Below are 140881 nucleotides of genomic sequence, written 5' to 3' on the forward strand. Positions count from 1 at the left end.
AATTTAAATGGGATTGACTCCTTAATTTCTCTTTCTTCGCAGTCTCATTGTTAGTGTAGAGAAATGCCACTGATTTCTGGGCATTGATTTTGTATCCTGCCACACTGCCAAATTGCTGTATGAGTTCTAGCAATCTTGGGGTGGAGTCTTGTGTTTTCTAGGCACAGTATCATGTCATCTACGAATAGGGAGAGTTTGACTTCATCTTTGCAAATTTGAATGCCTTTGATTTCTTTTTGTTGCCTGATTGCTGAGGGTAGGACTTCTAGGACTATGTCGAATAGCAGTGGTGAGACTGGACGTTCCCTGACCTGTCCCTGATCTGAGGGGAAAGGCTCCCAGTGTTTCCCCATTGAGAATGATATTTGCTGTGGGCTTTTCATAGATGACTTTTAAGATGCTGAGGAATGTTCCCTCTATCCCTACACTCTGAAGAGTTTTGATCAGGAATGGATGCTGTCTTTTGTCAAATGCTTTCTCTGCATCTATTGAGAGGATCATATGATTCTTGTTTTTTCTGTTGCTGATATGATCAATCACATTGATTGCTTTACGAGTGTTGAACCAGTCTTGCATCCCAGGGGTAAATCCCACTTGGTCATGGTGAATAATCTTCTTAATGAATTGTTGGATCCTATTCTCCTTTATGGTGGGGTCTTTGTCTTGTTTTGGAATTAAGGTGATGCTGGCCTCATAAAACAAGTTTGGAAGTATACTATCTATCTATTCTTTCTATCTTTCTGAACAGCTTTAGTAGAATAGGTATGATTTCTTCTTTAAACGTTTGATAGAATTCCCCTGGGAAGCCATCAGGCCCTGGACTTTTGTGTCTCGGAGGTTGTTGATGACTGCTTTAATTTCCTCCCTGGTTATTGGCCTGTTCAGGTTGTCTATTTCTTCCTATTCCAGCTTTGGTAGTTTCTGGTTTTTCAGAAATGCGTCCATTTCTTCTAGATTGCCTAATTTATTTGCATGTACCTGCTCAAATGTTTTTAAAATCGTTTGTCTTTCCTTGGTGTTGGTGGTAATCTCTCCTTTCTCATTCATGATTTTATTAATTTGAGTCTTTTCTCTGTTAAGAAGGCTGGCTGGGGGGTTTATCTATCTTATTCTTTCAAAGAACCAACTCCTGGTTTTGTTGATCTGTTCCACAGTTCTTCTGGTCTCTATTTCATTGAGTTCTGCTCAAATCTTTATTAACTCCGTTCTTCTGCTGGGTGTAGGATCTATTTGCTGTTTTTTCTCCAGCTCCTTTAGGTGCAAGGTTAGCTTTTGTATTTGAGCTCTTTCCAGTTTTTGGAGGGATGCTTGTATTGCAATGTATTTCCCCCTCAGGACTGCTTTTGCTGCATCCCAAAGACTTTGAATCGTTGTATCTTCATTCTCATTAGTTTCCATGAATCTTTTTAATTCTTCTCTAATTTCCTGGTTGACCCTTTCCTCTTTAAGCAGGATGGTCCTTAACCTCCACGTGTTTGAAATTCTTCCAAACTTCTTCTTGTGATTTAGTTCGAATTTCAAAGCATTATGGTCTGAAAATATAGAGGGGACAATCCCAATCTTTTGGTATTGGTTCAGACCTGATTTGTGACCCAGTATGTGGTGTATTCTGGAGAAAGTTCCATGTGTCCTTGAGAAGAATGTGTATTCAGTTGAGTTTGGATGTAAAGTTCTGTATATATCTGTGAAATCCATCTGGTCCAGTGTATCATTTAAAGCTCTTGTTTCTTTGGAGATGTTGTGCTTAGAAAACCTGTCGATTGTAGAAAGTGCTACATTCAAGTCACCAAGTATAAGTGTATTATTATCTATGTCTTAACTTTGGTTATTGATTGATATACTTCGCAGCTCCCACATTCAGGGCATAAATATTGATGACTGCTAGGTCCTCTTGTTGGATAGATCCTTTAAGTATGATATAGTGCCCCTCTTCATCTCTTACTACAGTCTTCAGAATAAACTTTAGTTTACCTGATATAAGGATGGTTACCCCTGCTTTCTTTTGAGGATGATTTGAATGGTAAATGGTTCTCCAACCTTTTATTTTGAGGCTGTAGGTGTCCTTAGGTCTAAAATGCGTCTCTTGTACAAAGCAAAAAGATGGCTCTTGCTTTTTTTATCCAGTCTGAAATCCTACGCCTTTTGATGGGGTCCTTAAGCCCATTCACATTCAGAGTTACTATTGAAAGATATGAATTTAGTGTCATTATGATACCTATTCAGTCCCTGATTTTGTGGATTATTCCCTTGAAGTTCCACTATTACAGAATCCCCCTTAGTATTTCTTGCAGAGCCAGTTTCGTGGTCACATATTCTTTCAGTTTCTGCCTGTCTTGGAAGCTCTTTATCTCTCCTTCTATTCTGAATGAGAGCCTTGCTGGATAGAGTATTCTTGGCTGCATGTTCTTGTCATTTAGGACCCTGAATATATCCTGCCAGCCCTTTCTGGCCTGCCAGGTCTCTGTGGAGAGGTCTGCTGTTATCCTAATGCTTCTCCCCATAAAAGATAGGGATTTCTTGTCTCTTGCTGCTTAAGGATCTTCTCTTTATCTTTGGAATTTGCAAGTTTCACTATTAAATGTTGAGGTGTTGAGTGGTTTTTTTGTTTTGTTTTGTTTTGTTTTGTTTTGAGTGGTTTTTATTGATTTTAGGGGGGATCTATCTCCTGGATCTGAATGCCTGTTTCCCTTCCCAAGTTAGGAAAGTTCTCAGCTATGATTTGTTCAAATCCATATTCTGGAACTCTGTCCCTTTCGGCGCCCTCGGGTACCCCAGTAAAACGTAGATTTTTCCTTCTGAGGCTGTCATTTATTTCCCTTAACCTATCCTCACGCTCTTTTGTTTTTCTCTTTTTCCCTCAGTTTCCCTCCTTGCCATCAACTTGTCTTCTACGTCACTCACTCATTCTTCTACCTCGTTAACCCTCGTCGTTAGGACCTCCAGTTTGGATTGCATCTCATTTAATTGATGTTTAATTTCTGCCTGATTAGATCTAAATTCTGCAGTCACAAAGTCTCTTGAATCCTTTATGCTTTTTTCCAGAGCCACCAGTAGCTTTATAACTGTGCTTCTGAATTGGCTTTCTGACGTTGAATTGTAATCCAAATTTTGTAACTCTGTGGGAAAGGACTGTTTCTGATTCTTTCTTTTGAGGTGAGTTTTTCCTTCTAGTCATTTTGCTCAGTGCAGAGTGGCCAAAAACAAGTTGTACTGGGAAAAGGAGAAAAAGAGTAGAGTAAACATAAAAAAAAAAGAGAAAAGAATAAAAGGGGGGGGGAAGCAAACAGAAAACAAAAAACAAGGGGAAGTATCGTCTGATTCTACATACTGTAAATCCCTTGTCTTCCCCTGGAACTTTCTAGTGCTCTTTGGTCAATAACATGCTTTTCCCCTGTCCTTCTAGCTGGTCTTCTGGGGGGAGGGGAGGGGGGTCTCCCCAGAAGGGGAAGGGGAGCTGCTCAGCCCCCTGCCTGGTGCAGGGCTCAGTGGGATTTGTTTATCCTGTGAGGCCACTATGAGGCTCAGTGGGGGTTGTTTATCCTGTGAGCGCCCCAGGAGGAACAACAACACTGGCGGCCAGCTCTCCAGCCCTGGAGTCAGCTCCTTGAGTAATTACCGCAGCTCCCAGTCCGCAGGGGCCTTGATGCTCCAGGGGTGGGGGTCGCTGATCTGCACAGCTCAGGGCCGCCCAGCGGCAGGAGTGTCCTTGCTGTCCTGTGCCCTCTCAGCTTCTGCCTGTCCCGGGGGGAGCACCAGATCCTGGGCTGTGTCCCCCAGCGCCCTGAGCTCCCAGGCTTGCTCTGCTGGAATCGTGCTCCCAGGCTGCGCAGCTCCCTCCGCACAGAGCAGCCTCAGAGCTGCTCCCGGGCCCAGCGCAGCGCATGCTGCAGCCCTGTATGGAGCTGGGCAGAGGTGTGTGGCACGGTCTCTCAAAGGGCACACTTCCTCTGTTAGTGTCCCTGGGAGCCTGAGGGCATCCCCGCCCCTCCTGGGATCCTGCTCGGACTCCCTCCGAACGCCTTTCCGACTGGGAAGATTGGTGAAGCTCCTGCTTCTCTGGGTCAGGGCTTTCTTGTCCTGGGGGCACTCACTGCACAGCCTTAGCCTGGCTCCCTGCGGGGCCCCTCCACCTTGCATGCTTTTATTATCCGCCCCCCCCACCCGTCTTCCTACCTTAATAGAAGCGCAAACTCTTCTCACTGTAGCATTCCAGCTGTTCTCTCTCTAAATCTCAGGCCGAATTTGTAGGTTTTCAGGATGATTTGAAAGCTATCTAGGTAATTTGGTGGGGACAGGTGAGTTGGGGACCCTACTCTTCCACCATCTTGCCCCCTCCCCCCAAATGAATGCTTTAACAAGGATGGATGAATCAGTGATGCAGAAGATAAAATTATGGAAAATAATGAATCTGAAAAGAAGTGGGAAACAAAGGTAATAGATCACAAAGGTAGCCTAAGGGAGCTAGCAACTTACTAAAACATAGTAATATTCATATCACAGGAGTCACAGAAGATGAAGAGAGAGGAGAAGGGGCAGAAGGTTTATTCAAACAATTATAGCTAAAAACTTAACTAATCTGGAGAAGGACACAGACGCCAAACTCCGAACAGAGATAACTCCCATTAAAATAAACAAAAGCCAGCCATCACCAAGTATATCATAGTCAAATTCACAAAATAAATACACAAGAATTCTGAAAGCAGCAAGGGAAAAAGTCCTTAACCTGCAAGGGAAGACAGACCAGGTTCACATAAGATCTGTCCACAGAAACCTGACAGGCCAGAAAGAAGTAGCAGATAATATTAAACGTGCTGAATGGGAAAAATTTGCAGCCAAGAGTACTTTACTCAGCAAGGCTGTCACTCAGAATAGGAGAGAAAAAGTTTCCCAGACAAAAAATAAAGGCGTTCGTGACCACTAAAATATTAGGAAATATTAAATATTTCAGGAAATATTAAAGGAGACTCTTTGAGTTGGGAAAAGAACACCAAAAGCAACAAAGACTAGGAAGGACCAAGAGAACAACAACAGAAACAGCAACTTTACAGGTAACAATAGCACTAAATTTACATCTTTCAATAATCATTCTAAATGTAAATAAAGACTCCAATAAAAAGACATAGGGTATCAGAATGGATTAAAAAACAAGATCCATTGCCTTCATGGATGTATCTTGCAAAAAGTTGCTGTGGCCGGGATCCCTGGGTGGCGCAGGGGTTTAGCGCCTGCCTTTGGCCCAGGGCGTCATCCTGGAGACCTGGGATCGAATCCCACATCGGGCTCCCAGTGCATGGAGCCTGCTTCTCCCTCTGGCTATGTCTCTGCCTCACTCTCTCTCTCTCTCTCTCTGTGACTATCCTAAATAAATAAATAAAGAAAGAAGTTGCTGTGGCAAAGTTCAAAAAAGGGTGTTGCCTGTGTTCTCCTCTAGGATTTTGATGGAATCCTGTCTCACATTAAGATCTTTCATCCATTTTGAGTTGATGTTTGTGTATGGTGCAAGAGAGTGGTCTAGTTTCATTCTTCTGCATGTGGATGTCCAATTATCCCAGCACCATTTATTGAAGAGACTGTCTTTTTCCCAGTGGATAGACTTTCTTGCTTTGTTGAATATTAATTGACCATAAAGTTGAGGGTCCACTTCTGGATTCTCTATTCTGTTCCATTGATCTATGTGTCTGTTTTTGTGCCAGTACCACACTGTCTTGATGACAACAGCTTTGTAGTACCACCTGAAATCTGGCATTGTGATACCGCCAGCTCTGGTTTTCTTTTTTAATTTTCCCCTGGCTATTCGGGGTCTTTTCTGATTCCAATGAACCACTGGGACTTCATCAAGATAAAAAGCTTCCGCACAGCAAAAGAAACAGTCAACAAAACTAAATGACAACCTACAGAATGGGAGAAGATATTTGCAAATGACCTATCAGATAAAGGGCTAGTATCCAAGATCTATAAAGAACTTATTAAACTCAACAGCCAAGAAACAAACAATCCAATCATGAAATGGGCAAAAGACATGAACAGAAATCTCACACAGGAAGACATAGACATGGCCAACACGCACATGAGAAAATGCTCTGCATCACTTGCCATCAGGGAAATACAAATCAAAACCACAATGAGATACCACCTCACACCAGTGAGAATGGTGAAAATTAACAAGACAGGAAATAACAAATGTTGGAGAGGATGTGGAGAAAGGGGAACCCTCTTGCACTGTTGGTGGGAATGTAAACTGGTACAGCCACTCTGGAATACTGTCTGGAGGTTCCTCAAAGAATTAAAAATAGATCTGCCCTACCACACAGCAATTGCACTGTTGGGGATTTACCACAATGATACAGATGCGGTGAAACACTGGGACACCTGCACCCTGATGTTTATAGCAGCAATGTCCACAATAGGCAAACTGTGCAAGGAGCCTCGGTGTCCATCAAAAGATGAATGGATAAAGAAAATGTGGTCTATGTATACAATGGAATATTACTCAGCCATTAAAAATGACAAATACCCACCATTTGCTTTGACGTGGATGGACCTGGAGGGTATTATGCTGAGTGAAATAAGTCAATCAGAAAAGAACAAACATTATATGGTCTCATTCATTTGGGGAATATAAAAAGTAGTGAAAGGGAATAAAGGGAAAGGAGAGAAAATGAGTGAAAATATCAGTGATGGTGACAAAACCTGAGAGACACCTAACACTGAGAAATGAACAAGGGGTAGTAGAAGGGGAGGTGGATGGGGGGTTGGGGTGACTGGGTGATGGGCACTGAGGGGGGCACTTGGCGGGATGAGCACGGGTGTTATGCTATATGTTGGCAAATTGAACTCCAATAAGAAAAATAAACAAAAAACCCAAGTCTAGCAGAAGGAAGGAAATAATAAAAATTAGAGCAGAAAAAAAATGATACAGAAACTAAAGACACACACACACAACAACAACAACAGAACAGATCAATGAAATCAGAAGCTGTTTTTTTAAAAAAATCAATACAACTGATAAACCTCTAACCAGACTCATCAAAAAAAAAAAAAAATAGGCAGGGGCAGGTCTAAATAAACAAAATCACAAATGAAAGAAGAAAAAATAACAACACAGAAATACAAACTATTCTAAGAGAATATTATGAAAAATTATATGGCAACAAATTTGGACAACCTAAAAGGAATAAATTCCCAGAAACATTTAACATACCAAAAGTGAAACAGGAAGAAATAAAAAATTTGTGCAGACAGATAACCAGCAGTGAAATTGATCAGCAGTTCAAAAACTCCCAATAAACAAAAGTCCAGGACCTTCAAAGATAAATTTTACCAAACATTTAAAGAAGAGTTAATATCTATTCTTCTAAAACTATGTGAAAAAATAGAAAAGGAAGGAAAACTTCAAATTCATTCTAGGAGGTCATCATTACCCTGATACCAAAACCAGATAAAAACACCACAAAAAAAGATTACTACAGGCTAATATTTTTGTTGAACACAGATGTAAAAATCCTCAACAAATACTAGCAAACCAAATCCAGGAATACATTAAAAAAATCATTCACCAATCAAGTGGGATTTATTCCTGAGTTGCAAGGGAGGATCAATATTTGCAAATCAATCAATGTGATACACTACAGTAATGTAAGAAAGGATAAGAACCACACAACCATTTCAACAGATGCATAAAAGAATTGGACAAAGTACAGCATCCATTCATGATAAAAACCCTCAACAAAGTAGATTTAGAGGGGACATACAACGTAATAAAGGTCATATATGAAAAACCCACAGTTAATATCATCCTCAATGGGAAAAACTGAAAGTTTTTCCTGTAGGGTCAGGAACAAGACAGGGCTATCTACTCTCACCACCTTTATTCAACATAGTACTGGAAGTCCTTGCCAGGAATTCCTAGCAATCAGACAACAAAAAAGAAATAAAGGGCATCCAAATGGTAAGGAAGAAGTAAAACTTTAATGATTTGCAGATGACATGATATTATATGTACAACACCTAAAGACTCCACCTAAAAAACTACTAGAACCGATAAAAGATTTCAGTAAAGTTGTAGGATACAAAATCAATGTATTGAAATCTTTAGATTCCTACACACTAATAATGAAGCAGCAGAAAGAGAAACTAAGAAAACAATCAATCGTATTTACAAATGCACCAAAACCAATTAAGATACCTAGAAATAAACTTAACCAAAGAGATGACAGACCTATACTGTGAAAACTAGAAAACTATGAAGAAAGAAATGGAAACATATTCCATGCTCATGGACTGGAAGAACAAATATTGTTAAAATGTCTATACTATCTAAAGCAAGCTACAGATTTAATTTAACCCTTACAAAAATACCAAGGGCATTTTTCATAGAACTAGAACAAACAATCCTAAAATTTGTATGCAACCACAAAAGACCCCAAATAGCAAAAACAATCTTGAAAAAGAAAAATAAAACTCGAGGTATCACAATTCCAGACATTAAGTTACAATGCTGTAGCAATCAAGCATTATGGTCCCAGCACAAAAATAGACACATAAATCAACAGAACATAATAGAAAACACAGAAATGAACCCACAACTATATGATGAATTAATCTTCAACAATGGAGGCAAGAATATGCAATGGGAAAAAGACAGTCTCTTCAACAAATGGTGTTGGGAAAACTGGACAGCTACATGCAAAAGAATGAAACGGGACCACTTCCTTGTACTATACATAAGAATAGGCTCAAAATGGATTAAAGACCTAAAATGTTAAACCTGAAACCAAAAAACTATAGAATAGATCACAGGCAGTAAGTTCTCTGACACTGGCTGTGTGTAGCAACCTTTTCCTAGGTATGTCTTCTAAGGCAAGGGAAACAAAAGCAAAAATAAACTATTGGAGCCACATCAAATAAAAAGCTTCTGCATAGCGAAGAACACATGGAATGACTAAAAGACAACCTACTGAATGGGAGAAAATATTTACAAATGACATATTCAATAAAAGGTTAGTATCTAAAATATTAAAGAACTTCTAAAACTTAACACCCAAAAAAACAATCCAGTTTAAAAAGGGGCACAAGACATGAAGAGACATTTCTCCAAAGATATACAGGTGGCCAACAGACACATGAAAGGATGTTATTCATCATCACTTACCATCAGGGAAATGCTAATCAAAACTACAATATCACCTCACACCTATCAGGATGGCTAAAATCAACAACACAAGAAACAACAGGTGTTGGCAAGGATGTGGAGAAAAAGGAACCCTCATGCACTGTTGGTGGGAATGCAAACTGGTGCAGCCACTGTGCAAAACAGTATTATTAAAAGTTTAAAAATAAAAATGTTTATTTTTATTAAAAATAGAACCACCCTTTGATCCAGCAACTGCACTACTATGTATTTACCCAAAGAAAATTTAAAAAAAAACAACACTAAATCAAAGGGATACATGCACCCCTATATTTACAGCAGCATTATTTACAATAGCCAGATTATGGAAGCACCCCAAGTGTCCATCAATAGACAAGTGGATAAAGAGGTGGTGTGTATATATGTATGTACATGTGGTGTGTATATATGTGTGTACATATATATATATATGCATACATATATATACACACACATACACACAGTGGAATATCATTCAGCCATTAAAGAGTGAAATCTTGCCATCTGCAATTACATGGATGGAGCCAGAAAGGATGTTAAGTGATATAAAAATTGGAGAAAGACAAAAACCATATGGTTTCATTCATATGTGGAATTTAAGAAACAAAAACAAGGAAAGAAGAGAGACAAACCAAGAAACCAACTCAATTATAGAGAACTCATGGTTGCCAGAAGGGAAGTGGGGCAGGGATGGGTGAAATAGGCGATGAGGATTTAAAGTACGCTTATCATGATGAGCACTGAGTAATGTTTAGAATTGCTGAATCACTATATTCTACACATGAAACTAATATACCACTATGTTAACTACACTGGAATTAAAATTTAAAAATTAATTAAAAATCCTGTAACAAGAGACAAGAAAGAGTATTACATAATGATCAAGGGATCAATTCAATAAGAGGATATAACACTGGTACATATCCATACATCTAACATAGGAGTACCTAAATATAGAAAGCAAATATTAGCAGACATAAAGCTAAACACTGCCAGTAATGCAATCAAAATAGTACACTTCAACAGCCCATTTAAATCAATTCATAGGTCATCTGGACACCAAATCAATAAGGAAAGAGTGGTTTTCAATGACATATTAGATCAGGTTGACTTAACAGATATATACAGAACATTCTATCCTAAAACAGCAAAATACACATCCTTTTCTAATGCACATGTAACATTCTCCAGCAAAAATCACACGTTAGGACACAAAACTCAGTAAATTTAAGAAGACTGAAATCATATCAAGCATGTTTTCTGACCACAACAATATAAAACTAGAAACTGATTATAACAAAAAACTGGAAAAAAACACAAACACAGGGAGGCTAACATGCTAATGCTACTAAATAACCAATGGGTCACTGAAGAAATCAGAGCAAGTCAAAAAATACATGGAGGAAATTAAAATAAAACACAACGGTCCAAAACTACTTGAGACACAATAAAAGCAATTCTAATACGGAAGTTAATAGCAATAAAGGTCAACAAAAAAAAGGAAGACCTCAAATAAAAAACCTAACCTTATACCTTAAGGTGTAGAAAAATACCTTTAGAAAAAGAACTGCAAAGGCCAAATTTAGAAGTAACGAAATAATAAAGTTCACAGGAAAAAGAAATGAAATAAGAGACCAAACAACAATAGAAAAGATCAGTGGAACCAAGAGCTGGTTCTTTGAACAAAACTGATAAACCTTTAGCCAGGCTCATCAAGACAGAGCTTTCAAGTCAGTAAAATAAGAAATAACAGAGAAGTACCAACTGACACCACAGAAAAACAAACAATTATAAGAGACTACTACAAAAAATTATATGCCAACGAATTAGACAACCTAAAAGAAATGGATAAATTCCTGGAAACACAATCTTCAAAGACTTAACCAGGAAGAAACAGAAAATATGAACAGGTCAATTACTAATTTGAAAACTGAATCAGTAATCAAATCTTCCCAACGAACAAAAGTCAGGACCAGGTGGTTTCATAGGTGAATTCTACCAAACATTTAAGAAGAGTTAAAACTCTTTCTCCCCAAATTATTCCAAAAAATAGGAGAGGAAGGAAAGTTTCCAAATTTATCCTATAAGACCAGCATCACTCTGATACCAAAGCCAGAGAGATAGTACAAAAAAATAAAATTACAAGCCAATATGCCTAATGAATATAGATGCAAAAATCCTCAACAAAATATGAGCAAACTGAATTCAACAATACATTAAAAGGATTAGTCAACACAATCGAGTGGAATTTATTCCAGGAATGCAAGTATAGTACAATTTTCTCAAATCAATTAACATGTTACATCACAGTAACCAAATAAAGGGTAAAAACCATATGATCATCTCAGCATTTGACAAAATTCTACATCTATTATGATAAACACTGAACAAAATGAGTAAAGAGGACATCTACCTCAACATAATAAACACCATATATGACACACAACTAACATCATACTCAACATTGAAAACTGAAAACTTTCCATCTAATATCAGAAGCAAGGGGTACCTGGGTGGCTCAGTCGATTAAGTGTCTGCCTTCAGCTCAGGTCATGATCCCAGAGTCCTAGGACTTGAGTTCCCGCATCGGGCTCCCTTCTCAGTGGGAAGCCTGCTTCTTCCTCTCCTCCCTGCTCATGCTCTCTCTTGCTACCTCTGTCACTATCTCTCTCTCAAATAAATAAATAAAATATTTAAAAAATAAAATCAGAAACAAGACAATAATGTCCATTCTCACCAGTTTTACTAACATAGTAGTGGAAATCCTAGCAGTAGCAATCAAAAAAAATAAAAAGCATCCAAATTGGTAAGGAAGAAGTTAAACAGTCACTATTTGCAGATAACATGATACTACATACAGAAAACCCTAAAGACTCCACTAAAAGGCTATTAGAACAAATGAATTCAGTAAAGTTGATCAACACAAAATATACAGAAATCTGCTCCATTTCTACATACTAATAATGAAATAGCAGAAAGAGAATTAAGAAAACAAGCCCATTTACAATAGTACCAAGAAGAATTAAATACCTAGGAATAAATTTAACCAAGGAGGTGAAAGACCAGTACTCTGAGAACTATAAAACACTGATTTTAAAAAATTGAAAATAAAACAAATGGAAAGATATACATGTTCATGGATGAGAAGAATATTGTTAAAATGTCCATACTACTCAACGTAATCCTCAGATTCAATACACTTCCTATCAAAACATCATTAGTATTTTTCACAGAACTAGAAAAATTAATGGTGAAATTTGTATGGAACCACAAAAGATGCCTAGCCAAAGCAATCTTGAGAAAGAACAACAAAGTTGGAGGTATACAATGCCAGATTTCAAGAAAGACTACAAATCTAAAATTATTACAACAGTATGGTACTGTTACAAACTAGACATATAGATCAATGGAACAGGACAGAGAGCCCAGAAATAAACCCACACTTATAGGGCCAATTAATCTACAACAAACGATAATATATAATGGTGGAAAAGACAGTATATCCAATAAATGGCGCTGGGAAAACTGGACAGCTACATGTAAAAGAGTAAAATTAGACTTCTTACAGCATACACAAAAATAAAGCCAAAATGGATTAAAGATCTGAATGTGAAACCTGAAACCATAAAACTCCCAAAAGAAAACAAAGGCAATAATCACCTGAACATCACCTCTAGCAACATTTTTCTAGACAGTTCTCAAGCAAGGGAAACAAAAGCAAAACTAAACTATTAGGATTACACCAAAAAGAAAGATTTTGCACAACAACAAAAAAAATCAACAAAACAAAAAACAAAAAAAAAAAGATATTTGTAAATGATACATCTGAAAAGGGATTAATATCCAAAATACATAATTTTATTCAAGTCATCACCAAAAATCCCCAAACAATCCAATTTAAAAATGGGCAGAGGACCTGAATAGACATTTTCCCAAAGAAGACATATAGACAGGCTAACAGACATACAAAGATGCTCTGTATCAGGGAAATGCAATCAAAACCACAATGAAATATCATTTACACCTGTTAGAATGGCTAGTCTAAAGACAAGGAATAACAAATGTTTGTAAAGATATAGAAAAAAGGGAACACTCTTACACCACTGGTGGGAAATAAATTGGTGCAACTACTGTGGAAAACGGTATGAAGGTTCCTCAAAACAATAAAAATAGAAATGTCAGGGTGCCTGAGTGGCTCAGTCGATTAAGTGTCTGCCTTCAGCTTGGGTCATGATCCCAGAGTCCTGGGATCCCAGCAGTCCTGGAGAGCCTGCTTCTCCCTCTGCCCCTCCCTCTGCTCATGCTTTCTCTCTCAAATAAAATCTTTTTTAAAAAATAAAATAACAAAAAAAATAAAATAAAATAAAATAAAATAAAATAAAAATAGAAATATCATATGATCCAATAATTCCATTACTGAGTATTTATCCATAGAAAATGAGAACACTAATTCCAAAAGACATATGCCCCTATATTTACACAGCACTATTACAATATTCAAGGTATGAAAGCAACCTATGTGTCCATCAATAAATGAATGGATAAAAAAGATGTAAAATATATATACATATATACAATAGAATATTACTAAGCCGTAAGAATGAGATCTTGCCATCTGCAACAACATTGATGGACCTAAAGGATATTATGTGAGAGACATCAAACAGAGAAGACAAAAACCATGTGATTTCACCTGTATGTGGAATGTAAAAAACAAATGAACAAAGAAAACCGAGACAGAATCCTAAGTACAAAGAACAAACTCATGTTTGCCAGAGGGGAGGGGTTTGGGGAGATGTGTGAAATAGGTGAAGAGAATTAAGAATTACAAACTTCCAGTCATAAAATTGGTAAGTCACAGGAATGAAAAGTATAATATGGGGAATATAATCAATAATACTGTAATAACATTGTATGGTGACAGATGGAGATGGTAACTACAGTTTATCATGGTGAATATCGTGTAATGCACAGAACTGTCGAATCACTGTTGTACACCTGAAACTAACACAACATTGTACATCAAATATAATTCTAAAACACAGAAAGAAAATATGGTATACATGTACAATGGAATGTAATTCAGCCATAAAAAAAAAGATGAAATCTTGCCATTTGGAATTCCATGGATGGACCGTGAGGGCATTATGCTAAGTGAAGTATGTCAGAAGAAGACAAAAACCATATAATCTCATTAATATGTAGAATCCGGGGAGGGGCAGGGAAACAAACTCAGAGAATAGATTGGTAGTTGTCAGAGGTAGAGGTAGGCAGTGGGCAAAATTAGTGAAGGGGGTCAAAAGGTACAAACTTTCAGTTTTAAAATAAATAAGCTATTGGATATAATGTACAACATGGTGACCACAGTTAATAAAATTATATTGCATATTTGAGAGTTGCTAAGATAGATCTTAAAAAATTCTCACAAGAAAAAATTGTAACTGTGTGGTGATGTTAACTAGATCATTTTGCAATTTATACAATTCAAGTGATTATACTGTACACTTGAAACTATTAACATTATGACAATTATACCTCAATAAAGAAAAAAAAAGAAATGGGTAGAAGTAGCCAAAGACCACTAAAAATATTTGCAAAAGACACATTCAATAAGGATTTTAATCCTCACCAAAAAATAGGTGAAATATCTGATACCTCACCAAAGATACACATTCAGCACATGAACATAAGAAGCTCCACATCACATGTCACTAGGAAATGGCAAATTAAGACAACAAAGGTGTACCACTACATAACTATTAGAATGGCCAAACTCTAGAACAGTGACACCACCAAATGCTGGTGAGAATGTGAAACAGCGAAAACTCTTTCATTCCTAGTGGGAATGTATATAGCCTCTTTGAAAGACAGTTTAATGGTTTCTTACTGTTGGTGGGAATGCAAGCTGGTGCAGCTGGAAAATGGTATGCAGGCTCCTCAAGAAACTAAATATAGAGCTACCCTATGACCCAGCAATTGCACTACTGGGTATTTTCCCCAAAGATACAAATGAAGTGATCCAAAGGGGTACCTCCACCACAATGTTCATAGCAGCAATGTCCACAATAGCAAAACTGTGGAAAGAACCAAGATGTCCTCTGACAGATAAATGGATAAAGATGTGGTGTGATGTGTGTGTGTGTGTGTATCCACATATATACAGTGGAATATTACTCAGCCATCAAAATGAATGAATATTTACCATTTACATCAACATGGATGGAACTGGAGGGTATTACACTGAGTGAAATAAGTCAATCAGAGAAGATGATTATCATATGGTTTCACTCATATGTGGAATATAAGAAACAGCACAGAGGATCATAGGAGAAGGGAGGGAAAACTGAATGGGAGTCATTAGAGAGGGAAAAAAACCATAAGAGACTTTTTTTTTTTGAGAGACTCTTTTTTTAAGATTATATTTATTTGGGGATCCCTGGGTGGCTCACGGTTTAGCACCTGCCTTCGGTCCAGGGCGTAATCCTGGAGACCTAGGATCGAGTCCCACATCGGCTCCCTGCATGGAGCCCCCTTCTCCCTCTGCCTGTGTCTCTGCCTCTCCCTCTCTCTGTCTCTCATTAATAAATAAAATCTTAAAAAAAGATTATATTTATTTATTTGAGAGACAGAGAGAGTGAGAGAGCTCACACAAGCAGGAAAAGGCAGAGGGAGGAGAAGCAGACTCCCCACTGAGCAGGTAGCCTAATGTGGGGCTTGATCTCAGGACCCCGGGATCATGACCTGAGGCAAAGGCAGATGCTTAACCAACTGAGCCACCAAGGCACCAAAGAGACTCTTAACTCTACAAAACAAACTGAGGGTTGCTGGAGGGGAGATGGGTGAGGGGACGGGATAATTTAGTGATGGGCATGAAGGAGGGCACATGATTTGATGAGCACTGAGTATTATATACAACTGATAAATTATTGAAAACTATATCTGAAACTATGTACTATATGTTGGCTAATTGAATTTAAATTTTAAAAAGATCATATCATTAACAAAAAAAAAACCCATATATGTTTCTACCATACAATCTAGCAATCACATTCCTTGGTATGTACCTAAAGATGAAAACTTATGTTCATGCAAAAACCTGCACACAGATATTCATAGGAACTTTATTCATAATTGCCAAAACTTTGGAAGCAACCAAGATGTCCTTCAGTAAGTGAATGGACTAATAAACTGTGGTACATCTAGATAACACAATATTATTCACTGCTAAAAGGAAATGGACTATCAAGCCATGAAAAGACATGGAGGAATCTTAAATGCTTATTACTAAGCAAAAGAGTCAATCTGAAAAGACTACATGCTGTGTGATTCCAAATATATGACATTCTCGAAAAGGCAAAACTATGGAAACAATAAAAAAGATCACTTAGGGGTTGCAGGCAGGGGGTACTGAGCATAAAGGATATTTAGGGTAGCAGAAATACTTTATAGGATACTATAATGATGGACCTATATATAGTTATAAATTTTTCAAACCCATGGAATTTATATCAATAATGAACTCTAAGGTAAACTATGAGGTTTGGGTGACTATGATCTATCAATGTAGATTCATCAATTGCAACCAAAGTACCACTGTGGTGGGAGATGTTGAAAATGTGAGAGGCTATTTAAGTGTGGAAGCAGTGAGTATATAAGAAATCTCTGTATCTTTCAAATTTGCTGTGAACCTACAACTGCTCTAAAAAAAATTAAGTCTTCAAAAAAAACACATGATAGAAGAAAATATTAGCAAATCATGTAATTGGATAAGGGTCTAATATGTAGACTATATAAAGAGCTCTTAAAATTCAACAACAAAATGACAACCCAGGGGCACCTGGGTGGTTCAATCAGTTAAGCACCTGACTCTTGATTTTGGCTCAGGTGATCTCAGGGTTGTGAAATCAAGCCCCACATCAAGCTCCACATACAGAGTCTGCTTAAGATTTTCTCTCTCCCTCTTCCTCTGCCCCTCCCACTCTGCTCACATTCTCTCTCAAAAAGAAAAGACAATCCAATTAACAAATGGACAAAGGACTTAAATAAACATTTTCCAATGAAGATTTAAATACCTCCAACAAGCACATGAAAAGGTGTTCAACAGAATTATTAGAGAAATGCAAAACAAAACCACAAAGAGGTACCACTTTACACCCACTAGGCTGGCCACAATTAAAAAAAAAACAGAAACAAGTATTGGCAAAGATGTAGGGAAATGGAACCATGTATATTGTTTGTGGGACTGTAAAATGGTACGCCACTGTGGAAAGTTTGACCCTTTGTTAAAAAGTTAGACACAGAATTACCATATCACCCAGCAATTCCACTCCTAGGTAAATGACTTAAGGAACTAAAAACAGGAGTTCTAAAATGATCTAAAATAAAAAAATAAAAATAAAAATAAAATAAAATAAAATTATCTAAAATAACTAATAATGCACTCATCTATAATTACAGTAAATACTATTGAATTATTAATTTTTTAAGATGTATTTATTTATTTTAGAGACAGAGAGCCACCCAGGCTCCCCTGAATTGTTTAATTGTATGATTTATATAATATCTGAATATATTATAATATATATTATTATATAATATCTGAAAATAGCTGCTATACACACACACATTCACACACAGAAATGGAATGAAGTACTGACACATGCTACAACATGAATGAACCTCGAAATCATTTTGTTCATTCAGTTAAAGAAAACCAGTCACAAAAGACCACGTTATATGATTCAATTTATAAAACTGTCCTTAACAGTCCAATATACAGAGACAAAATATACACTATTGGTTATCTAGGGCATGATGGAATGGGGAATTGGGGTGGTTAGAGCTAAAAAGTACAGGTTTCTTTTGTGATGTGATGAAAATATTTTAAAATTGATGATGGTGATAGTTCCATAATTCTGTGAATATACTAAAAACAACGAATTATATACTTTAAATATGAATTATAGGACATCTGGGTGGTCCAGTGGCTTAAGCATCTGCCTTCAGCTCAGGTCATGGTCCCAGTGTCCTGAGATGGAGTCCTGCATTGTGCTCTCTGTTCAGCAGGAAGTCTGCTTCCCCCTCTGCCCTTCCCACCTGGCTCATATTCTCTCTCTCTCTCAAAAATAAAAAAATAAAATATTTTTTAAAAATGTGAATTATATCACAATTGTTTTTTGTAAAAGAAAAAAAAAGAACTGAAAGAGTACTAGGAGACAAGGGGATTAGAAATTGGGTTGAGATAACAAGGTAAAGGTACCAACTATGGAAGCTCTTTCACACATGGAACCCTTGTGTAACAGGATTTACTTCATCTAGTCAACTAAACGACAGGGGTAGATACCCAGCTCACACAGTTCAGATCCAGGACTATGTGATATACATAGACAGCATAGGATTTTACCAGTTGAATATGCAGGATCTGTGTTTTCCATAGTTTAGTGTGTACTTAGATGAAGAATAGCAACAATCTATAGTTCAAACCCACCTTTGCCACACTAGCTTGGCTACTGCCAGATTTCCTCATAGAAACTCTGGTAGCCTTTTATTTCCACTGGTCATTGACAATTTGCTAAGGATAATGACAGTGCTTCTTTGCTTCTATTTCTCTGCTTCTGTGAAGATGGAGATTCTTCCCCAGGAAAGAATTGGTATTTTGGTGGACATGCAAAACACCCTCAGTCTTGATATAACATTTAACAGGCAATGAACTAGCCTTCTTCAGAGCTAAATACTAGCCCCAGAATTACCGTATCAGTGATGAGCAATAGTTTTAGCTACAAGAGGCATAAAGAAATGAGGAACAACAGCAGTACTATCAAATGGGACACAGCTATAGCAAAGCAAAAGAGAAAATGACTACCTAGATTTTCCCAATTCTTTTCCAGTTGTGTATTCTGAAAAGAAAATAAATTATTTTGTACTTTATTCTGTAGGAAATGAGGTTGACTCATCTTTCACAAGTTTTCACTTCAACTTAACATTTCTCACATCATTTTCCTCTCTAATTTATTTTAAGGCAGGCAATACACATCTTTGAACAGTACCATACTTTTATTCCCAAGTACTATACTTTTATTTCTACCACTTCATTAATCATTCTGCATTGGTTCCAGACCTTGGCTTCCTATCTAATCCCCTCCCTTCACCCAAGTACATGCAAATAAGTTCCTATATTGTATCACTCAAATTTTGAGTAAAATCATTCAATATCAGAGCACTGCTTTCTATAGAGAGATGATGAAGGCAAGCAATAGAGTTAGTCTTGTTTTACTTTTGAATAGAGGATATTTTCTGACTTTACTGTAGAAAGTCATTCTGAGTTGTCAAGATATATTTACCCTGTACTCACCTGTTATTCTCAAAGTATATTTGGCACCAATCTGCTATTCCCTCTATCTCTAGATTTTTTTTTTTCTTGGAGCAGCTATGAGGATTCCAATCATAGCCATGGAAGGTAGCACAGAATGAACTGGGAATGGCAATGTGAAATAGTCAATCTCTACTGAAAGATTAGATACTGCTTTGAATTATGGGCCCCAAGTGGCCAATCATAAACAAAGGTTCTAAACTTTAAGACTCAGATACAGCAATCTCCTTGAGGGAATACCCAGTTTTGGACTGAATTGGAAGTTAATTTCTTATAATAACAGCCAAGAGACTAAGAAGGAACAGTGAAACCAACTACCTCAAATTTAAGAAGTCCCCTTATTCAAATTCATAGATGACTAGAGAGCTATTAGTTTTTATCTCTCTCCTGAATACCAGTAAGCTGATACTTAGTACTATCTTGACTGGGATGCTTACACACATGTTCTTTAAGAAGATGACATTAATACAAATATTTAGGCGATATGTAGGAACATAACCAAATGTTGAATATTTTGAGTATTTACACCATACATATCAAGGGTGACGGCATTCTAGGGAATAAATAGCAGTGTTCAAAAGACAGCAGATTAGGGAGGTATTATAGCACTCCTTGTATTACTCTAGGTGGAGTTTGAAGTTATTTGAATGACAGTCTAGTGAAGAAAATTATAAGAAAAGTATGTAAAAAATAAAAAAAAGAAAAGGGGTAAAAATCATGGGAGGAGGTTCATAGGTATAAAAAATGTGGCAATCTTATAGGGGGTGCTGACACTCACGGGCAAGATTTTAGATATCCACAGTGAAACAGGAGGACTGTTTAGGAGAAGAATCACATGATCAAAAGGAAGACAATTTCTTCTGAAAGGAATCACTTTAAAGAGCTCCCTGAACAAGGGGACAAAATTTGCTAGGCAGATAATAAAAAATTTTAATTCTATTAACAAAAAGAGATTTGGGAGGCACAGGGGTGGCTCAGTCATTTAAGAATCTGCCTTCAGCTCAGGTCATGATCCCAGGGTCCTGGGATCAAGCCCCACATCAGTCTCCCTCCTCCGTGGGGAGTCTGCTTCTCCCTCTCTCACTGCCCCTCCCCCTGCTCATGCTCTCTCTCAAATAAACAAAATCTCTAAAAAAGAGATTTGGTGTTCAGTTCACTTTAATATTTCATATTTGAACACATTTTTTGTGGTCTTGAGGAAAATATTGATAAAGACTCAAGAGTGGACTGAACCTAAATATGAATCTGGGGAAGAGACAGCTACTTAAAGCCAAAGGTCCCTAGAACTGTCACCTGCTTATAAACCCCCACGTGCTTCTCCAGTATGAGGCAGTAATACCACTTACAGCTTCTCTCTTGATGATCTGAAAGGAGAACGTGTACTGGATCACATCAAAAGTATACCTAGGGAAAGAAATACAAGAGGGAAGCTGAACAACATAGGCATAAAACAAAAAAGGTGAGGGTTCACAGTTGTTCATGACATTTAGTAGCTAGTTCAGATGGGTAAAGAAATGAGACTAGTAATAAGAGCTAACATATGAAGGCTTACTGTGTCCCAGGCATGGGAAAGCATGTCCTCTGTATTATTTAATCATCATCCCAACAACCACATGAGGTTATTATATCTGTACTACATATGAGGAAACTGAGGTTCACAGACACACAACTATAAAGTGTCAGAGTTGGCATTTAAACCGAACGTTTCCGACTCTTCGTTTATGCTCTTGAATTGCCTCCGAATGTATAGTAAACTATCATTCAGGAGAAAATTGGATTATGATCCTTCCAGTTTTTTCATTATCTTTGGTATTGTTAACTACCTCCTATACACACATACCTTCCAAATGAGTTTCTACTGGCTACTACAACCTATTAGACCTTTCATATTCTGGAAGACATTTTGATTTACTAAAACCACAGTTCTTTGGAGAAATGACTGATTCTCCAATGGCTGAGGCAGGGAATATACAAAATAGGCATCCCATAGTGTAAGAAAGTAAGAAAGTGCTCAAAAAAACACAACAATGAGGGCATGCCAAAGGGACATGGGGACCAACGTGGAAAAGCTGAAATAAGATGAGAAACAAAATAATTCTTTCTACAGAAGAATGTGAAGTAATTTTTTAAAATTTTATTTATTTATTCATGACAGATACACAGAGAGAGAGGCAGAGACACAGGCAGAGGGAGAAGCAGACTCCATGGAGGAAGCCCGACAGGGACTCGATCCAGGGTCTACAGGATCACACCCCAGGCTGAAGGTGGCACTAAACCGCTGGGCCACTGGGGCTGCTCGAATGTGAAGTAATTTATGTAGTTTCTCATCCTCCAGGAAGTAAAGCTTAATCTTCCCCCAAGCCTTCTTAACTGTGGTATAGAAGTGGAAAAAGTAAGTTTACAGAACAGAAACCTGGCAAACACTACTTTGGCCAGCTGATCAAAGCCTTGACATGACATAAGAATGATCTTTCTCCCAAATACCCATAACCCAGCCTAATCAAGAGAAAAGCCATCAGACAAATTCTGAGGCACAGTCTACAAAATACCTGAGTGGGGGAGTTGAGGCAAGATAGAAGAATAGGGGTCCTCAATTCATCTGGTCCCACAAACTTACCTAGATAACTTTCAAAACATCCTGAAAACTTATGAATTTGAACTGAGATATAAAGAGAGAACAGCTGGAATGCTACAGAGAGAAAAGTTTTTGCTTATAACAAGGTAGGAAGGCAAAGAAAGAAAGAAAGAAAGAAAGAAAGAAAGAAAGAAAGAAAGTAAGTAAGTAAGTAAGTAAGTAAGTAAGTAAGTAAGTAAGTTGGGGAGGGGAACCAAGACAAGTCAGGAGAAGCAGAGCCACAAAAGCCTCCAAGGCACAAAAGCCCAGCCCTAGGCAAATGGGAACTTTAAAAATCTTCCCCTGTTTTTTCCCTGACAGAAAAGTGCTTAGCAGAGAAATGGGGCAGAAACGCAGGAGGGGCAGTGAAGCATCAAGATTTCTGGAGTCACTAAAAGAGGAGGGGCGCCGGGGAGAAAGCTCACCACAAACCACGGTCCAATCTTGGTAAAGGGCTAGAGCGCCGCAACCCTGCACAGCATTTGGAAGAAGCCAGGTGGTTACACAGGCTAGCTTCAGAGCTCCCTTTACCGTAGAGCCTGGCAATGGATGGAGGAAGCTGTCCTCCATTCCCTTCAGGAGAGGTGTTCCCGGGGAGTGCAGGTCAGCAGCACAGGGCCCTGGATCCGAGTACACCAAAGCAGAGAAAGCTGGCTATCCGTTCTCCCTGGGACAGGCGGAAGCGGGGAGGGCAGAGGAAAGCAAGAACTCTCTGCCACTGGGCACCCCTCAAGCTATTCAAATCGCTGCACCCATGACTCCCCCAGGAGCATCTAGGCCAATGTGGACTGGGACACTGTGGTTAGTGACACAGGGAGCTCGACGCCAGAGCAGGAAACCTGGCCACTGCCATTTTTTTTCTCTTCTTTTTACCTTGTGCCTGGGAGAAGTGAGGCCTCTAGGGAACAAAGGATTCACAGGATAAACAGCTCATATTAAGCCCAGCACCTGGCAAGGGACAAAGCATTTCCACCCAGGCACAGACAGAATCAGAGCAGCAAACCCTACTCTCACGAGAACTACTGGAAGAACAAGAGAAAAGCAAGTTTACTGAACAAGCAGCATTGGAAAGCTCCAGGACAGAGGGAAAATAGAATATAGAACTAGAGGGTCTGTTTTTTTCATTTCTTCATTTTTAAAATTACAACTCAATTTTATATCAGGTTAAAAATTTCTAATATGTTTCCTCTTTTCCCACCTTAACTATAATATTTTACCAAATTGTTTTTAAGATTTTTCGTTTTTGACTTTCATATTTCTACAATTACAAGTCTTATATGTTTTTTCACTTCTGGATTCCCTTCAACGTATTCAATTTAATTTTGGTAGATATATGAAATATGGGCTTTTGTTTTTTGTTTTCTGTCTCATTTTGCTTTACAGTGGTGGAAGTACCTTCTAACACAAGACAAAAATATACCCAGAATGAAGTGGAATGTTGTGTTGGTTCATTCTGTGAGATTATATTCTCTATTCCTTCCCATTCTGCACCCATCTTTTACTTTAAGTTTTTCTGGTTGATGTTGGGTCTATATATAAGTATTACTGGTTTATATAAATTTCGGATTGAGCATCTTCTGGCATACAAAACAAAATACACTCAGAACCAAGAGAATCACCCTCTAGGTCCCCTCAGAGAGACTATATTCTCTCTCCACCACCTCTTACTCACCAACACCATCACCCCTTTGTCTTTCTTTTTCTTCTTCTTGGTTTATAGCTTTTTATTTTTACTATTTTGTTTTTCACTTTAGCGGTCCTTTTGTTTTATTTTTTTCTGTTCTGCTTTACCTTTTGTTTTCTGGTCTCTGACTTCTTTGGAATCATCTAGGGTGTATTTTACTTAGATCATGGTTGATATTTTTAACACAGCTCACTGATACAGCCACTCTGCACTGGAAAAAATGACTAGAAGAAAGAATTCACCACAAAAGAAAGAACCGGAAGCAATACTCTGCCACAGAATTCTGAAAGTGGATTTAAATACAGTATCAGAAAAAAATAAAAAATAAGAAAAAAATAAATAAATACAATATCAGAAATTCAACTCAAAAGTACAATGAGGGGCAGCCCCAGTGGCTCAGCAGTTTAATGCCGCCTTCAGCCCAGGGCATGATCCTGGTAGACCCAGGATTGAGTCCCACATCAGGCTCCCTGCATGGAGCCTGCTTCTCTCTCTGCCTGTGTCCCTGCCTCTCTTGCTCTGTCTCATGAATAAAAAAGTACTTAAAAAAAAAGTACAATGATAAATTTACTAGTGGCTCTCGAAAAAAAAGGTAAAGGACTCTAGAGACTTCATTACTGCAAAAATGAAATCTAATCAGGCTAAAATTAAAAATACTTTAACTGAGATGCAGTCCAAACTGGATGCTCTAACTGCTAGGATTAATGACATAGAAGAGTGAGTGACAAGGAAGACAAGTTAATGGAAAGGAAGGAAGCTGAGGAACAAAGAGAAAAACAATTAAGAGACCATGAAAAAGGATTAGAGAAATAAATGATAGCTTGAGAAGGAAGAGTATACATCTAATTGGGATTCCAGAAGAGGCTGAGAGACAGAGAGAGCCACAGAGTATATTTCAACAAATCATAGCTGAGAACTTCCTTAATTTTGGGAAGGAAATGGGCATTCAGATCCAAGAGATAGAGAGGACACGTCCAAAAATCAATATAAACCGTTCAACACCTCGACATTTAATAGTGAAACTTGCAAATTTCAAAGATAAAGGGAAAACTCTTAAAACAGCGCAATACAAGAGATTCTTAACTTATGGGGGGAGAAATATCAGATTAACAGTAGACCTCTCCACAGAGACCTGGCAGGACAGAAAGGGCTGGCATGATATATACAGGGTACTAAATGAGAAGAACATGCAGCCAATAATACTTTATCTAGCTAAGCTGTCATTCAGAAAGAAGGAGAGATAAGGAACTTCCAGGATAGTCAAAAACTGAAAGAATATGTGACCACCAAACAAGCCCTGCAAGAAATATTAAGGGGGACCCTGTAAAAGAGAGAGGGAACCCAAAGAAACAATCTACAAAAACAGGGATTGAATAGGTAATATGATGACACTAAATTCATATCTTCCAATAGTTACTCTGAACATGAATGGCCTAAATGATTCCATCAAAAGGCACAGGGCATTGGACTGCATAAAAAAGCAAGACCCATCTATACGCTGTCTACAAGAGCCTCATTTAGACCTAAGGACACCTCCCAGTCTGAAAATGAAGGGGTAGAGAACCACTGACCATTCAAATGACCCTGAAAAGAAAGATGGGGTAGCAATCCTCGTATAAGATAAATTACAGTTTATACCAAAGTCTGTAGTAAGAGATGAAGAGGGACACTACATCATACTTAAAGGGTCTATCCAACAAGAGGACCTGACAATTATAAATATTTATGTCCCTTATATGGGAGCCTCCAAGTATATCAACCAATTAATTACCAAACAGATACTTAGATAATAATACACTAATAGAAGGAGACTTCAAGGCAGCACTCTCAGTAAGTGACAGGTATTCTAAACAGAATATCACCAAAGAAACAAGGGCCTTAAATGATACACAGGACCAAATAGATTTCACAGAAATAAACAGAACTTTCTACCTGAATGCAACTGAATACACATTCTTCTGATGTGCACGTAGATCTTTCTCCAGTCACAAATCAGGTAACAACCAATACCAAAAGATTGAGATGGCGCCCTCCATATTTTCATACCACAATGCTTTGAAACTAGAACTCAATCACAAGAACAAATTTGGAAGAAACTCAAAAACGTGGAGGTTAAAGAGCATCCCACTAAAGATGAATGGGTCAACCAGAAAACTGGAGAAGATTTTTAAAAGATTCATGGAACCTAATGAAAATGAAAAATTCCATTCAAAAAATGAATGAAAAAAACCATTCAAAATCTTTGGAATGTCATCATATCAGCAAGAGAAAAAACAAAAACCATAGGATTCTCTCAATAGATGCAGAAAAAGCATTTGACAAAATACAGCATCCATTCCTGATCAAAACTCTTCAGAGTGTAGGGATAGAGGGAATATTCCTCAACATCCTAAAAGCCATCTATGAAAAGCCCACAGCAAATATCATTCTCAATGGGGAAACACTGGGAGCCTTTCCCTAAGATCAGGAACAAGACAGGATTGTCCACTCTCACCACTGGTATTCAACATAGAACTATAAGTCCTAGCTTCAGAAATCAGGCAACAAAAAGAAATAAAAGGCATTCAAATTGGCAAAGAAGAAGTCAAACTCTCCCTCTTCGCCGATGACATGATACTCTACATAGAAAACCCAAAAGACTCCACCCCAAGATTGCTAGAACTCATACAGCAATTCGGCACTGTGGCAGGATACAAAGTCAATGCCCAGAAATCAGTGGCATTTCTATACACTAACAATGAGACTGAAGAAAGAGAAATTCAGGAGTCAATCCCATTGACAATTGCACCCAAAAGCAGAAGATACCTAGGAATAAACCTAACCAAAGAGGTAAAGGATCTATACCCTAAAAAACTACTGAACACTTCTGAAAGAAATTGAGGAAGACACAAAGAGATGGAAAAATATTCCATGCTCATGGATTGGAAGAATTAATATTGTGAAAATGTCAGTGTTACCCAGGGCAATTTACACGTTTAATGCAATCCCTATCAAAATACCATGGACTTTCTTCAGAGAGTTGGAACAAATTATTTTAAAATTTGTGTGGAATCAGACAAGACCCCAAATAGTCAGGGGAATATTGAAAAAGAAAACCATAGCCGGGGGCATCACAATGCCAGATTTCAGGCTGTACTACAAAGCTGTGATCATCAAGACAGTATGGTACAGGCACAAAAACAGACACATAGATCAATGGAACAGAAGAGAGAATCCAGGAGTGGACCCTCAACTTTATGGTCAACTAATATTCGACAAAGCAGGAATGACTATCCACTGGAAAAAAAGACAGTCTCTTCAATAAATGGTGCTGGGAAAATTGGACATCCACATGCAGAAGAATGAAACTAGACCACTCTCTTGCACCATACAGAAAGATAAACTCAAAATGGATGAAAGATCTAAATGTGAGACAGGATTCCATCAAAATCCTAGAGAACACAGGCAACATGCTTTTTGAACTTGGCCACAGTAACTTCTTGCAATATACATCCATGAAGGCAAAAGAAACAAAATCAAAAATGAACTATTGGGACTTCATCAAGATAAGAAGCTTTTGCACAGCAAAGGATACAGTCAACAAAACTAAAAGACAACCTACAGAATGGGAGAAGATATTTACAAATGACCTATCAGATAAAGGGCTAGTATCCAAGATCTATAAAGAACTTATTGAACTCAACAGCAAAGAAACAAACAATCCAATCATGAAATGGGCAAAAGACATAAACAGAAATCTCAGAGGAAGACATAGACATGGCCAACAAGCACATGAGAAAATGCTCCGCACCACTTGCCGTCAGGGAAATACAAATCAAAACCACAATGAGATACCACCTCACACCAGCGAGAATGGGGGAAATTAATAAGGCAGGAAACCACAAATGTTGGAGAGGATGTGGAGAAAGGGGAACCCTCCTGCACTATTGGTGGGAATGCGAACTGGTGCAGCCACTCTGGAAAACTGTGTGGAGGTTCCTCAAAGAGTTAAAAATAGATCTGCCCTATGACCCAGCAATTGCACTGCTGGGGATTTTCCCCAAAGATACAGATCCAATGAAACACCGGGACACCTACACCCCGATGTTTATAGCAGCCATGTCCACAATAGCTAAACTGTGGAAGGAGCCTCAGTGTCCATCAAAAGATGAATAGATATAGAAGATGTGGTTTATGTATACAATGGAATATTACTCAGCCATTAGAAACTACAAATACAAAAAGAAAAGAAAAAAAGAAAAGAAAAGAAAAGAAAAGAAAAGAAAAGAAAAGAAAAGAAAAGAAAAGAAAAGAAAGAAACTACAAATACCCACCATTTGCTTTGATGTGGATGAACCTGGAGGGTATTATGCTGAGTGAAATAAGTCAATCAGAGAAGGACAAACATTATATGGTCTCATTCATTTGGGGAATATAAACAATAGTGACAGGGAATAAAGGGGAAAGGATAAAAAATGAGTGGGAAATATCAGAAAGGGAGACAGAACATGAGAGACTTCCTAACTCTGGGAAACAAACTAGGGGTGGGGGAAGGGGAGGTGGGCGGGGGGTGGGGTTGAATGGGTGATGGGCACTGAGGGGGGCACTTGATGGGATGAGCACTGGGTGTTACTCTATATGTTGGCAAATTGAGCACAAATAAAAAATAAATCTACAAAAAATAACAATAATAATAATAATAATAAAACATAAAAAAATCTTTGGGATGTAGCAAAAGTGGTCCTAAGAGGGAAATACATCACCTCCCTCAAAAAAACAGGAAAAACCTCAAACTCGCAAGCTAACCTCGCACAAAAGGAATTGGAGAAAGAACAATAAATAAAGCCTAAACCAAGAAGAAGAGAGATAATAAAGATTACAGTAGAATTCAATGAAATAGAGTCCAGAAGAACTATAGAACAGATCAACAAAACCAGGAGCTGGTTCTGTGAAAGAATTAATAAGATAAATAAACCCCCAGCCAGCCTCATTAAAAAGAAAAAAGATTCAAATTAATAAAATCACGAATAAAAGAGGAGAGATCACAACCAGTACCAAGGAAATACAAACGATTTCAAAAGTGAATTATAAACAACTATATGCTAACTATTTAGACAATCTAGAAGAAATGGATGCCTTTCTGGAAAACCACAAATTACCAAAACTGGAACAGGAAGAAATAGAAAAGCCGAAGAGGCCAATAACCAGAAGGAAATTGAAGCAGTCATCAAAAACCTCCCAAGACACAAAAGTTCAGGGCCAGATGGCTTAGCAGGGGAATTCTATCAAACGTTTAAAGAAGAAATAATACCTATTCTACTAAAAGCTATTTTGAAGGATAGAAAGGGATGGAATACTTCCAAACTTGTTCTATGAGGCCAGCATCACCTTAATTCCAAAATCAGACAAAGACCCCATCAAAAAGAAGAACTATAAACCAATATCCCTGATGAACACAGATGCAAACATTTTCAACAAGATACTAGCCAACAGGATCCAACAGTACATTAAGATTATTCACCAGGACCAAGTGGGATTTATCCCCGGGATGCAAGGCTGGTTCAACACTCATAAAACAATCAACCTGATAGATCACATCAACAAGAGAAAAAACAAGAAACATATGATCCTCTCAATAGATGCAGAGAAAGTATTTGACAAAATACAGCATCCATTCCTGATCAAAACTCTTCAAAGTGTAGGGATTGAGGGAATATTCCTCAACATCTTAAAAGCCATATCTGAGGAGCCCACAGCGAATATCATTCTCAATAGGAAAACACTGGGAGCCTTTCCCCTAAGATCAGGAACACAACAGTGATGTTCACTCTCACCACTGCTATTCAACATAGTACTAGAAGTCCTAGCCTCAGCAATCAGACAACAAAAAGAACTAAAAGGCATTCAAATTGGCAAAGAAGAAGTCAAACTCTCCCTCTTCACAGACTACATGATACTGTATAGAGAAAACCCAAAAGACTCCCCCCCAAGATTGCTAGAACTCATACAGCAATTCTGCAATGTGGTAAGATACAAAATCAATGCCCAGAAATCAGTGGTATTTCTATACACTAACAATGAGACTGAAGAAAGAGAAATTAAGGAGCCAGTCCCTTTTACAATTGCACCCAAAAGCAGAAGATACATAGGAATAAACCTAACCAAAGTAGTAAAGGATATATACTCTAAAAACTACAGAACACTTCTGAAAGAAATTGAGGAAGACACAAAGAGATGGAAAAAAACATTCTGTGCTCATGGATTGGAAGAATAAACATTGTGAAAATGTCTATGCTAACCAAGGCTATTTACATGGTTCAATGCAATCCCTATCAAAATACCATGGACTTTCTTCAGAGTTGGAGCAAGTAATCTTAAGATTTGTATGGAATCAGAAAAGACCCCTAATACCCAGGAGAATATTAAAAAAGAAAACCAATGCCAGGGGCATCACAATGCCGGATTTCAAGCTATATTACAAAGCTGTGATCATCAAGGCAGTATGGTACTGGCACAAAAACAGACACATAGATCAATGGAACAGAACAGAGAACCCAGAAATGGGCCCTCAACTCTATGTTCAACTAATATTAGGCAAAGCAGTAAGGAGTATCCACTGGAAAAAGGGCACTCTCTTCAATAAATGGCATTGGAAAAACTGGACAGCCACGTGTAGAAGAATGCACCTAGACCATTCTCTTACACCATACACAAAGATAAACTCAGTGGTTGAAAGATCTAAATGTGAGATAAGCATCCATCAAAATCCTAAACGTGAACACAGGCAACATGCTTTTTGAACTTGGCCACAGTAACTTCTTGGAAGATACATCTATGAAGGCAAAGGAAATAAAAGCAGAAATAAGCTATTGGGACTTAATCAGGATAAAAAGCTGATTTAAAAAAAAAAAGCTTCAAATGACATATCAGATAAAGGGCTTGTATCCAATATCTATAAAGTACTTATTAAACTCAACACCCAAGAAACAAAAAAATCCAGTCAATAAATGAGCAGAAGACATGAACAGAAATTTCACCAAAGAAGACATACACATGGCCAACAAGCTCATGAGAAAATGCTCCGCATAACCTGCCATCAGGGAAATACAAATCAAAACCACAATGAGATACCACCTCACACCAGTGAGAATGGGGAAAATTAACAAGGCAGGAAACAACAAATGTTGGAGTGGATGTGCAGAAGGGGGAAAACTCTTGCACTGTTGGTGGGAATACAAACTGGTGCAGCCACTCTGGAAAACACTTTGGAGGTTCCTCAAAGAGTTAAAAATAAAGCTACCGTACAACCCAGCAATTGCACTGCTGGGATTTACCCCAAAGATACAGATGTAGTGAAACACCAGGACAACTGCACTCCAATGTTCATAGCAGCAATGTCCACAATAGCCAAACTGTGGAAGGAGACACGATGCCCTTCGACGGATGAATAGAGAAAGAAGATGTGATATATATATACATATATATATATATATATATATATATATACACACACACACACACACAATGGTATATTACTCAGCCATCAGAAATGACGAATACCCATCATTTGCTTCAATGTGGATGGAACTGGAGGGTATTATGCTTAGTGAAATATGCGAATCGGAGAAAGACAATCATCATATGGTTTCATCCATATGTGGAATATAAGAAACAGTGAAAGGGATTATAAGGGAAAACGATGGGAACTGAGTGGGAAAAATTAGAGGAGACAAACCATGAGTCTCCTAACTCTGGGAAACAAAGGGTTGTAGAAGGGGAAGTGAGTCGGTTTGGGGTAACTGGGTGACGGGCACTGAGGAGGGCACTTGATTGGATGAGTACAGAGTGTTATGCTATATGTTGGCAAATTGAATTTAAATTAAAAAAATAAAGATCTACCAAAAAAAATACCTGAGGGGTATTCCTCAACACTGTCATGGTCATCAAAACAAAGAAATTCTGTGAAACTGCCACATTCAACAGAAGCTAAAGAAGTCATGCCAACAATGTAATGTGGTATCCTAGATTGGGTCCTAGAATAGAAAAAAAAATAGGTTAAAAGTAAGGAAATCTGAATAAAGTATGGACTTCAGTTAACAATAATGTATCCATACTGGTTCATTAATTGTAACAAATATACCATGCTAATCTAACACGTTGATAAAAGGGACAACTGTGTAGGGCAGTGGGTAGGTAGATGTGGAAACTCTCTGTACTTTGCAACTTTCTCATAAACCTAAAATTATCCCAAAATATAAGTTTATTTTTTATAAAAATCACAAAACCTGGAGAAAGAAAATCACAAATCCCAGCCTTTATCCTTATTAACTGCACAACCTTGTACAAGTCACTATCCGAGCTTTGGTATCTCTGTTTATAAAAAAAAGATACTCTTTTTTTAGGGACTTCTGCAAATTAGCAGCCTAGGAAGCTCTGTCCAGGCCCTCCATCCCCCACCCACACTGACATTTTTTTTTTTAAAGACTAGAGAAGACAGGGAAGATGACAGAGTAGGATGACAGAGTGGGCTCACCTCCTCCCACAGACACACAAGGGCAATGACTTCATGTAGTGTTCAACAGACTCTGAAAACTACCTGACCACTGGCAGAACAGATCCTCCCATAGCCAATGACAAAGAAAAAAGGCCATACTGAGAAGAGTAGAAGGGGCAGAAGCACAGCCAGGAACCAACTGCCTGGCATGGTGACCCATAAGCAGAAGGTATATCACAGGCATGGAGGTCCTCTTCTTTGAGGAGGGGATCAAGACCCACACTGGGCACCCCCAGCTCTGGGGAACTACACCAAAGGAAGTGCCTCCATTACGTCTTGTCTTTGAAAATCAGCAGGACTCAAAACTGGAATATTTGAAAATCAGCAGGGTTTGACTCCAGGAGAGCCACAGGGCTACAGGAAATTGAGACTTCGCTCTGAAAGGGCCAGTACACTATATCACTCAGTCTAAGACTCAGCACAGAAGCAGCAGTTTGAAAAAACACCTATGTATACATGGAGATTCACTTATTTTAGGTATGTGCTAGAGACACGGGGGTCTACTGGATCTTTCTCCAGGATTAGAAGTGATGGTAGGCACTGTTTTTCTTGCCCTCTTTTAGTCAACCTGGCTCAACACTGGTGGATACCAGCTCTGATACTCTCCATCTACCCTGCTAGCACTACTTGCCCTGTCTCAGAGTGCCCCTGCCAACCCACCCGAGCAGGAGCCCCTCCAAAGCAGCTACTGTTTCACCATGCTTGGCAGGCAGCCCCTCCTGGGATAGGTACCCCTACAAAGTGACTCCTGCCCTGGGAAAGGAGGTAGCCAGCCCCATCGACCACCATTCCCACAGCCATTGTGGCCAGCCCATTCAGCCAGATATACCAAGATATGGCTACATCAATAGCATGCCACCAGCATCTAGAGCCCAGCCTCTCAGCCAGCTACAGTGGGAACTAATTCTACTTATCAGCGGACCAGCAGCAGGTGTACATGGAACTCTCAACCAGCTGTGTTAGAAGCTACCCCAAGGGATCCCTGGGTGGCGCAGCGGTTTGGCGCCTGCCTTTGGCCCAGGGCACGATCCTGGAGACCCGGGATCGAATCCCACATCGGGCTCCCGGTGCATGGAGCCTGCTTCTCCCTCTGCCTGTGTCTCTGCTTCTCTCTCTCTCTGTGTGTGACTATCATAAATAAATAAAAAAAAAAATTTAAAAAAAAAAAAAAAGAAGCTACCCCACCCACCAGAAAGCCAGCAACAGCTATAGTTGAACCACTCAGCAAGTTGCAGCAGGGTCCACCCCTGCCCACCAGTATGTTCACAGCAATAACACTGGTTATTGCTGACAAAAGGGCTGATGGCCAGCCATACCCACAAGTGTACCAGCAGCAGTCATGGCCAAATCACAACAGGAGGACATAGGAACTCACAAAGGGAACACTCCCATAGTGGCTGGTTCTGTTGACCAGGGGAACTACACTACTGGGCACCACAAGATGCCTTCTTCATAAGGCCACTACTTTCAAGAGAAGAAAACATAGGTGACCTACCTAATTCAAAGAAACAAACATGGAGACTCAGACAAAATGAGGAGACAGAAGAATAAGTTCTAAACAAAATAACAAAAAACTTGAGAAAAAGAACTAAATAAAATGGAGGTCAGCAATCTATTTGATAAGGACTTCAAAGTAATGGTCATAAAGAAATTCACCAGACTTGAGAAAACGAACTAAGTGAAAGCATCAATAAAGATATGGAAAAGTATGAAAAAGAACTAATTAGAGCTGAAGAATAAAATAAATGAAGCAAAAATATGCTAGAGAGAATCAAGAGCAGATTAAGAATGCAGAAAACAAGCAATCTGGAAGACAGGGTAGTGGAAAGCACTCAAGCTGAAGAGCAAAATGGAAAAAAGATTTTTTAAAACTGAGGATAGGTTAAGTCACCTCTGACAAAATATCAAGCATAATAACATTCACATTAGAGAGGTCCCAGAAGGAGATTACAGAGAAAAGGGGACAGAAAACTTATTTGAAAAAAAGTACCTGAAACTTCCCTAACCTGAGGAAGGAAAAGGACATCCAGGTCCAGCAAGCTCAGAGATCCCCAAACAAGATGAACCCAAGGAGGTCCACACAAAGATATATCATAATTGAAATGTCAAAAAATTAAAAATAAAAGGAGAATCTTTAGGGGCACCTGGGTGGCTCAGTTGGTTGGGCATCCGACTCTTGATTTCAGCTCAGATCTTGATCTCAGGATTGTGAAACTGAGCCCTGTGTCAGGCTCTACACTCAGTGTGGAGTCTGCTCAGGATTCTCCCTCTCCTCTCTCTCTCAAAAAAATAAAGAGAATTTTTTAAAAACATGAAAAAAAAATACTTACGTACAAATGAAACCCCATAACACTATCAGCTGATTTATTAGCAGAAAATCTGTAGGCCAGAAAGGAGTGGCATGTTATATTCACAGCAATGAAAGGAAAATACCTGCCACCAAGAAGACTCTACCCAGCAAGTTATCATTCAGAAGTGAAGGAGAGACAGTTTCCCAGAAACAAAAGATAGAAGTACATTACTACTAAAACTGCCTTACAAGAAATGTCAAAGGGAATTTTTGAAGGGGAAAAGAGAAAGCCATAACTAGAAGAAAATCATCAAAGGAAAAAAATTTCACTGGTAAAAGGAAAAAAATTTCACTGATAAAAGCAAACCAAGTAAAGGTAGTAAATCAACCACTTAAAATCTAATATGAAGGTTAAAAGACAAAAGTAGTAAAAACAATTTCATGTACAAAAGTTAGCTAAGGGATGCACAAAATAAAAAGACGTAAAATATGACAATGAACACATACAATGTGGAGTGGAGGGCGTAAAACTGTAGTGTCTTAAGAGTGTGTTTGAACTTAAGGGACCATCAACTCAAGACAAATTATTGCCATATACATAGGATGTCACCTATGAACCTCATGATAACGACAAACAAAAACCTAAATAGATACAAAAAAAATAAAGAGAATGGAATCAAAGGATAACACTAAAGAAAGTCACCAAATTACAAGTGAACAGAACACAAGAAGATGAAAGGAAAAGTATAAACACAACCAGAAAACAATTAACAAAAATAGCAATATGTACACCTGTCAATAATTACTTTGAATGTTAATCACCTAAATGCTCCAATCAAAAGACACAAGGTGAACAAATAGATAAAAAAATAAAACCCATCTATATGCTGCTCACTTCAAACCTAAAGATACATACATATAGACTGAAAGTGAAGGAATAGAAAAAGATATTCCACATAAATGAAGGCCAAAAAAAAAGCTAGGGTAGCAATACTGGTATCAGACAAAAGAGACTTCAAAGACCATAACAAGAGACAAAAAAAAAGAGTATCACATGATAAAGGAACCAATACAACAAGAAGATATAACAATTATAAATAGAGATGTACCCAACAGAGGAACACCTAAGCATATAAAGCAAATATTAACATATCTAAAGGGAAGCATTAATAGTAATTCAATAAGAGTAGGGAACAGCCCACACACATCAATGGATCACCCAGAGAGAAAATCAATAAGAAAATCATGGCTTTGAACAACACACTAGAGCTAATGGATTTAACAGATATATATATTGATATAGATATATATACCTATATATATCTATAGATAGGTATATATATATATCGATATCGATATATATCTATAGATATATATCGATATCGATATATATCTATAGATAGATATCTATATAGATATATATATAATGCTTCATCCAAAAATAGCAAAATACACATTCAAGTGCACATGAACATTCCCAAGCATAAATCACGTCATAGGCAACAAAACAAGTCTCAATAAATTTATGACAACTGAAATCATATCAAGTATCTTTTCACACTACAATGGTATGAAATCAGAAAAAAATTACCAAGAAAAAAATGGGAAAAACACAAACACATGGAGGCTAAACAACATGCTACTAAACAACCAGTGATCAACTACAAAATCAAATAAGAAATTAAACATTCATGGAGACAAATGAAAACGGAAACACAACTGTTCAAAATCTTTGGTACACAGCCCAGTTTCAAGAGGGAAGTTTACAGAAATATAGGACTACCTCAATATGAAAAATCTCCAACAATCTAACCTTGCACCTAATAGAACTAGAAAAGGAACAAAAAAAGCCCAAGTTAGCAGAAAGAAAGAAAAAATAAAGATCAGAGCAAAAATAGAGTTGATCTTTCAACAACATGGGTTTAGAACTGTGCAGGGCTACTGACATATTTTATTTTATAAAGTAAAGGGCTGTAAACATATTTTCTCTTCCTTATAACTTTTTTTTTCTTATAACTTTAATAACATTTTCCCTTCTTTAGCTTACCTTTAAGACTAGAACACATACATACAAAACATGTGTTATTCAGTTTGGGAAGGGGCGGGGCAAGAGGGTGGAGAAGTACGGTCCCCAAGTCACCTGTCCCCAACAACTTACCTAGATAACTTTCAAATCATCTTGAAAACCTACGAATTCGGTCTGAGATTTAAAGAGAGAACAGCTGGAATGCTACAGTGAGAAGAGTTCACGCTTCTATTAAGGTAGGAAGACGGGAAAAAAAATAATACAGAAATAAAAAAGCATCCAAGGGGGAGCCCCACCCCCAGGAGCCGGGCTAAGGCCAGGAGGCCAGTGCACCCAGGACAAGAAAGCCCACCCCGGAGAAGCAGGAGCTTTACCTATCTTCCCCAAGGGAAAAACGCTCGGAGGGAGTCCGAGCAGGATCCCAGGAGGGACGGAGATGCCCTCAGGCTCCCAGGGGCACTAACAGAGGACCTGCGCCCTGGGAGAGAGCACGCCACATACCACGCGGCCGAGCTCCCTAAAGGGCTATAGCGCACGCTCTGCGGCCCCGGGAGCAGCTCCACCAGCGGCTCGGCCAGCTCCGTGCGGAGGGGGCTGCGGGGCCAGAGAGCGTGATTCCCATGGTGCAGGCCCCAGAGCTCAGGGTGCCAGGGGACACAGCCCAAGATCCTGCACTCTCCCCAGGACAGGCAGAGGCCAGAAGGGCCCAGAAGAGCAAGGACGCTCCTGCTGCCGGTGCCCCACCCCTGGAGCATCCAGGCCCCTGCAAACTGAGAGCTGCAGTAGTTACTGTGGAAGCTAACTCCAGAGCTGGACAGCTGGCCGCCGCCACTATTGTCGTTCCTCCTGGTGTCACCTTGTACCTGGGACTGAGCAGGGGACTCACAGGATAAACAGCTCCCACTGAACCGTGCACCTGGCAGGGGGCTGGGCAGCTCCCCCAGGTGCACACACCTGAGAATCAGCACAGTAGGCCCCTCCCCAAGGGAAGGAGGAGGCCCTCTTCCAGACCAGCTGGAAGGACAGGGGAAAAGCAAGTTATTGACCAAGCAGCACTGGAAAGTTCCAGGGAAAGTCGAGGGATTTACAGTATATAGAATCAGAGGATACTCCCCCTTGTTTTTTGATTTCTGTTTGTTTCCCCCTCCCCCTTTTCTCTTTTTTTTCTCTCTTTTTCTCGTTTCTCCAGTACAACTTATTTTTGGCCACTCTGCACTGAACAAAATGACTAGAAGGAAAAACTCACCTCAAAAGAAAGAATCAGAAACAGTCCTCTCTCCCACAGAGTTATAAAATTTGGATTACAATTCAATGTCAGAAAGCCAATTCAGAAGCACAGTTATAAAGCTACTGGTGGCTCTGGAAAAAAGCATAAAGGACTCAAGAGACTTCATGACTGCAGAATTTAGATCTAATCAGGCAGAAATTAAACATCAATTAAATGAGATGCAATCCGAACTGGAGGTCCTAATGACGAGGGCTAACGAGGTTGAAGAATGAGTGAGTGACATATAAGACAAGTTATATGTCATATAACTTTCCATCCTTGGAATGGAAAGGATGGAAACTGAGGAAAAGGATGGAAACTGAGGAAAAAAGAGAAAAACAATTAAAAGAGCATGAGGATAGGTTAAGGGAAATAAATGACAGCCTCAGAAGGAAAAATCTACGTTTAATTGGGGTACCTGAGGGCGCCTAAAGGGACAGAGGTCCAGAATATGGATTTGAACAAATCATAGCTGAGAACTTTCCTAACTTGGGAAGGGAAACAGGCATTCAGATCCAGGAGACAGAGAGATCCCCCCCACTAAAATCAATAAAAACCACTCAACACCTTAACATTTAATAGTGAAACTTGCAAATTCCAATGATAAAGAGAAGATCCTTAAAGCAGCAAGAGACAAGAAATCCCTAACTTTTATGGGGAGAAGCATTAGGATAACAGCAGACCTCTCCACAGAGACCTGGCAGGCCAGAAAGGGCTGGCAGGATATATTCAGGGTCCTAAATGACAAGAACATGCAGCCAAGAATTTAACAAAAATACATTTGACAAAATACAGCACCCATTCCTGATCAAAACTCTTCAGAGTGTAGGGATAGAGGGAACATTCCTCAGCATCTTAAAAGCCATCTATGAAAAGCCCACAGCAAATATCATTCTCAATGGGGAAACACTGGGAGCCTTTCCCCTAAGATCAGGAACACAACAGTGATGTTCACTCTCACCACTGCTAGTCAACATAGTACTAGAAGTCCTAGCCTTAGCAATCAGACAACAAAAAGAACAAAAAGGCATTCAAATTGGCAAAGAAGTCAAACTCTCCCTCTTCACAGATAACATGATACTGTACGTAGAAAACCCAAAAGACGCCACCCCAAGATTCCTAGAACTCATACAGCAATTCGGCAGTGTGGCAGGATACAAAGTCAATGCCCAGAAATCAGTGGCATTTCTATACACTAACAATGAGACTGAAGAAAGACAAATTCAGGAGTCAGTCCCATTTACAATTGCACCCAAAAGCATAAGATACCTAGGAATAAACCTAACCAAAGAGGTAAAGGATCTATACCCTAAAAAACTACTGAACACTTCTGAAAGAAATTGAGGAAGACACAAAGAGATGGAAAAATATTCCATGCTCATGGATTAGAAGAATATTGTGAAAATGTCAATGTTACCCAGGGCAATTTACACGTTTAATGCAATCCCTATCAAAATACCATGGACTTTCTTCAGAGAGTTGGAACAAATAATCTTAACATTTGTGTGGAATCAGAAAAGACCTTGAATAGCCAGGGGAATATTGAAAAAGAAAACCATAGCCGGGGGCATCACAATGCCAGATTTCAGGTTTTACTACAAAGCTGTGGTCATCAAGACAGTGTGGTACTGGCACAAAAACAGACACATAGATCAATGGAACAGAAGAGAGAATCCAGAAGTGGACCCTCAACTTTATGGTCAACTAATATTTGACAAAGCAGGAATGACTATCCACTGGAAAAAAAGACAGTCTCTTCAATAAATGGTGCTGGGAAAATTGGACATCCACATGCAGAAGAATGAAACTAGACCACTCTCTTGCACCATACAGAAAGATAAACTCAAAATGGATGAAAGATCTAAATGTGAGACAGGATTCCATCTAAATCCTAGAGGAGAACACAGGCAACACCCTTTTTGAACTTGGCGACAGCAACTTCGTACAAGATACATCTATAAAGGCAAGGGAAACCAAAGGAAAAAATGAATTATTGGGACTTAAGATAAAAAGCTTCTGCCCAGCAAAAGAAACAGTCAACAAAACTAAAAGACAACCTACAGAATGGGAGAAGATATTTGCAAATGACCTATCAGATAAAGGGCTAGTTTCCAAGATCTCTAAAGAACTTATTAAACTCAAGCCAAGAAACAATCCAATCATGAAATGGGCAAATTTCAAGTTTCACCAAAGCAGACATAGACATGGCCAACAAGCATATGAAAAAATTCTCTGCATCACTGGCCATCAGGGAAATACAAATCAAAACCACAATGAGATACCACCTCACACCAGTAAGAATGGTGAAAATTAACAAGACAGGAAACCACAAATGTTGGAGAGGATGTGGAGAAAGGGGAACCCTCCTGCACTGTTGCTGGGAATGTGAACTGGTGCAGCCACTCTGGAATACTGTGTGGAGGTTCCTCAAAGAGTTAAAAATAGACCTGCCCTATGACCCAGCAATTGCACTGCTGGGGATTTACCCCAAAGATACAGATGCAGTGAAACGCCGGAACACCTGCACCCCAATGTTTATAGCAGCAATGTCCACAATAGCCAAACTGTGGAAGGAGCCTCGGTGTTCATCAAAACATGAATGGGTAAAGAAGATGTAGTATATGTATACAATGGAATATTACTCAGCCATTAGAAACAACAAATACCCACCATTTGCCCAACCTAGATGGAACTGGAGGGTATTATGCTTAGTGAAATAAGTCAATCAGAAAAGGACCAACATTATATGGTCTCATTCATTTGGGGAATATAAATATAGTGAAAGGGAATAAAGAGGAAAGGAGAGAAAAGGAGTGGGAAATATCAGTGAGGGTGACAGATCATGAGAGACTCATAACTCTGGGAAATGAACAGGGGTAGTAGAAGGGGAGGTGGGCGGATGTTGGGGTCACTGGGTGATGGGCAGTGAGGGGGGCACTTGATAGGATGAGCACTGGGTGTTATGCTATATGTTGGCAAATCAAACTCCAATAAAAAATATTTTTTGTTTATATATATAAAAATATTTTTTTTGTTTAAAAAAAAAGAAAACAATGTGAAAAAGAAATCAGTTGTTTGTACCTCAGTAAAGGCTTCCAGTTAACAGTAGGCTATTAGTAGTTAAGTCATGCAGAAGTCAAGGTTGTATGCAGATTTTTGACACAGAGGTTGGGGCCCCTAGCCCCTACACTGTTGAAGGTTCAACTGTAAACGAAATATAGGTCAAAAGTCAACTGACATTATAAGGAAACTTACTCCTGGTTCCTTGAAAAGATAAATACAGTTGATAAACCTTTAACCAGACTCGTCAAGAAAAAGACAAAGAAAACTCAAATGATATCAGAAATGAAAGAGAAGTTACAACCCACACCAGAGAAATACAAATGATTATGAGACTACTACAAAAAATTATGTCAACAAACTGGACAACCCACAAAAAATAGATAAATTCCTAGAAATATATACTCTTCCAAAACTGAATCAGAAAGAAATAGAAAATCTGAACAAACCAATTACTAATAACAATATTGAATTAGTAATAAAAAAAATCCCAGCGAACAAGTCTATGACCAGAGGCTTCACAGATGAATTCTACCAAACATTTACAGAAGAGTTAATAACTATCCTTTTCAGGAGCACCTGGGTGATTCAGTCAGTTTAAGTGCCTGCCTTTGGCTTGGGTCATGATCCCAGGGTCCTGGGATTGAGTTCCCCCATCAGGCTCCCGGGAGAGTGCCTGTTTCTCCCTCTGCCTATGTCTCTGCCTCTTTCTGCATCTCTCATGAATAAATAAATAAAATCTTTTAAAAAATAACTATCCTTTCCAAATTATTGGAAGGAGTATATTCAAATTCATTGTACAAGGCCAGCATTGCCCTAATACCAAAACCAGACAAAGACACTACAAAAAAAATTTATAGATCAGTATCTCTGATGGACAAAGATGCAAGAATCCTGAAAAAAGTATTAGCAAATAAAATTCAACAATATATTAAATGGTTCATGCACCATGTACAAAAGGGATTTATCCTAGGGATGCAAGAATGGTTCAATACCTGCAAACCAATCAATGTGACACTCCGTATTAACAAAATAAAGGATAAAAATCATGTAATCATCTCAATAGATGCAGAAAAAGCATCTGATAAAATTCAATATCCATTCAGAATAAAAACTCTTGGGCAGCCTGCATGGCTCAGCAGTTTAGTGCCGCCTTCAGCTCAGGGTGTGACCCTAGAGAACCAGGATCGAGTCCCACATCAGGCTCCCTGCGTGCAGCCTACTTCTCCCTCTGCCTGTGTCTCTGCCTCTCTTTCTCTGTGTACTCACTCTCATGAATAAATAAATAAAATCTTAAAAAAAGAATAAAAACTCTTATAAAAGAGGGTTAGGGGAATACACCTCAACATAATAAAGACATTATGTGACAATCCCACAGATAGCAACGTAATCAATCATAAAAAGCTTTTCCACTAATATCAGGAACAGGAAAAGGATTTCCACTTTCATCCTTTTTACTCAACATAGTACTGAAGTCCTAGACACAGCAATCATACAAAAGAAAAGGATAAAAGACATCCAAATCGGTAAGGAAGAAGTAAAACCATCACTATTTGCAGATTGCCTGATACTATATATAGAAAAACCCTAAAGATTCCAGCAAAAAAACTATTATGTAATAAAGGAATTCAATAAAGTTGCAGGATACAAAAATATAAATAAATGTTATTTCTATATACTACTAATTGAGTAGCAGAAAGAAAAATTGAGAAAACAATCCAATTTAAAATTGTATCAATAGGGCAGCCCGGGTGGCTCAGCGGCTTAGCGCCGCCTTCAGCCCAGGGCGTGATCCTGGGGTCCCGGGATCGAGTCCCACATCGGGCTCCCTGCATGGAGCCTGCTTCTCCCTCTGCCTGTGTCTCTGCCTCTCTGCCTCTCTCTCTCTCTCTCTCTCTCTGTGCTTCTCATTAATAAATAAATAAAATCTTTTAAAAAAATAAAATGAAATGAAATGAAATTGTATCAATAATAAAATATCTATGAATAAACTTAACCAAGGAAGACCTATACTCAGAAAACTATAAAATGCTGATGAAAGAAACTGAAGACTACACAAAGAAACAGAAAGACATCTGATGCTCATGGATTGGGAGAAATAATATTGTTAAAATGCTCAAATTACCCAAAGCAATCTACAGATTCAACACAATTCTTGCCGGAACGCCTGGGTGGCTCAGTAGTTGAAGAGTTGAGTGTCTGCCTTCATTTCAGGATGTGATCCTCATTCCAGGGATCCAGTCCCACATCATGCTCCCTGAGGGGAGCCTACTTCTCCCTCTGCCTATGTCTTTGCCTCTCTCTCTCTGTATGTCTCTCATGAATGAAAAAAATAAAATCTTTATAAAATAAATAATTATTTAATTAAAATAATGCAATTCTTGTCAAAATACCAACATTTTTCACATAACTAGAACAAATTATACTAAAATTTGTATGGGAACATAAAAGACCCCAAAAAGCAAAAACGATCTTCAAAAAGAAGAAAAAAGCTGGAGATAAGACAATCGCAGATTTTAAGATATACTACAAAGCTGTAATAATCAAAACAGCATGATACTGGCACAAAATATATATAGATCAATGGAACAGAATAAAAAACCCAGAAATAAACCCATGCTTATGTGGTCAAATTAACCACAGGAGACAAGGATATACCATTTGTCTCTTCAACAAATGGTGTTGGGAAAACTAGACAGCTATGTGCAAAGGAATGAAACTGGGCCACTTTTTAATGCCATTCACACACACACACACACACAAACTCAAAATGGATTAAACACCTAAATGTGAGACCTGAAACCATAAAACTCCTAGAGGAAAATATAGGTAGTAATTTCTTTGACATCAGTTGTAGCAACATTTTTCAAGATATGCTTCCTCCAGCAAGGGAATCAAAAGCAAAATTAAACTACTGGGACTACAAAAAAATAAAAAACTTTTGTACAATGAAGGAAACCATCAAAAAGCTTCTACACAACAAAAGAAACAAACAACAAAACGAAAAGGCCACCTACTGAATGGGAGAAAATACTTGCAAATGACATATCTAATAAGTAGTTAATATTCAAAATATATAAAGAACTTATATAATTCAACACCACAAAAAAGAATCCAATTAAAAAATGGGCAGAAGACATGAACAGTTTTCTAAATAAGACATATAAATGGACAAAAGACACATGAAAAGATGTTCAATATCCATTATCATCAGAGAAATGCAAATCAAAACCACAATGAGATACCACCTCATACCTATCAGAATGGCTAAAATAAAAATAAAAAAATAAGTTTTAGCAAGAATGTGGGGAAAAAAGGAACTCTTATGCATTACTGGTGGTAATGGAAACTGGTGAAACCACTGTGGAAAGCAGTATGAAGGTTCCTCAAAAATTAAAAACAGAATTACCATGTATCCAGTAATTCTACTACTGGGTATTTACCCAAACAAAAGAAATACTCTAAATTGAAAAGATATATGCACCCCTATGTTTACTGTAGCATTATTTACAATAGCTAAGATATGGATGCAATCCAAGTGTTCATTCATAGTTGAGTGAAGAACATATGGTATATATACAAACACATATACATACACATACACACACATACACACACTCTCTCTGAAATATTACTCATCCATAAAAAAGAATGAGATTTTTGCCATTTGCAACATGGATAAACCTACAGAGTATAAAGCTAAATTTAAAAAGTCCATCAGAAAGACAAATACCATACGATTTCACTCATATGTGGAATTTAAGACATAAAACAAAGGAACAAAAAAGACAATAAAAAAGATTCTTAAATACAGAAAAACTGGTCGTTGCTTGAAATAAAAGAGATCAAGAGTACACTTATCTTGATGACCAGAGTAACATACAGAATTACTCATTATATTATATTCCTGAAACTCATATATATAACACTGAATGTTAATTTTACTTAAACACAGACATTTTTAAAGAAGAGTAAATTTAATAAAGGAGTTGCCTTTAGTGCTAAAAACTAAAAAAGATTGCTGAAAGAAATTAAGGAATACACAAATAAATGGAAAGATGGCATCCCATGTTCATGAGTTGGAAGATTCAATATTGGTACAATGTTAATGCCATTGAAAGCAATCTACAAATTCAAAGCAATCCCTATTAAAATCCCAATGACAGTTTTCAGAAATACAAAAATCCAACCTAAAATCCATATGAAATCTCAAGGGATTCTGAATAGTCAGAATAATCTTGAAAAAAAAAGTTGGAGGTCTCACACTTCCATATTTCAAAACTTACTAAAAGCTACAATAATCAAAATGGCATGGTACTGGCATAAAGACAGACATGCAGATCAATGAAATAGCCCAGAAATAAACCCTCACATTTATGTTCAAATGATTTTTCAACAAGGGTGCCAAGACCATTCCCGGGGCGGGGGGAACATTCTCTCCAACAAATGGTGCTGGGACAACTGGATATCCACATGCAAAAGGATGAAGTTGGACCCTTACCTGAACCATATATAAAATTGTCACAAATTATCAAAGACCTATATGTAAGAGCTAAACCTATGAAACTCTTAGAAGAAAACATAGGAGAGAAGTTTCATTACACTAGATTTGACCAAGATTTCTTGGATATAACACCAAATACACAGGCAACAAATAAAATATACATAAGTTCGATTCTATCAAAGTTAAAACCTTTTGTGCATGAAAGGACACTGTCAACAGTGAAAAGGCTACACATAGAATGGGAAAAAGTATTTGCAAATTATGTATCTGATGAGGGATTAGTATCCAGCATTAAAAAAAAAAAAAAAAGACTTCTACAACAACAAAAATCAATCCCATTAAAAAATAGAAAAGGGGGCAGCCCAGGTGGCTCAGCGGTTTAGCACCACCTTCAGCCCAGGGTGTGATCCTGGAGACCTGGGATCGAGTCCCATGTCGGGCTTCCTGCATGGAGCCTGCTTCTCCCTCTGCTTGTGTCTCTGCCTCTCTCTCTCTCTGTTTCTCTCATGAATAAATAAATAAAATCTTTAAAAAAAAATAGAAAAGGCCTTAAATAGACATTACTCCAGAAAAGATATACAAGTGGCCAACGGCAGATGAAAACATGTTCAACCTCACTCATCATAGAAAATACATATATGGGTCTCTGCACCTGACTCTCCATTTAGAACTCCTAAAACCCTTATAATTTCTAAGTGATAAGAGCATTAGTTGTGTCTCTTATTCTAATATTTGGTACTTGACCCTGTCCCTGATACAGGGCTCCTAAATCCCTTGTAAATTCCTAAGTGATAACAGCATTAGGCATATTGTTTGCCCTAACGAGGCAACTCTGGGTGGATTCCTAGATGGGGGCTGGTCACCAAATAACTAAACCATAATAAGATGTTGGAATTTTCAGCTCCACCCTTCATCTGCCAGAGAGGGAAGTAAGGTTGGAAATGGAGTTAACGACTGATCTTGCCTAAGTGATGAAGCCTCCATAAAAATCCCAAAAGTAGGTAGGGAGACTCACAGAGCCTCCAGGTAGGTGAACACATCCGTGTACCGGGGTGACACATCCCAACGCCGTAAGGACAGAAGCTCTTGCACTCAGGACCGTCAGAGCTCACCTTATGTATCTCTTCATTTGGCTATTCACCTGTATCCTTTATCATATCCTTTAAGAAACTAGTAAATATTAGTACCTCTTTTCCTGAGGTCTGTGAGCTACAGTAGCAAATTAACTGAACCGAAGGTTATAACCAATCAGTGAGAAGCACAGGTGACAACCTAAACTTGCAATTGGCATCTGACGTGGGGTGGGGGCAGTCTTGTAGGATCTGTGGGATCTGACACTCTCTCCAGGTGTCAGAATTGAGTTAAATTATAGGACACCCGTTTGGTATTGCAGAAAATTGCTTGTTGTGGGGGAAAAAAAACCCACATATTTGGTCACCAGAAATGTCAAAAGTAAAGTGTTCCATGTGAAAGCAAAGGAAACACACAGGAGAGAACAGTAGGTTTCCCAATATAGTAGTGAAACGCAAATCAAAACCACAATGGAATACCACTTCACACCTATTAGGGTGGCTATCATTCCAAAAACAAAAAAGTAAATAACAAATGTTGGTAAAGATGAAATGGGAACCCCTGTGCACTGCTGATGGAAATGTAAAATGATGTAGCCACTGTGGAAAATGGTACAGTGGTTCCTCAAAAAATTATACCAAAAAATTACCATATGATCTAACAATTACACTTCTGGATATATATGCAAAAGAATTCAAAGCAGGAAAAAAAATATTTCAAAGCAGGAATCAAACAGGTATTTGTACTCCCATATTCATAGCAATATTATTCACAATAGCCAAAAGGTGGAAGCAGCATAAGTGTCCATAACAGATGAGTGCATAAACAAATTTTGGTGTGTACATACAATGGAATATTATTCAGTCTTAAAAAGGAAGGAAATTCTAACACATACTACAACATAGATGAACCTTAGAAGACACTATGCTCAGTGAAATAAACCAGTCACAAAAGTAAACATAGAGTGAAGATTCCACTTACGTGAGGTACCTAAAGTAGTCAAATTCATAGACACAGAAAGTAACACGGTGGTTGCCAGGGGCTGGTGGGAGGGGATGATGGAAGATTAAAGTTTAATGGGTATGGAGTTTCCATTTGGAAAAATAAAGAAGTTCTAGAAATAGGATAGTGATGATGGCTGCACAATATGAATATACTTAATGGCACTGAATTGTACATTAAAAATTGTTAAAATGGCAAATCTTATTATGCATACTTTGCTCTAATAAAAAAATATGCAGCACACTAAAATAATCTGCCAGGTTTTGTGAGACTGAAGATCTATGTAGAAAAGCTTGGTAATTTGTACAGCCCTTCACAAATACTAGCTCTTTTTAATCATTATCACCTGTTTACCCCAACCTGATACCATTATCCACATGTTCTGTCCAGTCATGTTCACTCAGCAGTACACTGTTGGTGTTTAAATGTGGTGTACAGTGATATCCACCTTCGTTTTGCTAAACCCTGGATTCCATGTGTCACTCCAACAGGCTCCCAGAGTTCTGGTTCTGAAACAGAACAAGCCCCCCAAAAGACAAGTTTTAGACAAGCCTCATTAGACTCTAAGAGAAAAAACTTAGAGACTTCCTCCTCTTGCCCAGTTTTCCCCAATGCTTGGTTTGGAAGCAGTCCTCATTCAGCAGCAAGAGGTCACCATGCCATTGCCAAGAACAGGGAAAATCTCCCTCCAATTCAGCTGACCACCTAACTCCCTGGCCTGCTACCAAGCAATATATCTTGTAATGCAGCCCTGGAGCAGGCGAACAATTGGGAATCTTCTGGATTCTAGAAAACAAATATAGGAAATGTATTCATTGAGCATGAATTGAGAATAAAAGTAATTAGATAAGAAAAAAATGAAAATACTAAAATCAAAAGACCAGAATGAAGAGCTTGGATGAACTGACAATTCTCTATATTGTAGCCTCAAAGCTGAACCCTCAAGTACTCACAGAAAGAATACTGCTGCAGCACAAATGTGATAATACAGTAGTGCAAAATTTAGGAATGATGTTTCTTTCTGAAAAGCATGCTAATTGGGACCTACAACCAGATATTTACCAGGACTGCGTAAGCATTCAGGTGCTACTCATTGAGAATTTCTCCTAACATGAGTAATGCCACAAAGCCACCTGCAATCTTTTTCATGCAATGATATATATCCAGGAGTTGCTGCCTTTGCAGATATTCCCAGGAGGACCTATGAAAGATTTTATTACATGGTTCTTTGGGGAACTTTAAATGTAGATCAAACATGAAGTGGTACTTACCCCCAGCCTTGGAAGTTTGACTTTCTATGACCAAGTCTCTGTGCCCTCACAATGCTAAATGTCTTCGTTTCACTTACGACTTAACCAAGATTCTTATTATCATCAAGACTAAATAAGAATTCGGGACTTTCCCACAAAACTTTCTGCCAACAGCCCACAAATCTTTGTGGCTTCCCAAATTCTTTGATTCTCCTCCAGGCATCCTTTCTCTTCTGCACAAGCTCCCAAATAACACTTATTCTAAATATAGTCCCATTTGTGTAGAAATGCACCTTTCCTAGTTTTTCCCCTTACCTCTTCATACTACACCTATACTCTTGTGTAACTGAAGTTCAGTCATAACACCTACAACAACATCAGACACCCTATCTTCTGTCTTCATTTTGTTATAATCTATAGGCTAAAGGTATGTGTCACTCCAAGAGTGTTGCAGTGAAGGAAAACGACTCTGAGGGACAACAGGCACTAAGGCAGGAGTCACTAGCACACACAGCCTGTAAATGAAACCCAAATATGCAAAAGCAAAAGCTTAGGAAACATCCCTTGCACACTCCTCCTTTTTTAACCAGTAAAGTAGGGTTGGTTGATGAAGTGAGAGAACAGTCCATTCTCTACAAATGATTGATGGCAGCACAACAAGCCCCTGGTTATAGATGCCTCAACCTGTACTAGCGAAGTTCATTGTTATGAACCACTGTCCCACAATCACCATGTCATACGGTCTAAATCGTTTTCCAAAAATGGTAATAAAATACGTCGAGTCATTCATATTCCCTCAGTTATACTGGGAGGCAATAGCTACAGCAGCTAAGCATTCAGTCTCTGAGCCAAAGCAACTTGAGTTCAAATCATGCTTTAGCTGCTTGTTGAGTACCAGCAGTCAAAGACCTTTTCTAGATACCCCTTTGCCTCTGCCTTCCGCCACCTTGCTCCCTCACCACCACGGAGCACATGGAACCCAGGGGCTACACATGAGCAGACAGGGATCTGTTCTCCCTTTACCTCCCCATCTCCTCAGCTACGGTGACGCCTTGAATCTGAGCGATCCTCATTCTCTCATTCCCTAGACCGCCACTACTGTTTCCTCACGTTGCTTGGTACACTCCAGCCTTTACAAAATAACAGGCAAGCTGCGGGGGTGGGACCAAGCACCCTGAAAGGGCGGAACTAAAACCAAAGCGCTAAGGTTATTAGCAAATGACTTCCCTGTTACCATGGTAAAGCGGCAGCCGCCATCTTTATTGTGGTCGATGATTCCTCGTGTTGGTCTCAGAAAAAAAGGAATAATAAGGAATTTTACAGATTAAAATACTGGAAGCTAGCCTGGGGCCGCTCAAACCTAGTTCGGGAAAGAGTTATCCTCTGGCCGCAACTCAGCTCGGAGGGGTTAATGCTCTTGGGGACGGAAAGCGCGCCGGCTGCAGACCGAATGACGCCAGAGGAGGGGCCATGCTGTTCGGCCCGCCCAGGTGCTTCCGGCTTACGCGCCGTACAGAAGCGTGTTTAGCGCAGAGCTCATGCGCCGTACCGAAGTGTGCTTCGGCGCACCGGAAGCTTCCGGAAGAGAGCGATGGCGGGTTTGACTGTGAGAGACCCTGCGGTGGATCGTTCTCTGCGTTCGGTGTTCGGTGAGAGGAATTCGTGAAGCCAAGCATCGGGGAGGGACAGAAAGAGACAGGGTGCGGCGAGGAATGCCCCCTGCACCTCATGAATCGCCGGAGAAGCTGGTGATGGGTCGAGCTTGCGGCTCTACCTGCCTATCCTGTGGGGCGGCCAACCTAGTGGACTCGCGGGCAAAGTGATGCCCCCCCCTGAGGTCTCACTGCCTTTCCATGATGTGGCAGAGGAAGTTAAACTAGCATTCAGCTTCTATGCATTTCTTCTTTCATGAGCTTCACTTATTGTCTGGAATCGAGGGCGCATGGCAACTGTCCCTTACTACTTTTCACCCCCTACCCTAAAATACAGATTATATGCTGAGTGTCTATATGCTCCTTGTGTCCACTTCCCGCCCTTTTATAAGGACTTTTATCCTCTGTTGTTTACTGTGACATTTTAGTTCGATATTGATTGTGGCCACCTTACGTCTTAAGGTGGATTGTAAATGAATGAATGAACGAATGATTAAGACCTTGTCGAATAAATTTTAAAGGGGATCATAATATTTTGTTTAAGTAACTGTAGTGATTTTTAAAGCTTCTTTTGGAAAGGACATGACAAAATAGTTTAGAATAATTTTTAAACATCCTTCACTACATTCATGGTTATTCTTTGTGTGTGTGCGTGTAGAAATATGGACATAATGAGCCAGTTTTTAAAATTCCAGTTGCATTGGTATTTTTAGTAATTACTGATAAGACTTGCAGATCTTCAGGTAAGTACCAATGCCAAACTATTTTCACTGAAGTTAAGGAAAATCATCACACTTGTCAGATGAGCCTGAGAACTGATATTTAGAAGTGCCTATACCTTTAGTCTTAGCAGTTTATATGTTTTGTAATTAAAGTCAGCAGACAAGATTGAAATCATGCCGAAATACTGCAATTGTAGGAACACTATTTTGAGATATTTGTTACATTTTCAGTAGGTGGACACTGTTTACTTACAAGGGAAATAGATCACAAACTCAGAATTTTAATGTCTACTTTCTTCCATAGTGGGGAACATTCCATATGAGGCTACTGAAGAACAATTAAAGGACATCTTTTCTGAGGTTGGACCTGTTGTTAGTTTCAGGTGAGATTCTCCTCTGACTACTTGGGGTTTTCTTTAAAATCACAAATTTAGGAACACCTGGGTGGCTCAGCAGTTAAGCGTCTGCCTTTGGCCCAGGGCATGATCCTGGAGTCCCGGGATCGAGTCCCACATCAGGCTCCCTGCATGGAGCCTGCTTCTCTCTCTGCCCGTGTCTCTGCCTCTGTCTCTGTGTCTCTCATGAATAAATAAATAAAATCTTTAAAATAAAATAAAATCACATATTTGGCCCTTAGCAATCATGGCAAGGTTTTTACTGGTGACTTTTCACATGCATCCTTCTGTTTGTAACAGCCTTATTCAGATATAATTCACATACCATATAATTCACAATTACTTTTACTAAATGATACTTTTTTTCATTTAAAAATGTTTTAAAAATATTTCAGCAAAGCAATCAGAGTAATAAAGTTATTTGTCTTACAGTGAACCAAATTAGAACATGGCCGTGTTAGCAGGAACCCTGTATGTGTGTAGCATTTGTGCCTGATACTTGGTTCTACCCTTCCAGGTTGGTATATGATAGGGAGACAGGAAAGCCAAAGGGTTATGGCTTCTGTGAATACCAAGACCAGGAGACAGCACTTAGTGCCATGCGAAACTTGAATGGACGTGAATTCAGTGGGAGAGCCCTTCGAGTGGACAATGCTGCCAGTGAAAAGAACAAAGAAGAGTTGAAGAGTGAGTATAAACCTGATTTATATGCAACGTGAGTTAGTAAAGATGTAACAAGATTTTTCCATTTATGATGTTTTTAGCACCTGCTGAAATGGTTAGCCACATAGCTTCTTGACCCACTTGAGGCACCTGCATTAGGGAATTGTATATCTTTGAGAAATAAAGTAAAGTTGACTTTAGGAGTTGTTCAGGTGTGAAGGAGTTAATTTACAGTTGAAGATGAATTCAGGTTAATCAAACCATTAGTTGCACTAACTATGTCATTAGTTTACCACTGCTGTAACTATTTGCCAGATATGTAATTGGTGGGATTACTAAGGCATTCTGGGTCTTTTCATGTGGTAACAGACCAGGAATTCCATTTTGAAATTAGCATCTTTTTCTATTATTTTGCTTCTAAAAATTAGCATCTTTATTGTTTTGCTTCTGGAGTGACTTGTTAGAGGAAATTAATATGCCTCATCTCTAATTTAGGTTAACATTTTCCATCTGTGTGAGCCTAGTCCTAGCTTTCTTCTAAGAGTGGAAAATATACTCTGTCACTTTCCTCTACAGAAATAAGAGACTTGCAACTCACTTATTTCTCAGTTCCAGAAAATGTAAAGTTACAATGGGTCCTAGAAAGGAAGTGGCCCTAGAAGGTAGATACTTAAAATGATTTAGCTCATAATTTTGCCTCCTTAACTTTTTGTACTTTCTTCCCGATCAGGCCTTGGCACTGGTGCCCCTGTCATTGAGTCACCTTATGGAGAGACCATCAGTCCTGAGGATGCCCCTGAGTCCATTAGCAAAGCAGTTGCCAGTCTTCCACCAGAGCAGATGTTTGAGTTGATGAAACAAATGAAGGTGGGAGGAGGCATTAGGTTAAGAACAAATCAAATCACATCAAATTTTCAAGGAGTTAATTGATAAAAGTTAATGGAAATAATTCCCTGAGCTCAAATAAAGGTGTGCCTGTTGACCACCATTTCTTGCACCTTTGATATGCCATATGTGCATAGCATATTTTACATTTCATGAAAAAAGCTTTCCATTTTTGTACACTAATATAGCTATACAATCTGGCTTTATGTGGCCCATGGATATCAGATATAGATATTCAAATGTTAACTTTTCTCCTAAATGGTGGTTTTATGGTATTTGAAATGCCTCTTCCTTCTCTTGCCTGTCATGACCAAAATTTTGTGTGCTGCACAAAAACTGATGATAGCTTAAAAAGCCTCTTGAGTATTATATTTCTCAGATGAAAATAGTTCTAAATCACTGTTACTTTCTAAGTAATTATTGAACCTGATGATGAATCCATTTATCTTCTCAGCTCTGTGTCCAGAATAGTCCCCAGGAAGCACGGAACATGTTACTTCAGAACCCTCAGTTGGCTTATGCTTTGCTACAAGCACAGGTAGTGATGAGAATTGTGGATCCAGAGATTGCCCTGGTGAGTGCTTCTTATTCTTCTATGGAAACACCATGGTAAACCTTGAGTGGGGTAGGAACTGCCTGTTTGCGTTGTTAAACAGACAGATCATAGATTTGTCTTTTCATTTTTTAGAAAATTCTGCATCGCCAGACAAATATCCCAACGCTGATTGCAGGCAACCCTCAGCCAGTCCACAGTGCTGGGCCTGGCTCAGGATCCACTGTGTCAATGAACCAGCAGAATCCTCAGGCCCCTCAGGCCCAGTCTTTGGTAGGGCTTTATCTCTTAACATTTCATTTTACCTGTTTGAGAATGCCATTTTCATTTTAGTTCTTTAGACTAAAAGAACAGTAAGGAACTGACGATAATTTCAGTTCCTGAACATAAAAGCAATTTTCAGTTTGCAGAGTATGTGACATCTGAATGAATATAGATTTGATGCCAAGTTTGTGAAACAAAGAGATCCTTCCTGTGTGTCCTTTTATATAGGCTAATTTGGTGTTTATGTGCACGTGTAATACTACGGTTGGCACTTTGTTATTCTGCATACATTATTTCTTTTAGTATTTACAGCAATTGTATGAGGTTGGCACTCTTATCTCCTTACCAATGAAAAGAAGTAGAGCTTGCTTTCCAAGCATGACACAAAACTAAAGCCATAAGAAATAAATTTGGGACGCCTGGATGGCTCAGTAGTTAGGCGTGGTACCTTTGGCTCAGGGCATGATCCTGGGGTCCCAGGATCGAGTTCCACATGGGGCTCCCTGCGTGGAGCCTGCTTCTCCCTCTGCCTGTGTCTCTGCCCCTCTCTCTCTGTCTCTCATGAATAAATAAATTAAATCTTTAAAAAAAATACATTTGAAAACTGAAAAATTTCTGTATGGAGAAAAAGAAATAAACACAAAGAAAAATGACAAATTGGGAAAAAGTATTTGCCACACACATGATGGACAACAGGCTGATTAACAGTCCTTAATCATGGGAAGCCCGGCTGGCTCAGCGGTTTAGCACCTGCCTTCAGCCCAGGGCGTGATCCTGGAGGCCCCGGGACCAAGTCCCACGTCAGGCTCCCTGCGTGGAGCCTGCTTCTCCCTCTGCCTGTGTCTCTGTCTCTGTCTCTCTCTCTGTGTGTCTCTCATGAATAAATAAATAAAATCTTTTTTTAAAAAAAGAGTCCTTAGTCATGTTCAAGAATGTTTATTGCCAAATTATAATAGTAAAAAGTTGAAATATCCTTAATATACATCAGTGGAAGAATGGGAAAAATATTGCATATTTATTCGGTAGAATACTTATAATGGTTAAATAAAGGACACGTATCACCATGAATGACTTTCAACAAACATAATTCCATATAGCAGTAAAGATAAACTAGGATATATGGTATCAACACAGATAACTCAAAAGTGAAAAAAGTGAATGTGAGAGCTTTCCCAAAATATGGGATATATGTGTTTTCATATATCCCAAAAACCTGTTGAATGAGTTGCAACTTATGTTTAGTATGTAATGATTTACATACAATTTCAAAACATCTGTAAAAATTCTTAAGTGGAAAAAAAATTTTTTTTTAAGATTTTATTTATTTATTCATAGAGACAGAGAGAGAGAGGGGCAGAGACACAGGCAGAGGAAGAAGCAGGCATCATACAGAGAGCCTGACGTGGGACTCGATCCAAGGTCTCCAGGATCACGCCCTGGGCTGCAGGTGGCGCTAAACCGCTGCGACACCGGGGCTGCCCCGGAAAAAAAAATTCTTAAGTGGTTGTCTTAAGAAAGGATGCACTTGGGGAAGACCATATGGGAGATTTCAAATATATATATTTATTTCCTAAACTGTATGTTTATTTTCTCTACAATTTATATATTTGGAATGTTTCATGATTAAAGTGTTCAACTTCAAAATATGGTAAGCATAAACAGAAAGAACAGTAATTACCATTTTTACCATTCAGAGTGGGGGAGGTAAACAACTTGAAGTCAACCATAGGTGCTCCATATGGCCTCACAACTGATCAGATTTGTCAGTCTCTTTTTAGATTATGGTCCATCTTAATTGTGTTCTATTAACCAGGCTCATCATGTATATTGTCCAGAGGTGTATACATACTCTATTTTTTCTTTTGGTCAGGGTGGAATGCATGTCAATGGTGCACCCCCTCTGATGCAAGCTTCTATGCAATCTGGAGTTCCAACACCAGGGCAAATACCAGCAGCTGTAACAGGACCTGGTCCTGGTTCCTTAGCTCCTGCAGGTATGTTTCATTTGCAGTCTTCACCGTTTTGGTATTTTGCTAAAGTTTTGTTGTAGCAAATGTTATAATGTAGCCAAATTATTACATGGCAATGAGATCTTGATACAAGATTAATATACAGGGGTGCCTGAGTGGCTCAGGCAGTTCAGCATCTGTCTTCAGCTCAGGTCATCATTCAGTCCAGGGTCCTAGGATTGAGCCCCATGTTGGGTACCCTGCTCAGCAGGAATCCTGCCTCTCCCTCTCCTTCTGCCATTCCCCCACTTGTGCTGAGTTTCTCTGTCAAATAAATAAATAAAATATTTTTTAAAATAAAAAAAAATTATATAAAATTAACATACAGCTAGGAAATGTATATCGTAGGTGGAGGAAATAGTTGATCTCTTATACACAGAAAGCAGGGAAAAGGACCACAAAATGAAAAAGTATGGTAAAACTTCCAAATTAACAAGGGGGAAATAGAATGAATGGAAACTAGATTAAGCCAGCAAATAGAAGGAAAAGAAAACAACATTGTGAAGTAAGTAATAATAAATGTAGAGTAAGGAGGAAGGAATAAATTTTCATATAGTTGTTATTCTGCTGAATGTGAATGGACGGAATTTTCCCACTAAAAGCCAGAGACTTAATGTAGGTTAAAAGGGACATTTAAAAAACAGACACAAAATACATAGTCACATTTGTTATTATTATATTTAACAGATGTGAAATTGCATTTTATTAAATATAATCAGACCAAACAACAGAATTTTTAGAACTGTATTTTCATTGAAAGTAAAACTCTATATTTTCTTTGAAAGAAATTAATGGAGTATTGCTATTATGCTTGTAGCTTTTTGTCATTCAGCAATCATAACTACAGGCACTGAGTGGGGCACACGATGGGATGAGCACTGGGTGTTATGCTATATGTTGGCAAATTGAACTCCAATAAAAAAATTTAAAAATTAATTAATTAAATAAAAAAATAAAAAGCATTGAATGAAATAGCGATTCCCTATATGAAACTCTTGTATGAACACATGACATATATCAATATTTAAAGTTTTTTTATGCAACAGATTTGCCTCTTGTTAATTATCTAATCTGGGTTAGATTGACTACAACATACTCATAGAGGATAATTGAATCTAAATTGTTCTGTTCTGGGGCATCTGGATGGCTCAGTAGTTGAGCTTCTGCCTTTGGCTCAGGTCATGATGCCAGGGTCCTGAGATCGAGTCCCACATCAGGCTCCCTGCAGGGAGCCTGCTTCTCCTCTGCCTATGTCTCTGCTTTCTCTCTGTGTCTCATGAATAAATAAAATCTTAAAAAAAAAACTTGAAATATCTTTAAATGAGGGGCACCTGGATGGCTCAGTTGGTTAAGTGTCTGCCTTCAGCTCAGGTCATGATCCCAGGTCCTGGAATTGAGCCTCGCATTGGGCTCCCTGCTTGGTGGGGAGTCTGCTTCTCCCTCTCACTCCTCTTCACCCCCTCAAATAAATAAAATCTTTAAAATATTTTTTTTTCAATAAAAGAAGTGGATTCTGTATTTTATATATTTTTAAGTTATGGGTGCCTAACTTTATAATATCTTAAGTGGTCCTACTACACATGGCAAGTATGCAACCCATGACATGTGTAGCTCATAATGTGAGTTGAAAAACACTCAAAGTGGTCTATACCTTTTTCAATGAGACAAGTGCATTGATCATGCACTTGGATGTCACAGGAGTGTCAAACGATTGTAAAAGTTTCTAAGTGTCTGCTCTCCATTTCTGCACTTATATTGTCATAAATTGTTAACACGCAGTGTGTGGATCAACATTGTCTGTGGACCACACTTTGAATACTTTTGTACCAATAGACAAAAAATAAGACACTGAGGGAAAAAGTACTGGAACCAATAAGCATGATTTATATTGGGAGATTTATATCTTCAAAGAATACACTTTCGCCCCCAAATGACCTTGGAATAGTAAAAAAAAAAAAAAAAAAAAAGAATGACCATGTACTTGGCCATAAAATAAAAACAAATTTAAAAAGTAGAGATTTTACATCTCTACTTTTTAAATTTTACATTTTTTTACATTCCATGTTCTCTCGTTATAAGCCAATAAGATTAGAAATAATTAAAACATGACTGAAAATAACCTTTACTTGGAAAATTCAGGAACATATACTAGGTAATCCTTGAATTAAAGAGAAAATAAAAGGAAATTTTTATTTATTTTTTTTAAAGGAAATTTTTAAATCATCCAAAAGATGACAAAAAGTAGTGTACTTTATACAAAAAAGTATGACAAATAGTGATGACAGTACTTGAGATGAATATCTTCAAATGCCTGTGTTGTTAAATAAAGGAACTCTACTAGTTTTAAAGAATTAGGAAAATAAATTTTTTAAAGAAACAAGATACCAAGAAAGAATTAGGAAATATAGAAGCTGATGGGGTGCCTGGGTGGCCTTGTCGGTTAAGCGTCTGCCTTCAGCTTAGGTTGTGATCCCAAGGTCTTGGGATCAAACCCCGCGTTAGGCTTCCTGCTCAATTGAGAGTCTGCTTCCGTCTCTGTTTCTCCCTCTGCCTCTCCCCTGCTCATGCTCGCTCACTTCCTCTCAAATAAATAAATAAAATCTTAAAAAAAAAATACAAAAGTTGAAAATAAGTGTGAAAGGAACTTAAATTACTGAATTTTCAGGTGGTATTTTTTGTGAGCTTGTAGCATTTCTGTTTCTTAAGTTACTAAAACATCACTAAGATTCTTGAAATACCCTGTACAAAACTCTATGACAGTTGATGAGGAGGAACAGCCCAGTAGAAAAAGTAGGCAAAGAAAATGAGTAGGCACTTCATGGAAGAGCAAATCCAAATGGCAACAAAACCAAGCTCATTTGTAGTCATGGGATTGCAAATTAGATAACAAGATTTCACTTAAACCCATCAAACTAGCAAAAGTTTCAAAGAGATGATACTATTGGTGGAAAAGTGGTATCATAAATTGCTAGTGGAACTGTGAAAGTGTTCAGCCTTTTAAGAAAATAGTCTATTTAAGATAGTCATGTACTCTTTGACCCACCAATTCCACTTCTGGGAAGCTAGCCCATACAAATAAAAGTGCCATCTTGTGATGGAGTATAATATGAGAAATTATGCCCATAAGTCCTGCCACTGCTTTCCTCAGACCCTAAATCTTTGTATTGTTTTAGCGAATGGTCTGAATAAATCATAGAATGGTTTGTGGTTAGAAGAGACCTTTGAAATTATTTAGACCTGTGGTTCTCAAACTTTAATGTACATTAGAATCACTTGATTAGCTTATTAAAGTACAGATACTGGTCCCCATCACCAGACTTCTAAATCAGCAGGTCTGAGGTCAGGCCCTGGAATTTGCAGTTCGTGGTTTTTTTGTTTTTGTTTTGTTTTGTTTTGTTTTTAAGATTTTATTTTTTTTTTAATGTTTTTTTTTTCTTTTTTTTTTAATTTTTATTTATTTATGATAGTCACAGAGAGAGAGAGAGAGAGAGAGGCAGAGACATAGGCAGAGGGAGAAGCAGGCTCCATGCACCAGGAGCCCGACGTGGGATTCGATCCTGGGTCTCCAGGATCGCGCCCTGGGCCAAAGGCAGGCGCTAAACCGCTGCGCCACCCAGGGATCCCATGTTTTTAAGATTTTATTTATTTGAGAGAGGGAGACAGCAGAGCAGGGGGGAGGGGTAGAGGGAGAAACAGACTCCCCCCAGGGAGCAGGGAGCAGAATATGGAGCTCGATCCCAAGACCCTAAGATCATGACCTGAGCTGAAGGCAGATGCTTTACTGACTGAGCAACCCAGGCACCTCTGGAATTTGCAGTTCTAACAATTCTTTAGTGATATTGATGCTTCTGGTCTGAGCACCACATCCTGAGGACAACCAGTTTAGACCAACTCATTTACTTTACAGATGAGTAAGCGTGGGCATATGTTAACTTTATTAAATCACTTGTTCAGAACCACAGTTACTTAGTAGGAGTAGGGCTAGGACAGGTTCAGGTTCTTAATCCATGCTTTTGGTGCCTGGCATGTTAAATGGAACAAGAGAATGTGATGTGTACTTGATATTTTAGTTAAGCATTAATGAAGTGCATAGTTCAGCTTGTCTTTTCTCCCTACTCACAGCATATATATTTCCTTTGAGGAAAAGAAAATTGCTATGTAGAAAGGACAAGACAAGGGCTTGTGGCACATAATTATTCTTTGTATAGCAGTCCTTATATCCCACCTGGTTAGTGTAGGGTAGAGCAGTGGTTCTCAACTCTACTAGACCCTGTGGCGTCTTTTCACAACAGATATTTTGCAGTGACTTTTTACTATCCTGAAATGAAATGCACCAGATGTAATCTACTTAATGTGATTTCCAAAAAAATATAATACCTAAACTATAATAGAAAGAAGTAAAAAGAAATTAACGTATAATAGAAAATATTTTTAATATTCAAGTGTTCAGGCACAACTACATAAGAAACCAAAAGTAGCAGTCAGGTACTTGCACTTACACCATCAATGTAAAAGCTACAGATGTAGACAAATACATTGGTATGTAGGTATCTTGTTTGGCAACGCAAATGCCAAAAGGACTGTTGACATTAGTGTTGTGATTGTCTCAAATGATGAAAACTCTTGGTAAAGTTCTTAACAAAACAAAATGCAATGCCTGTAATTGACTCAGTAATTGTATTTCTGAAAAATTCAGTATGTATGTGTACATATGTAAATAGAAAAAAATTTTTTTTTTACAACTACAACAGGCTTAGGTTCTAAGTTCAGATGACTGTAAACAGGTTTTCATTTGTGTTAATGTTCACCAAGACATTTGAAAATTTTGCAAGACAAGATAATTCTGGATTTGGGAGGACTGTCTCAGACATTGCAGGGCACCTACTATCCCCATTGGTTTCTCATTAAATGCCAGCCATGCCCCATAAATCTTTTCACAACTAAAACCCACACATTTACAAAATACCCTAGGAATAGTATTGTCTCATGTGAGAGGAATTATGTGGGTGAGTGCCATTGTTCCTCTATATAACAGAACTTCTCCCAAGGTTTTGGAAGCCAGTGAGATTAAGTATTCTCCTTTAACTCACTTTGCTGTCACTGAAGCATAGAGTTTACTAACAAACTTTACCTTCTGTACAACTGCATTGTTTAGTGGTAGCTGTGATCTTTGTAGTTTTCTTCCTATGAGGCAGAAAAAGGAAATTTGCTAACTCAGCCACTGTCCTTTTTCTCCACTGTCCTAATTTGTGTTTTTCTTTCCTTCCCTTCATCTCCTAGGAGGAATGCAAGCCCAGGTTGGAATGCCAGGAAGTGGACCAGTGTCCATTGAGCGGGGACAAGGTAAATAAATATCAATAACTGAGTAATGTGGACTGGACTCAGAAATGTTGCATATCTGCACTATCTTAATATGGCAGCCACTAGCCACACATGGCTATTTGAATATTTAATTAAATTTAAATCAAAATTAGGTGGAACTTAAAATTCATTTCCTCATTCACTCTAGCCACATTCTTTTTTTTTTTTTTTTCCTAGCCACATTTTAAGTGCTCAGTGGCCAACTGAGGCTAGTGGATACCGTTACTGGATATTGCAGATATGGAATATTTCCCTCATTACAGGATATTATTGGACACCTCTAGTCTAGACTTTCCATCTAGTGACTCAGAGCCAGCTCTACAAGAATTGATAAAGCAAATGGATCCTTTGTTTCTATTTAATTTATGTCACCTTTTCCTAATAGTCTAGTAATTCTGCTGACATGTTCTGTCCCACTCTGTGGATATCTATTGACCAAGTAAGCCATTTTAATAATGAGCATATAACGTGTGGCTGGGCATGTAGAAGCTTAAATTTAAACCTCAGAGAAAACTGGGAAGGGAATCAAAGGCCTGTAAAGCCCACTCGATAAGGGTATGTTGTACTGTGGCAGTAACACTGGGTACCAGAGCAACAGCCACTCCAAAATCTCCATATTATTTTCCTCAGTTGGTGGAGTTTGAAGAAGCAGAAAATGCAGTGGTTTGATTGACAACATTAAGAGGAGAGAGAATAAGAAAACAGAAAGAACTACCAATAAAACTGAGTGCATACTAGGCCAGGCACTTTAATGTTCATAAACAACTGTGAGTTAGGTGGCAGCACCTCAGTATTCAGGTAAAGAGATGGAAGCTCAGTTTTTTTTTTTTAATAATAAATTTATTTTTTATTGGTGTTCAATTTACCAACATACAGAATAACACCCAGTGCTCATCCCATCAAGTGCCCCCCTCAGTGCCCATCACCCATTCACCCCCACCCCCCCACCCCCGCCCTCCTCCCCTTCCATCACCCCTAGTTCATTTCCCAGTTAGGAGTCTTTATGTTCTGTTCTGGAAGCTCTGGAAGCTCAGTTTTAAGTTACTTATTCAAGGGGACGTGGTAAGTAAATACTGCCATCTGAGTAGGGTGGACGGGACTTGGGGCACTCACCTCCTCCAGCTAGTAAGTGGCAGAGCAAGATTCTGAGGTCTCTGACTAAAATCTTCCTCTTTCTGAAAATCCACACCACCTCGATTAACTTCCAGAAATACTCTTCAGTGTCTTCTGTTCTTCGTCATCTTGTCATTGTGATGAGAAAGAACTGCTTTGGACAGCATAGAGAAGTTTAAGTTCCTTCTTAGTATATGGCCTATAAGTGAAACCCATTTTTTAAAAGCAAAATATTTAGAGGCCTGTGTACTATATTCCTTGTCTACCGTTAGTTCATTAGGGTTGATTGCTGAAGTGACAGAACTAAGAATCTCGTCAGTTGTTTGACAGTGGGACAAGCTCTTAACCAAATGCCTCATGTAAGCAGCCTCTGCTTTTGTGCTGTCATGGCCCATGCCCTTGGCCTCTCTGAGTGTATGTAACCAGAGTATTTCTGCATGAGGGAGAAGGAATTGGGGTTTCAGGTATATTTTTCTTCTTCCCAATCCATCAATCATTCAAACTCTAGGTGTTTAATACATACTTCCACAAAGACATCTTCTTTCCTGCTATAGTTTTCTTCACCTCTCTGGTCAAAAGCTAGCAGAGGGAAATGACTTGATTTTTGAAGGTATATCAGGTGTGTCTTCTTGAAGAGAGAAAATGAGATGAGCTTCCCTTTATAGTTTTTCTTCAGTACCCAGCAGAGGAAGCAAGAATCTTTCCACTTGTACCCAGTTTTCTTTTCCTGGAATCTATGCTTCTTATCTGCTCCTTTGTAATAGTGAAAGGAGATAGTGAGATGCTTAAGAAGATACTTCTTGCCTTCTGCCACCTTTGTATAGTGTTGATACCCTTGTCATCTCATTAGTCTTTGGTTGCATGGTGTTTGGTTATTACCAGAGACCTATAGTGGCAGAGTGTTTTTTGAGGAGTGGTAGTCTCTTTGTCTAAAGTTCATTTGCTGCATTTCTTGCAGAAATTTTTGTGCTTTAAATTATGGCAGAAATAGTACGGTCCATCTCTTTTATGGGCCTCTTCAGAATAAATCTTGCCTTCTAGATTCAGTACAATTTCTTTCACGTTTTGTTTATGAAAATATGTTCTTTGCCTAGCTAGAGATTCAGAACCATACTTTTTATATTTTGCTTCTTTTCTTACAATGGCATAAGGAGATTTAGGTGGACTCATAGTGGCAGAGGTCAAACTTGAAAGGGGCCTAATAAAATCAGTGGCCCACATATTTCACCTTAGGAGACAATCTCATTACAGCAGAACAGTTTCAGATCCCAAAGAAGCTACTATAGTTTAGGAAGATGTTGTAGTCTGAGGCGGTTCCTGAACTCTTGGCTTTTTGATTTACCTGTGTAGATCTCCAGTGCCTGTATGTGTATGATTCTCTCTGTATGTGCGTGTGTGTGCGTGCAAGCTATTTTAAGTGTCTGCTCTTTCTCCTTTTGAACTTACTGCTCACCTAGGAACCCTACAGCACTCGCCCGTGGGACCCGCCGGGCCTGCATCAATTGAGCGAGTTCAAGGTACCCATTGTATCTACAGGTTTCCTTTTGCTTATGGTGTTCAGGGTGGGACGTTGAGAGGACAAGGGCTGCTTGGCAGTCATCCTCACGTTCAAAACCCAAAAGGGTAGTGTTTTGGGCTTTTGTTTTTAAATTTTTCCTGTTGGGGCCACAAGCCTAAGATTGACCTCTTCACACAGGGCAGAGAACATGGATGATATGGGCATCTGTCCGAGGCTGTACTCCCTCCCTACTGGTGTCAGGAGGCTTGGATGGAATAGCAGTCTGTAAGGAGACAGCAGGTTCTTGCAGAGCCATGGCAGTGTTCACAAATGCCAAGACCCTACCTCTCTTTTGTGACTCTGGTCCTTGAACTAAGGTTGATTATATAAGGAAAACCAGGAGCATAAGTTTCTACAGGTTGAAGTGCTAGTCCTTGGCAGGTTGCCCCCCACTTTGCTCTTTATATAATTCCATCCATACCTCTGACATGGCACAGATTCTGCCTACACCCTGCTTCTGTTCTTGAGCTGCAAGAGGAGTCTGCTGTGGTGAGGTTTCACCCACTCTCAGGTGTCTGAATTATGTTGTCAGTGGTATATAGAGTCATTTCTTGTTTCCTCATGTGTCCTTCACAACAGTAACTCCCTGTTTGTTTCCCTGTCAGTGCCGATGCAGGACCCCAGAGCAGCTATGCAGCGTGGGCCCTTGCCTGCCAACGTCCCAACCCCTCGAGGTTTACTAGGAGATGCTCCAAATGACCCACGTGGAGGCACTTTACTCTCTGTAACTGGAGAGGTAGAGCCTAGGTAAGCACTAACATAGAAAGAAAAGATTGGGGGAATCTTTCTCGGTTTGAGAACACAGTCTTTCTGTACCTATTTGCCTACTTCAAAAGGTAAGTAAATATTCACGGCCACTGTCCAAGACTAAGTGCTTCTCCTTGGACAGAACTATGTAGTTGATTATGTCATTTTGAATGAACCATGGCTACTCCATCTTTAGAAATTGGAAATTCTCAGGTGCCTGGGTGGCTTAGTCAAGTGTCTGCCTTCGGCTCAGGTCATGATCCCAGGATCCTGGGATTGAGTGCCGCATCGAGCTCCCTGCTCCTTGTGGAGCCTGCTTCTCCCTCTCCCTCTGCCTGCCACTCTGCCTGCTTGTGCTCTCTCTTTCTCTGTCAAATAAATAAATAAAATATTTAAAAAAAAAAGAAATTGGAAATTCTAACACATATCTAAACAGGAAAAACTTCTTGCTTATCAGTAGTAGTAATAATAATAACAATAATATAATGATGATTGATATTAATGAGGATTATGCCTCTGACTACTGTGAGTACTTAGATCATCTCATTAAATCCACAAAACAACCCTATGAGATTGACAGTAATATCAGTCCTATTTTACAGATAAACTAAGGCATAGAGAAGTCAAATAAATGTGCTCAAGATCACACAGCTAATAAGTGACAAAGCTTAGATTTGAACCCATACAGTAACCCGTGTTCTTAAGCACTGTACTCCATATTCATTCTGTAAAATAGATATCCATTACCTCCTCCTTAATTATGAGTGCCCTGACCAAATATAAAATTCCAGGATATACAGGTTTATTTATCCATAGCTGTTGTTTTGTTTTGTTTTGTTTTTTACCTATTTGGTGTTAATCCTCTTAGCATTTGTAACTAATGTTAGCATCAGTTCTTTGATTTTTTTTTCTTACTGATCTCCTGGTTGACACTTTTTTTGATTGTTCTGTTTTAAAATATAACTTTTTTCTCCATCTCTAGAGGTTACCTGGGACCGCCTCATCAGGGTCCACCCATGCACCATGTCCCTGGCCATGACAACCGTGGCCCACCCCCACATGAGATGAGGGGAGGACCATTAACTGAGCCCAGACCTCTAATGGCCGAGCCAAGAGGACCCATGCTAGATCAGAGGGGTCCACCCTTGGATGGCAGAGGTAAGGGGAGACCACATCACAAGGCTGACTGCTGGTTGTGGGCTGATAATAAACTCAGCTATCTTAGGTTCTAATCTTGGATAAAAGAAGGCTAGGGCAATGGGGTTGACAAACATTTTTAAGATTTATCTGTAAAACTGAGACGGAGAAAGCAGCCCCTGAACAACACATTTGAACTATGCAGGTCGATTTATACATATTTTTTTTTATAAATACAGTACAGTACTATAAAGGTATTTTCTCTTTTTTACAATTTTCTTAATAACATTCTCTTTCCTCTAGCTTACTTTGTTGTAAGAATGCAGAACATAATATACAAAACACGTATCAATCAACTGTTTATGTTTTTGGTAAGGCTTACCATCAGCAGTAGGTTGTTAATAGTTAAGTTTTGGGAGAGTACTCCAATCCTTGCCTTGTAAAAGGGTCATCTGTAGTTGGGGGGAGATGTGACTGGAGAAATAAATTTCTATCTTTGACTATTGGTTCTTTTTGCCATAAAGATGAGTAGTTACACAGTGGTTTTCTTACAACTTTCTTTATAGGCGGAAGAGATCCCCGAGGCATAGATGCACGAGGGATGGAGGCACGAGCCATGGAGGCTAGAGGATTAGATGCCAGAGGATTGGAGGCCCGAGCAATGGAAGCCCGTGCGATGGAGGCCCGTGCAATGGAGGCCCGTGCAATGGAGGCCCGTGCAATGGAAGTCAGAGGGATAGAGGCCAGAAGTATGGATGCAAGGGGCCCAGTCCCTGGCCCTAGAGGCCCTATGCCTAGTGGAATCCAGGGTCCCAGTCCAATTAACATGGGGGCAGTTGGCCCCCAGGGATCCAGACAGGTATGTGCAATACTTCTTGCTTCTATATGAAATCTTGATCTATTCAGGAATTAACTATTGAAGCTGACTGTTACTGCTTTCTGACTTGGACTATTTCTCAGCTTGTTAAAACAAGAAGATTAGAAACTCCCTTCCTCTAGTTTCACTGTCCCTTAAGATGGTTATTTTCTGGCCACCATTGTAGCAGCTTTGTCCTACCATTTAAGGAGCTCTTCCATTCAGAGCAGAGTACCCACAGATTTAGGAGGCAGCGTGTGTATCACTAGAATCTAGGCATGGATATTTGAAAAAACCTCCCCCAGGTGATTCTAATGTACAACCGTAAGAGCTGCATTAGAGTATGTGAAGAGCTGTTAGTAGTCATTTCGATAATCTTAGGTTTGCAGAAACCTATTTTAATTTGCTTTCATCACACAGCCTAAGTGGACAGTGGAAAATGAGTGGCAGTTTTTACTAATGTTCACCTTAAAACCTGTGGAACTGAATTCTTATCTCTTCTTTCTCCTTATCTGGCTCTCTCTAGTGATGTGTATGTATATGGTGATCTCTGATTATCTGTGTGTTGTTATCTCCTCCCTCTTCACACACAATTGGTTGTGGGGAGATGGTATGTGAGTGTCTTCCCTGAATTTTTACATGCTGGCGCCTTCAGCTCCTTCTTGCCCCCCCCCCCCCCCCCCCGCTCAACCTTCCTTTTTCTGTATGTCTTCCTCCTTCCTCTACCATATATTATGTGTCTTGGTCGTGTGTGTGTGTGTGTGTGTGTGTGTGTGTGTGTGTGTGTAAGGGTGGGGGTAGAGTGTCACTGGAATGGAATATGTCAGTCATCCAGTTCTCTCATTTCATAGGTTTGGAAACTGAGATCCAAGAATTCAGCTGACTTGTCCAAATTTACACAACTAAAAAGTGACAGAGCAAGGACAAGAACCCGCTATTTTTTTTTCACTGTACCACTCTGTCCTGTTTGCTGCACATTATGTATGTGTATGTGTGTGTCTACCTCCCCCTCTTTAATAGGAAATATGAATATGTTGTTTCCTGGTATGTGTAAAAGAAAACTTTTCTATTTTTTTCCAAGTTGTGTTTTTTAAACATGTGTTTGTGGGCCTTGATGTTTATTCTGCCCTCTATGATCAGTAGCTTTGTAATAAGAATGGGTTTTATGTGTTTATTCAGTCCTTCAACACATATTTATTGAGCATTTACTGTGTACCAGAGAGAGCTCTAGATAACTGAGGATATAGTAGTGTGAACAAAACGAAGTCCCTGCCCCTTGGAGCTTGCATTCTAGTGGGGGAGACTGACAACAAATAAGTACATGATGTCCTTATATAATTCTGTCAGTCGTTTTGTGGAGAAACACATTGAAAATAATGGTTGGAAGACCATTTCTGGATTAATGTCTTGCTGTTTTATCTCTGCTAGTGCTTGAACTCATTCTGTAATATTGGATTCATACAGTTTTCATTAGTAGATTGTATAAAACCTATTAGATCTGAATAGAAAAAATAAAAATTTTATCTTCATTTTTATATTGTTTAAATTACTATGTTCACTCACATATAAAAGATATACAGTGAGAACCTTGCTTCCTGCCCTGTATCCATCTCCCCTGTGATCCCAGTCCTAGAGAGAATTGCTTTTATTCAATTTTTGATGTATCTTTCTAACAAAGAAGAATATATTATTAGGAAAAATGCATATATTTTTCCTTTCACTGTTCAGTGCCTTGATTTTTCACCTAATGGTATATGCCTAATTCATAATTTCAAATCAGATTTTATTTTATTTTTTTTTATTCATGAGAGACACAGAGAGAGAGAAGCAGGCTCCCTGTGGAAAGCCCAGCGTGGGACTTGATCCCAGGACCCCAGGACTACGCCCTGAGTTGAAGGCAGAGCCTCAACCACTGAGCCACTCAGGCGCCCCTTAAACCAGATTTTAAAATTAATTCCAGTTCACCTAGTTGGGAACTTGTCAGTAAAAGGCTTATTATTACTAGGGTGATTATATGACTTATCCAAACAGGGACATGTTTGAGAGTGAGAGTATTTATTAAGTAGTTACTCTGGGGCAAAAGCATAAGCTGGGACTATCTTAGGTAAACCTGGATGTGTGGTCACCTACATTGTGACTTGTCTGCCTAAAACAGGCACTCCTGGAAACTTTAAATGACCATTATTGAATGGTTAGATCACGATATAATACCTCAAATTAGTATTAACTGAAGCTTCAAAAATGTTATTCTCATGGATGTGTCAGATCTGTAACATAACATTAAGATTCGGACCAGTCTCTGGATTCAGTATTGATAAAGAACAGAAAGTGATAATGCAGTGTATTATGTTTCCTTCCCTTCTTAAACAAGATATGAAAAATGATTTAACCATTTCTGATTACTCAAGATTATCATTAAATGTACCTATTATTGTATATGCTATAATAGAAAATATAGTCATCTCCTGTTTGGTTTCTGGTCTCCTTCACCATCAGGCTGTCGCCTGGCTCTTCACATTGTTGTCACGGTATCTGCTCCTAACAGTTTATCCACGTTTCTTTTTGTGCTTTGCTGCTTCTAATCTGCTGGGGAAGCAGGTAACAAGTTTGTTAACAGTTTGTGTTTCTTAAGAGTACCTAAACTCTGGGTGAATGCCTGAGTATGAACATAACAACATAGGGCCTTTAACAGTTATTCTAGGTGCTCTGAGAAGCCTCTTCTCTTTCCTAAGATCGAACTCACCAAAGATCTTAAATAAGATCTTAAATAAGTGTGATACAACTGCATTTTGTTCTTTTAACCTGGGTCCGTCATGTTTCTTGGTCTGTATTTAGCAGAAAGCATCTGTTGCATATTCTCTCCAGAAAGTACTAAAAAGCAAATGTTGGGCTAATAGCAGTCTTTTCCACAGAGGCCTTCCCATCTCCTTCCTGCCTCTGCCGTTATGATCATCTCTGCCTTACTTGTAGGATAGGGCCCTTTGGGACGAACTGCCTATGTCTGATTGAACTAGAGGTAGGCAGTATCTCTGTAAATGTAGCTTCCCCAGTGGACCAACATACAGTATCTCTAGAATCTGCTGGCTTTCATTTCTCTTTCCACTGAGCACTAGTTTCTAGGATGCTGTCAGTTTTCTCTGTGCTTTTGCGGCTGGATTTTGCTTGATTTGGTGGTATCTGATTGTGCTGTGTGATATTTGTTGATGCTGGAGCTGTTGTAAGCAAATGTGTCTATAACTCACTAGTTGATCTCTTGCTAAATCCTGCCTTCTGCCATTGCTAACAGTAGGAAATGATCTTCTGAGTCATTAATTTGCTTTTTTTAATTTATATCAATAATCAGATCATATTTTTCACGTTGCTCTTACTGGATTCTGAATACCTCTGTGAGAAGTTCTGAAAAACCTCTCCTCGTCTCTCTTTGTGCTCATAGGTTCCAGTCATGCAGGGAGCAGGCATGCAAGGAGCAAGCATTCAGGGTGGAGGTCAGCCTGGGGGCTTTAGTCCTGGCCAGAACCAAGTTACCCCACAGGACCATGAGAAGGTAAGCAATACTATCTATCTCCAAAGGCACACATCTGTTGGATTCCTCTTTTCAGTTATGATGTTCCTTTGGAGTTCCTTTAGAAGTCATGTTTACGTTTACTTTTTATGAACCTATTATCTGAAAAATGTGATCTTAAATGAAATTAAAATTCTTAAATCGATGTATGTACATGGGAGTTTATCTTATATTTCAGAGTCATCAGCCAATAACTTTTTTTCTGCAGGCCAGAGTGACCTGAAAATCCAAGTACCCCTCCACCCCCCGTTTTGCCTTATCCCTAAAAACAAGAGCAGATTCCCCATGAGGATTATCCCTAAAAACAAGAGCAGATTCCCCATGAGGATGTCTGTTCCTGTATTTGACCACTGTGGGGAGCTCGTGTCTGATGAAAAGACTTAAACTTGTGAAAAAGGGACTTTTAAAAATGGGATTAAAGGGGCACCTGAATGGCTCAGTCATTTAAGCATCTGCCTGAATTCAGCTCCGGTCATGATCTCAGGGTCCTGGGATTGAACAGCATCAGGCTCCTTGCTCAGTGGGGAGCCTGCTTCTCCTTCTCTGCCCCTCCCCTCCCCACCACCCCACCACCGCTCATGCTCCCTCTCTCTGTCTCTCAAATAAATAAATAAAATTTAAAAATCTTTAAAACGAGATTAAGGGCACCTGGATGGCTCAGTGGTTGAGTGTCTGCCTTTAGTCCAGGTCATGATTCTGAGGTCCTGCGATCAAGTCCCACATCAGACTCCCCACAGGGAACCTACTTATCCCTCTGCCTCTCTCTGTGTGTCCCTCATGAATAAATAAATAAAATCTTAAAAAAATAAGATTAAAAACTGAAGACTTCCCAAGGTTCATAGATACCATGTTAGTCTACAGGAACTTTGGGTTCATGCAGTGTCTTTCTGATTTGAGTCACATAATCTTAGGTCTTACCATACTTGAGCTTTTCGTTGGGCCTTTTCTCATCAGCCCATTTTGGTTTGATTTGATTTGGGGATGGGGGGGGCGTTGTTTTTGCCTGCAGTATTCCATGCGTGAAGTATCTTTCCTTTTTGGATGGGAGCTGGTGGTGTTTTTTTTAGCTGCTGTCATTAAAACTCATTCCCTTTTTTTCTCTTCACAGGCTGCTTTGATCATGCAGGTTCTTCAGCTGACTGCAGACCAGATCGCCATGCTGCCTCCTGAGCAGAGGCAGAGTATCCTAATCTTAAAGGAACAAATACAGAAATCCACTGGAGCACCTTGAAAGGTGAGCAGACTTAACCTGCATAAGTTGGACAAGCTGCTTGTGCCTTTGGGGTATTAGATACTTTCAGCCTTAACCAGCAGCACTGTCCTAATCTAAACACTGTCTGAGGACTACACTCCTGTTGGCTAGATTCTTCACCCTTCATTAAGTCAGTTCCTGTCAGGATAGGGGAAGGCAATAGGAGATCTGTTCAGTTGTCAAGTTGGTTGTAGTCTTGTTTAATCTTTCTTCCCTAATGGCAAAAGTAACGTGATCACTTTTACAAAATTAATCATACAGAAATGTAGAAAGGGCAGGATGGGAAGCTCTGCTTCCTGAATCTCATTCCCCAGACAACCTCTAAATATAGCTTGGTGTGTCTCCTTCCAGAATCAGTTGTGTTATTTTATTCCAACTGTCCCATCGAAATGGAGAAACTACAAAGCATTTCAATAAAATGTATAAATATTTTGGTTTCCAGTATTATTTATATTGACTATTTTGATGTTAAACTGTTAGAGTGCATATTTCAGGGTAGTAACTATACACCACCACCATCAATGTCCCTTTACATTTTAGAGGTTGCTGTCACTGCTGCCCTTTATTTTTCTTGCTTATCTGTTAGGTAAAAGGGATCACGATCATGGAATCCCCTAACATCTTATATTTCATAAATAATTGATAAATAATTTTTTTTCTTTAAGACTCTTCTTTTTTCTTATTAAAGATTTTTCTTATTTTTAAGTAATCTTTGTACCCAAGTTGGGGCTCAAACGTAACCCTGAGATCAAGAGTCATATATGCTCTACCAACTGAGCCAGCCAGGTTCCCCAATAATTCTGTTTTCTAAAAACAGCTTAAAAAATAAAATAAAATAAAAACAGCTTAAAATTTTCATTGTCCCAGTATCAGCTGGAATATCACATTTTGAATTTCTACTTTTTACCCATCTGTATTATAATTCCCATCCATATAATAGTGAACTCATTTACGCTAGTTACCAATCTTTACTAAATATATTGTATTTTAATCCATATTTGCAATATCATTAAAACATCCAAACCGGAAACATGCATCTTATTTGTAGACTTAATTTTTTTTTTAAGATTTTATTTATTTATTCATGAGAGAGGTACAGAGAGAGAGAGGCGGAGACACAGGCAGAGGGAGAAGCAGGCTCCTCATAGGGAGCCCGATCACTCCCTGAGCCGAAGGCAGATGCTCAACCACTGAGCCACCCAGGCATCCCTGTATTTAGACTTTAAATAACTAAACTATAATAGGAAGCTATCCTAGATGCATAGCTAGCTAGACTTTTGATATGACCAGTACTTTAACTTTTTAGTCCAGATACCTGAGGCATTTTCTTTAGTAAAATTATAGGCTACTTTATTCAGACGAATACATTAAAAACCATTTCCCTCTTTTACTTTTTCTAATTTATTTATGTCATGTCATTCCTTACAATATGAGGAAATTACTGTTTTTGGATAGTGGAGATAGAAATGTTTTTGAAAGTTCTTCCATTACGTATTCTAGCTTATAAAATATTTCAGAACCCTTGCACATAAACCACAGGGCAAGGGTTTTTGTTTTACATTTTATTTTGGAATAATTATAAATTCACAGAAGGTTGAAAAAATAGTACAGAGAGCCTTATGTACCCTTCCCCCAGTGATAGCCTCTTCAGAACCCATTGTGCAATACCTTTTTGGTTTGTAGTACAAAACCCAAAAACTGACATTGGTATATTATTGTTAAGTAGACTACAGACCTTATTCAGTTTTAACCATTTTTAAAACCTACATTAATGGGGGGAGGTGGTGCTATGTGCATGTAGTACTATACAGTTTTACATGGGGGAGGTTTTAATGTATATTTGCTGTTACTTGTGCATACTGCAGCCAAAATGTTGGTTCTCCATCCATCCTGCACCTTAGTAGTTGTGATCCATTTCTGCTATCACTTGACAGGCTTCTATACCATTACCATTAGATTAATAGTTCTCAACCAGAGGCAGTTTTGCTCCCTATAGGACATTTGGAAATGTCTGGAGACATTTTTCATTGTCACAACTTTAGGGGGCATGGTATACTACTGGCATGCAGTGGAGAGCAACCAGAGATGCCTTTGAACATCCTATAGGATATCCACCCCTCACACCCCCCACCACCCTCCACATAACAAAGAGTTATCTATCTCCAAATGTCCACAGTGCTTAGGTCGAGAAACCGTACTATAAGAGGTGATTACTGTGGGGATCCTGGAGGCAGACACCTTAACAATCTCTCCCGGGTAATTTGTTCTTTTGGCATAGCCTCCCTCCCCCACTTTAAATTTTTTTTTCCTGATGTTTGGGGAAGAGAACTTTGTCTCCATCTCTAATGGCTTTCTCCCAACTTTTCCTTACAGGTTTTCAAAAATACCTGGCAACAAATCGGGACACTAATTCCATAATTTTGTTGAAATGTTGCAAAAAGATGACTTCTGCATCCTAACCCTTGAATGACTCAAATTGGTGCCAGGTGGAGGATTCACATCACCTTCTCTCAGAACAAAATCAGTTCATTCTATTGTCTTAGTTTGTATATTTTCTGTGACTTGAAATAAACTTTGAACACAATTTTAGTATACTGCAAATTGATATACACGACCTTTTTGCTTTTAAAAAGCTGAACACCAGGGGTGAAACCTTAGATGTGTTTTCAACCCTTACCGCAGTACTGTGCTTTAATGTTATATTGCCATAATTCTGTTTTTCCTTTAAGTTAACCACTTATTCGTCTTGGTGATATTTGAGAATTTCTTAGAAGCAATGTTTTCTAGAACTTAGTTTTTTGCTTTGTTTGCTTCCAGCAGGAATAATAAGATTTTCCCTTTGAGAACTTGCTAGAGCTTCTGAGTTTACTGGGAGAAAATAGTCCATGCTTAGAGCTACAAAATTGTCAGAAGGCCCACAAAGCAAAGAGCCTAGTAGAGCAGTGTATGTACTTAGTTTAGAAAAATCCAATGATCAGAATGCACTTTTTTCAATAAATAGCAGGTTTATTCACATGCACCATTCAGAGTTAAGACAAAAATGTTGTATTGGCACTGGTTCAGGTGTATCAGCAACACAAGAGACTGTTGACATTTACCTGTCTTAAAACTCTTCAGTCTCAGTAGTCAACCATAAAAGTTTAAAAAGCCACCAATTTTTCACATGTTCAAAATGAAATAAAAACAAAATAGAAATCAAGTGAACAAAATACATTTCATTCTGCCTTCTAGATAATCACTAACCTACAGCCTTCCCCCTATAACCAAATTTATTCTGGGAAATTAAAACATAGAAAACCCTAAAACTTTTACATTCTTCTCACTTATTTTAAGAGGACCAGATGTAGAGCGTAAGAGGTCAGATTGCCCATTAGGCCTGCCCCTGCCTGCTGCCTCACAGATAGATGTGACAATAATTAGTGCCACTTGCTCTAACCTATGGCTCCTCCTGCCTAGTATTCTCTCATAGTGGTGTTAAGGAGGAACATGATTTCTCTCCATCAGGCCAACCTCAAGAGGTTAAGAGATGCCTTAATAATTAGTAAAGTTCCACTGGAACTATTCTTTGAGCCTATTTGTATTCTCAGAATCCTACCCCTTTCTGGGTTAGGATTATGGTAAAGTGAATTAAAAGCCTGCCATAGGCTTAGAGAATGTAATAGCATATTGCTTACACGTCAAGCAAAAGAATGCAAAGATAATCAACTTTATGAGAGACATTGAAATTGTGAGGGATTTTTTTACTCTGATGTAAACATTTACTACCAACAAAGGTTTGCTGAATAAGCTACTTCATATTACAACCTAGGAAGAAAAACTTGCTCAAAACAACTGAGGAGATTTCTGGGTATCCTGCTCATCCCTAATTCTGGCTTGGATGTTGATTATACATAGGATTTATTATTATCATTACCTTTTCTGCCTACTTCCATGAATATTCTAGGCCTTAATATGTTGATTTTAGCAGCAGTCATATCTTGAAGTATTGATATATTTAGACATTGAAACCAAGAGCAAAGCCCTTCTCATCAGGAATTCATAAGTTTCAAGGAACCCTAAGATTCCAAATCAGAGTCAATGAAGATCAAATTTTATGGTCAGCAATTGTCTAAGGAATCATCCAGATTCAATTGTGCATTTTCTTAAAGCCTTATTCAATTTAATTTAGGTAGTTGAAATCCAGGAAATCAGCAACAGCAGGGATATTCTAATCTATTCCTATGTAAGTATCCAGTACTATTTTTTCCTGATGTCCAGTTAACAAATGGAACATGATTAGCCACTGTGAGTTCATGACACCTTTGTTTTGTTCAGACTAGTTACTGAAAATGGATCTTACTAATCCTTCAAGTCATACAAGTTTCTGGATAATTCAAAACAACAATTTATTCATTTTTGGTCACTTAATTGTAGAAGAAATAGGTTACTAAGAATACTAAATACTAAGTCAGTAGAAACATTCTTACAAATTTAATGAGTGGACTTGTCAGGGCACGACAAAGTAAGGGTTTTTTTGGGGGGGGTTTTCCCCTCTCTTTTAAGGGCCCCAGTCTTTGCTTCTACTGACTCACTGTGACTACTAACATCCCTGAGCCAGGTGGATGGGGAAATAAAAAGCATTTTGATAGGAGAAAAGACATGTTGCTTATGTCATTAGGTGAATGATTCTTTAATAAAGAGGGAAGAGCCCCAAAAAATGGTATCAAAATTGTAAATTACCTTTTTAAAAAACTAAACATTAATAAACCCCCCTTAACAAAAAAGGCGATAAAGAGCCCCTGTTGACCAAGTCATCTTAAGATGGAGTTCAAGTTTTTGCAATTATTTCCAACAGAACAATGTAAGCTAATGACAATATATCTCTCAGTTATAATTTTCATTATAATTAGCATAGCTCCCAAGATGTTCTTTCCCAAATGGGAGAACCTAGATTAAGTAATCAAAGATTCATTCATTAAGCAAAGGAAAAGCAAGGATAAGTAAGGCATAAATTGCTATTCACACTGGATAAGAACGTGTTTAAAATAACAGTAAGAAAAAAGAAAAAAAGTAACAGAATGTACATAGTGTTATATAGGGATGGAGTTCTTGGTGATTTTATGTTCATTGTTTTATTATTTATGCTTATTATGTTTTGTCATTAATTCTTCAATAAATATTTTATTTTAAAAAATCACCCTATTTAGAAATCTTCTTTGAAGGTGAGAGGGAGGGGAAAATATGACCAAAGGCTGGGAGATACTAACTCTTGGAATCAACGATATCCCCCAGGGCCAAGTTGTGTAACTGTCAACCACCTCTGCTATCAGGCCTTGTTAAAGTCATGGCATTCCAGAAGGATTTATAGTTCTTTTCCTAAGAAAGGATCCATGACCTTTGCAATTATCATGACTTCATGAAAATCAGTGATGTCCAAGTTGAATCCAGTCAAAAACAGGGTGCCAGGGAGTCAGAGCTTAAATGGCTGTCCCAACCCGATCAAACCAAGTAAGTTGCTAGAGATTCAGAGGAGAGACTAAATGCAGATGATCATCCTTGTTCCTGTAATTCAGAAGTTTTCTTTGTTGAAGTAGAATTGAACCTTCCTGGGATCCAGGCTGGAATATTGGCGACAGCATTTGCTCAGGCTCTTTGCCAAAGTCTGAGGACCGCATAGGAAGACTCCCACCACAGACCTGCGGGAATAGAACAATCGTAAGGGCTAGAATACAGCAAAAGCTTCTATGCTAGTGAGGATGGAGAACCTGCCTCTGCTAGGCCTCTACTTTTCCCAACGACCTTGCATATTCAGCTGTTGACTCGCTCACATTCTTCATGGTAGTTTCCTTACCTATTCTGCTCTTAGGCCTTGTCCTCAGCTGCAAGCCTTGCCTATTCCATCAAGAACAGATACTCAGAAGATACGGTGCAATGTCGAGGTTTAAGTGCTAGACCCTTGAGCCCTGCTATCTGGGTTGAAATAACCATCCCTGACACTTATCCCAGCGGTGTGACTTCAGGCAAGTTTCTTTTAACCTCTCTTTCAGATTTATCCCATGTAAGATGAGGATAAAAATAGTACCCACCTCACAGGGTTGTTTGAGGTTTATTTTTTTAAGGTTTTATTTATTTGTTCATGAGAGACAGAGACATAGGCAGAGGCAGAAGCAGGCTCCCTGCGGGGAGCCTAATGCAGGACTCAATCCCAGGACCCCGGGATCATGACCTGAGCCAAAGGCATCTAGATACTCAACCACTGAGCCGCCCAGGTGACCATGCTTTGGGGTTTAAATGAAAAGCATATGTAAAGCAATTAGAAAAACGCCTGGCACATAGCAAGTGAATATGTGCTAGCCATCCATTGTGCATCTTTCCCCACTTCAAAATTCTCACACTGAGGAGGTGATGAGCCTTCTTGCCAAGAATAAGCTTTCTAACTGTGCACTGAGTCTCACCCTCACCTTCCCTCTCTCATACCTTCCTCTCCCCTTTTTGACTTGAGAAAGAATTCATGTGTCACAACATTCATCTTTTTAAAGTGTGCACTTAGTGCTTTTTTTAGAGAGAGAGAGTGCAGGCAGGGAGGGATGGAGGGAGGGAAAGAGAGAATCTTAAGCAGGCTCCATGCTCAGTGTGGAGCCTGACTTGGGGCTCAATCTCTGGACCCTGAGATCATGACCTGAGCCGAAATCAAGAGTCAGGCCCTAAAGCTACTGAGCCACCTGGGCACTGCTACAGTTAATGCCTTTTAGTATAGCCACAAAGTTGTGCACCCATCACCCCTACCTAATCTGAGGACATTTTCATCATCCCCAAAAGAAACCCCATACACATTAGCAGTCAATCACTCCCCATGTCCTCCCAACCACCTCCTCCCAGCCCTAGACAATCAAATCTCCTTTTTCTCTCTAGATTTGCCTATTGTGAACATTTCATATAAATGGAATCATGTAATGTGTGGCCTTTTGCATCTGGTTCTTGTACTTAACGTGCTACTTTCAAGGTTTATCCATAGCACGTGTCAGTACTTCATTCCTTTTTTTTAAGATTTATTTATTTATTCATGATAGACACAGAGAGAGAGAGAGAGAGAGAGGTAGAGACACAGGAGGAGGGGGAAGCAGGCTCCATGCCGGGAGCCCGACGCGGGACTCGATCCCGGGACTCCAGGATCACGCAGTGAGCTAAAGGCAGGCGCTAAACCACTGAGCCACCCAGGGATCCCTCTCATTCCTTTTTAATAACAGGATAATATCCCACTGTATGGATATACTATATGTTGTTTATCCCTTCATTTGCTGATGGATGCTTATTTCTACTTTTTGGCTATTCTATATGCATTCATGTTCAAGGTTTTGGGTAGATAGCAAAGGCTGTTTTCAATTCCCCTGGGTACATACTTAGGAATGAAATTGCTGGGTCACATGGTAACTCCATGTTTATCATTTTGAGGAAATGTCAGAGTTCTTCCAAAATGCTACACCATTTCACATTCCCACAAGCAATGTGGAGGAACTCTCCTACAATTTCTCCCCTTCCTTACCAACTCTTATTGCCACTCCTTCACTATGGTCAGCTCAACACAATAATTAGCATAATCTCTTTTGTTCAAATGCTGCTTTACTGGTTTTTTTTAAGATTTTATTTATTTATTTATTCATGAAAGAAAGATAGAGAGAGGCAGAAACATAGGCAGAGGGAGAGGCAGGCTCCCTGATGCAGGACTCATTCCCAGGACTCTGGGATCATGACCTGAGCCAAAGGCAAATGCTCAAACACTGAGCCATCCAGGTGTCCCCTGCTTTACCGTTTCCAGAGCATTTTTCAGTATGTATTGCTTAACTGTTTATAACCATTTTTCAAGTGAGGAGAGAAGGCATTTACTAATATAATTCCCATTTTATAGATAAGAACTCAGAAAATCAGAGGACTTTCTAGCTCAAGGTCTCAGAAATGGAGTGTCAGAACTAGCATTAGCACCCAGAATCATCTGAATCTAAGTGACTGAGTGTTCTCACCACTGCCTTCATGAACCCTGCCCTGATCACCCCTGGACAAAGACTTTCCTTCCCTCCATGTCTATGTATCTGTTTCATGGAGTGCATCATTCTGTTTTGAATTGATTGTATGCATCACTTATTAAAATGTGTGCTCCTTGAGGGCAAGAACCATATCCTATTTCTCTTTCAACCTCCAAACCTTCTAGAATAGTGAATGCTGAGCTTATAGAAGGTAACCAATGTTTGTGGAATTGAATTGATCTTCAGCTGCCAACTTGTCCCAGGAACTTATCTAATGATCACCTTAATCTCCTTCCCATTGGAATGGCTGGTTTCGTGGCACCAGGTTTTCCTATATGCTCAAGCATGTCTCAAAGCTCTTCTGAAAGACTGAGTTCAGGTCATCAGTTAACTAGACAATATACTCCAAACCTTTCTTACTTGCAGTAGGAATTACTGAAGCCAGAAATGATACATTTGAATTTTTCCAATTTTCCATTTTATTTGGTAATGCTAATGGGAACTGAGTCTCCTTGCCTCACTGTTTGAATGGGGACTTGTAGAGACAGGAAACATCTCATCCATTACAAGGTCACCACCCTTATTTGGCTTAATTCTCAGATGAATTTTTTTTCAGCTGTATGCAAGAATCCGAGAATGGTGCAAATAGTTTCTGCCCCAGAGATCTTTTTTCCCAGGATGCTGCGATATCTTTCCTAAACCTTATCTCTGAAAACTCAACTAACTAGAAGAGAATACACTTACCTGGGGTGGGCATTAGCTATTGTAGAAAATTCATTGTCCCACATGGGTCTCCCAAAGGAAGTTTTCTGTTTCAGACCTGTCAGGATGTCAGTGGCCTTGTCAAAGTTTAATGTGGCATGACTGGCCTGAAGTCAAAGAAATAAAAGTTAGAGTAAGCAGGTCCTGACAGCTACTCTTCCTTCAGCCACTTTTAAACTTGGGATAAGGGTGAGGGCACTGGAAATAACTATTTCCAATCAGCATGCATGACCTTGTCTGACATTCATCTCACATCTAACATCAGAATTAATGTGTTGTTTGAACTTACAATATTGCTGTCCCATCCGGTGAGGAAGAGACGGTAGTTTAGAAAATCCACTTTGCCTAATTCCTCCATCTCACGTTCCAGAGAAGCCAGCAGGTCATTGAACCAGGCAAAGGCACCTGTCTCCCTGCAGATCCAGTAGAAATAGATCTGGAATCAGCAAGAGAGAAAATAGCCTTATTAAGTGTCTTTAAGCTGTACGTTGTGGTGACATAATTATTATATATACTTTATATTTGTTGGTCAAGTCTACAGGTGACCTGAAAAATCAGATGTACAGAGTGGCATGAATGTCCAGAGTTCTTACAACTTCCCTTAAGGAAAAAGACTTCCAACATCCTTTGGTTTAAGGTAATTTTAAACTCAAAATTGAAAATGAAGACCCCATTCTTATGATGAATCTGTAGAAATGGATGCCTTGGCAGAGAGTAGTGATCACTCACTCTCATAGCTCCAGGTATGGTTACTCTTTTATCAGTTGTAAAGAGCTAAAAGTCACAAAAGCAATGGATCTTTCAGGCCCAGACCAGATTAAAAGTAGCATAACGGACTTACCATTTGTGTTTTAAGGTTGTGATCTGCATGCCTAGATTTGTACCAGATAGATTTTAAGATGGAAGCAAAGGGGGTGACCCCAATTCCTGCTCCAACCAACACAACCACTTCATACTGGAAAACATCTTCACTGACAGTGCCAAAGGGACCATCCACCTCAATCCTGGCAACAGACAGAAGACAATGGGCAAGTGAAGTCTCACCTCCACCCCCAACCTCAAACATTCTCCCAGGACATAGCTGTTCCCATGGCTCCTTTAGTGCCTGTTTATTTTAATCATATTCTATTGCACCAGACATAAGGTTCAACAATGAATCACCTCTTGCAGAAGCCTCTGGGTCTCTGCTGCTCTCAGGGACCTACCTGGGAATTGGTGAACACTGCTGCTCAAAAACCCTTATGAGATTTTCTGTCCAGTCCCCCACTGCCCTGATATGAACGGAGAAGAAATCTTCCTCTGGAGCCGAGGTCAGAGTAAAGGGATGCCACTCCAAATAAGAGACTGAGGGGCAATTAACAAAAATATACTGTCCCACTTCCATGCTGAAGCCACGCTTGTTCATCTGCAATTCCAAAACTTTGGATGGGTGCATAACAACCTATGAACGAAGCACAGAGGCCAAAGGAGGCAAATTCAAGTGGCGGGGTGGGGGGTGCTGGTGATGGTGGTGAACTGTGAGCAGAAGTCCTTTCTAAAGGGGGCAGAAGCTGTTAGCAACCAATTCAACTCTCTGAACCATCAGTGTGGGGGCCAACCAAAGCATGTCTGTGGGCTCACCCAGGCCACCTGTTTACAGCCTCTGACAAAGAACCATGCTGATGATTTCTGCCAAACTCTCTTCCCCCAAAGTTCTTTCCAGCACTGGAGGAACTAAAGTATGTTGCCCCTGATTCTTTTTTGTTCCCTTCAGGGCGACAACATGGCAATCTAGTCCTATAAGCAGGAAGAAAAGAACTCTTATCACAGCTAGAGGAAACTGTATGTTCCTTTTTTTTTTTAACTTTTTAAAAAAGATTTATTTATTTCTTTTAGCCAGGGTTGGGGGTGGGGCAGAGAGTCCCAAGCAGACTCTGTACTGAGCATGGAGCCTGACTTAGGGCTCCATCCCAAAACCCTGAGATAAGGACCTCAGCCAAAACCAGGAGTTGGACACTTAACTGACTGTACCACTCAGGTGCCCCAAGTGCATATTCTTTTTTAAAGTTTTTTTTTTAAGGGATGCTTGGGTGGCTCAATCAGGTGAGTGTCATCTTCAGCTTGGGTAATGATCTTGGAGTCCTGGCACTGAGCTCCACGTTGGGCTGCCTGCTCAGCAGGGAGCTTGATTCTCCCTCTCCCTCTGCTCCCCAGCTCCTGCTCTCTCGCTTGCTCTCTCTCAAACGAATAAATAAAACCTTTTTTTAAAAAATAAAGTTTTTAAAAGTAATTCCTACACCCCTTTTGAGACTTGAACTCATGACCCCAAGATCAAGAGTCACACGCTCCTCCCACTGAGCCAGCCAGGCACCCCAGAAAGAGCATATTCTTTACCTTGGTAATCACAACCTTCTGCTGCGAGCGGTAAAATCGGATAATCCTTTCAAGAATATAAAGAACGCTTGGTGCAAGGATCCACTTCCAAGACTGCAAAGAAAGAATAAAGAATGAGGTTACATGTTAATCTCTTATTGAGGATTCATATGTGTTGCAGTTCGTTTCTTCATTCAATAATATTTATCGAGGGCAGCCCGAGGGGCTCAGCGGTTTAGCGCTGCCTTCAGCCCAGGGTGTGATCCTGGAGACCCCAGATTGAGTCCCATGTTGGGCTCCCTGCATGGAGCTTGCTTCTCCCTCTGCCTGTGTCTCTGCCTCTGCCTCTGTGTGTGTGTGTGTGTGTGTCTCATGAATAAATAAATAAAATCTTTTTTAAAATACTAATACTAATATTAATACTACTAATAATAATATTTATCAAGTTCTCTGATATGTATCATTATTAAGCCACTAATTTCACCAAATCTTGAGGACGGAAATGGAAAGGAATAAATTACAATGGTTTTGTTTGCTAATCTGTTACTCATAAAGCAGATCGTTTCCTGAAGTTTTACAAGTCTTACCAGGAAGCAAAAGTACAGAAATAAAATATGTGGTAATTATACATATAATGCATATTATTCTTAATTCTTAAATTATATATACATTTCAATTTTAAGACTCCAAGACAGTCTTCCAGGACAATTTGTCCAATCTGAAAAACCAACAGAGAAGATAGACATGACATGGAAGCAGATGATTAAAAACAAAACAAACTAACAAAGAAGGGAAAGTGTGAGTGGCTGATACTATTGGTAACAATCTATAAAACTTGGTATTTATTTATACATCACTTCTTTTCTCAGGTGCTCAAAACACCTAACATAGTAATACACTTTTTATCTTTTCTACATTTTTTAAAGCAGCATTTCTATCCTGAGATCCTCTCAAAGGTAGCAGATTGCTTCCATATGCACAGGAGCTACTAAAAATGTATTTCCTAGCAATGCTAAGTCATGTCCTTTTTTGCACAATTGCTTCAGTGTGACACATTGGAGCTGTATAGAATGAGGTCTTCTATGCCATTTCAGGCAAACAACTTCTTGGGTATCTCCAGGGAGGAAAGGGGCAGAAATGGGGCAGGTGAACTTGACAGTGGGAATTATACAATTTGATGCTACTCCTTATTTGGGAAAAATTCCCCATGTCTTCAGATAAAAACATATATACATATACGTTTTTAATGATATATGATATATATATTTAATGATATATACACACACATACACATATGAATGGCCAATAACAATGTGGTAAAAACTTTTGACCTCAGAAGTAATAAGAGAAACTAATATTAAACCAAAATAGCATTTTAACCTCTCAGATTAGAAAACAACATTAAACAATAATGCCCACTATTAACTGGGATGCAGAGAGATGGGCACACTCATATGTGCAGCCAATGGAGGGACAAATTAGTAGCATCTTCCCAGAGAGCAATTTGGCAATACATCCCAACAGCCTTGAAAGCATTCCTTCTGTTTGACCCAGAAATTTCACTTCTAGTAAATAGACCATAAAGATATAATTAAGGCATGCCCAAAGTATACAATATAGGAATGGCCATATCATTTACTAAGAAAAAATGACAAAAATGATAAACTACACAGATTTTTTTGCCAATACCCAACTGTCTTTTTAAATTTTTATTTTTATTTATTTTTCTGTATTGAGATATAATTGACATATATATTAGTTTCAGGTGCACACCATAATGATTCAACATTTGTATATGTTGCAAAATGATCACAATAAGTATAGCTAATAGATGTCACCATACATCATTGCAAAAAATTTTTTCTTGTGCTGAGAACTTTTAATATCTACTCTCAGCAAATTTCAAATATACAATATAGTATTATTAATTATAGTAACCATGCTATACACAACATACCCATGACTTATTTATCTTATAACTGGAAGTTTGTACCTTTTGACCACCTTCACCCATTTTGCCCACTCTCCCACCCCCTGCCTCTGGAAACACCAATCTGTTTTCTGTTTCTATGAGCTACGTTCATTAAAGTAAGATCCCACATATAGTGCAATCATACAGTATTTGTCTTTTTCGGTCTGACTTATTTCGCTTTGCATAAAGCCATCAAGGTCATTAAAAATGATCATGTAAAAAAATTGACAAAAATGGTATACCATAGAGCTTTTTTAAAAACAAATGTTTCGGGGCAGCCTGGGTGGCTCAGCGGTTTAGCGTCGCCTTCGGCCCAGGGCGTGATCCTGGAGACCCGGGAACTGAGTCCCACATCGGGCTCCTTGCATGGGGTTCGCTTCTCTCTCCACCTGTGTCTCTCTCTCCCCCTCTCTCTCTCGAATAAATAAATAAATAAATAATCTTTTTTTAGTATTTTTTATTGGAGTTTGATTTGCCAACATATAGGCATATCACCCAGTGCTCATCCCATCAAGAGCCCCCCTTAGTGCCCATCACCCAGTCACCCCGTCACCCTGCCCACCTCCCCTTCCACTACCCCTCGTTCGTTTCCCAGAGTTAGGAGTCTCTCATGTTCTGTCTCCCTTTCTGATATTTCCCACTCATTTTCTCTCCTTTCCCCTTTATTCCCTTTCACTATTTTTTATATTCCCCAAATGAATGAGAACATATAATGTTTGTCCTTCTCCGATTGACTTACTTCACTCAGCATAATACCCTCCAGTTCCATCCACGTTGAAGCAAATGGTGGGTATTTGTCATTTCTAATGGCTGAGTAATATTCCATTGTATACATAGACCACATCTTTTTTTTTTAAGATTTTATTTATTTATTAATGAGAGAGAGAGGCAAAGACAAAGGCAGAGGGAGAAGCAGGCTCCATGCAGGAAGCCTGACATGGGACTTGATCCCAGGTCTCCAGGATCAGGCCCTGGGCCGAAGGTGGTGCTAACCCCCTGAGCCACCCGGGCCCATCTTCTTTATCCATTCATCTTTTGATGGACACCAAGGCTCCTTCCACAGTTTGGCTATTGTGGACATTGCTGCTAGAAACATCGGGGTGCAGGTGCCCTGCCGTTTCACTGCATTGGTATCTTTGGGGTAAATCCCCAGCAGTGCAATTGCTGGGTCGTAGAGCAGATCTATTTTTAACTCTTTGAGGAACCTCCACACAGTTTTCCAGAGGGGCTGCACCAGTTCACATTCCCACCAACAGTGCAGGAGGGTTCCCCTTTCTCCACATCCTCTCCAACATTTGTGGATTCCTGTCTTGTTAATTTTCACCATTCTCACTGGAGTGAGGTGGTATCTCACTATGGTTTTCACTTGTATTTCCCTTATGGCAAGTGATGCAAAACATTTTCAAATGTGCTTGTTGGCCATATCTATGTCTTCCTCTGTGAAATTTCTGTTCATGTCTTCTGCCCATTTCATGATTGGATTGTTTTTCTTTGCTATTGAATTTAATAAGTTCTTTATAGATCTTGGATGCTAGCTAGCCCTTTATCTGATAGGTCATTTGCAAATATCTTCTCCCATTCTGTAGGTTGCCTTTTAGTTTTGTTGACTGTCTCTTTTGCTGTGCAGAAGCTTTTTATCTTGTTTAAGTCCCAATAGCTCGTTTTTGCTTTTGTTTCCCTTGCCTTCATAGATGTATCTTGCAAGAAGTTGCTGTGGCCAAGTTCAAAAAAGTTGCTGCCTGTATTCTCCTCTAGGATTTTGATGGATTCTTGTCTCACATTTAGATCTTTCATCCAGATCAGGCTCCCTGCATGGGGCTCACTTCTTTCTCTGCCTGTGTCTCTGCCTCTCTTTCTCTCTCTGTGTCTCTCATAAATAAATAAATAAATAAATAAATAAATAAATAAATAATCTTTTTAAAATGTTTCAATGAAGCATCAGAAGGATAATAAAGAAACATCAGGGATGCCTGTGTGGCTCAGCTGCTAAGCTTCTGCCTTTGGCTCAAGGCGTGATTCTGGAGTCCCAGGATCGAGTCCCACATCGGGCTCCTTGCATGGAGCCTGCTTCTCCCTCTGCCTGTGTCTCTGCCCCCCCCCCCTCTCTCTGGGCCTCTCATGAATAAATAAAGTCTTTATAAAAAAGAAAGAAACATCACTTACTATTACACCAAAAATAATAAAATACTTAAGAATAAAGTTAACCAAAGAAGTGAATGACCTGTACTCTGAAAACCATAAAGCACTGATGAAAGAAATTGAAGACAACACAAAGAAATGGAAAGACATTCCATGCTCATGGATTGGAAGACAAATATTGTTAAAATGTGCATTTTCCCCATAGAAATCTACAGATTTAATGCCCTAATCAAAATACCAACAGCATTTTTCACAGATCTTGAACAAACAATCCTAAAATTTACATGGAACCAGATAAGACCCTGAATACCCAAAGCAATCTTGATAAAGAAAAACAAAATTGGAGATATCACAATTCCAGACTTCAAGTTGTATTACAAAGCTGTAGTAATCAAACAGTATGGTACTGGCAGAAAAATAGACACGTAGATCAATGGAACAGAATTTTAAAACCCAGAAATAAACCCACAACTGTATCATCAATTAATTTTCAACCAGGGAATAAAGAATATCCAATGGAAAACGTATCTTCAACAAATGGTGTTGGGAAAAACTGGACAATAACATGGAAAAGAATGAACCTAGACCACTTTCTTATACTGTCCACAGAAATAAACTAAAAATATGGACTAAAGACCTAAAAGGAACCATACAAATCCTAGAATAGAGCACAGGCAGTAATTTCTCTGACATCAGCTATAGCAACATTTCTCTAGATATGTCTTCTGAGGTAAGGGAAATAAAAGTAAAAATAAACTAATGGAACTACATCAAAATAAAACACTTCTGCACAGCAAAGGAAACAATCATCAAAACTAAAAGGCAACCTTCAGAATGGGAAAAGATATTTGCAAATGACATATCTGATGAAAGGTTAGTATCCAAAATATATTTATAACTCACCAAACTCAACACCCAAAAACCAAACAATCCAGTCAAAAAATGGGCAGAAGACATGAATAGATATTTTTCTAAAGAAGCCACACAGATGTCTAACAGACACATGAAAAGATGCTCAACATCACTCCCCATCAGGGAACTGCAAATCAAAACTACAATGAGGAGAGGTCAGAAGCAGCCAGCTTCCGCCAGCTTCTGGCTGTGTCGTGTGGCCGTGGTAAGGGGAACTGCATGGCCTAAGGTGGGGACCAGGACCCAGGGTGATATCTGCAGCACCTATCTCTCATTTCTCTGGAGCTGTTAGTGAGGTTTAGGAACAGAATTCGGAGATGATGGTGGCAGCTACAGGAAGAGCTCTGGCCTCAGACTGCCAGGTATAGCCAGTACATGTGGAATGCGAGTGCATTCAGAATATCCTCACCACGCAGCACAGAAGCCAACAGCTATTCCAGTGCATGAAATATCCAGAATTCCAGACCTTTCATGAGCAAAATTATTCTACTTGTTATAAGAATGAGAAAATATGGGATCCCTGGGTGGCGCAGCGGTTTGGCGCCTGCCTTTGGCCCAGGGCGCGATCCTGGAGACCCGGGATCGAATCCAACGTCGGGCTCCCGGTGCATGGAGCCTGCTTCTCCCTCTGCCTGTGTCTCTGCCTCTCTCTATCTCTCTGTGACTATCATAAATAAATAAAAATTTTTAAAAAATTAATTAAAAAAAAAAGAATGAGAAAATATTGAGAAGAATCTAAAGGAGAGTCGAAGAAAATGTGGAAGTGGAAGCTGAATAAACAGAAATCATAGTGAATTGGCAAGAGCTGTGAGTGTTGGACTAAATCCATCACCAAAGGTCAATGCAACATTATATGAGGGACTAGAAGGGAGAGACAGTGGACTGGAGAAAGTGGTGACAATGGCCATTGATGATAACATGATCCTATAGAAATGTGAGAAAGGAAGAATAAACAGCCAAATAGAAACCATTGGGAAAGTCCGATTCAATACTGAAACTGATCCTGAAACAAGCCATGGACAGAGTTTTACTAAGGAGGGTGGAGACAGATCTACAGTGATCTGGAAACTTACTAAATACAGAAGATCCTGAATATTCCAAGTCAGGAAAAAAAACCCTACAATGAGATATCCCCTTAGACCAATTAAAATGGCTAAAATTAACAATACAGGAAATAACAGGTGTTGGCGTGGATGCAGAGAAAGGGGAGCCTGCTTACACTGTTGGTGGGGATGCAAACTGGTACAGCCACTCTGGAAAACAGTATGGAGGGTCCTCAAAAAGTTAAAAATAGAACTATCCTATGATCCAGCAATTACACTATTAGGTATTTATTCAAAGGATACAGAAATACTAATTCAAAGGAATACATGCATTCCAATGTTTATAGCAGCATTATCCACAATAACCAAATTAAGGAAAAAGCCCAAATGTCCATCGACTTTTGAATGGATAAAGAAGAGGTAGTATAATGGAATATTACTCAGCCATAAAAAATAATGAAATCTTGCCATTTGCAAGACGTGGATGGAGCAAGGGAGCATTACACTGAGGGAAATAAGTCAGTCTGAAAAATGCAAATACCATATGCTTTTATTCATATGTAAAATTTAAAAAACAAAACAAATGAGCATAGGAAAAAGAGAGAGAGGCAAAAACCAAGAAACAGACTTAACTATAGAGAACAAACTGATGGTTATCAGAGGGGAGCTAGGTGAGGGGGATGAGTGACATAGGTGATAGGGATTAAGGAGGGCACTTGTGATGAGCACCGAGTGTTGTATGGAAGTATTGAATCACTAAATTGCACACCTGAAGCTAATATTACACTGTATGTTAACTAACTGAAATGTAAATAAAAACTAAAAATTTATATATAATACATTTTAATATATATTTATTCAAATTTATTTTACTTTCTTTTCTGGCTTTAAGGTCTTTTTAAATCTTATTAAGGAAATATTTTTGTTACTCCTCCAATATTAGAAAAAAATTCCTCGGGGGGAGACGCAAGATGGCGGAGGAGTAGGGTCTCCAAGTCACCTGTCCCCAACAAATTACCTAGAAAACCTTCAAATCATCCTGAAAATCTACGAATTCGGCCTGAGATTTAAAGAGAGACCAGCTTGAACGCTACAGTGAGAAGAGTTCGCGCTTCTATCAAGGTAGGAAGACGGGAAAAAAGAAATAAAGAAACAAAAGGCCTCCAAGGGGGAGGGGCCCCGCGAGGAGCCGGGCTGAGGCCGGGGCGAGTGTCCCCAGGACAGGAGAGCCCCGTCCCGGAGGAGCAGGAGCTGCACCAACCTTCCCCGCGGAAAGGCCTCCCGGGGAATTGGAGCAGGGTCCCCAGAAAGGCGGGGATGCCCTCGGGCTCCCTGGGACAGTAACAGAGGAACTGCGCCCCGGGGAGATGCGCCGAGCTCCCTAAGGGCTGCAGCGCTCGGCGGGACCGGAGCAGCTCGGAGGGGCTCGGGCGGCGGCTCCGCGGAGGGGGCTGCGGGGCTCCGGGAACAGCTCGGAGGGGCTCGGGCGGAGGAAGAAGCTCCGCGGAGGGGGCTGCGCGGCTCCGGGAGCAGCTCAGCGGCAGCGGCTCGGGCAGAGGAAGAAGCTCCGCACAGAGGGGGCGGCGCGGCTCCGGGAGCAGCTCGGAGGGGCTCGTGCGGCGGCTCCGCGGAGGGGGCTGCGTGGCCCCGGGAGCAGCTCAGCGGCAGCGGCTCGGGCGGAGGAAGAAGCTCCGCGGAGGGGGCTGCGCGGCTCCGGGAGCAGCTCAGCGGCAGCGGCTCGGGCGGAGGAAGAAGCTCCGCGGAGGGGGCGGCGCGGCTCCGGGAGCAGCTCTGAGTGACTCGGCCGGCGGCTCCGCGGAGGGGGCTGCGGGGCGGGAGCGCGAATCCAACAGCGCAGGCTCCGGAGCACAGGGCGCCGGGACACAGCCCAGGATCCGGCCTCCCCCCGGGACAGGCAGAGGCCGGGAGGGCCCAGGACAGCGAGGACGCTCCTGCCACGAGCTGAGCAGATCAGCGGCCCCGCCCGGGAGCCCCCAGGCCCTGCAGACGGAGAGCCCCGGAGCTACTGCGGGAGCTGACTCCAGGGTCCCAGAGCTGCCCCCGCCACTGTGGCTTCCTCCCGGGGCCTCACGGGGTGAACAACCCCCACTGAGCCCTGCACCAGGCAGGGGCAGAGCAGCTCCCCCAAGTGCTAACACCTGAAAATCAGCACAACAGGCCCCTCCCGCAGAAGACCAGCTAGACGGACCAGTTCCAGGGGAAGTCAAGGGACTAAAAGTATACAGAATCGGAAGATACTCCCCCGTGTTTTCTTGTTTTTGTTTTTTTGTTTTGGTTTTGGTTTGTGTTTTTTTTTTTTCTTTCTCCTTGATTTCTGATTGCTTCCCCCCCCCCTTTTTTTTCTCTCCTCTCTTTCTTTTTCTTTCTCTTTTTCTTCTTCCCCCCCTTTTTTTTCTTCTTTCTCTTTTTTCTTTTTCTCTTTTCTTTCCTTCTCTCTCTTTTTCTCCTTTTCCCAATACAACTTATTTTTGGCCAATCTGCACTGAGCAAAATGACTAGAAGAAAAACCTCACCTCAAAAGAAAGAATCAGAAACAGCCCTCTCTCCCACAGAGTTACAAAATCTGAATTACAATTCAATGTCAGAAAGCCAATTCAGAAGCACTATTATACAGCTACTGGTGGCTTTAGAAAGAACCATAAAGGACTCAAGAGACTTCATGACTGCAGAATTTAGATCCAATCAGGCAGAAATTAAAAATCAATTAAATGAGATGCAATCCAAGCTAGAAGTCCTAACGACGAGGCTTAACGAGGTGGAAGAACGAGTGAGTGACATAGAAGACAAGTTGATTGCAAAGAGGGAAACTGAGGAAAAAAGAGACAGGCAATTAAAAGACCATGAGGATAGATTAAGGGAGATAAATGACAGCCTGAGGAAGAAAAACCTACGTTTAATTGGGGTTCCCGAGGGCGCAGAAAGGGACAGAGGGCCAGAATATGTATTTGAACAAATCCTAGCTGAAAACTTTCCTAATCTGGGAAGGGAAACAGGCATTCAGATCCAGGAAATAGAGAAATCCCCCCCTAAAATCAACAAAAAACGTTCAACACCTCGACATTTAATAGTGAAGCTTGCAAATTCCAAAGATAAGGAGAAGATCCTTAAAGCAGCAAGAGAAAAAAAAGTCCCTGACTTTTATGGGGAGGAATATTAGGGTAACAGAAGACCTCTCCACAGAGACCTGGCAGGCCAGAAAGGGCTGGCAGGATATATTCAGGGTCCTAAATGAGAAGAACATGCAACCCAGAATACTTTATCCAGCAAGGCTCTCATTCAAAATGGAAGGAGAGATAAAGAGCTTCCAAGACAGGCAGGAACTGAAAGAATATGTGACCTCCAAACCAGCTCTGCAAGAAATTTTAAGGGGGACTCTTAAAATTCCCCTTTAAGAAGAAGTTCAGTGGAACAATCCACAAAAGCAAGGACTGAATAGATATGATGACACTAAACTCATATCTGTCAATAGTAACTCTGAACGTGAACGGGCTTAATGACCCCATCAAAAGGCGCAGGGTTTCAGACTGGATAAAAAAGCAGGACCCATCTATTTGCTGTCTACAAGAGACTCATTTTAGACAGAAGGACACCTACAACCTGAAAATAAAAGGTTGGAGAACCATTTACCATTCAAATGGTCCTCAAAAGATAGCAGGGGTTGCCATCCTTATATCAGATAAATTAAAATTTACCCTGAAGACTATAGTGAGAGATGAAGAGGGACACTATCTCATACTCAAAGGATCTATCCAACAAGAGGACTTAACAATCCTCAATATATATGCCCCGAATGTGGGAGCTGCCAAATATTTAAACCAATTAATAACCAAACTCAAGAAATACTTTGATAATAATACACTTATACTTGGTGACTTCAATCTAGCTCTTTCTACCCTGGATAGGTCTTCTAAGCACAACATCTCCAAAGAAACGAGAGCTTTAAATGATACACTGGACCAGATGGATTTCACAGATATCTACAGAACTTTACATCCAAACTCAACTGAATACACATTCTTCTCAAGTGCATATGGAACTTTCTCCAGAATAGACCACATACTGGGTCACAAATCGGGTCTGAACCGATACCAAAAGATCGGGATAGTCCCCTCTATATTCTCAGACCATAATGCCTTGAAATTAGAACTTAATCACAACAAGAAGTTTGGAAGGACCACAAACATGTGGAGGTTAAGGACCATCCTGCTAAAAGATGAAAAGGTCAACCAGGAAATTAAGGAAGAATTAAAAAGATTCATGGAAACTAATGAGAATGAAGATACAACCATTCAAAATCTTTGGGATGCAGCAAAAGCAGTCCTGAGGGGGAAATACATCGCAATACAAGCATCCATTCAAAAACTGGAAAGAACTCAAATTCAAAAGCTCACCTTACACATAAAGGAACTAGAGAAAAAGCAACAAATGGACCCCACCCCCAGCAGAAGAAGACAGTTAATTTAAATTCGAGCAGAACTAAATGAAATCGAGACCAAAAGAACTGTGGAACAGATCAATAGAACCAGGAGTTGGTTCTTTGAAAGAATTAATAAGATAGATAAACCATTAGCGAACCTTATTAAAAAGAAGAGAGAGAAGACTCAAATTAATAAAATCATGAATGAGAAAGGAGAGATCACTACCAACACCAAGGAAATACAAACGATTTTAAAAACATATTATGAACAGCTGTACGCCAATAAATTAGGAAATCTAGAAGAAATGGACGCATTCCTGGAAAGCCACAAACTACCAAAACTGGAGCAGGAAGCAATAGAAAACCTGAACAGGCCAATAACCAGGGAGGAAATTGAAGCAGTCATCAAAAACCTCCCAAGACACAAGAGTCCAGGGCCAGATGGCCTCCCAGGGGAATTCTATCAAACGTTTAAAGAAGAAATCATACCTATTCTACTAAAGCTGTTTGGAAAGATAGAAAGAGATGGAGTACTTCCAAATTCGTTCTATGAGGCCAGCATCACCTTAATTCCAAAACCAGACAAAGATCCCACCAAAAAGGAGAATTACAGACCAATATCCCTGATGAACATGGATGCAAAAATTCTCAACAAGATACTAGCCAATAGGATCCAACACCACATTAAGAAAATTATTCACCATGACCAAGTAGGATTTATCCCCGGGACACAAGGCTGGTTCAACACTCGTAAAACCATCAATGTGATTCATCATATCAGCAAGAGAAAAACCAAGAACCATATGATACTCTCATTAGATGCAGAGAAAGCATTTGACAAAATACAGCATCCATTCCTGATCAAAACCCTTCAGAGTGTTGGGATAGAGGGAACTTTCCTCGACATCTTAAAAGCCATCTACGAAAAGCCTACAGCAAATATCATTCTTAATGGGGAAGCACTGGGAGGCTTTCCCCTAAGATCAGGAACAAGACAGGGATGTCCACTCTCACCACTGCTGTTCAACATAGTACTGGATTCTCGCCACAGCAATCAGACAACAAAAAGACATTAAAGGCATTCAAATTGGCAAAGAAGAAGTCAAACTCTCCCTCTTCGCCGATGACATGATACTCTACACAGAAAACCCAAAAGCCTCCACCCCAAGATTGCTAGAACTCATACAGCAATTTGGTAGCGTGGCAGGATACAAAATCAATGCCCAGAAATCAATGGCATTTCTATACACTAACAATGAGACTGAAAAAAGAGAAATTCAGGAGTCAATCCCATTTACAATTGCACCCAAAAGCATAAGATACCTAGGAATAAACCTAACCAAAGAGGTAAAAGATCTATACCCTAAAAACTATAGAACACTTCTTTTTTTTTAATTTTTTTATTTTTATTTATTTATGATAGTCACACACAGAGAGAGAAAGAGAGAGGCAGAGACACAGGCAGAGGGAAAAGCAGGCTCCATGCACCGGGAGCCCGAAGTGGGATTCGATCCCGGGTCTCCAGGATCGCGCCCTGGGCCAATGGCAGGCGCCAAACCGCTGCGCCACCCAGGGATCCCTATAGAACACTTCTGAAACAAATTGAGGAAGACACAAAGAGATGGAAAAATATTCCATGCTCATGGATTGGCAGAATTAATATTGTAAAAATGTCAATGTTACCCAAGGCAATTTACACGTTTAATGCAATCCCTATCAAAATACCATGGACTTTCTTCAGAGAGTTAGAACAAATTATTTTAAGATTTGTGTGGAATCAGAAAAGACCCCGAATAGCCAGGGGAATTTTAAAAAAGAAAACCATAGCTGGGGGCATCACAATGCCAGATTTCAGGCTGTGCTACAAAGCTGTGGTCATCAAGACAGTGTGGTACTGGCACGAAAACAGACACATAGATCAATGGAACAGAATAGAGAACCCAGAAGTGGACCCTGAAATGTATGGTCATCTAATATTCAATAAAGGAGGAAAGACTATCCATTGGAAGAAAGACAGTCTCTTCAATAAATGGTGTTGGGAAAATTGGACATCCACATGCAGAAGAATGAAACTGGACCACTCTCTTTCACCATACACAAAGATAAACTCAAAATGGATGAGAGATCTAAGTGTGAGACAAGAGTCCATCAAAATCATAGAAGAGAACACAGGCAACACCCTTTTTGAACTCGGCCACAGTAACTTCTTGCAAGATACATCCACAAAGGCAAAAGAAACAAAAGCAAAAATGAACTATTGGGACTTCATCAAGATAAGAAGCTTTTGCACAGCAAAGGATACAGTCAACAAAACTAAAAGACAACCTACAGAATGGGAGAAGACATTTGCAAATGACATATCAGATAAAGGGCTAGTTTCCAAGATCTATAAAGAACTTATTAAACTCAACAGCAAAGAAACAAACAATCCAATCATGAAATGGGCAAAAGACATGAAGAGAAATCTCACAGAGGAAGACATGGACATGGCCAACATGCACATGAGAAAATGCTCTGCATCACTTGCCATCAGGGAAATACAAATCAAAACCACAATGAGATACCACCTCACACCAGTGAGAATGGGGAAAATTAACAAGGCAGGAAACCACAAATGTTGGAGAGGATGCGGAGAAAAGGGAACCCTCTTACACTGTTGGTGGGAATGTGAACTGGTGCAGCCACTCTGGAAAACTGTGTGGAGGTTCCTCAAAGAGTTAAAAATAGACCTGCCCTACGACCCAGCAATTGCACTGTTGGCGATTTACCCCAAAGATTCAGATGCAATGAAACGCCGGGACACCTGCACCCCGATGTTTCTAGCAGCAATGTCCACAATAGCCAAACTGTGGAAGGAGCCTCGGTGTCCATCAAAAGATGAATGGATAAAGAAGATGTGGTTTATGTATACAATGGAATATTACTCAGCGATTAGAAACGACAAATACCCACCATTTGCTTCAACGTGGATGGAACTGGCGGGTATTATGCTGAGTGAAATAAGTCAATCGGAGAAGGACAAACAGTGTATGTTCTCATTCATTTGGGGAATATAAATAATAGTGAAAGGGAATATAAAGGAAGGGAAAAGAAATGTTGGGAAATATCAGGAAGGGAGACAGAACATAAAGACTCCTACCTCTGGGAAACGAACTAGGGGTGGTGGAAGGGGAGGAGGGCGGGTGTTGGAGGGGAATGGGTGACGGGCACTGAGGCGGACACTTGACGGGATGAGCACTGGGTGTTTTTCTGTATGTTGGTAAATTGAACACCAATAAAAATTAATTTTAAAAAAATTCTCGTGGTGTTATGGGGCTTTTACGATTTTTTTCCTTTCTTTATCACTTAAATCCTTGATCCATGCAATCTAGATTCATATTTTAGTGTAAAGTGTGGAATCAAGATTCAGCTTTTCTTCCTGGGTGTATAACCTATTATCCTAAAAAAATTATTTAATGATATATATTTTTTCCCAACTGATTTGAAATGCCAACTTTAGGGGATTTTTTAAGATATTATTCTCATTTTAGATGAGGATCAAGCTATAGCTCTTAATTCTGCAACTGATTTAAAGACTAATCACCCTCAGAGCACTTTGAGACACCACAAGTCAACCTTCCCTTTCCATTTATACCTCCAACCTAACATATTTTACAAGCACGCAAAGGTAAACCATGATATCCATAATAATCATCCCAAGGCACACCTTGAGTTCCCTGGAACCCAGTTTCTTGACTGTCCACTATTTAATAATAATTTCCAAGCATGTTCATATAACACCAAAGAAAGCTGACTTCAAGAACGCTTTAAAAAAAAGTTGAACTGGGATCCCTGGGTGGCTCAGCGGTTTGGCGCCTGCCTTTGGCCCAGGGCGCGATCCTGGAGTCCCGGGATCAAGTCCCTGTCGGGCTCCCAGCATGGAGCCTGCTTCTCCCTCCTCCTGTGTCTCTGCCTCTCTCTCTCTCTCTCTCTCTATGTCTATCATAAATAAATAAATAAATCTTAAAAAAAAAAAAGTTGAACTCATATAGAAACAGACTAGAAAGGTGGGTAACCAGAACCTAAGACTGGAGTGGAGGTAGGGGAGTGATGGAAAAATGCTGGTCAAAATGTATGTGTCTTCAGTCATAAGATGAATAAGCTCTGAAGATCTAATGTGAAGCATGGTGACTACAGATGATAATACTATAGCATACCTGAAATTTGCTAAAAGAGTAGATCTTAAGTATTCTCACCACACACGCACACATGCAAAATGGTAACCATGTGAGGTGATGGATGTGTTAATTAATCTCATCATGGTGGTCATTTCACAAGGCATGCATGTGTCACCACATTGTACACTTAAAATATATACAATTTTGTCAATTGTACTTCAATAAAGCTGGGGGGGAAGAATGCTTTTTAAAAAAAAAAGATTTTATTTATTTATTCATGAGACACACACACACAGAGGCAGTGCACAGGCAGAGGGAGAAGCAGGCTCCATGCAGGGAACCCGACATGGGACTCGATCCCAGGTCCCCAGGATCAGGCTTAGGCCCTGGGCTGACAGCGGCGCCAAACCACTGAGCCACTTGGGCTGCCCAAAAGAATGCTTTTCTTCCCCTCAAGAAAAGTGACTGGATTTCAGAGCTAAGCTTTGGTACAGTAGTACAGTAGTCAAGAGCACAGTCTTTGGAATGTGCAAAGCCTGAGCTTGATTTGCAGTTCCACTAGTTACTTACTGTGACAGCTTGACAATTTAATTGCTTTGAATCTTAGTCCTATTGTCTCACAATGGAGACAAAAAAAAATACCTCTTAGATTATTGCTACGTATAAATGAAATAATCCATATTACACAGCAAACCTGTCCCATGGTAGACACTATAATAATGGGAGATATCATTATCACCTTTGAAGAGGGTCTCACAACATGCAATAACCATCAGTCCTTCCTCTACAGGATCTCCTGCTAATGGTAATTCCCTAGCCAGTGACACTGGAGTTCCTTGATGGTAGGAGACTTGTAGCAATATCCTCCACAGGACTCAGTACAGTAACAATAATAAGAGTAATAATAACAACAATAACAACTCCTAACAAAAGTTTATCCTTGTCTGTGGGGTTCTTACCTCAGCGGGGAGCCCTTCAAATCGGGGATGCTTGCAATGGGAGTCATGATCATCCCACTGCTTGAAAGATTCTGCACACCTGTGAGGGTGACTCTCATTCAGGCTCTCTTCGGTCTGACCCCGGACAATTCCACTGAAACAAACAAAGAAGGACAGTTTGGACAAAGAATTATGCAAGGTCAGGGGCTGCAGCATGAGAATGAGTGTTTGAGGACCTTACCCAATGCCGTGAATCCCTAAGCCAATGAAGTAGATGATAAAAATATGGTGTGTATACCAGAAGACCTCAAAATAACTCCTCCGGATAAACTCCATAGCTGAAGTCACCATGAGAACCAAAGCTATCGTGATGATCACTCCAGTGAGACCAGCAATGCTGGTAAATGTCACGTACTCCACTGTCTATGAAATGAGAAATTTCAGCCTGACACAATGTGTGCCAATCATATCATACCCTTCCTACTCATGGCCAGATCCCAGATGCTTAGCCATTGAGTCAACTCACCATGTTTGGGGACTGCATAGGATTTAGCCAGGAATCTTCCTCTTTCCCTTGATGAGACAGGGTGGAGAGAATGGAAGCAAGGGATCCATCTGTGGCCTGTCGGCTTCTGCTGTACTGTTCAAAGTTAAACAGGTGTGCAATGATGTGAATAGCTAAATGGAAAGATGAAGAGGAATTGAAAGGTGTCTCAGAAGCATCATTGCAGCATGCCCCCAGTAGCAAAGGAGAATTCTATGTATAATGCCTAGCAGAATTCTGAGTCCACCGAAGGTGCCCGATAAATCTTGATTACAGTGAGAACCAAGATCTTTCCTATTCTCATTCTGTTCCCCCAAATAATCAAATGTAAGTTCTACGAAAATAGGCCTACAATAGTGCCTGACAAATAGTGTCAGGTGTTCAATACATACTGTTTGAATGTCTAAATGCAGAGATGAATGAAACTACACTCTGAATGCCCACAAGCTTGCAGTTTTGTGGTTTGCCTCAGTCACCTGTGTGTAGGCAGATCATATATGCTACCAGTTTGTGGAAGGTGAGGTTGTGATCCAGTTGCTTTCTCAGGGTACGCCTGCAAAACTACAAATGGAAAGTGATCAAGGTCAGGTGTCTCTGGGCAGATTATAAAATTCAGTAACATGTCTTAAACAAAGCATACCAATACCCACCCACGCTTGCCAGTAGGCTACCTTGGCTACCAAAGGAGACCCCTGACTTCCATTCCTAAGGGTTTGAAAGTATCAGTTGTCCTACTGTGGAGGAGTTCAGGGTCTCTTGTCTTTAATGTGAAAGTTGACCTAGGAGTAGTTGGGACTCACAGAGCAGGTACCCCTCAGGAAGGACAGTAGATTTCGACACACAGGAAGCAGTATCAGCATGCTGTTAAAATTCAGGCAGCGAGCAGAGGCTCGGGCCCAGGCCAATGTTGACTAGAAGAGATGAGAGAAGAGACCATCAGGCTGCTTCATCTCATCATCTAGTAGGTGAGCACAGCCTAGTCCACTTGTCTGAGACCTGGAGATGGGCAGGGCGGCATCTTCCTCACCCTTTTTTCAGTAGCCAGCACACTTGGTCCAGGCTCTCTGCTTTGCAAAATGACAAAAGATTTGCTGAACTTAATAGCAAATTGAGAAATTCTCATGACAAGTGGCTTGGAAATATTTGACTATACATCTAACAATACGAAAAAGAACAGGATTTAATAATTTCACGTTAACAAATACATCCCATCGATGGATACTTTGCAACAAGTATCTTTGCTTAATACACTCAATTGTTAGGGTGCCTGAATGGCTCAGTTGGTTAAGCATCTGCCTTCGGCTCAGGTCATGATCCCAGGATCTTGGGATCAAGCCCGGAGTCGGGCTCCCTGCTCATTGAGAAGTCAGTTTCTCCCTCTCCTTCTGCCCCTCCCCCCTGCTCATGTTCTCTCTCTTGCTGTCCCTTTCAAATAAATAAAATCTTTTAAAAATACGCCCATTTATTATTTTATTGTCATTTGTAAAACAACCTTGAAGATTGTATATGTTCTTATTTGCATTTTAAATAAAGATTAGATATTTAGAGGTATAATTACAGATGGTGACTATTCCCTCTTCTGTATTTTCTAATGTTGCAATTATAGGCATGTCATAATCATCCAAATGAACAATAAAAAATTTAACCATTTATATTTGAGATATCTTTAATAGGGACACCTGGGTGGCTCAGTGGTTGAGCATCTGTCTTTGGCTCAGGGCATGATCCTAGGATACTGGGATCGAGTCCAGCATCAGGCTCCCCACAGGGACCCTGCTTCTCTGTCTGCCTATGTCTCTGCCTGTCTCTCCATGTCTCTCGTGAATAAATAAATAAATAAAATATTTTTTAAATGTCTTTAATAAATGAATAACAGCTTAGGTAAAGATCTGAGAAAGGAGAACTTCTGAGAACAGAATTTCAAACTTATGGGTGGCCAGACAGCATACATCAAGATCAATCTGATCCAGCAGTAGAAGCTGCCAGAAAAGGACACAAGGAATGAGTGCTTCAAAGAAGTATCTAGTGCCAAAACAGGCTTGATTAGGTATAGGCTGGACAGAACAATGCTCAATCCCATGGTAGTCAAATCCAGCTTCTCTACTTGACTGTGCAACTGGTCTCTGAGTCAGCTCCATGTACTTGGGACTGCAAGTTACAGAGGGCAACAATCTCACATCAGCAGCAGAAGTGGTGGCAGCAGCCAGACAATTTGTGTCTCACTTTAGCTGATTGGCCAGACTTACCTGTGTGCCAATCAGCAACTCGAAGAAAGGAAGAACATGGGTTAGAATTCACAATCTCTCCTTCCCCCCCCCCAACTCTCCTTTTCTTCTTCTTTTCCTGTTTCTAAAAATCTCTCCAGCACGAAAATTATTTTTCCATATGACACCTAAACCCAGGGCAATGTGACATCAAGCCAAGTCAAGATCTGCCTAACATCCCTAATGGCTCACAGTGTTAAGCAGTGCAGTGAACAGAAGCTGCCCTACTGTTTTCCATTTCTGGCTCTTCCATATGACCTGTATTTTCTCCCTCTGCTGAGTCACGCTCTGACTGTTTTTGAAAGAGACATTCTGTTCCATTTCTGAGTAAATTTTCTCTGCTCATCTCAAAAATCCTGCATTTCCACACTGGTGTGCACAGCTTGCTGACTTGAGACACAGAGGTTTCTTAAAGCTAAAATCGGCAAGTGAATGGAAGAGATAGGACTACAATTTCACAGTTCCATATTCTGTAGGGGCTATCTCTATGGGGATAAATTCTTTTTAGAGGACATCTTTTTTCCACATTGCAGCACATTGAAATATCCCACTTAATGTGCACTTTTCAATATCAACCCTACCTGATGTTCAAACTCAACTGCTGCCGTCATTAATGTCTCGCTGACTATGAATTTAAATTGCTTCTTCTATCATTTATTTGCTCTGCTTCATGGTGAATCAAATAACTCTCTGTATTTTCCTAGAGGAAGCACAAATTTAAGAAATAACTACAGAATGATTAAACAAATTATGGCCCATCAATGCCACGGACTGTTAGGTGCTTAAAAGGATGCAAGCTATATATGCAGTGGAGTAGGAGTGGTAAATGTTTAACAACCAGCTTTCAGGGAAGAGGGGAAATCTTGATTTCCAGCATTTGTCAATTTACATGATGTAAATACTCCCACCGCGGCAGATTTCAAGATACCAATTGGATGTCATTGAACACCATTAAATATAGGGGTGGGAAGAGATGCACATAATTGGCTATTGCAATGAGCTAGTTCCAGCATATCACTAGTTACATATTCACATGGAAAGATATCTGAAATATAAGAAGCAACTTCCAGCCAATATCTATGATGTGATCCCTTTTTCAATTAAAACAAAAAACTCTTTGCTACTGTATGTGTCTATCCAAACTCATAGAATGATACACCAAAAAAAGAGCAAATTTTACTGTATACAGGAAATATAAAAGTGAATAAAAATAGTACCTACCTCAAAACAAAACCTGTATGTCTGATACATTTATGAGCTTATGCCAGAGCATCTAAAGAGACACACACCCCAGAATTATTTTTTTAAGATGTATTTATTTATTTATTTATTTATTTATTTATTTATTTATTTATTCATGAGAGACAGAGAGGGGCAGAGACATAGGCAGAGGGACAAGCAGGCTCCCTGTGGGGATCCTGATGTGGGACTCAATCCCAGGACCCTGGGATCACAATCTGAGCCAAAGGCAGATGCTCAACCACTGAGCCACCCAGGTGCCCCCATGCCAAAATTATTAACAGTGGTTATCTCTGGGGAATGGGATGGGAGGGCAATTTTCACATTTTAGTTATACACTTCTGTATCATTTGATGTTACTGAAAGCATTATTTATAATTAATTTTTTTAATAGAGAGGATTTTTTTTTAAAAAAATGAAATGAACAAGATGTCCACAGGATATCAGCATGATTCATTTTTCTGCTGCTGACTTTTTTGGTCATAAATAAATTAAGCTCTTAATAACTAGTCACATTTATTGCATCATTCTCTTGCTAAAAAGCTTTTTAAAAATAAATTAACACTTCCTTTGGAGTTATAGTTTCCAAAGAGGGATCAAGGACCAACATTTAAAATGGGGAAAACAGCAGGGTGAAATAAGCCATGAACAGAACATTCAAATTAGTTGTGATCTCAACATGGATCTTTTGATTTTAGAGAGAAAAGTATTTTTTTTTAAAGGACAAGCTGTCTTTAAACATGTACACTGGATGGGTCTTTGTGGAAATCCAATGATCTAGTCAAGGTGAAAGTGATTTAACCAAATCCCTTACCCGTTACTGAAAAACTCACTAGAGTTAGCAGTCAGTTTTGCTTTTCTAGTTGGATAGTGTCCAGATTGATGAGCCTGTGAGATGATCATTTTCACCTCCATGCTTCTTCCTGGTCATCACCAATGTCCCCTATCCACTTCCCCCCACCCTCCTCTTCTGTTCTTTATCTATCTCTTCCACAGCCTTTTCCATCCTGTTATCTTCACCTGACCCCTGCTTTTCTTCAGCCCTTGAGTTCTGCAGTGCCACTCACCCCACAGACCCCCTAAATCTCCCTCTTGTTTTATAGAGAGGTATTATTCTGTAAGAGCAGTCTACAGCAGTGCTTTTCAAGTTGTTTGTTTACTTGTTTTAAACCAAACTCTTTCTGGAAATCATAAGCAAGAGTCCATAAGACAGGTAAAGGCTGCTTTGGTTGAAGTAGGGGCAGGGGCACTGTTAGCTTAACTGCAAAGTTAGCTTTCCCCTCACACTTTATAGGAGTACTTGGGTAATTTGAAAATGACTGCTTAGGGGTGCCTGGATGGCTCAGTCAGTTGGGTGTCTGTCTTCAGCTCAGAACATGGACCCATGGTCCTGGGATCAAGCTCCACATAGGGCTCCCTGCTCAGCATGGGGAGCCTGCTTCTCCCTCTCCCACTCCCCCTGCTCATTCTCTCTCTGGCAAATAAAATCTTTTTTAAAAAAAGAAAAGAAAATGACTGCTTAGTAATTTTCTTTATTGTGTGTTTTTATTATTGAGTCTGGGGAGTACACCCTAGATAGGGCTGTCAGATTCAGTGAACAAAAATACTGGATGTCCAGATAAATTTGAACTTCAGATTTTAAAAATCAAATAATTTTTTAGCATATCTATGTCCCGTGCAATATTGAAAATATACCAAAAAATGATTTATTTTTCTGGAAATAAAATTTAACTGGGCGGGGCGGGGGACGGGTGCCTGGGTGGCTCAGTCTGCCTTCAGCTCAGGTCATGATCCTGGAGTCCTGGGATTGAGCCCCACGGCAGGCTCCCTACTCTGTGGGGAGTCTACTTCTCTCTCTCCCTCTGTTCCTCTCTGCACCCCCCTCCCCACTCATGCTCTCTCTCTTTCACTCACTCGCTCACTCTCTCAAATAGTCTTTAAAAAAATTTAACTGGGCATCCTGTATTTTCTTTTTCTGGGAACCCCAGCCCTAGAGGAAATCAGGGCATTGGGTCTCAAAGGAGCCAAGGTCGCAAATAACAAACAAAAACAAAAACAAAAACAACGGAGGTTCTCCATTTCACCACAACTGTGATACTCACCCCCAGGATTTCTCTGGTATAGTAGTACTTATCAGCTTTCTCATATGACAGGAAGGCATGTACAAACAGGAAAACATTCAGCCCCAACCAAATAGCCTAGAGGAAGAAAAAAACAAGCAAAGAATCAAGAAGAATTTGGGTATGGAAATGAATAGGTAAGGGATAGGAAATAGTGTCACCATTTTGGCTATTTTGTATCTATCTGTTTTCATTTTAAATGAATACAATCCATCTAGCATCTAACTTATTTTCAGAAAGAGTTAACACTTAAGAAATGCATTAGACCCTAGCAATCAGGGTCAGCAAATCAAGGCCTGTGGGCCAAATCCAGCTCACCACTTGCTTTATACAGCCTACAAATTAGGAATGGTTTTCATTTTTTTGTTTTCACATGTTTAAATGGTTGGAAAAATCAAAAGAAGAATTATATTTCATGATATGAAAATTACATAAAATCCTAATTTCAGCATCCATAAATACAGTGGTATTGGAACTTAACCATACCTTCTTATTTTTATATTGTTTATGGCTGCCTTCATAATTCAATGGAAGCATTGAGTAGCTGTGACAGAAACTATATGGCCTCCAAAGCCTAAAATATGTACTACCTAGCACTTTACAGAAAAGATTTGCCAACTCTGGTCTGGGAGCATTTGAACTATTGTGGCTAAAAGATAGCAATAAGTGAATAAATGGATTTCTAAAGAAACAAGGAATAAATTTAACATCTGTAACAATACCCATCTGAAAAGGACTAAACCATTCCAGATGGGCCTGCCTCTTTAATTACGCCCTGACACACATTTTCTTGTTTTTAGATTGTGAGTCTCCTTTCAAATTAACCTATCATTGCTCTGGACTCAGTTGAGCTCTTAAGTCTGCTATTGTCTATCCCAAGCTCTGTCTCTGCATTGGCAAAGGGGGAATTTGGAACCTACTGCCCCATTGCCTTGGAGACCAACTAATGTGGCTCTAGCTCAAGCTTTGAGGCTCCAGTTTGTTGTTGTTTTAAGAGTCTATTTGTTTATTAGAGAGAGAGTGTCTGTGAGCACAAGCAGGGGGAGCAGCAGGCAGAGGGAGAGGGAGAAGCAGACTCCCTGAAGAGCAGGGAGCCCCAACTCGGGCTGGATCCCAGGACCCTGAGATCATGACCTGAGCCAATGGCAGACTAAACCACCCAGGTGCCACGAGGTGCTAGTGTGTAACTGAGCAGGACTGTAGGTCACTAGGATGCCCCTAATATATATTGTTGGCCCCAGGATGGATCAGAACCATCTTAACCCCACAAGTAGAGGGCCTTTAGCCTAGGACAGGGCCCATTCAGATTCCCTAGATCTGGACCACTCACACACCTCCAGTAGCATAGCATAATGATTTAAAGTGATACTGGAGTCAAACTCCTTGGGCTCAAATTCTAGCTTCACTGCTTTCTAGCTCTGTAATCTCAGACAGACATGTGATTTAATTTCTCTGAGCCTTAGTTTCTTCTATACAGTGAGGATAATAATGATATCTAACTCATAGCAATGCTGTGGGCTTATGTGAAATGATGCATGTGGAGTGATTAACCATGGTCGGTGCATACTGGGAGCTCAATAAATTCTAATTATAGACTTGTGTCATTACCAGGCTGGCTTTACTAACCAATTTCTTCCTGCATTCTTTGCTCAGACACTATTTCCAGAGTTGAGTGTCTTTCAGAGATCCTTTGATCCTAATAGAAGAGGAGAGGTGAAAACCACAGACACCTCAAGAGTTCAGAAGACTGAGTTTTTTAGAAAAAGCAGAAATATTTCAGGCTCCGAGAGTTCTTTGCCCCCATGGCAGACCATCACCAACTGTAGGCAAGGTGAATACAGTGACATCTGGGAGTAAGGAATTGCATTTCCCACCCTCACTCTCATTTCCTTCCATCACGGGTGGAAAGTGAAGTGGAAGCCCGGGCAAAAGGAGGAGTCGGAATGTTTTTTGGAATAATCTCTCTTTGCTTTTAAAAAATAGTGCTAGGGGAGCCCGGGTGGTGGTTAAGTGCCCAACTCTTGGTTTTGGCTCAGGTCATGATCTCGGAGTGGTAAGATCTGGTAAGATCAAGCCACGAGAGGGGCTTCCCACTCAGCGGGGAGTCTGCTAGAGTTTCTCTCTCCCTCTCCCTCTGCCCTGACACCCTGCGCACTCTCCAGCACACATGCTTTCTCTCTCAAAAAAATAAATACATCCTTTAAAAAAATAGTGTGGGGCGCCTAGGTGGCTCAATCAGTTAAGCATTTGCCTTTGGCTCAGGTTGTGATCCCGGGATGCTGGGATGGAGCCCCGCATCAGGAGTCTGTCCTCCTTCTTCCTTTGTCCCTCGCCCTGCTCATGCTCTCTCTCACTCACCCTCTCTCAAATAAATAAATACATAAATAAATAAATAAATAAATAAATAAATAAATAAATAAAATCTTTTTAAAAGAGTGCATAGTGGGGCAGCCTGGGTGGCTCAGCGGTTTAGCGTTGCCTTCAGCCCAAGGCGTGATCCTGGAGACCTGGATTCAAGTCCCATATCGGGCTCCCTGCGTGGAGCCTGCTTCTCCCTCTGCCTGTGTCTCTGCCTCTCTCTCTCTCTCTCTGTTCCTCATGAATAAATAAAATATTTTAAAAAATAAAGCGTGCATAGGAGTATATGTCAGAGATAGTAAGAAGTCTGAGCCTGCCAGCAAGATTGGTAGGGGGTGGAAATTCAAAGCTACAGAGTTAAATGTGAGTCGCCATAATGGGTGATGAACTCTATGAGAAAAACCAAGAGAAGGGTACAAAATGCAGAGGATTTTATAACTAGACACAGGCTTATACTTGTATCTAGTCTAGTTATTTAATTTACCTCCTCCCCCCAACACACATACGTGTAGGTGATGTGAAGTGTAGAGAACATAAATAATTTGATCAAGATCACTCAATTAACAGCCGAAGTGAAACTAATCCTCAGGTTCCCTGTCTCCTAAACTAGTGCAAAAGGAATTAAATACACAATATTGAGCGTTGAAAATATAAAGCATAGGGTAACATACCAAAATAAGTACTTGGCCTTTTGTTAAATGCAAAACAAACAACCCTCCAGGGGAATATGATTGCCCTTTACACTTTTCTCCCTTGAATACCTGGGCAGTCCTTGGGGACCCAAGGGAAACAATTGAAGAAAAGAGATAACCCCAGAAGGTGTGATGACATGAAGATCTAGGAAAGTGAGAAAGAACACAGGGTGTTCCAAGTTCAGGGATGGCTCAGAAACGGATGAATGAGAGTGGGGATAGGTGTGTGTGTGTGTGTGTGTGTGTGTAGAAGGGGATTGTATATGGTATGGTAAAGAACACTGGGAAGCTGGATTTGAGTGATGGCTCTGCAATCAATTCACTGTGTAACATATGGGTCTTATTTTCCCTTGTAAAAAATAAAGGAACTGGTTTGTATCTGCACTATGCAATGCCATAGCCACTACCCACATGTGATCACTTGAAATGTGGCTAGTCCTAATTTAGATATGCTGTAAGCGTAAAATACATAGAGGGTTTCAAAAACTTAGTAAAAAAATACATTAAACGATCTCATTATTATTTCCTTTTTTAAAAATATTTTTTGACTGGAAAGTTTATTGGAAAATCTATGTGAAGCATAATTTAAAATCATTTAAAACAAATTAAAAACCTCTATAAAGGAATGCCTGGGTGGCTCAGCGGTTAAGCATCTGCCTTCGCTCAGCACATGATCCTGGAGTCCCCGGGGTCGAGTCCCACATAGGGCTCCCTGCATGGAGCCTGCTTCTCCCTCTGCCTGTGTCTCTGCCTCTGTGTGTGTGTGTGTGTGTCTCTCTCATTAATAAGTGAATAAAACCTTTTAAAAATAAATAAACAAATAAATACCTCTATAAAAGGTCAGGACATTCAGTATTTTAAGATAAAACTTATTAGGAAAATTGTACTATCATGGTTAAGAAAATAATAATTATGGGAAGCTATATGTTTGTAAATTATAGAAAACATTAAAAATTAAATATCTAACAAAATATGTCTTGCTATTGCTTTGGGAGAGATTATGGGGACACATTTTTTATTTTATTTACATATACTTATTAAAAGATTTCCCATATGACACTGCAAATAGTCTCATTTCCCTTGTATTTTGCTATAATACAGGAATTCCCACAAAGGGTATGGAATACATAAAATTACAAATATGGTAGAAAAGTAAACCATATCACACCCAAATACACAGTGAATTACTGCAAAGTGCATACCTGAACATATAAGGCACATTAGTTTTAGAAAAAGAGCACTGCCCACCCCCAACATGTTAATATTTCTTAGATGTTTTTATTTATTTATTTGACAGAGAGAGAGAGGGGGGCGGGGAGAGAGAGCACAAGTAGGTGGAGTGGCGGGCAGAGGGAGAGGGAGAAGCAGACTCCCCGCTGAGGAGAAAGCCCAATGCAGGGCTTGATCCTAGCACCCTGGGATCAGGACCTGAGCCGAAGGCAGATGCTTAACTGATTGAGCCACCCCGGCGCCCTCATTAATATGTTTGATATTGATTATCTGTTAAAAGGATAACATTGTTGATATATTGGGTTAAACCAAATATATTACTAGACATTAATATAATCTAATGTAGGTACTAGAAAAATTTATATTTACATGTGTAGCTCACATCAAATTTCTATAATGGACAGCACTGGGCCATGATCTCCAAGTTTAGTTCTATCTCAAACATTCAATGACTTTATGAAATCTCAATGAAGATGAGAGAAGTACAGTGGTAGTACAGAAAGGATGAAGAGAAATGAATGTGCATGGCAGTAGTTAGAAGTGAGATGGAAGAGAAAAAAGACAGAAAATGAAAACATTGAAATTCCAAATACTTGTGGTTTATATCATTTGTTTCTTTACCAACCAATTTCTCGAGTTGGATTTTTTCCCTTTTCTAAAATGGTGACATATATCACACACAGAAGATTTTAGAAAACGTACATGTGTAATCTTAGAGCTGGGCTTTTTAACTGATAAAACTGGCCTTAATGGGCCCAATACTGGCATAGAATGTTTCCTTTTTGAATAACTTTAGAAATATTAACAAAAATAATCTCTCCTTACTCTATTAAGAGTGATTAATAGTGAAACATGGGCATGTAGGTGGCTCAGTGGGTGAGCATCTGCCTTCGGCTGGTGTTGTGATCCCAGGGTCCTGGGATCGAGTCCCGCATCGGACTCCCTGCATGGAGTCTGCTTCTCCTTCTGCCTTGTCTCTGCCTCTCTCTGTGTGTCTTTCATGAATAAATAAATAAAATCTTTAGAAAAGATAGATAATGAAACAAAAAAAAAATAGTGAAACATTACTTACCAGAAACAAAACTGAGAACCAGTGGTTAACTACCCAGTTTCCCATGGTCTGGAGGTGGTTTAGAGTCCCTCTAGGCAGCAGGAAGATTCAGCAACCTGGATTCTAGAGAGGTTCTTCAAGGTTAGCACCTCTGTCTAGCTCAGAGTATGTGAGTCTTTAAGATAGGAAAGATGCACAATTACCCAGAAAGCTTCAAGGAATGAAATAAGTGCATTCTGCCTTCCTCCTCTGGACGGAACTATGTTATCAGCTTCAGTAGACCAGCCCTACTTATGAGAACCACAGGGGTTTTCCCTAGTGGGGTTTTATCCCTTCAGGAAATAGCAATCTTCTTGAGTGAGAATATTCTCTCTCATCATCTTATCAACATGACCTAGTATGAGGCATTGCTTTCCTGATAAGACAGTTGCTAAAGCTTGTCACTAAAGGCTGGGGCTACAAACAGATGACCTCAGGAGAAGCAGAGCAGGAAGCAAGCCTGTTAAGCTTTAAGAAAAGCTGCCACATCTGCACACTGGATTTGGACCTCAGACCAGCTAGCTCAGAAACGTCACCATATGTGTTCCCCTGGAGGATGATCTGGCTCTGCAGAGAGCTAGACTGGCTGGCAGGACAAGTGAAAAAAATGGCTAAATAAATAAGAGAAAATTTAAGAGCTAAATTTGGTTCAAAACAACAAAGACAGAGGGACGCCTGGGTGGCTCAGTCGCTTAAGCGTCCGACTCTTGATTTCGGCTCAGGTCGCAATCTCAGGATCCTGGGATTGAGCCCACGCCAGGCTCTGAGCTCATCGGGGAGTCTGCTTGAAGATTCTCTCTCCCTCTCCCTCTCCCTCTCCCTCTGCCCCTACCCCACAAAAAATAAATAAATCTTAAAAAAAAAAAAACCCAGAGGCATAATACTCTGACAGGTGATAGTTTTCTAATATGGATTAACTAGAGTTGCCTGTTCAGTTCTGGGCACTGATCTTTTTTTCCTTTTCTAAAATGGTGAAATATGTCACACACAAAAGCATGCATAAAACATATATATGTACTTTAAAGAATAATTTTAAGGAATGAATATTTATGTACACACTACCCAGGTTTAAAAAATAGAATATTTATTTCCAGCATCTTAAAACCCTCTGTGTGTCCCTTTTTTATTACAATTCCCATATTCCTCTCTCCCTCCACCATCAGATGTGACTACTATCTTGAAATTTGATGTAATTATTGCCTTGTTTTTCTTCATAGGTTTACTGAGTGCATCCCTAAACAACATACCATATTGTTTGATTTTTCCTGTTTTTGAGCTTTTTAAGAAATGAGACCTAGTTGGTTGTATGTATATATGTTCTTGTGATTCGCTTCTTTCACTCAATATTGTGTTGGATGATGATAGAACAATGTTGATAAAATGATGTATATATGCTACAGTTACTCTAGAGTATATATATCCTGGAGTGAAATTCCTGGATCCTGGGATTTGCACACATTCAACTTTACTGCGTAATGTCAACTTTCTCTAGATGCTTACCAACACTTGATATTTTTTATTAGACTCTTTTATTTTTATGATTCCAGTGATAATAAAATATTACTTTGTTGTGACTTTAATTTTCATTCCCTGATTACTAATGAGGTTGAACATCTTTTTTTAAAGATTTTATTCATTTATTTGATAGTGAGAGAGCGCACGCACGCAAGTAGGGGGAGGGGCAGGCAAAAAGAGAAGTAGGCTCCTGGCTGAGCAGGGAGCCCCATGCAAGACTTGATCTCAGGACCCAGGGATCATGACCTGAGCTGAAGGCAGATACAACTCACTGAGCCACCCAGGCACCCCAGGTTGGGCATCTTTTAACTCAACTATTGACCCTTTGAATTTTGTCTTTTGAGAAGTGACCATTTTAGTTTTTGGCCTATATTTATATTGTTTCATTTTTCTATGTTTATAGATTTGAGTTCCCTTTATAATCTGATATTAATCCTTGATCGGTTACATTTATGGCTTGTCTTATCATCTTCTCAATAGTGTTTCTTGATAAATAGAAGTTCCTAATTTTAATGTACTCTGATTTATCAGTTGTTTCTTTTGTAATTTATACATTTTGTGTCTACTTTTAGAAATCCTTCAATACCCAGAAATCATTAAGATGAGAGACTCCTAACTCTGGGAAATGAACAAGGGGTACTGGAAGGGGAGGTGGGCAGGGGAATGGGGTGACTGGGTGACGGGCCCTGAGGGGGGCACTTGACGGGATGAGCACTGGGTGTTATACTATATGTTGGCAAATCGAACTCCAATAAAAATATACATATTAAAAAAAAGACATTTTTTTACAGGGACACCTGGGTGGCTCAGCAGTTGAGCATCTGACTTTGGCTCATCCCAAATTGAGTCCCAAATGGGGCTCCCTGCATGGAGCCTGCTTCTCCCTCTGCTTATGTCTCTGCCTCTCTCTCTCTCTCTCTCTCTCTCTCTGTGTGTGTGTCTCTCATGAATAAATAAAATCTTTTAAAAAAATTATTTTGCATTTTCTTCTAAAAGTTTTATATTTTTGCCTCTCACATTTGTTTTGACTCCATCTGGAGTTGATGTTTTTATGTATGGTATGAGGTAGGGGACCAATTTACTATTTTTCCATATGGAAAACAAATTGTGCCAGCACTATTTTTGAAAAGTACACTTTCTTCACTGATCTAAATGTCAGTTCTATATACAGGTGGGTTTATTCTTGAATTCTATTCAGTTTACCCTATGCCATGGCCTTAATTCCTATGGTTTTATAATAAATCTTGACATTTAATAGGACAGGTCTCCCCACCTTGTTCTCTAAGAATGTTTTGGCTATTCTTGACCTTTTGCACTTTTATGTAAATTTTGGATTCACTTCCCCTTGCACCTCCTTTGTTACATTTGTTGCTCAGTACTTTATATTTTTTATAGGATTATAAATCATACCTTTTTAACTTTTAATTATAGCTATTACATAAAAGGGCAACTTATTTTTACATATTGATTCTTATATCTAGCAATGTCGCTGAACTTATTAATTCTAATATCTTTGTATTTGATGTTTTGGACTTTTATAAACTAAGTCTTATTTTTGGTATAATGACAATTTCATTTCTACCTTCTTGATTCTTTTATCTTTTATTTCTTCTTCTTCTTCTTCTTCTTCTTCTTCTTCTTCTTCTTCTTCTCCTTCTTCTTCTTCCTTTTCGGCTTGCTGCACTCACTAGAACTTCCAATACAATGTTGAGCAAAGATAGTAACAGTGATCTTGTCCAATTCCCAGTCTCAAAGGGGATTCTTTCCACATTTCACCCTTAAGTATGATGTTTGGCATAACTTTTTGTCAATACCTGGCTGTATGTTCTTATTTTACTTTAGGCACAAAAGTGAATATTTAAAATAAGAAATCATAGCACATTTTTGACAGCTTTATTGATGTATAATTTATATACCATAAAATTTCCTGATTGTAAATATACAGTTCAATGAATAGCACATTTCATATTTTACAAAGCTGAAAAATCTCTTCAATAGCACAAAACTCACAAAAAACACTTTTAGGAACGCCTGGGTGGCTCAGCAGTTAAGCATCTGCCTTCAGCCCAGGGCGTGATCCTGGAGCCCTGGGATCGAGTCCCACCCACATCAGGCTTCCCGCATGGAGCCTGCTTCTCCCTCTGCCTGTGTCTCTGCCTCTCTCTCTGTGTGTCTCTCATGAATAAATAAATAAAATCTTAAAACAAACAAACAAAAAACACTTTTATTAGCTTTCTAACACACATGCAACTTAGTGTCACAGTGCTATGTGAAATCAGCACAGTAGGTGGTGAAGTCATTCCTGTATTAAGACAGCTAGCAATCAGTTAACTATGAAAGTATCAGTGCACCACATAATATATATTCTTCAAAATCCAAACTAAATATACCACCAACACAACTTCCCTTTAGTTCTATCCAGAAATGCTTATGGCCACTCCAGTGTGGCTTGACATGAGGGGAAGTATGACAGAGGGGAAGGAGGAGCAGAAAGAGACCATCATCTTAACCAGGTGTGATAAAAGTATCTTACTTCTGCAAATTTTACAGAAGCACTTGAACATGCTCAAGACCATACCTTAAAAGAGAAACTAAAGCTTGTCCTTGGGAGGGTAACCAGAATGATGTAATGATTTGAAACCATTTTATATTAGGAAGTGTTAAAATATTTAGGGAATTTGGCCTGGAAAAGAGGTTTGTGGAGAACATGAACTTATCTACATTTGGGTTTTGTTGTTGTTGTTTAAGGTTTAGTTTGTTTTGTATGTGGTTCCAAGAGGTCAACCCAAGATTGAAGGCTCTAAAGCAGCAACACATTTTTTTTTAAGATTTTATTTATTTATTCAAGAGAGACACACACACACACAGAGGCAGAGACAGGCAGAGGGAGAAGCAGGTTCCATGCAGGGAGCTGGATGCGGGACTCGATCCTGGGTCTCCAGGATCACGCCCTGGGCTGAAGGCGGCGCTAAACCACTGAGCCATCCGGGCTGCCCCAGCAACACATTTTTGTTCAATAAAGCAAAATTTTCTCACACGGGTGTTTAGAGAAGTGAAGAGGTAATGAGTTTTCTGTTAATTTGAGATGCTGAAGGAAAAACGAATGCCTTCTCCCCAGCTATTTTATAGGGGGAATTTCAGCACCAGATGGATGGTTAATTAAATGTCTTTGAAGTATCTTCCAATGTTGAGATCCTGTGATTCATGAGAGAATGATTTATAATCTAGATGACAATTTGTGTATTATCTGAACAATTATACATGCCACACTGAATGAAGCCTTGTGTCTGGAGGGAGGGGCCCCTATTCCTAATATCAGAGTATTAGAAAGTCAATTGATAAATTGATGAGTATAGAATCTGGCAAAGACGGTCTGACAATTGGGGCACCTGGGTGGCTCTGTGGCTGAGTGTCTGCCTTTGGCTCAGGTTGTGATCCTGGGGTCCTAAGATCGAATCCTGCATCAGGCTCCCTCCGAGGAGCCTGCTTCTCCCTCTGCCTATGTCTCTGCCTCTCTCTGTGTCTCTCATGAAGAAATAAGTAAAATCTTAAAGAAAAAAAAAAGGGATAGTCTGATGGTCTTAATGGAATATTATTAAATTGCAGCAGCAGGATCATTTGTGCCCTTTCAAAATAAGATTATATTAATCCAAATAAAATATTCATGCCCCAAATCTGAGGCTTCTTTTTCTTGGGCAATCGTGAATACACTAAAAATTTCTTACTGGTAACCTCCCTTTTTTGGTAAATTCTCCAAGAATTGTTTTCCTTCTTTTGGCTGTAGACTTTATAATACCGCCCTTCCCTTATGTTTTACCAGACTGTCTCAATGTTTGCATTTCCCAGGTTTATAGATTGACAAGTTTGAGGTTGACCTCTAGGGAGTACTTAAATGTCATCAGTAACTTATCTACAGTTATACTATAGGCTGTAGTCTTTTGGAAAGATTTCCTGTAGACAGTTGATCCCACCCACTTCAGGTGGATATTTGCAAATTGCAAACATAGAGCCCCTCCCTCCCTGACTTGCCTGCCTGTCCTCTTCCTGATCACTTGCTTCTGTCACTGTCCCAAAATTACCTTTACTACTGTGACTTTTATACATCTTTTCCAGGAATTAACATGTAACAGTAATAGTACTGAATTACTTAACAGTCAAACATGTGCTTAGGACACCCAGGAAAATGCTTTTAAGAATTCTTTTAAGACTGTGTTGGAAAGTACCCGGCTGGCTCAGTCAGTAGAGCATGTGACTCTTGATCTTGGGACTGTGAGCTCAAGCCCCATGTTGGGTGTAGAGATGACTTAAAAAATAAAAACCTTTGGGGTACCTCAGTGGCTCAGTTGGTTAAGCATCTATCTGCCTTTGGCTCAGGTCATGGTCCTGGGGTCCTGGGACCTAACCCTGCATTGAGCTTCCTGGTCTGTGAGGAGCCTGCTTCTCCCTCTCCCCTGCCCCTGCCCATGCTTTCTCTCAGAAATAAAATCTTAAAAAATAAAATTCTTTAGAAAAAAAAAAGATTAATTGTTGGTTTTCAAAAAGAAAAATTTAAGCAGCCATGATGAAAAAAATTGGCATTTGTTTTTATTTTTCCATTTCTAATTGTAATTTTTATTGATTGTTTTTAATTTGAATCTGTAGAGGATGGTGTGGGAAAGACAGCTTTCTCCTTTTTTAGAACTTAAAGCCAAAAAAAAAAAAAAAAAAAAAGAACTTAAAGCCCACAGCAAATATCATTCTCAATGGGGAAGCACTGGGAGCCTTTCCTCTAAGATCAGGAACAAGACAGGGATGTCCACTCTCACCACTGCTGTTCAACATAGTTCTGGAAGTCCTCGCCTCAGCAATCAGACAACAAAAAGACATTAAAGGCATTCAAATTGGCAAAGAAGAAGTCAAACTCTCCCTCTTTGCCGATGACATGATACTCTACGCAGAAAACCCAAAAGCCTCCACCCCAAGATTGCTAGAACTCATACAGCAATTTGGTAGCGTGGCAGGATACAAAATCAATGCCCAGAAATCAATGGCATTTCTATACACTAACAATGAGACTGAAGAAAGAGAAATTAAGGAGTCAATCCCATTTACAATTGCACCCAAAAGCATAAGATACCTAGGAATAAACCTAACCAAAGAGGTAAAAGATCTATACCCTAAAAACTATAGAACACTTCTGAAAGAAATTGAGGAAGACACAAAGAGATGGAAAAATATTCCATGCTCATGGATTGGCAGAATTAATATTGTGAAAATGTCAATGTTACCCAGGGCAATTTATACGTTTAATGCAATCCCTATCAAAATACCATGGACTTTCTTCAGAGAGTTAGAACAAATTATTTTAAGATTTGTGTGGAATCAGAAAAGACCCCGAATAGCCAGGGGAATTTTAAAAAAGAAAACCATAGCTGGGGGCATCACAATGCCAGATTTCAGGTTGTACTACAAAGCTGTGGTCATCAAGACAGTGTGGTACTGGCACAAAAACAGACACATAGATCAATGGAACAGAATAGAGAACCCAGAAGTGGACCCTCAACTTTATGGTCAACTAATGTTCGATAAAGGAGGAAAGACTATCCATTGGAAGAAAGACAGTCTCTTCAATAAGTGGTGCTGGGAAAATTGGACATCCACATGCAGAAGAATGAAACTGGACCACTCTCTCTTTTTTTAGAACTTAGAGCTTCTAAAGGTATTAATCTGGCCTTGATCACAATGTCTAAAAACAAAACATCCCATAATGATAATGTGATATTGTTTGAAACAGATTCTTTTATTATTTATTATTCTTTTAAATTCTTTTCACTATGTTGGATCAGAACCAGATCTCACAAAGTGGCCTTTATTAAAGACATGATGTGATGAAGCTAGATTTAAATCCCAGCTCCCACTCACTACCAATGTTGCCTTGGAAAAGTCTCACATATCGCAGCCTCAGTTTCTTCATATGTAACTTAATACGTTGGTTCCTCATGGTAAAAATGTCTAAGCAGTAGTCTACATTAATGGGCAGAAAGTGAACTGGTGTTAGGGAAGAGGCAGTGATCCAGTGTGGTATAGAAACAGATTTCAAAAAAAAAAAAAAAAAGAAAGAAAGAAAGAAAGAAACACAGATTTCAGAGCCAGTCTATGCAGGTTTGAAGTCTGCCTCATTCTACTCATCCATAAAATGGACTGTTGTAAGAATTTAAATGAGTTAAAATATGTAAAGCAATTATAACAATGCACTCCATAGTTGCCTATTGCTATGATGATGATGATCCCTAAGAAACTGTAAGCAGAGGGCCTGAACCCAATGGTACTTTCTTTTACCTTTGAAAAAGAAAGCAGAAATTATTAATTAGAAGCCAACATTATATCAACTTTGTAAGATTATGGAACATTTGCCACTCCCTTATGTCTATTTGCTTTATCCCGTTTCTCCAGAGTAGTCAGCAGATAAACCTTAAAATTAAATGAGCCTGTATGCTTGGCTTCAATGGCAGCAAGTAAGTGGGGGAGGTAGAGAGACTGTGTCTCATTCTGCATTTAGGCTTAGAGAGACAGCTACCAAAAGGAGAGAAAACAGGGGTGTCCCTGTGGCTGCTAGGAAAAGGAACATAGGGATCAGAACTGGACCTGGAAAGGGGCCTGGGGACTTAATGATGGCAAGGTTCATGTGGTTCCCTGCCCTCCCTACATTCCATCATGGGGCTGTGGTGAGCACCAAAGAGCTTATGACAGTGCTTTTTAAGCTGATAAGTGTTATAGTGACATCACATTAAATAGCAGGGAGTACTTTCACTTTACAACTATTACTTTGGAAAGCTGCACTCAAAACTGTGTATTGCTAAGAGATAAACTGAGGCATATTAAAAATACTGACAGTTTATGTGAACAAAGATCAATTCTAACTGGGGCAACACCAAACCGGAAGTGGTTAGGAGCAATCCCCTGGCTGGAGCTAGGGGAAGAACTCTCCTAGAGAGGGTACAGAAGCAAAGAAAGGAAATTATTTGATTGACTATAGCTTAAAGCCAAGGAGGGCGCTTGATGGGATGAGCAATGGGTGTTATACCATATGTTGGCAAATTGAATTTAAATAAATAAATACATACATACATAAATACATAAATACATACATAAATAAATAAATAAATAAATAAATCAAGCAAGCCTAGTTGGCTGTTTTTGATTGGTTTTCCTTAGGTTTCTATTTCTTAACCTTGAAGCATTTACAGGCAGAGGTTTTAGTTTGTTTACTTACATAGGCCACCGAAGCATGATAGCCACCTCAGTCTAATGGCTTCCTTGTTTAATTAAACAGTACGTAAGACTTGTTCAACACACTGAACTCAACATTTTTATATCATTGGAACAATATTCAAACTTTCTTTGAGACTGACTGAGCAAGTTCTGCCTCTTCCAGGAAGCCTTCTCTTAACTCATCAATCACACCACACCCTCTTCTAATTTTCATAGGAGTTCCTCTTTTCTTCTTACCGCTCCTGCAGCCTGTGAACCTTCTATGGTTATTTACCTTTCTCTGAATAAGTCCTATCTCATCCAGATGGCTCCCTAAGGGAGAGCAGAAAGCTCTCTATTCATATAGTAGGTATTCAAAAACTATTTGTCAAGTGATGGCATGGTAGGCAGTATAATGGGCCTCCCTCAAAGATGTTCACATCCTGATCCCTGGAACCTGTGAATATGTCACTTTATATAGTAAAGGGGAACTAAGGGTGCCAGCGGAATTAAGGGTGATAATCAGCTGACTTCAAAACAGGGATACTGGATTATGCAGATCAGTCTGATGTAATCACAAGGACCCTTAAAAATGGAAGGAGGCAGAAAGATAGGTCAGAGTGAAACAATGTGAGAACATGATCCTCTTGCTGGCTTTGAAGATGGTGGAAAGAAGCCAAGAGCCAAGGAATATAGGCAGGCTCTAGAAACTGGAAAAGGCAAGGAAATGGGTTCTCCCCCAGAACCTACCAAAAGAAATGTAACCCTGGCAATACCTTGATTTTAGCATAGTGAGACCCACTGCAGATTTCTAACATCCACAAGGGTAAGCCACCAAGTTTGTAGTAATTTGTTACAGCAGTAGTAGGAAACTAATACAGATGGCAGGAAATGAGTTTTCTACGACTGTATTCACTGGCTCTGAACTTCCTACTCAGCCCAAGAAAGAAGATAAAGCCTCAAGTTTGTTTTTTTCTAAAGATTTTGTTTATTTATTCATGAGAGCCACAGAGAGAAAGACAGAGACATTAGCAGAGGGAGAGGCAGGCTCCCTGCAGGGAGCCTGATACGGACTTGATCCTAGGACCCTGTGATCACCAGAGCCAAAGGCAGACATTCAACCACTGAACCACCCAGGCTTCCCAAGCCTCAAGTTTTCAAAGCTAAAGGTCGAGAGTCTATAGTTCCTATTATTAACATAACATGTGCTATGGCGAAAATGAGTTACAACTATTTTGGTTGCAAGTAAGGCAGGATATAAATGATTGATCATTTTAATAAGGAAAGGTAACTGTTTTAAAAAAAACATTTTCCTCTATTCTATTAGAAACATTTAGCTCATTCTAGGGGTAAGGGAATACTTCCAAAAAAGGATGCAAATATTTGCACTCCCTTCCAGAGAGCACGGGATGAGATTATCTACATTTTGAAAACTGAGCTTTTCTTACTGTCAGGAAAAGGGTTTTGATGGTTAAAAGTTAGGAGTCTGGTTTCAGGCTCTTCACCATGGGTTAACAAAGTCTCTTGGTGAAGAAAATAGAACTGGGTTTTGGATAGAGAGGAGGTATCTTGAAACCCAGGGTGGATTTGCAGCATGGGTTGGGGGGGGTGGGGATAAGTGGAGACAAGGAAGAGAATTGCTGGATATGTTAGGGCAAGTGGCCCAGGGGCTCTGGAGCTCAATCCTAGAAAGCCATCCTCACACCTATAGCTAATCAAGTGCACTAAGAGAATAGCCACACCAAAAGGTAAAACCTGAACCCAAAACCTGTGCCCATTGGTCTTCCATGGTCTGCACATGAGCAGGAACATTATTCCATTCTGCCCAATGCTTTACCAGCCGACCATCCTGTGGGAGGGAGCCAATGCCTGGACCTCAGATTTTTTTTTAATTGCAGTAAAATACACATAACAAAAAATTCACCATTTAAAATGTACAACTTAGTGGCATTTAGTACATTCACAACATTGTACAACCATTACCAGCATCTACCATCATTTCACAATGTATACAAGTATCAAATCATTATGTGTATACCTGAAACTAATATATGTCAATTATACCTCAATTTTTAAAAAATAAGGTTTTTTCCCTGTCACCAACCACCTGTTCCATGCAGATATCTCCCCACAGTACTCACAAACACCACTTGTTGGTGCTACTCTTCCAAGAATCTCTTCCACTCCTTCAAATCTTGCTGGATATGCCAAAGATGGAAGGTTCCAACCTGCTCTTTCCACAAGGCATGTCTCAGAGTTACTTATATTTGCAGCCGTGAGAGAGGAGGTAATACTTACCCAGAGACAAAAAGTAGGCTTTCTTCTGCTTGCTATAAATCAGTGAATCCACCAAGCTGAATGTTCCTTGGTCACAAAGCAAACCTATTCCATGCACAGCATCTGCCTGGTCCGACCCTAGCCTGTCTACACCTCCCTGTGGGACTTGAGAGGCATGGGGAACCCACACAAAACAACGTGAAGCTCATGCTACTTGCTGTGCCATGAGTAATAAAGTCCAATGTCTCTGACCCAGTAGTCTCAGGTCTTTGCCAGCATCCATGACACATATGGTCTCACTTATTAGCCTGTAAGTAAGGTAAAATCCTGGAGCCTTCAGTTCTTTTTTTTTTTAAGATTTATTTATTTATTTATTTATTTATTTATTTATTTATTTGAGAGAGTTTACATGAGTGAGCACAAGTTGGGGGCAGAGGCAGAGGGAGAAGCAGACTCCCCACTGAGCAGGGAGCCAGATGTGGGGCTCAATCCCAGGACCCTGAGATCATGACCTGAGCCAAAGGCAGACACTTAACCAACTGAGCCACCCAGGTGCCCCATGGACCCTTCAGTTCTTGACACCTATAAGCCTTAGATATCTATATTAGGGTAGTGAAGGTGAGCTTACACATCTGTTCTGGGAGGGAATGTGAACTGAGCAAACTTAAACCTAGGGCTGGGATACAGCATTTTGGTATTTTTAAATGTCTCTCTACAAAGTATTACTGCTTAATCATAGAAGTCTTGCATATTTTTCTCTATATTTATTCCTAATAATTTATATTTATTATTTCCTGACAATTTGGATGATAATTTAGATATCACTTTTATCTATTGTTTCATCTATATACGATTCAACTGATATATTTATTTTGTATCCAAGAACATAGCTCAATTTTTAAAAATTCTAGTATCTAATCTGGACATTATTTGGATGTTATGATTTGAAAGTTAATGAAGTTTGTGGCCACCTTATAAAAAATCATTATTGGGGCGCCTGAGTGGTTCAGTTGATTAAGCCTCTGACTCTTAATTTCAGTTCAGGTCATGATCTTAGGGTCATGAGATCAAGCCCAGTGTTGGGGCTCTGGGCTCAGCAGGGAGTCTGCTTGAGATTCTCTCATTCCCTCTCCCTCTGTCCCTTCCCTCTGTATGCGTGTATGCACTCTCTTTCTGTCTCCAAAATAAACAAATAAGTCTTTTTAAAAAATCATTATTATTTAATTCAAGTTAGACAATATTTTTCAAACTATAAAGTCTATAGAAAGAAATATAAGGTAAGAAGTCCTAGGTGATGAAAAGATTGGGATCAACTAAACTATGCTACTGATCTTGGGGACTTTCATTCATCATAGAAAATGGAATTTTATATTTGATATTTATTGAACACTTGTTATATACAAGGTGTGAGAAAGTCAGAGATGAATGAGACATAGTCCTTTCCTTCAAGGAGACCACAGTGTAGTGGACGGGATAGAAGGAGCGGCTTTAATGTTCTGTTTATGTGGAAACCACTGACTTCATAGCCTCCTATTCATTTATCCCTCTAAGCTCCAGGTTTTTTTTCCTTCATTACTGCTTATTTCCTCACCTTTGTGATTCCAAGGACAGAAACCGACTCAAAGTACCGTAAAAAATAAAGAGGACCTATTTTCAGGTGTATTTTCTCTGTTATTTCTATGGATTACTTTCCCTCTCATCTCTATACAGTCTCTGTTCTCTCACCAATGTACCTGAGAATAGAATTTGATTGCCTGAGCCTTTCTTATGCTACATGCCAGATGTGTGTGGTCGCTGGCTGTTCTATTGGATGGGATTGCCTATCCTTGGGTTATGTTACCATCCAATCAGTTAATGTGACTATTAGTGCAGGAGCTCGCCACTGAAGCAGGAGGAGGACATGTATAGGTGTGGCATAAGTAGAGCAGACAATCATTTACATCTCTAGTATGCGAATTTCTCTCTCAAGGGCCCCATTTTTGTTCCTAGAAATGAGCATTAGAATAAGCCATATAAAATATTTTGTGCTGTGCGTTGAAGGACTAACTAAATAGTTTTAACTAGTTTCAATTATACCAAAATGAAGATAGCAAAGATTGAAATACTGGTCAAACAGTACCAGGATTCTTTTTCTTCCCCCCTCACTGTTGACCAAAACACTTTGTTAGATTTTCATGTATGATATAAAGTCCGTAATTGCTTGAAAATCTCACCTGACTCTTCTAAAGAGTTCTATCTACACTTTCAAGTCTTCAGTCATCAGAAAGGATATCTAGTTCTTCACCTGTCCACTGGGAAGGATCTGGGTATGGAAGGTGACCCAGAGCAGCATCTAAGTCATGCCAAAAATACCAGGGAATCCAGAACCACATGGTTGCAGTGAAGAACTCAGCCAGGGTCACCTGGGACCTGGTCAGCTGGGGAAACTGTGTATACCACGGCTCAATATGCACACCACCACCAGCATGACTGACTCTACCGCCTCCAGCTGCCAGGGAGCTACCTCTGAAGAAATGGCCTCCAATGTGAATGAAAGATGCCAGCACCGTCAGAGCAGACATGTCAGCCCACATCCCCACTACAGTCCCCACGCCACCAATATCAGGATTCCTTTTTTTAAAGATTTTATTTATTTATTCATGAGAGACAGAGACATAGGCAGAGAGAGAAGCAGGCTTCCTGCAGAGAGCTTGATGTAGGACCCAATCCCAGGAGCCTGGGATCATGACCTGAGCCAAAGGCAGATGCTCAACCACTGAGCAACCCAGGCATCCTCAATATCAGGATTCTTTAAGCTTCAGTAAATACCAAGCAATGTACTCTCATGTGCAGGGAAACCTTCACCTAGATCTCTGTTGCTTATCTTGCTTTGGAATCGCAACTCTTTGGACATAAATGTGAAATAGCTGGTCATTTGACAGTTTCATGGTTCCACTTCTAAAATAAGACAATATGGTTTTTAATGAGACCAGAGCAGATGAAAGGTAGAGCAGAAAGTATAAGTAGGTCAGGTAGGCAGTCTCCTTTTGTGTATAATTGTTGGAGAAATTAAAAATTATACTGCTCCACCCACCCCGCTAAAAAAAAAAAATCATTTCAATTAGTCTGTGATAGGGCAGGAAACTCTCATCATTGGTTAAACTCCATTGTTACCTTGTGCTGGTGGAGGAGTGGATGAGGTTGGTCTTTTGCTCCAGAGAGAAAGAAAAAAGTAACAAATCAATTCACTATCACCTGCTATTCGTTATAATTTCACAGAGGTCAGGATCCAGAGAGAGAGGGAGCTAAGACAGGTAAATTTGAAGGCAAGGTAAAAACAGAAGGATCTGTAACTGTGGCTTCTGGCAAGAAGGGGTAGTTAAAATGGGGTACTATAGTGGAGAACTTTAGATGACGAGTGCCTTGGGTGTTTGGAGATGGGTTGAAGCATAAGTGTGTGCCTAACAGGGGAAGCTTGAAGACCCACTTTATAATGCCCTCTCCAGACCTACTGAATCAGAATTTTCGTTTTAACGGAATCACCAGGTGATTCGTGTGCACATTAAATTTGAGAAGTACTGCTTTAAGGGGTCTACAATACAAAAGGGCTCAAACAACCGCTGACTTAAGCAGGTTTGGAAAAAAATTAAATGGAAAAAAGCTGGGAATTGATCTCACAAAATGGTTTAATTAAATTCCTTCTCCCTTTATTTAACGAAATTTGTCTTTTAAGACATAGTTTAGAAACTAAACCTCCTTCCCCTCTTGGCTTGAGTATTCACAGGTCACAAACTGCAAACAACCTCCCTTTTTTACTACAGGAAAAGTATAAGTTTAGGTGAATAAACATCAAAGATTCCGGTTAGAGTCCTCTTTTGACTGTTAAGGAAATATGAAAACAAACAATAGTCAAAAACCCCCAAGAGACTTTGTTTGAGTCTCACTTTATCCTAGCACCTGTCATAGGTCATATAGTCCAGATCTGGGAGGCAGGTGGGAGGTCACTGGCTTCACCTTTCGCAGGTAGGAACTCAAAATGTACAATTCTTTTTAAAAATCTTTGAGGAACAAAATCTAGCCATTGCTTTGACTTAAGACTCTTACATTTAGGTATCTCAATTAAAAGTCAGCTTAGGGGCACCTGGTGGCTCAGTCGGTTAAGCATCTGCCTTCAGCTCAGTTCATGATCATAGATTCTTGGGATTGAGTCCAGCATTGGGTTCCCTGCAGGGAGTCTGTTTATTCCTCTCTAGGTGGCCTGCTAGTGCTCACAGACTTTTCTGAGCAAGTTGATCCAATGAAACAGATCCCCAGCCATGCCCATAAATGTGTGCCTAGTGGACCTGAAAAGAACTAGCCAGGCTGGAGAGAGAGCAAGAAGTGGACAATCTTTGAGGAAAGACTGGAAATGATCTCTGCCTTGGAACTGACCTTTCTCCACTCTGAATTTTTGCTGCCCTCAGGTTGTTTCCTGGTAGTGCAAGCAGAGGAAAAACAAGGAACTCTGAGAGGAGTAATATTGTTTTATTGTTTTATAATTGATCTCTTACAGAAAATTAGTTCATTTCAAAGTGGGAGTAGTGTGTGAATATCTTGGGAATTATTTTGGGATAAGTTCTATTTTCTTGGGGAAAACTTGATTCTATCAGGCTTTCCAGAGACTAAATCAGAGAATCTCAAAGTGAGAAAAGTGGGGAAGGCTCATTCAATGTTCCTTCAATGAACATTTATTAAATACTCTCGAGCCAGATACTGTTAGGTGTTGATGACATAGCAGTAAATAAGATGAATAAGTTCCTTGTCCTCATGGAACTTATATTCTGGTGGGAGGGACAGATTTTAAAAAAAAGTAAAAATAAATATATTTCATGTAGTGATGGGTGGGCGCTAAGACAAAAATTGAAACAGGTAAGAGAATAGGGAATAATGTGTGTGTGTTGTGGAGGGGCTATTTTAGAGTTATCAGGGATCACTCTTTTTGAAGGGATGACGTATGAGATGACACTTATATGCTGAGAAGGGAACAGTCATGCTTCTTTGGGGTTCTAGACAGAAGGACTAATATGGGGACACACCTAGGTGGCTTAGTCGATTAAGCGTCTGCCTTCGGCTCAGGTTGAGATCCCAGGGTCCTGGGATCAAGTCCAGAATCAGGCTCCCTGCTCCATAGGAAGTCTGCTTATCCCTCTCCCTCTGCCCCTCACCCCTGTTCATGCTCTCTCTCTCTCTTAAATAAATAAATAAATAAATAAATAAATAAATAAATAAATATCTTTAAAAGAAGGACTAATATGTATAAAGTACCCAAAGTGGAAATGAGCTTGATATGCTAGACAAACAGAAAGAAAGCCAACATTATGAGTTGAGTTGTGTCTCGAAAATTCATATATTGGGGTGCCTGGGTGGCTCAGTGCTTAAGAGTCTGCCTTTGGCTCAGGGCGTGATCCCGGAGTTCCAGGATCAAGTCCCACCTCAGTCTCCCTGCAGGGAGCCTGCTTCTCCCTCTGTCTATGTCTCTGCCTCTCTCTGTCTCTCATGAATAAATAAATAAAGGGTAAGGAGGGAAACTGAGTGGGGAAAAATTAGAGGAAGACAAATCATGAGAGACTCCTAACTCTGGGAAATAAACAAAGGGTTGTGGAAGGGGATGGGGGGGTATGGGGTGACTGGGTGATGGGCACTAAGGAGGGCACTTGATGGAATGAGCACTGGGTGTTTTACTATATGTTGGCAAATTGGATTTAAATAAAAATTTAAAAATAGAAAATAAATGAATAAAATCTTTAAAAAATTTTCATATGTTGATGGCATAACCCTCAGCACCCCAGAATGTGACCTTAATGTAGTAAAGATGACATCCTACTGGAGTAGAGTGGGCTTTTAATCCACTGTGACGGTCATCCTTTATAAAGAGGGGGAAATTTAAACACAGACATGCACACACAGAGAACACCATATACAGATGAAGGAAGAGATCAGGGCAATGCTTCTATAAGCCAAGGAATACCCAAGATTGCACCCCCCCAAAACCACCAGAGGCTAGGGGGACAGCATGGAACAGATTTTTTTTCCACAGCTCTCAGAAGGAACAAACTGCCAACATCTTGACCTCAAACTTGTGGCCTATAGAAGTGCAAGACAACAAATTTCTGCTGGCTAAGCCACTCATTGCACTTGGTCATGGCAGCCCTAGCAAACTAATATAGCAGCCAGTGGTACTGAGAAAAATTGGGAATAGGCAATAGGAGTTGAGGTCAGAGAGGTAAATAAAAGTCCGATTATTTAGGGCCTATCAGGCTTTTGCAAATGTCTTGCAAATGGACCTAAACCTATGGTTTCAGGTAGATTTAGGTAGCCCCAGAAGATTTGAGGTAGGTGAGGGCTATAGATCACCACTCCTACAACCTCCTTACTACAGTATAATATTACAATGAAGGTCATATTAAATTCTATGACACATACAGTCATTAGCAATTAGAGACCAAAATAGCCAGTACTTGCTCTCTGACCTTTAGGAACCTCAGCATTCCATGAAAGATTTACCTGAAACAGGTAGCCTAAGAAAATGGTAGGTAAGGATCTGCGTATCTTCTGGGTGAAGCAAGAAAATCTTTTTCAAAAAATAAATTTTGGGATCCCTGGGTGGCTCAGCGGTTTAGCACCTGCCTTCGGCCCAGGGCGTGATGCTGGAGACCCAGGATTGAGTCCCACATCAGGCTCCCTGCATGGAGCCTGCTTCTCCCTCTGCCTGTCTCTCTCTCTCTCTCTCTCTCTCTCTCTCTCATAAATAAATAAAATCTTTTTAAAAAATAAAAATAAATTTTATTTATTTATTCATGAGAGACACAGAGAGAGAGGCAGAGGGAGAAGCAGGCTCCCTGCAGGGAGCCCGATGTAGGACTTGATCCCAGGACCCTAGGATCATGCCCTGAGCCAAAAGCAGATGCTCAACCACTGAGCCACCCAGGTGCCCCTGCAGGAAAATCTTCTATTGAAAGGTATATATTATTTACCTATTGCTGTGTTACAAATTACCCACAATACTTAGTGCCTTAAATCAACAAACATTTATTATCCCACATGGTTTCTATGGATCTGGAAGCATCTTGGTTGGGTGATTATGACTGAGAGTTTCTCATGAGGTTTGCTGTCAAGATGATGTCTAGGGGCACCTGGGTGGCTCAGTGGTTGAGCGTCTGCCTTTGGCCCAGGTCCTGGGATCGAGTCCCACATGGGGCTCCCAACGGGGAGCCTGCTTATCCCTCTACCTGTCTCTGCATTCTCTGTGTGTGTGTTTCTCATGAATAAATAAAATCTTGGGATGCCTGGGTAGCTCAGTGGTTGAGCGTCTGCCTTCAGCCCAGGGCGTGATCCTGGAGTCCCAGGATCGAGTCCCACATTGGGCTACCTGCATGGAACCTGCTTCTCCCTCTGCCTGTGTCTCTGCCTCTGTGTGTGTGTGTGTGTGTGTGTGTGTGTCTCATGAATAAATAAATAAAATCTTTAAATAAATAAAATCTTTAAAAAAAAGATGATGTCTCGGGCTGAAGTCATCTGAAGGCTTGAATGGGTTGGGGTATCTGCATCCAAGGTGATTCACTCACATGCCTAACAAGTTAGTGTTAGGTGTTGACAGGAGACCTCAGTTCCTTACCACATGTTATAAGAATATGCATGCTCAGAGCAATGATCCAATGTAGAGCAAGACAGAAGCTGCAATGTCTTTTCTGACCTAGCCTTGAAAGTCACACTCTGGCATTTCCATAATATTCTAGTGGTTCCACAGTTGTCCCTATTCAATGTGTGAAGGAACTACACAAGGAAGGAGTCACAAGGGGACCATCTGGCAAGCCGGCTATGACATAGCAGGATAGAGGACTCCACAGAGTCTGATGTGTTGAATGCCATTCTGAAGAGTGTGGAGTTGTTGGCCAGATTTTTAGACTTTTCATGCAAGGGGGGCAGGACCTATACAATATCCTAGCTACTCCATGTATTTGGAATAAAATTCATTTCACAAATGAAATATTTTTTACATCTCTTATGCTCTTAATGGAGTCTGTGGTGCAAGGTTTCCGTTGGTCCTGTGGGTAGAATTCAGGATGACTGTGGACTTTGATGGGAAAAATTATGCCTTTATTTTTATCAATTTCTAACTGAATATAGTCAACAAACCAATCTTATTAGCAGTATCTGGGACTTTATCATCAATACATATCAAAAATATTTTCACATCACATTACAGCTGTTGCCTATATCTCAGAAAGTTCATTTATGTTCATCACAATTTCAAAATTATGGTAATTATGAGACCTGCTGCTGGCTCTTGTTATTTGCTGGGCTAATAAAGAAGCACACATATTAATATGTCAAAACTATATCTTTAATATTTTGACAATTGCTTTACAACACAATTGGTTTTAATTATAATTATATGTGTTTTATCTTGTGCATTAAAAACACATCTCTGGGGATGCCTGGGTGGCTCAGTGGTTGAATGTCTGCCTTTGGCTCAGGTCATGATCCCGGGGTCCTGGAATCGAGTCCTGCATCAGGTTCCCCACAGGAAGCCTGCTTCTCCCTCTGCCTGTGTCTCTGCCTCCCTCTCTCTGTGTCTCTCATGAATAAATAAATAAAATCTTTTTAAAAACCCAACACATCTCTGGGGGCATCTGGGTGGCTTAGTCGGCTAAGCATCTGCCTTTGGCTCAGGTCATGATCTCAGGGTCCTGGAATCAAGCTGTACATCAGGCCTCCTGATTGGCCAGGAGCCTGCTTTTCCCTCTTCCTCTGCCTGCTGCTCCCCCTGCTTGTGCATGAGTACTCTCTCTCTCTGTCTCTCCCTCCCTCTCCCTGTCAAATAAATTATTTATTTATTTACAAATAAATATTTATTTATAAAAACACATCTCAGAAAGCATTTGACAAAATACAGCATCCATTCCTGATCAAAACTCTTCAGAGTGTAGGGATAGAGGGAACGTTCCTCAACATCTTAAAAGCCATCTATGAAAAGCCCACAGCAAATATCATTCTCAATGGGGAAACAGTGGGAGCCTTTCCCCTAAGATCAGGAACAAGACAGGGATGTCCACTCTCACCACTGCTATTCAACATAGTACTGGAAGTCCTAGCCTCATCAATCAGACAACAAAAAGACATTAAAGGCATTCAAATTGGCAAAGAAGAAGTCAAACACTCCCTCTTCGCCGATGACATGATACTCTACACAGAAAACCCAAAAGCCTCCACCCCAAGATTGCTAGAACTCATACAGCAATTTGGCAGCATGGCAGGATACAAAATCAATGCCCAGAAGTTAGTGGCATTTCTATACACTAACAATGAGACTGAAGAAAGAGAAATTAAGGAGTCAATCCCATTTACAATTGCACCCAAAAGCATAAGATACCTAGGAATAAACCTAACCAAAGAGGTAAAGGATCTATACCCTAAAAACTATAGAACACTTCTGAAAGAAATTGAGGAAGACACAAAGAGATGGAAAAATATTCCATGCTCATGGATTAGAAGAATTAATATTGTGAAAATGTCAATGTTACCCAGGGCAATTTACACGTTTAATGCAATCCCTATCAAAATACCATGGATTTTCTTCAGAGAGTTAGAACAAATTATTTTTAGATTTGTGTGGAATCAGAGAAGACCCCAAATAGCCAGGGGAATTTTAAAAAAGAAAACCATAGCGGGGGGCATCACAATGCCAGATTTCAGGTTGTACTGCAAAGCTGTGGTCATCCAAACAGTGTGGTACTGGCACAAAAACAGACACATAGATCAATGGAACAGAAGAGAGAATCCAGAAGTGGACCCTCAACTTTATGGTCAACTAATATTCGATAAAGGAGGAAAGACTATCCACTGGAAGAAAGAAAGTCTCTTCAATAAATGGTGCTGGGAAAATTGGACATCCACATGCAGAAGAATGAGCCTAGGCCGCTCTCTTTCACCATACACAAAGATAAACTCAAAATGGATGAAAGATCTAAATGTGAGACAAGATTCCATCAAAATCCTAGAGGAGAACACAGGCAACACCCTTTTTGAACTTGGCCACAGTAACTTCTTGCAAGATACATCCACAAAGGCAAAAGAAACAAAAGCAAAAGTGAACTACTGGGACTTCATCAAGATAAGAAGCTTTTGCACAACTAAAGATACAGTCAACAAAACTAAAAGACAACCTACAGAATGGGAGAAGATATTTGCAAATGACGTATCAGATAAAGGGCTAGTTTCCAAGATCTATAAAGAACTTATTAAACTCAACACCAAAGAAACAAACAATCCAATCATGAAATGGGCAAAAGACATGAAGAGAAATCTCACAGAGGAAGACATGGACATGGCCAACATGCACATGAGAAAATACTCTGCATCACTTGCCATCAGGGAAAAACAAATCAAAATCACAATGAGATACCACCTCACACCAGTGAGAATGGGGAAAATTAACAAGGCAGGAAACAACAAATGTTGGAGAGGATGCGGAGAAAAGGAAACCCTCTTCCACTGTTGGTGGGAATGTGAACTGGTGCAGCCACTCTGGAAAACTGTGTGGAGGTTCCTCAAAGAGTTAAAAATAGACCTGCCCTACGACCCAGCAATTGCACTGTTGGCGATTTACCCCAAAGATTCAGATGCAATGAAACGCCGGGACACCTGCACCCCGATGTTTCTAGCAGCAATGTCCACAATAGCCAAACTGTGAAAGGAGCCTCGGTGTCCATCGAAAGATGAATGGATAAAGAAGATGTGGTTTATGTATACAATGGAATATTACTCAGCCATTAGAAACGACAAATACCCACCATTTGCTTCAACGTGGATGGAACTGGAGGGTATTATGCTGAGTGAAATAAGTCAATTGACGAAGAACAAACATTATATGTTCTCATTCATTTGGGAAATATAAATAATAGTGAAAGGGAATAGAAGGGAAGGGAGAAGAAATGTGTGGGAAATATCAGAAAGGGAGACAGAACATAAAGACTCCTAACTCTGGGAAACGAACTAGGGATGGTGGGAGGGGAGGAGGGCGGGGGTGGGGGTGACTGGGTGATGGGCCCTGAGGGGGGCACTTGATGGGATGAGCACTGGGTGTTATTCTGTATGTTGGCAAATTGAACACCAATAAAAAATAAATTTAGTATTTAAAAAAAAAAACACATCTCTGTAAAGGGTTCACCAATTGGCCAAAGGGTCCCATGGCACAAAGAAAGTTTAAGTACTCCTGCTTTAATCCAGGTTTAGAGAGGAAAATGTGAACATCTAGGTGTAGCTACCTTTCTTTCGGTTAAGGACACCTGAGTAGGATATTTTAGGTGCTAACTAATCACTCCTGAGTGTATATCCCTGAATAGGATAATTTAAATGTTAATTAATCACCCCCAGAGTGTGAATTAAAACTAATCCACAGGGGCACCTGGATGGTTCAATCAGTTAAGCATCTGCCTTTGGCTCAGGTCATGATCCCATAGTCCAGGGATTGAGCCCCACATCAGGGGTGATTAAAAGTTTGAAAATGCATCTTAGAATAAATAAGGTATATTGTGCAGCTAATACTGAAGCGTTCTGAAGTAAGTCATAGACAACATAAAACACTGCATATGTACAATATAACATGTCCAGGAGTTAGAATTTTAAATGTGATAGAAGGCAATTTTGAGCAGGGAAGAGATGGGATCTGTTTTCCATTTTTTATAAGTATTGTACTGATGCAAAGAACAAATCATGAGGGAGAGGGCTGTGCCAGAGTGGCTTGGTTTAGAGTCAGGGCAGTCAAGGTAGGAAGAAAGGGTAGATTCAGGATATATTTTGAACAGAAGGAACCAGCAATGTTTTTCACATTGATAAATTCTACAATTCACTAAGCAAAATAAAACATTGCTACAGTATCTGAATAATTCCCAGAATTATTAATGGTTGTTTTGCCCTTTTTAAAAAATATTTTATTAGAGAGAGAGAGAGAGGGAGAGGCAGGGGCAGACTTCCCGCTGAGCAGGGAGCCCAACCCAGGGCTCATCCCAAAACCCTGGGATCATGACCTGAGCTGAAGACAGACTGAGTCACCCAGGTGCCTCTCTTTTGGCATTTATTAACTCAGTACCGTGGAGCGTCTGTGACTTCCAGAAGCTCTGCCAATCCCCAATTAGCTGCAGCTGGTTCCACCTCCAGGTGCCAGTATTTCACTTCACTTCATTGTATGGAAAGCAGCATATTAAACTAAGTAATACTAGGGCATGAATGTCTGACAACAACCCCTTGTGTTAGCTTTCCCCATGGACATTGACATTTTGACTTAGGTGTTTTATTTTTTCAGTTTTTATTTAAATTCCACTTAGTGAACATACGGTGTAACATTAGTTTGAGGTGTACAATATAGTGTGATTCAGCAGTTCCCTACATCACCCAGTGTTCATCACAACTGCCTTCCTTAATCTGACATGGGTGCTTTAATTTTTTTAAGATTTTATTTATTTGATGCTGGGAGGGGGGGCCCAGGAGGAGGGAGAGGGAAAGTGAGCACAAGCAGGGGAAGCAGGAGAGGGAGAAGCAGGCTCCCCACTGAGCAAGGAGCCTGAAGCAGGGCTTGATTCTGGGATCCTAGGATCCTGGGATCACCGACCCAGCCGAAGCAGATGCTTAACCACTTAGCCGACTGAGCCACCCAGGCGCCCCCTGACATAGGTGCTTTAAAATACAAAGTAAGTTTTTGTATCAGTCTGCATGTGCTGCCTTATAAAATGGCACAACCTGGGTGGCTTAAATAACAGAAATTTCTTTTCTCACAGTTCTGGAGGTTAGAAGTCCAAGTCCCTTGGCCCTCAGGATTGGTTTCTGGCCAAGAGCTCTTTTCCTGGCTTGCAGAAAGCTGCCTTCTCGCTGTAGCATCCTCACAGGGTCTTTCCTTTTTGTGCACAGAAACAGAAACAGAAAACAGACCCTCACAGGGTCTTTCTCTTTTTGTGAAAGAGAGCTAGAGGAGACAGGGAGACAGAACTATAGTAAAGTCTCTTCCTCTTCTTATAAGAACACCAGCCCTACTGGATTCTTAGAAGCCCTATCTCAAATGCAGTTGCATTGGGGGAGGGGTCAGGACTTCAACATGAATTTTGGGGCACATGATTCAGTTTAGAACAATATCAATCTTCAGAATATATGCTAGGGAAATAATCTGAAGCACAGAAAAAAATTTATGAATAGTGATGTTCATTGTTCATTGAAGCATTTGCCATAGTGCCCCCCCATCAAAAGGACACAGTCTAAATGCTCAATAGCAGAAAATAGATCAATTATAGTAAATCAACACAGTGGAACACTACAGAGCTATTTAAAAGAATGTAACAGGAAAATGCATATGCTCTGAAGTTAATGGAGAAAAAAATAAACCAAGATACAATATAATCACAATTATGTAAAATTTGGAATGTAAAACACCTGAAAGGAAATACAGCAACGGATTAAGTGTGACTATTGATAAGTGAGTTTCTTGGTGATTTTTTTTTTATTTTTACTTTTCTGAATTTTCTGAAATTTTATAATGAGCATGCATTACTTTTATATTTTATTTTTATCAAAGTTATAAATTATCATCATCTACAGAGTCAAATCATTCTGTAAGTTTTCTTATGAAAACAGTGTTCTCTTTCTCCTTCCCCATAATTTCCCACTCCTCAGAGGGGCAAGAGCTTTCAACTCTTTTTTTTTAAAGATTTTATTTATTCATGAGAGACACAGAGACACAAGCAGAGAGAGAAGCAGGCTCCCTGTGGGGAGCCAGATATGGGACTCGATCCCGGATCCCGGGATCATGCCCTGAGCCAAAGGCAGAGCTCAACCATTGAGCCACCCAGGCATCCCAAGCTTTCAATTCTTTTAGCTGATTCTTTCAATACTTATCTTGGTTCTCTAAGTAACATTATTTTATTGCTACTTTCTTACTTTTAAGTTCTTGACCTTGTCTTTTGACCTACCTACCCACACCCTACTCCCCACCTCACCCAAAGACATTTCCTATCCCTATATTCTTACAATATAGGCATAATTTTGGTTGGACCACCATTCAGTGTTTACAGTTGGCCAAGTAAACATTATTCACAGCTAAGCCATGAAGTATCACAAATAACATTTCCTTACTGACACAGCTTAGTGGGTTTTTTCTAGAGCTAATATTTGTTTTGTTTTGTTTTTCTTTAAATAGTTTTCTATTTACTTAGCAGAAATTCAGTGTTAAACTCTTCATCAGTTACTTCCATCGCCTCTCATTGTGTTCATGTATATCAGGTAGCTTGAAGATATCTCTTTTGATACTTTCTGACCTGTAGAGCTGGTTGCCCTCTATTTCTTCCTTTAAAAAAAATTATTTATTTCAAAAAGAGCACATGAGTGAGGGGAGGGGCAGAGGGAGAAGGAGAAGCCCACTCCCTGCTGAGCAGGAAGCCCAATGCAGGGCTCAACCTCAGGACCCTGGGATCATGACCTGAGCCGAAGACAGACGCTTAACCAACTGAGCCACCCAGAAGCCCCCCATCTATTTCTTCCTGATGTGCAGCTGTCATCCTGGAACCTCCTTTTACCATCATTCTGGAGCTTCCCTTTTACCTCTTTCTTATGCTGGACCTTTCCCCAGTAAACCAAACCTTTCTTTCTTGGTTTTGGAATCTTGTTTTAAACAAGAGATGCTGGGGATCCCTGGGTAGCTCAGCGGTTTAGCGCCTGCCTTTGGCCCAGGGCACGATCCTGGAGTCCTGGGATCAAATTCTGCATCGGGCTCCCGGCATGGAGCCTGCTTCTCCCTCTGCCTGTGTCTCTGCCTCTCTCTCCCTATCATGAATGAATAAATAAAATCTTTAAAAGAAAAATAAAAATAAACAAGAGATGCATGAAGATTAAATTTTTGAGACTTTGCTTGCCTGAAAAGGTCTTTATTCTATCCTCACACCTGATTGACAGCTTGGCTGATATAGAACTCAAGGTTGAAAATAATTTTCTTCAAGATTTTGAAGGCATTTCAAATAATCTCCTAGCTTACATTGTTAATATTCAGAAATCCAAAGCCATTCTGATTCTTGATCCATTTTATGTGATCTGTTTTTACTTTTGGGAGCTTATAGGATCTTCTTTTTAACCCAATGTGGACAAATTTTATGAAGACATATCTTGGTGTGGGTCCATTTTCATTGCTCATGGGATCTTTCAATCTGGAAACTCATGATCTTCCGTTTTGAGGAAGTTTCTTGAATTTATTTTTTTAGTTTTTTGAATTAATATATTGAAGACTTCGTTCTCTTCATTTTCTCTTCTTCTCTGTGACTAGAGCATTTATTATTTAGATATTGGGCTTTTTCCTATATGATTTAAAATACATATGCATAAAACAATAATTATAAATCTATGTTGAGGAAAATACAATGTATAGAGATATAACTTGTGACAATAACAACATAAAGAGGGGATGGTGAACCTGTATATGAGCAGAGTTTTTATACTATTGAAACTAACTTAGTATTAAATCAAACTTGTTTTTTATAAAGATGATAATTGTAATCCCCAGGATAACTACTAAGAAAAAAAAGTAAAAAACAAAATACAGAAAAAGAAGTGAGAAGAGAATCAGATTGGTATACTAAAAAATATCCAACACAATATCCATAAAATAAATGGAATACACTCACCAATGAAGAGGTAGGGTTTGACAGAGTGGATAAGAAAACATGATCCAACTATATATTGTTTACAAAAGACTCACTATTTTTTTTCCAAGTAGGCTCCACACTCAGCACAGAGCCCAACATGGGGTTTGAACTCATGATTCTGAGATCAAGACCTGAGCGGAGATCAAGAGTTGGACACTCAACCAATTGAGCCACAATTGGCTGCCCCACAAGCGACTCACTTTTTTAACCATTTTTTTAAAAGATTTTATTTATTTATTCATGAGAATACACAGAGAGGAGAGTGAGGCAGAGACACATGCAGAGGGAGAAGCAGGCCCCATGCAGGGAGCTGGACATGGGACTCAATCCAGGGTCCAGGATCACACCCTGGGTTGCAGGCGGCGCTAAACCGCTGAGCCACTGGGGCTGCCGGCGACTCACTTTAAATTGGAATACACAAATAGTCTGAAATAAAAAGGATGGAAAAAGATATTTCACCCTAATAATTACAAAATGAGAGCTGGCAAAGCTATACTGATATTAGACAAAAGAAACTTTAAGACTAACAATTGCTACAAGACACAAAGAACAATATATATTAACAAAGTGATTGACACATATAGAAGCTATAAAAATTATAAACATTTATGCACTAATAATAAAGCCCTCAAAATATATGAAGCAAAAACTACCATAATGGAAGGGGAAAAGAGACAGTTCTACAATAATAGTTGGAGACTTCAACACCCTGAGTTTAATAATGGCTTGACTGGAGATAAAGAAACAGAGGATTTGAACAACATTATAAACCACCAAAACCTATGAGAAATATGTAGAACATCCACTCAACAACAGCAGAATACACACTCTTCTCAAGTACACATTTTTCAGAACAGACCATATATTAGGCCACAAAACAAGTCACAATAAATTTTAAACAATTGAAATTATACAAGGTATCTTATCTAACCAGATATGTAATGAAACTAGAAGTTATTAAAAAAGCAAAACTGGAAAATTCACAAATATTTGGAAATTAAACAACATGTTCTTAAGCAACAAATGAGTCAAAGAAAAATTATAAGTGAAATTAGAAAATACTCTGAGACAAATGAAAATATAATCTACCCAAACTTATGGAATGCAGCAAATACAATGCAAAGCAGAAATATTACAGCTGTAAGTGATAACATTTTTAAAAAGAAGATTCTAAATCAATAACCTAACTTTACACCTTAAGAAACTAGAAAAAGAAGAGCAAGCTAAACTCAGTTAGTAGAAAGAAGGAAATAATAAAGGTCAGAGTGAAAACGAGCAAAATAGAGAACAGAAAAACAATGAAGGGGATTGACAAGATCAAAAGTTGGTTCTTTTAAAACAACAAAATTGCCAAGCCTTTAGGTTAGACTGACAAAACTAAGGAAGAAGATTCAAATCACTAAAATCACAAATTAAAGCGGGGACATCACAACCAACTATACAGAAAATTGAAAGAATTATAAGAGAATTCAATGAGCAATTGCATGCAACAGATTAGATAACATACGTGAAATGAACAAATTCCTAGAAACACACAAACTACCAAAACTGACTCAAGATGCTATAGGAAATATGAACATACCTATAAAAAGTAAAGATATTGAATCAGTCAGCAAAATCTTCCCAAAAAAGAAAAGTCCGGAACCGAACTGTCATAAACCGAGAAGGCTAAAGAGATGTGATAGTTAAATGTAATGTGGTGGGGTCCCTAGGTTACTCAGTCAGTTAAGGGTCTGCCATGGGCTGGGGTCATGATCCCAGGGTCCTGGGATAGAGCCCCACATCAGGCTCCCTGCTCGGCAGTGAATCTGTTTCTCTCTCTCCCTCTGCCTGCTCCTCTCACTGCTTGTTCTCTCTCTCTCTCTCTCTCTGTCAGATAAAAAAATAAAAAAATCTTTTTATTTTTATTTTTTTTATTTTTATTTTTTTTAAATAAAATCTTAAAAAATAAATAAATAAGGTATCCTGGGTGGGATCCTGGGACAGAAAGGGGGCATTAGGGAAAAGCTACTGAAATCTGAATAAACTATGGAGTTTAATTAATAACAATGTACCAATATTGGTTTCTTAGTTGTGACAAATGTATTAACAGCAATGTAAGATAAGACGTTAACAATAGAGGAAAATGAGTGAGGGGTATATGAGAACTCTGTATTATCTTTGCAATTTTCTGTAAATCTAAAATTGGTCTAAAATTAAAACTTTTTTAAAAGATGACTGAATTGGGACACCTGGGTGGCTCAGCGGTTGAGCGTCTGCCCTTGGCCCAGGACGTGATCCTGGGGTCTTGGGATCGAGTCCCGCATCAGGCTTCCTGCAGGGAGCCTGCTTCTCCCTCTGCCTATGTCTCTCTCTTGCTGTGTCTCTCATGGATAAATCAATAAGATCTTTAAAAAAAAGATGACTGAATTGGATTGAAGCATAACAAACATATAAAATATATGAATTCATAATGATGCTAACGGCAAAAAACCTTTATCGATCACTATGGAGATTGGTAAGGCATCAACTTATTACTCAGAAAGCTGATGAAGAGAAAAAAAAAATGCAACATTTATCCTGCCTTTCCCGTACAAATTGTGTCTCAGAGTAAGCAATAGCTGATGAGCGGAAATTCTTATTTATAGAAGAATTCCAGCTAATAAATGTAGAAGAAATGTTAGCATTAGAATAAACCACCATTGGGGATCCCTGGGTGGCGCAGCGGTTTGGCGCCTGCCTTTGGCCCAGGGCACGATCCTGGAGACCGAGAATCGAATCCCACATCAGGCTCCCGGTGCATGGAGCCTGCTTCTCCCTCTGCCTATGTCTCTGCCTCTCTCTCTCTCTGTGACTATCATAAAAAAAGAATAAACCACCATTTTGCAACTCCATAATGAAAGGAACAGATCTAGGTGATGATTATTAGGTAACAGGCTGATGGAAATCCTTAGAATGGGGAGATAAGCTGGCATCATCTGAACCCTACTGACCAATTTTAGTATCAATCAAAATGAGATATGCAGACATACTGCGCTTCATGTGATGTAGTAGGAAGTAAACAGCACCATCCATTAGGTATCCTTGTCTAAGACATTGAATCTACTCAAACCTCTAAATCTATTGGTTCATAGGAAATATAGGGAACAGAGGAGCAAGTTAAACAATACCATAAGGAAGCAATTGGCCAAATCCAGAGTGCAGGACAGTCTACAGAAAAAGTGACCCAGTTTCTTCCATAAATCAGTGACATAAAAAAAGGGAGGATAGACTATTATTGTGCCCAAGATCGCGAATCCGAGAAACCGCCAAGGAGCCCACACCGATGCAATCACACGAGGGTTTATTTACAAGCTCGAGCCTGGGCCCAAGTATACCCGACGCAGCGGAGCAGGGACTTGGACCCCGAGACTAAGAGGCTTAGCAACTTTATAGGGGCCAGTGGCCAATGGGATACGCAGAAAGTTGCACAGTCATGCTGGTCTACTGAGCCGGATTTCCGGTTAGGGTCTGTCCTGGTCTTTGATTAGGGCGGGGCAGTGCCCTAAGTAATAAGCAGGTCAGCACAAGGCGGGTGCAGCCCAAAATAGAGTCAGTCCTGCTCTGCTTGTCCAAGGGTAGGGGATTTTGTTCAATTTCCTGGGTCCCACAACTATTATAAAATAAAAGAGACCTAAGAAATCTATTTTTAAAAAGTGCAGTGGGTGGGTCTTGTTCAGATCCTGATCTGAATATGTCAACTATAGAAAGACATCTTGAAAACAATTAAGAAAATTTGGGCAGCCCGGGTGGCTCAGCGGTTTAGCGCCACCTTCAGGGCATGATCCTGGAGACCCAGGATCAAGTCCCATGTCAGGCTCCCTGCATGGAGCCTGATTCTCCCTCTGCCTGTGTCTCTGCCTCTCTCTTTCTCTCTGTGTCTCTCATGAATAAATAAATAAAATCTTTTTTAAAAAAGAACAATTGGGAAAATTTGAATATGAACTAAGAATTAAGGAATCAATGTCAATGGTGTTGAATATGATGTTGGTATATGATTATGTGTATTTCTTGATATCCTTCTCAGTTACAGATTATATACCAAAGTAACTACTGTAAAATTTTCATTAAAATCCTCCAGCCACTGTGAAAAACAGTATGGAGGTTCCTCAAAAACTTAAAAATAGAATTACAATATGATCAGGTAATCTCACTACTGGGTATTTACCCGAAGAAAACAAAAACCCTAATCCAAAAAGACATATGCATTCCGATTTTTTTTGCAACATTATTCACAATAGTCAAGATGTGGAAGTAACCCAAGTAACTGTCCATCCATAGATGAATGAATTATACACACACACACACACACACATACATACATA

General features: G+C 39.6%; 2 protein-coding genes, 1 long non-coding RNA gene and 1 pseudogene across 8 annotated transcripts; 1 reads left to right on the plus strand and 3 right to left on the minus strand.

Moving 5' to 3' along the window:
* Positions 1 to 19031: 19031 nt before the first annotated feature.
* LOC112925663 (uncharacterized) lies at positions 19032 to 48945 on the minus strand. Its single transcript, XR_003236180.2, has 4 exons — positions 48861 to 48945; positions 48038 to 48098; positions 20885 to 20942; positions 19032 to 19065 (listed from the first exon to the last, which is right to left on the minus strand). It is a non-coding gene; the product is annotated as an uncharacterized lncRNA (long non-coding RNA).
* Positions 48946 to 50076: 1131 nt separating this feature from the next.
* Positions 50077 to 76744, plus strand: CSTF2 (cleavage stimulation factor subunit 2). Of its 4 annotated transcripts, none has more exons than XM_026006583.2 (15): positions 50077 to 50488; positions 51518 to 51596; positions 52126 to 52295; positions 53002 to 53138; positions 53611 to 53730; positions 53845 to 53982; positions 55844 to 55967; positions 61263 to 61325; positions 63914 to 63973; positions 64620 to 64761; positions 65744 to 65919; positions 66465 to 66757; positions 70188 to 70298; positions 71425 to 71550; positions 73942 to 76744. In XM_026006583.2, exons 1-14 carry the CDS (start codon positions 50431 to 50433, stop codon positions 71545 to 71547), a joined length of 1794 nt encoding a protein of 597 aa, XP_025862368.1. In that variant the 5' UTR covers positions 50077 to 50430; the 3' UTR covers positions 71548 to 71550; positions 73942 to 76744. The 4 variants fall into 4 exon arrangements, with proteins under 4 accessions (XP_025862368.1, XP_025862369.1, XP_072599973.1 ...); XM_072743872.1 differs by having other exon boundaries at positions 50392 to 50676; XM_026006584.2 differs by lacking the exon at positions 63914 to 63973 and having other exon boundaries at positions 50080 to 50488.
* Positions 76745 to 77116: 372 nt separating this feature from the next.
* NOX1 (NADPH oxidase 1) lies at positions 77117 to 109845 on the minus strand. 3 transcript variants are annotated; one of them, XM_026006473.1, is made up of 13 exons: positions 109801 to 109845; positions 104431 to 104526; positions 99626 to 99736; positions 99302 to 99386; positions 98808 to 98959; positions 98523 to 98704; positions 98303 to 98435; positions 82704 to 82796; positions 81536 to 81771; positions 81172 to 81334; positions 80620 to 80766; positions 80313 to 80437; positions 77117 to 77243 (listed from the first exon to the last, which is right to left on the minus strand). In XM_026006473.1, exons 1-13 carry the CDS (start codon positions 109843 to 109845, stop codon positions 77117 to 77119), a joined length of 1695 nt encoding a protein of 564 aa, XP_025862258.1. The 3 variants fall into 3 exon arrangements, with proteins under 3 accessions (XP_025862258.1, XP_025862259.1, XP_025862260.1); XM_026006474.1 differs by lacking the exon at positions 99626 to 99736; XM_026006475.1 differs by lacking the exon at positions 80620 to 80766.
* Positions 109846 to 123092: 13247 nt separating this feature from the next.
* LOC112925699 (NADH dehydrogenase [ubiquinone] 1 beta subcomplex subunit 2, mitochondrial pseudogene) lies at positions 123093 to 123401 on the minus strand (annotated as a pseudogene).
* Between the last annotated feature and the right edge of the window lie 17480 nt (positions 123402 to 140881).

The sequence above is a fragment of the Vulpes vulpes genome, chromosome X (assembly GCF_048418805.1).
Source record: "Vulpes vulpes isolate BD-2025 chromosome X, VulVul3, whole genome shotgun sequence".
In the NCBI taxonomy this organism is placed as follows: domain Eukaryota; kingdom Metazoa; phylum Chordata; class Mammalia; order Carnivora; family Canidae; genus Vulpes; species Vulpes vulpes.

What these genes read in the sequence shown, in the direction of transcription:
- CSTF2 (XM_026006583.2), top strand. Translation starts at nt 50,431, where the DNA reads ATGGCGGGTTTGACTGTGAGAGACCCTGCGGTGGATCGTTCTCTGCGT. An exon ending in TGGATCCAGAGATTGCCCTG is followed by an intron (nt 53,731 to 53,844) that starts GTGAGTGCTTCT and finishes TTCATTTTTTAG; the next exon opens with AAAATTCTGCATCGCCAGAC. An exon ending in TGGTTCCTTAGCTCCTGCAG is followed by an intron (nt 55,968 to 61,262) that starts GTATGTTTCATT and finishes TTCATCTCCTAG; the next exon opens with GAGGAATGCAAGCCCAGGTT.
- NOX1 (XM_026006473.1), bottom strand. Translation starts at nt 109,845, where the DNA reads ATGGGAAACTGGGTAGTTAACCACTGGTTCTCAGTTTTGTTTCTG. An exon ending in ATACCAGAGAAATCCTGGGG is followed by an intron (nt 99,737 to 104,430) that starts GTGAGTATCACA and finishes CATCTCTTCTAG; the next exon opens with TCAACATTGGCCTGGGCCCG. An exon ending in TCCTGAGGGGTACCTGCTCT is followed by an intron (nt 99,387 to 99,625) that starts GTGAGTCCCAAC and finishes TTCCATTTGTAG; the next exon opens with TTTTGCAGGCGTACCCTGAG.